The sequence below is a fragment of the Rhipicephalus sanguineus genome, chromosome 10, assembly GCF_013339695.2.
Source record: "Rhipicephalus sanguineus isolate Rsan-2018 chromosome 10, BIME_Rsan_1.4, whole genome shotgun sequence".
NCBI lineage: Eukaryota > Metazoa > Arthropoda > Arachnida > Ixodida > Ixodidae > Rhipicephalus > Rhipicephalus sanguineus.
Window position 1 is genome coordinate 45635546 of NC_051185.1, and position 144179 is coordinate 45779724.

General features: G+C 45.0%; 4 protein-coding genes across 6 annotated transcripts; 1 reads left to right on the plus strand and 3 right to left on the minus strand.

Annotated features, from left to right (window-relative positions):
- Positions 1 to 2184: 2184 nt before the first annotated feature.
- On the minus strand, positions 2185 to 32125 carry LOC119371786 (uridine-cytidine kinase-like 1). Of its 2 annotated transcripts, none has more exons than XM_037642243.2 (9): positions 31612 to 32125; positions 29248 to 29566; positions 24506 to 24748; positions 23218 to 23407; positions 14963 to 15024; positions 9231 to 9464; positions 7898 to 8092; positions 6971 to 7202; positions 2185 to 4717 (listed from the first exon to the last, which is right to left on the minus strand). In XM_037642243.2, the coding sequence occupies exons 1-9, from the start codon at positions 31758 to 31760 to the stop codon at positions 4668 to 4670; spliced, it is 1674 nt and encodes a 557-aa protein (XP_037498171.1). In that variant the 5' UTR covers positions 31761 to 32125; the 3' UTR covers positions 2185 to 4667. The 2 variants fall into 2 exon arrangements, with proteins under 2 accessions (XP_037498171.1, XP_037498172.1); XM_037642244.2 differs by lacking the exon at positions 31612 to 32125 and adding an exon at positions 30878 to 31116.
- Positions 32126 to 37623: 5498 nt separating this feature from the next.
- LOC119371787 (brefeldin A-inhibited guanine nucleotide-exchange protein 1) lies at positions 37624 to 101473 on the minus strand. 2 transcript variants are annotated; one of them, XM_037642246.2, is made up of 28 exons: positions 101190 to 101473; positions 97985 to 98021; positions 95129 to 95372; positions 93016 to 93410; positions 91816 to 91942; positions 80879 to 81150; positions 77696 to 78008; positions 75129 to 75464; positions 72181 to 72426; positions 70853 to 70887; positions 69800 to 69970; positions 69029 to 69113; positions 68446 to 68605; positions 66174 to 66325; positions 65659 to 65787; positions 61541 to 61850; positions 60193 to 60359; positions 58809 to 59162; positions 55620 to 55781; positions 54175 to 54395; positions 52030 to 52183; positions 51102 to 51234; positions 49756 to 49894; positions 48911 to 48993; positions 44526 to 44659; positions 42523 to 42807; positions 41129 to 41347; positions 37624 to 38884 (listed from the first exon to the last, which is right to left on the minus strand). In XM_037642246.2, exons 1-28 carry the CDS (start codon positions 101311 to 101313, stop codon positions 38750 to 38752), a joined length of 5322 nt encoding a protein of 1773 aa, XP_037498174.1. In that variant the 5' UTR covers positions 101314 to 101473; the 3' UTR covers positions 37624 to 38749. The 2 variants fall into 2 exon arrangements, with proteins under 2 accessions (XP_037498174.1, XP_037498173.1); XM_037642245.2 differs by having other exon boundaries at positions 51102 to 51237.
- Positions 101474 to 102183: 710 nt separating this feature from the next.
- Positions 102184 to 107274, minus strand: LOC119371791 (cytochrome c oxidase subunit 5B, mitochondrial). The gene is made up of 4 exons (XM_037642250.2): positions 107116 to 107274; positions 106173 to 106246; positions 104757 to 104856; positions 102184 to 102462 (listed from the first exon to the last, which is right to left on the minus strand). Exons 1-4 carry the CDS (start codon positions 107210 to 107212, stop codon positions 102356 to 102358), a joined length of 378 nt encoding a protein of 125 aa, XP_037498178.1. The 5' UTR covers positions 107213 to 107274; the 3' UTR covers positions 102184 to 102355.
- A 135-nt stretch (positions 107275 to 107409) lies between these two features.
- Positions 107410 to 114200, plus strand: LOC119371788 (COP9 signalosome complex subunit 5). The gene is made up of 6 exons (XM_037642247.2): positions 107410 to 107661; positions 108710 to 108818; positions 110447 to 110701; positions 111444 to 111509; positions 112359 to 112556; positions 113810 to 114200. Exons 1-6 carry the CDS (start codon positions 107528 to 107530, stop codon positions 114056 to 114058), a joined length of 1011 nt encoding a protein of 336 aa, XP_037498175.1. The 5' UTR covers positions 107410 to 107527; the 3' UTR covers positions 114059 to 114200.
- The last annotated feature ends 29979 nt before the right edge of the window (positions 114201 to 144179 follow it).

The following is a 144179-nucleotide window of genomic DNA, read 5'->3' on the forward strand; positions in this document are numbered from 1 at the left end:
CAGTACATTATATTTACGAAAGTACTTCACCCTCAAAGGAAAATTCAAAATCGTTAAAATTCTCTTATTTGGCAAAAAGTAATCTGGCTTACAATGATGAGAGCGTGTGACATTCATCGCTGACATTATGAGATTGACCCCTCTGCACTTCTCCGTCATTTAGGAAACAATGCAATGATACCTGAAGACTTTGTTCCAAGGGTGTGGATACATAGGATGGCTCCCAACCCGATTTGAATTTTATTCCAGAATTGCGGTAACGACATTGAAAGTTGGACAGGAAGAGTGCAATTAAAAAACTGGTCTATGCAGCAGATGGTTATGTATTCATTTGCACGAGTAATTACTATACGTGCAAGGCACTTTGTACAAACCTGCGAAGTTCTCGGAATTTCACTAATGAGATTTCTCTCAACGTCTTCTCTCACGTAAAGTGAGTGGCTTAAAATAAACTACTATGCGTTCACTGCTCCTTGCGTTGCTTCAGGGTCTGAACAGGATTTTGTTGACTGTAACACGCCAAATCCTAAATCGCGCATTTTCTTTGAGGAAATTGCATACTTCAACCCCTCGCACACTTTACCGTGAAGAATGAGAGCTACACAAAATCCAACAACAGTTTGTCTGCCAAGATTTCCGGCACGAATCCGACGACACTCCCTATTTCCACTGGGTAAATTACGCAACTCCTCTATAGCGCCATGTTGTGTTCTAATATATACTATAGTTCACTGCCATACAGTTAAGATGCTTTGAAGTCAATTCCACAGTTCTTCACTACTGGTAACCTTGCATTTGAAATGCGCTTTTTTTTTTAACGTCCGAAGGCGGCTTTTCCGGGAGTCGCTCTTGCATGCCATGCACATTTGGAAGTCTCAAGCAAAGAACGCATTTGGCTTCAAAATAATGCCAAGTGGATAGTGCTTAATCGTACATAGACGCAATCTCTATGGTATTGTACCAAACTGCACAGTCGCACGGATTACACATTCAATGATTTTCAGAAGTAGCTGGAGATTCTTACCATTGTACACTTTATCCAACCAACTTGCAACGATGGCTCGTTGTATTCCCGAACACCAAGGCACGTGAAAAGCTTTGTCTATTTAATAGGGGTGTGCGAATATTCGAATATTTTTCGAATAGTGTTTGTTATTCGATTCGATTTGCACTGGAATTTTACTATTTGAACTTCCCAAAAACAAATACAGTCAACGTCCAATTGAAAGTGACCCCTTCAGATTTTCAATATGCTTCACCTCATTACACTCTCGTATTACGGCAAAGCTGCCTTTCAAGCTCCGTTACGATCGAACTTTGCCAAGAGACAGTCAACGTCCGATTAAAAGTGGTCCCTAGATTTTCAATATGCTTCACCTCATCACACCCCGGTATTGCCGCAAAGCTGCCTTTCACACTCTGCTACGGTCGCAAGTGTATTAACTCAAGAAAACGCTGGTTCCAACATGGAGATGAAAGATGTGGCAGAGGTGAGGGCTCAATTAATGCTGTTTTGGACCTGAAATTTGGACACAAGTCCGAAAAATCGGAAGCCGAAGCTTTTTAGCATCCAAAATTTCAGATGTTCCTATATATATCGACGTCTACGAGGCAAATTTGGAACTCCGGACTTGAAGCGAGCACACCCTTGTCCGCCACATCAGTTGGGCTTCCACAGCAGTTGAAAGAGGAGGATAGGCAGAGGAAATGGCATCTTTGCCTACCACATGTAAAGTGTTGTCTGCAACACTTAGGTTGCACCAAATCATGTACATAAATAAAATTCGGTCTCTACATTGCGCTTCAACCTAGCGAAAAGAAACACTTTCATGTTGCTATCTCATAAGAATATGCTTAGGAATCCTCTCCAACTTTTTGTTCTGCAATTTAGCTTCGAAGTATTCGAAAAATATTAGATTAGATTAGCACACACACTTCAATATTTGAATTCGCTTCGCACCCAAAATTTTGCTATTCCCACAGCTCTACTATTTAATGAATGCTACATCATGAATGCTACCTACATTTCAAGAAATCTGCACACAGGTGCAGATCAGTTCAAAGTGACTGTGAGCTGATTTAATACGTCATGTGCGTCAAACGCATGTTACTGCTCATCCATTACAATGAAAGCAAACTATTAGAGCCACTTTTCCCTATTTCTATAAACACTGCCAGGCAAGGTGCCGTTTAAAGTACCACAGTTTTTATTTCATAATCGGAGATATCCAAAATTGTGTAAAGAAATGACTTGATGCTGTCCAATTATACAGCGAGGACAGCCACGAATGTGCACAAAAAAACTAAGGCCATTCCTGGCAAGCTTTAGTAACCAAGGATGCCTTAATCGTGGGTAAAAAAAGAAAAAGTATATATATACCCAAAAGCCTAAAGGCCTGTATCACAAGTGCCGAGTGCATACTACGAACAACAGGAAACAGGGGGTCGTCCACTCTTGCAGACGTCACCTTGGTACTGTTCCAAGTGGAATCCAGTAAATTAAGGAAAACACTGAAACAACAATACTACAGATGAACCCCAACATAATTGACCATGATAAAATTAATTTTCCCGAATAATGAAATAAATCCAAAATGCTTCTCATCAATATCAGCGTGCAACGAATATGCATACGTACAAGTTTTAGACATAACGAACATATTTTCACGTCGCATACCTTTATAACAAGGTTCTACCATTAATGACCTTTGACAGAAACACGAAATAAAAACCGCAGCGTCATCCATACAGGCAATAAGACTTTGACTGACTGGTTAACATGTTCTCTCGATGCAATAACATCATAAAATTAAAGAGGACCAGTGAGAAGACTATGATGCAGCAGTTGGGTTTCGCTCCTTCATGAAGGAGCGAAACCCAGGAACAGCTGTGCTTGAACCCAGGAACGGCTGTGCAGGAACAGCTGTGCTTGCAAGATCATGTGTATTTGACTGCAAGGTGGCGCAACTGAACAAGTAGTGAGACAATGCTGTGCACCCAGGATAGGAACAGCAGTGGTAAACAGCTAGTGTCAGCTCGGCTGTGCACGTCGAAGCCGCTCGTACGAACCCCTTCCATAAAGCGGGCAACGTGGAACGTGCAGGGCGAGGAACTTTCGCTACACACAGAACAAAAAGGCACATGGATAACGATTAATGTGCATTACCAAAGCCCATAGTACTACACGTAACTGCACTGACGTGCCGCTTTACATTTTGCGCGACACTAAGAAGACACGGCATCAGAATGCGCGCAATGTTTGCAATGCGCGAACAACACTGTGCCACATGAGTTGTCAAATACAGTATAAAGTTGACAATACAAAATACGAAGACAGCCTCACTAGCTAGAATTGTCTGAGCACTACACGTAATTACGAACTATCAACTAACCACGCTACTGCCAGTGGCTAAAGTAACACAGCACACACAATTCGCATCAAAATAATGGCCTGGTATTGCAAACATGAGATACGTACGCCTTTCAAGACACGCAATTTATGGTTACATTGCCCCCAATACAAGGAACGTACTTCAATGAAAATATTCTACGTCAAAACATGTCATGTTCCCTTAATCACAAGAAAAGAAGCAATCGTCGTAAGGGCAAAGCCTCCTGAGCAAATTCATTTCAAGCAGAAAAGTAGAGATCCATTAACTAAACAAAAAAATGCACGTCTTCACACCCTATCCTGCTTTTGCCCATGACGGTAAGCTCAAGAATGGCAGTACAGTTCTGAAGCTAGAAAATACTGGACATGTGGCGCGTTATGAGAAATACTTTCCTGGTCCATTATCTCACACTGCGGCTTGTCAAGTTAAAAACTGCAAGATTTGCTTCTATAAGGTTAGAAAGCGCCAGATTGCATTTAACAAACTCTTCTGGCATGTCATTAGCAGCAGTTGCAAGTCTGGTGAAATGGGAAAGCCTTCATTTCTAGAAAACTGCACAGTGACAAACACGTCGCAGAGCTCTGAAAGGGTAAGGACGTAGGAGCTAGGTTTTCCCCCAAAGTGTGAAAAATGTTACGAAACTTCAGTCGGGCAGATTGATTGATTGTACCCGACGGTATGAGCGAGGCAGTTAAAAGCCCCCCAAAAAACCCTCTCTCAGTTTGGCTGAAAGCAAGTAATGCTGTATAAAGCAAAATCAAAACGTGAAATTCATTTCGTAGCGTCTTAGCGGCCCACCCATACACAGAAAGAATGAAAAAATGCATTCGTGTTGCTCAAGTCACCCTGCAAAAGTTAGATGACCACAAAGCCAAAAAGCGCAACAACGATGACAGCAAACTCAAGTAGGACTGCCAGGTCACGCGCCATAGGCCTGCAATCGACACGCTCTTTTACAAAAAATCTACTAGCGCAACGTCCTGAGAAATTCAACAAATGGACTCTTTCGCGTAGCATCATTAAGGCAAGCACAGACGAGTCGCCCATTCCGAGATATATACATACAAAAAAAAGAAAAGGCGCTGCCTCTCGTCAATGATTTGTCACGAAGAAGGCGAGATTCGACGTCAGCATCACAGAACCGTTCGTCACACATCAGAAGCCTTGTGCAGCGCCGTTTCATTGCACGTTGTGCGCTTGAAGGCAGGACGTTGTACTGTGCCCATCTGGGGCAGTGCACAGGCTTGCTGTCCCACCATTAGGTCGTCCCTTTTGTCACAAGTACTCGAGTGCTTCGGTGCCGAAGTACCGATCTCCAAAATTGCCTGAAAAAAAAAAAAAAAAGAAGGGGCAGATCGATGCAGTTTTTTTGTGCCTGCCCGTCATTCATGTCTAGAGCATGCTGTCGTAACCCTTGAGGGATGAAACGTCGAAGTGCCGAATTTAAGGCCGATAAAAGCCCATGTGAGAGATCGAATATTATTGTCTTGAGGTTAAGACGGTTACTAAGGTATGTCAATTGTGAGACAAAAATTGCTGATCGGCACAGTAGGGCTTTATAGTCTCGGCATTATTACACACGTTACCTGAAGTTAGGCGCACTACAAATTACATTTGTGCTGTGAACATCGGGAGAAGCCTGTGGTCTAAAACAGACAACGCGTTAATTAAAGCGAAATTGGCTTCGGAGTTATGAGATTTTAACAATCACAGTTACTGGGAGTTTAGCACACTTCAGTTGCACTGCGTAATAAAAATGCTCTTATTTATACGTAAACCAGGGGGCCGTAACTAGGGGGGGAGGAGGGTTGAGGGGTTCGGACCACCACCCCAAAATATTTTCTTTGAACTTTTCAGGTGACACTAAAATATCTACCCCGAAAAAAATTCCTGGGTACGGCCCTGCACCACACGTTTACCGTTGGCAAAGCTGTGTATGGCGCGTCTCTTTACAAATGCGCTGTGTAAGTTTGACATTTTCGACATTATGAGGCCTCAAAGATATCACAAGTCTAACGTAGTTGGACGAAAGATGCACCGCTTACAAATAGTGCCCGTCCTCAGGGGCGTTGCACGGATATTGTTAATGGGGCGGGGTGGGGAGGTGTGACTTCACTGCCCGTACTTGTGCATGTATATATATACATATATATGTGCACGTATGCAAACTAAATTTTGCAAAGCATAGAGCACCACCGCCCCTCCTGGCTACACTTTTGGCACTTTATAGATAAAACAACTAAATTTATAATACAAAACATAGCCATAAACAAGCGTTTGCTGGCTTGCAATGGCATTACGCCAATAGAAGATCTGGAAAACAGTGCAATATAAGCTGTCGATAGGAAAGGAGAACTGGTTATAGTGAATTTAGGCAGAATAGCAGACGGGCTCATAGGCGTGCGCACAGGGGGGGGCAGGGGGGGCGGCTGCCCCCCCTAATCATCTAAGAAGAGGGGCGCAAAATCTGCTCCATACATTGACCCTTCTAGTCATGTAAGAGGGGGGGGGGGCGCAAATCTGCCCCATACATGGACTTAGTAGGGTGGGGGGGGCGCTGCGATGAACCTTCGCCCCCCTTAATGGGGAACCCTGCGCACGCCTATGGACGGGCTATATATACAACTGCACTCCTTAATATGAAGATAACCCTTGATGTGTAGCGTTCGTGCCTCGGAGGTAAACGCACTCCTTCGGCTCGGCTCCCTGGCTCGGCTTCCTGGTATTTTAAGCCCTTGGAGTTTGCATAAGCGATGCACAGTAACCGCGAAAGCATGCGGTTGAAACGAGATAAGCCTTTCAGCATTATGATCCGACACAAAGCTGGCACAATAAAACTGAGTCGTCACTAATATAAATGTTGTGATAAAGTTATCTGTACTCGGGTTTCTCATGAAACAACAGAGCATGAGAGCTCATATAAGGATCAATGCTCTGGATATCGCAGAGACCACTGACAGAACGAGCGTATGCGTTCGTCGTGAATTTGATACTTCTTCACTCTTCGTAGTGCACCCGTAACCACTTATGGCGTAGCGTGGCACAAAGCACTGCTTGCAAACGCACAACATTGAGTGAGCAGCTAGGCAGATCTGTGCAAAATCTGATTGTACGTCACCTTTTTCGTGGGTCAGCAGGCTCCTGAAAACAGGGAATGTCGCGGCGCAATTTTGGCACGGCTGCATATTCACTCGTGCACCATGGCGCGTTGCAAGTGTGGATACACCGATTAAGGCTCAACAATGCATTGAACGTGCTAAAAATGCACAATTACACGCTTCCGTAGGCTATGACGCGCGCGCCAAATGCAGACGCTCCCGACAGCTTCAATACAATGTGACTACAGCGCCACCGCTATGGTTGCCCGTCGGAGCATCACCCGAGATGCGGCACAGCTGCTTCGTTCTTTTCTCACACGAAAAACGGGTGCGCGTTACAATCGAGGGCGCGGTAGAATAGAGTAAATATGGTAGCATGTAAAAAACGTGCGTGCATTCCACAACAGATATTTGTTAACATAGTTGTTGGACGAACTTTTAAACTGGCCTAACAATACATAATCTTATAGTCCAACTTACCGATGCCCGGCTCAATGTAGAACTTCTCGGTGACCACGGGGTCGACGGCCGTGGTGATGATGCGAACCTTGGGAAACGCATAGGCCACCGAGTGAACACCAGACTCAGCCATGAGAAGAGACACGAGCATGATGTTCTCTTCAGGCACGTCATGGTCAAGCAGCACCCGCACAGCCATGATGGATGCCGCACCGGTCGCCACTGTGGCGTCCATCAGCAGGATTGTGTAGTCCTGCACATAGCAGTTAGATAACTTGAAGCAGTGCCTTTTTCTAACCCCTTAAAGGGGCCCTGTGACACCTTTATACCTTCTAAGCTACCACAGAATGACCTAACTACTTGACCCTGTTGCCTCGCAGCTCTCTTCACACAGGACTTTTTCGAAGCAGTCAAATAAACAAGAGTTATCAAACAAAAAGCACATTTACTCACTTATTTCATTGCCATCATCCTGCTTGAAGGTGCACACAATGCAAAGGTTGTAGGTTCGGTCTCCACTGTTAGCAAGACTTTTATTTATCCACTTTCATGTCCATTTATCTCGTAATTACTATACGTCGATTAACAATTATAAATAATTCCCCCTACACTCCCCTTGCCTTCGTTATCTGTTGACTTCGTAAAGCTGTGTTGTTCATAACGGCTCCTCCACCTAGAAAAGTTATTCAGCACATCACCGTCTCGCAGCCATTGTGACAAGCTTTGCCACATGACGCTAACCCGCAGACCATTACCCATCAAAACTGGCAAGGTCATCTTGAACAATATACAGCTTCTCACAGGAATGCCAGCAAAACTTTATGCATCACTTCAAAGTGAATCGGCTTCACTCCCGCACACACTCAAAAACAGAACATCAACATGTACAAACTCAAAACCAGAGAAATAGTTCAGCTTGCTGCAGTGGGCAATGGCGCAACCGCTTACCTTTATGTCTTTGGGCAAGCGTAGATAGTAGAGCTCAGGCTCTCCCGTGCTCTGATTGGTCTGGATGAGAATCTTTCCCAGCCGAACATCTTTGAGGACGTCACACAAAGCCTGCTCCATAGTCTCGCCAGCGCGGAGGATGGACACACCACAGATCTTGCCAGCTGCGCTGCGCTTGCCATTGTAACTGATGCCCTGCATTGACGAGAAAACAAGAACAGCAATGAAAATGGAATATTCTTGCCTGGCAGCATTGGTCATATGGTGTAAATTGGCGCGTTCCTCTGGTTGTATTGAATCAAGCTGCTTTGCACCAGAGCGCTCCCTTGCTCCTCAGCCAAGGTAGATAATCAGGTGAATTGAACAAGAAATATGGTTTGTGTGAAGCCATGCATTAGCTTCCCACGTGAATCTCCCGTGGAGTACGTCCACCTTCCACAGGCAGATTCAGAGTGATGCAACCCGAATGCATGCGCACAGGATTCTAGTGACTGCTCCAGATCTTCCAGTAAAGAAAGCCATTAGTTATAAAGCAAAGTTCAAGAGGGTCCAATTCCCCATATTCTCAAACGAGTCTCGACCTGAAGTATATTCTTCACTCGAAAGTGTTTATCACGGGGCCATCACCTCGCTAAAAATGATGTCGCAATCATGAAGCACTGCTGCCGATTATTATTCATACGCAGTGACCATTTCTGCCTATGGGCGGCGCTGTTGTCGACATTTTCAAGCCGAGGTGCAGCGCTGAGTGGAGGAACGTTCTAGAATACAGGGGTAAAATAATTGTTAAAATTTTTAGTCCCAAAACCATGATATGATTATGAGGGACATCATAGCGGACGGCTCCGGGAATTTTTGACCACCTGGTGTTCTTTAACATGCACCTAAATCTAAGTATACGTATGGGCCTCTAGCATTTCGCCTCTATTGAAATACAGCCACAGTGGCCAGGATTCGATCCCGCGACCTTCGAGTCAGCATTCAAGCACCATAACCACTAGACCACCATGGCGGGTCAAATAACCACCATGGCGGGCCAGTTTTGTCAAACAAATTTTGTTCTGTTGCAATTTCCTCTTCTCATGTTCTGGTCTATTTAGTTTGATATGCCACAAGGAGACAGGTAAGAATTAGCTCGTTTATAGTGGGCTTGAAGCCTACAATACTTTACTTTTGTATCTAGAATTATTGCGCAATCCAGATTGCCAATTTGTTGGAGCACGTTTTTATCTCTACTGTTGCAACGAATATAGGATATAACGAACTAATCTAAGGTCCGAATTCTGCTTCATTATAACGAGGTCAACTATAATGAATGAGCACGGCTTATCACCTGAGGAGTCTCGACAGTGGCATCCTGAAAGGGCAGCTGGGCCACAGTGTACTCCATGAGGAGACGCATGAGCCGTTTGGAGTAGAAGATGAACTCGTCACGCTGCGTGGCCCGGTTGCGGATGAAAGTGTGAATGCCGCGCAGCTGAGGCGTCTGCGGAAGTAGATGCAGCGAGGCTGGCAAGGGCTGGTCAGTGTGCGATTCGGCCATCTTGGAGCGCAGTTTCAGGCCCCGCTGTAAGGCAAAGATGAAAAGACGAAAGAGGAGACCTCATGTCAATGATCTGCCCTTGAAGCTGTCAAAACCAAGACAAAATATCATAAAATAAATATTATATATATTTATTTATTTATTTAGTCTACTGTGTGTGTCGCCTTTTACTGACCACTGTGAACCTGTCATCCAACCAATCATATTAGAGGTAGTTGTTCCAATCAAGCAGCAGTTCCATTTAAGTGATTTACATTTTTGAGTCTACTGCAGTAAAACGCAACCAACAAAACCAAGTGACCAGATAGCAATAAAACATGCAAGTTGTTATGTGTTCATCGTCCACAAAAAGAACAGAATGTGTGGTTAAATAATGTACTTGAATACTATATGATTAAACACGTTTTCATGATCAAACAAGATGCATGACAACGAAGAAAAACAAAGCAAGTCACACGACAATAGTGCAGACTTGCCAGTAAAGATATCTTTCAGGAAGTGCCTTCAAGAATGCACTCATCCACAGTACACTCACATATCTAAATACTTTCCAGAATAAACATTTAAGCAGGGTTGCCACCACAGTTCGATTTGGTAGATATGGCTAAACCGAGACTGTGTTGCGTTCTGCCTCCTCTCTTAATTAACTAAGAGTGTCGCAATTTCAACTTATTTATCTGTACTATAGGGAACTGTGCGTTGCATACGAATCTAGTGCGATCAAGTGTTTATTTCATGAAGAACTATGGTGAGCGATTCTTCATATAAACAGCATACTTCCCTTGTTATTTAAGAGGCCACTCAGTAGAGTGAGTGTTTCTAGTCATCATGATGACCTGCCATGTATGTGCCTTCCGGTCACTTCGAGACGATGGCACTGCATATCGTATAGCAGTTTATTTAGCAAATATTTTTCTGTCTATAGTCAAATACAACTTGAGAAGTCTGCGGCATTTCCTCCTTAACCCTTTCAGCCCTGGATTTTTTATTTTGGTCGGGGACTTTCTTTCTGCGTGTTTTCCTAATAGTTATGACGTCAGAAGACCACAAACGAAAAATTGAGCCAGTGGTACAAGTAATAATGGATTTACAGACATGACATCAAATTAGGTCATCAGGGCTCAGCGGTTGTGAAATGAGAAAAATGGCATCTTTTTTCCGGCTATTCACTAGAGTACACAACATGTGAACCACGTCTCATTTTTCAGTGCGATACTCATCGAAACAGCTTCGGTACGTCGATCCGAAAATGGCGCTCACCCGCCTCAGCTGACCTGCCTCGGCGTCACCCATGACTTCGGTCAAGCTTCTTCTTCTTTGCGGCTTCCAGCTCCGCAATAATGTCACTATTTTGGTGTCAATGGCAGTGGGAATCATTGAAGAAGTATTCCCCCAAGAATGGGCAGTTTTGGTTTCATTTCCTAGATGCTAGGGTAAATGTTTTGTAATGGGGTCAATTGACACCGCCAGGGCCGAAAGGGTTAAAGGCAGATGCACGCAAGCCTGCACGAATGGGGCGCACACTCTAGGCGGAGGTCATGAGCCTGACGGCTGGTGACTCTGCCATGGGAGAACACTGCCGAATGCATGAGCGGGACTATTTCTTCAGACGCGAGAGGAGATCGGCTGCCGCGCTTCGATCACCTTGGCGGGGCCTTTGCAGACTTCTTAAGTTGTATCCGACTATAGACAGCTTTTCTTTTACGTACTCTTCTGTCTGTATTTTGTAAATATTTGATGTGATTTAAATAAAACCCCATACCTGCGAATCTTATTTACGTCCTAACTTTTGCTACACATTAAATTTCACACAAGGTGGACATTTAATAGTATTTAGAGCAACCATTCTATGATTATTCCCAATATTTGACTCACTTAAAAGAACAAGTACAGTCAAATCCCGCCACAATGAAATTGACGGGACGCGCGAAAAAGTTCGTTGTCTCAGAATTTCGTTGCGGCGAAATTTCATCTATAGACCGCAAAAGTTAGGAAGGTCTGATGATCATGACTCATCCTTTGGTCCCAGCAAGCGCATGCATTGTCCTTTGCATTTAACCTAACTCGGACGTACTTGGCCGCACACCGAGTGAATGTGTTTTCTCGCTTATAACACGCATAAAATATACAGAAAATATAGCGCTAAACTCGGGGTGTGGGTTATACGCAAATTTCGGTGCGCAACTTGGCTTCACGGTAATGCAAGGAAGGCGGCTTTGTGTCAATACGCGAGTTATAGATGTAGGTTATACACGAGCAAATGCTATATGCAGGCTGCCCTCGAAACGTGCTGAGCGCGTAGCGCCATGAAGGAGCGTGCCAAAGTCCACTAGAGGCTAACCGAAAATGCTGAAAACGAAGTGCTGTAGCTCCGCACTACCACAGTCATAAGCGAGCGAAAGGAAAGCAGAAACGCTTCGTGCCGTTTTACGACTTTATTGCCTTTAATCTTTCTTCTGGTGTATTGGCTGTGTACTTGAGCGCAGTCGCTATCGATGATTGCGACGATAGCGACTGCGGCTTTCTGCGCAGCGGTTGCGGCAAATGGTAGTTCCGTTTTCAATCTGCACGCGCTGGCCGTGCGCGTGCCTTCAGAACTGTGTCGTTGCTATTTATGATCGCGTCTACCGCGGTTTTGACCGCAGCATTGCTTTAAATCGGTGCGCGTATGTTGGATACGTGCGTACCTTCGTGGTCGCCCATGATCGCGACACGACCGCATTTGTGTTCGCAGCGGTTGCGGCGGAATGTAATTACGCTTGGACTAGGTGCGCGCTGGCCGCGCGTGTGTGCCTTCAAAATGCTGTGGATGTCATTCACAATCGCAAGGCTTGCGACGACGAGCAGTAGTTTTGTTTTGAGTGCAACGTCAAAACAATGGCAGGAGTGCTTGAGAAGCGATCCTTCCGCGGCCCGCACGCTCATCGAACCCGCCGGCAGCATCATGGCGGATGGACGATCTGTCACCGAGCATCTCAATGGCGAATAATTTACCGGTATGTGCGTGTGGTGGCAGAAAGCATGTCACCGATGAAGACACGGGTCTTGCGATGCGGCCGCACGTTTTTGGCAACGAGAAATGGTCGAGTTTCTAGCGAAATTTCGTGGCAATCCTAGGCAATCTCCTTTTTCTTATGTGGTGGCACTCGTGAAAACTTCGTTCAAGCGGAAATACCCAGAAAAAGTATTCGCTGTGACGAGACATTTTTCGCATTAGTTTCTATGGGCAGCTGACAGGTAATCGAAAATTATTCGTTGTGGTGGAAATTTCGTTGTAGCGGTATTCGTTATGGCGGGATTCGACTGTATTGCTCTGATTGACCACTGCCTCTCATGCTGAGTGGGCAAAGTATTAGGCATTATTACCTCACTATGGAGCAACTATAGCTGCAATCTTATGGCAAGTGCTACTCAACTTCTTTTGTGCACAGTATAGTATCACGTGAACAGGCTTGTCCACTCCTAGGGTGAACACAGCACAGCGTGGCTGCGCTCCCTGGAGCGTCAGTGCATCCGGTGCGGTGGCGCATCGATCCAAAGCGCACAGGGACACGCCATTCTTGCTGTATTTCACCGCAAAGCAACAGCGGCGTGCTCCACTGCGGTAGCAGACGACACGAAGCACCCTGTGTGCCCGCGCCACTTAGCTTCAATGCGTGGCCACACTGGATTCACCGCCACTTCACGGAGCTCGGCCACGCTGAGCAGTGTTCACCGTAAGAGTGGACAAGCCTGTTACTCTCATTTTTCCTGAAAGACTGAAGCTTAGCATAAGTACGGGGGGTGCGCCAAGCATATGGACAACCGAAGATTGTAGCCGAATCTAGTGGTGCGATCAGGTGAATTCGTCTTGCCCTTTTTTTTTAGTGTACAGCGTTACAAAGACTAGACCATGATAAAACTAGTCCAGTGGCCCTTGAAATGTCATTTATTGACCTTAACAACACTGTACCGCACATCAGATGACCTTCATGAACACTACTGGAACATTTTCTTCAGTGTGCATGGAAACAGGTAACTTTCACTAGGTTTCACATGCAACGCATGCTTGTTTTATGATTTAGGTGCACATACTAACTGGGCGAAAAAAAAAAATTTGCACATTTGACATGTCACTAAAGCAAGAAACATTTGACGAATTTAGATGCATGCAAGGATGACGCATCTCAGTTTCCCAACATACAATGGCCTTCAGATCGCAATACAGAATATGATCACAAAAGCAAACAGTTATTCATGTACAGCATGCCAGTAGCATGCAGACATTCTTTCAAAAGTTTTGAAATACGAGGAGTGACATACAAACAATTACATCCGTCTCAAGAGCCTTCGCGTCCATTAAAGGGCCCCTAAACCACCTCCAATTTTTTGTAACATTTGAAGTAAGCGCGTACATCGAGTTCAAAATGCTGTTATGATGAGCAGCGCCAAACGTGGCAGCACTATGAGCCGCAGGCGCGCCACGAATTCCAAGAAACAATCCCCTCTCCTCTCCGGGCGTTTCGGTAATCCCCAGAGTTGGCTGTGACGTCAACATTCGCTTCTGGTGATGTCATACACAAAAAAAAAAAAACCTGTTTGTCTGCTCACAGATATGCACACTGACCACTCTTCCTCCTCGCCGTTCGAGGAGGCGCACTCGGCCAGGAGACGAGCTAAAAAACGGAGCTTAGTGAAGAAACAAGCGAAGCGAGCGGGGGCCGCTTTTGGATCATCAAACACGTGCAGCTCTGCTATTACGGTAACGTTTCGAAAAATTATTGCGGCATGCCTGTTTGTCGAAGACTCAAGCACAACTGCAACACCACAACTAAATTTTGACCTCTGGGTGGTTTAGGGGCCCTTTAAGTTATCCTCTCAACTAATAATCGCCCCACAATAGCTAATTCAAAGTTTGTAACAATAACAAATACATGCAGTGGGATACCAAGCCTTAAGCTGCTGTAAAGCCACATCCACAACAACACAATCAATGTGAAGCTAAATGAGTAAGCATTTTCAACGAGGCCAGCAAATCCTACAGCAATCGTAAGCTTGCATAAAAGCCAGGTATTGAACAGCTTGCTGAAAATCGTCATTTCCGACAGCCCAATTCAACTACAAATAAGCCAAGAATAACGTTTTCTGCTGTCGCTCATGCTTCGTCTAATGTTTCAGTTCTTCAGTGAATTAGCATAGATAGCACCTATTCTAATAGTTCAGTGCAGAGAAAGCACCAAGTGTTTTTTTTTTGACATGGAGGGTGTTTAAGCATGCATTAGAGAGAAAATCAAAAGAAAAGACGCATGCAGCATGTCTGACCAAGTGAAGAATTTCGAGAACGTCCAAGCAGGCTACTCGTAACAAGTCTGGTTAAGAAAAGCATGCAGTCATTGCTGCAAATGAAAAAGCAGAAATGGTGCCTCATGCAAAGCTACACTAGTGTGCTAGAAAAAAAAAATTTTTAAATGGGACAATTATAACAAGTGCAAAAAAATAATGGCGACAGTCTCATGACCCGGTGAATCTGATGCCAGCCTCACCGAGACTAGTTGCGTGTGGACATGCTGAACGATCAGGTTGATGGCAATGTGGTTGTCGCCACCTAAAAAACAAAATTTTAGGACATTACTTCGAGGCTGTGAGAAGAGTTACAGAAAAGGAAAGCCTGTACAGAAAGAAAAAAATAATGATAATTTCCAAAATCCACCTTGAAGTTTCAACGACACGACCTCAACAGTCAACCTAAAGGGCATAAGCAGCGGGGCACAACTACAATCTGTTACAACTGAAGAGAAAATGTCGGCTCCGCCCCCAGCTGTCACTGTCCCTCACCCAGAGAACTTGCATAAATGCTCCATCCAATAGCGCTTACTCATTTACCTGATGTCAAGCATTTCTCAGAGTGTTTCACATAGTTGACTTTTCCACACACACACACACACACACACACACACACACACACACACACACACACACACACACTCACACACACACACACACACACGTTTGTCACTGGTATTTGATCAGAAACTTGAATGTCCTGGTAAGTTTCGTCAGAGACTCTGGCATCACTGCTAAGCCAAACGTTTTAGGTACGAAAGACGAACCTTTAACTCTTAATATGCATGGTACACTCAAACCTCGTTATAACTACACAGATATAACAAATTATTGGTTATAACGAAGTAAATGAGGAATAGTCTTGTCATAGCTACAGTGTTACAAATAAACGTTTATAACGAATTTTCGGATATAACGAAGTTATTTTCGTAGCAGATGCAACTTTGTTATAATGAGGTTTGAGTGTATTTACATTAGCCGAGAAAAAGTCCTTACAGTTTGAGCAGAAATCGGCTAGCATGACTGGCTTGCGCAGGTCAACGCCTCCTCTATTTTTTCAATGCCACTGCAAACGCTAGCTCCTAAATGGGAACCCCTGGTCCGCCTTAGTTCAGGGAGTGGTCGCAGTGCGACGGCACATAAAGGGGTACAACAGCTTGCCTCACGTGAGCGTCTGAGCGTGTTTCCGTGGAGACGCGGCACACACGCCGTCCCTCTCCTATATCACGCATCTGTAAGATTTGTTCTTTCATACTCCTTCCTTTGTCACTCGAAGAAATGCTGTCGCTGCCTCACAGTGCTTGTGTGGCACATTTGAAATCTGCGCATGCAGCAGGGTCGCCATGACGCGTCCTCGGTGGTAGCCCGCACAGCGCCACGAACGGAGACACGCCATCTTACAACACCGCGTCTCTCAGAGAGCCAGCGTGACGGCCAACGTAGCATCGTGAGGGATGCAAGACGCCGCCCCGCGAATCTGAACGCAACTGAGCAAAAAAAGTACCTCGTCTTACATCCGTCGTGAGGCACCACCTAAAAGGTACTCTCCCTTCTAACCGCAAAGCAGGCGCGAAGGCTAGCCGACAGGGGAGAGTAGGAAAGGTCGAGAGGAGAGGATGGTGAACAGCCAGATCAGGCGCATCTGGCTGGCATTGAAAAAATAGAGGAGGCGTTGCACAGGTGAAGAGCAGGCACACTGCAGTTCTTTGGGAAAAGCTTATATTTTTCGCTAGGTTGTAACAGACTCTAGTACTGTGTTGAAACCAGCAGCATAAGTTTATCTTGAGCACCAAGACAAAGCAACGTCACGAGACAACAATTTGACGGGTAGTTTGCCAATGATGACCAGTCCCTCGAAGCCAGCTGTTACTGCAAAGTCATGCTCTTTCACAGAACTGATGTAGTCAATAACCGCTTCGGAGTCAAAGGCAATTAAATACTAAAGCAGTTGGAATAACGATTCCACAAAAGTCGATAAGTTAGTCACCAGTCCGGCATCCAACATTTCAAGTTAATCAATTTGACCCTGTGCTGTCATCTTCTAATCTCCAGGTAAGCTCAGTCCTCCATGAGGGTACCGGAGCCGAGAGCCTGGGGACCGTCGGCACGAGACCGAATGGTGACGTTTCAGGGGATAACGCAAGATTACCGTCTAGCCAGATTAGTGTATCTCCCCGTGCACAAAACTCTAAATAAGAGACAGGAAATAATTTGGAGGAAACTACAGACAGATATCCTTGCCAACCCCCTTTATTCCATAGTGTATCAAACCCTCAGTTTACTCCTGCTGTTGCAAATTCTGCCAAAAAGAGGGCACAAATCTCTACGATATCCTCAGGGGCTGCCCTAAAACGCAGCAACTTAATAATCCCCAGGTTGCGCATATCACTACTCCTCAGCAGTGGGAAGCCACGCTGCTCGCTCCGACCTGGAAACGCAAGCGTGGGTCACAGAGCGGGCAGAGGCAGCCGCCGGGGCCCAAGGTCTCCTGACCAAAAGTGAACTCTCGCACGCTGAACTCCAGCTCCGCGTATACGGTGCCAAGTAAATGTTTCTCCTCCTCCTCCGAGCTACTTTTATGAAGTCGCGTTGTCCGTTTTGATCTTGGAACACGATAAATTTCTTGAGAACTTAACAATGCGCAAACCTTTCTGTGTAAATCAAGATGAGATTAAACTTAAATCTAATCAAATTCTAGGGTTATAGGTGCCAAAACCACAACATTATTATGACGCATGCCATAGTGGGAGACTCCACGTTAATTTTGACCACCTGGGGTTCTTTAGTGTGCAATTCAATCTAAGTACACAGGTGCCCTTTGCATTCCGCCCATCAAAATGCAACCACTGTGACTGGGTATCGAACCTACATCCTCGAAATTAGGAGCGCAGCACCTTAACTACTAAGCTACCACGATGATCATAAACAAAGGTAACTTTTACATTCGGGGAGATGACTACACTCAAACCTCAATATATAACGATGTAAATAAATAGTCATGTCATAGATACAGTGTTAAAAATATACGTTTATAACTAGGGATGGGCAAATAATGAATTTGAGGTTCGAAGCGAATCCGAAGCGAATAGTGATTTGGTCGAATAATTTCGAATCGAATAGTTCGAATAGCATGTATCACATATTAGTATGAAAAATGAGCATTTTTGTCATGACCTTTGCACAATATCTTTAAGGATTGGAGCTAGGTATGAGTGAATGTCACTTTTTTGGTTTGAAATTGGAAGCAAGCTTGAATATTATCAAGATTTGAATAGCAGTAGGGTGCAAGTTATAAGGGGTACAATACGTTACAATTTAAAAATTACTATCCTTAGTGCACATAAGCCCATATCATATGCTTTTACACTGAAAAAAATATGTACACTTAACCTTGAGGTGTGGCTTCATGGCAGTGCAGACTTCCCCTGGATGGGTAGTTTCACGGCACAGCAAACCGACGCTGCAGTGAAACCACCTTTACAGGGGGTTATGTGTGGTCAAACATGTGTGGCGACCACTGCGCACAGACTTACGCAGCCTCCGTCTCGTCACTGATTAGCCCGGCGTGACACAGCTGCTTGCTGCAGCACGCTTCCGATAAACGACAGCGCCACACAGTTTCGTCGGAGGCTGACGTCACCACTACTGGCTATATAACCCAAGCTACCAAGCTTGATTTCATGTTTTGTTTCTCTAACCTTTCGAAGCGCAGCATCGGCATGCTTGCCCTGCTGCTGCTACTAGGTTAATAAACATCATTTTGTTTTATGTTGGGATCCGTCCTTCACCGACCCGCATCCCACATCTGGTGACCCGGAAAACGAACAAACCGCACCGCCATGACCCGGACCTTGGAATGACCTTCCAGAAGATTCCACGGGACCTTCACGCCGAGTCAACCGACCTCTGACACGCCTATCACGATGGCGCTGCGACCGGATGAAACCACGGCGCACTGCATCTTGCTTCCGCCGGAGTTTCCCGAATTCTGGCCGCAATGTCCAGCCATCTGGCTCATCAAGATGGAGGCTGGTTTCTCCCTGCGTAACATCGTCTCGCAGCAGGACAAGTACGCCATCACGGTAGCTATGCTTCCTCCTGCTCTGCGACGCGTTGTGCCTCCTCTTGGGCCGCAGGCATACGACCAACTTCGAGGGTTCGTGCTAGCCCCACCGCAACCGGCAGCAACCGTGCCCGCACCCGCCGCAGCAGCCGTTCCCGCACCCGCCGCAGCAGCCGTGCCCGCACCCGCCACAGCAACCGTGCCCGCACCCGCCGCAGCAGCCGTGCCCGCACCCGCCGCAGCAGCCGTGCCCACGCCCGCTTCGGCAGACGAGCCCCCGGCACCGCCCGCTTCGGCAGACGAGCCCCCGGCACCGCCCGCGACGGCAGACGAGCCCCCAGCACCGCCCGCGACGGCAGACGAGCCCCCGTGACGGCATCAGCACCTACTGATCCTGTGTGCGACACCCGAACCAGCGCTGCTTGTCAGGTGTTCGCTGACACCACGGGTGTCACCCTAACCGAGCCACCTCAGACTGTCCCGACCACGCTGGTTGGCTTCGAACATCATACTGTCCCGACCACCGATCCTGCCCAAGCTGTCGAGCGGCAGCGCAAACATGACGACGCCCGCACCGACCGCGACCACCCGGTCCCAGTCTCCCTGGACGGACCAGCACAAGGCCACACCTGGCACCCCAACCCTGGTCGTCCGCAGAATCTGGGGCCAAGGCCCAACATCATTCTGGCGCCGCCGCGCATGATGCCGCCCCCCCTCGTTTACCATAGTCCCGGGACAGCCCCTGACACTACAACAGCTACAGGCCATGCTGCACGTGCAGACCATGCTGGCCCAGCCTACGCTGGGTGCGTTCCAGACAGACCAGCACCAGTCCCTGTCGTAGATACCGACGTTCACCCAGCCGCAGATGCTGGCGCAGGACCACCACCATCATGGCACCCTGTCGGCGCCCCTCATCTCGACGAGCGGCAGTATGGTGTCCTCTGTGCCCGTCGCGCCCGCACCAGTCACAGAGAGCGTGCAGATTGTGGTGAGCAAGGTTCCACAGACTCCGGCAGTGACTCCCCAGCAGCGCATACAGGTTTTTCTAGCGCACGATGGCAGCGTCGTACTGCACCCTCACGGCAGCACCCTGTCATCCAGGACTGCGCCGGCACCCTCCCCGGTACTGGTGGCCACGACGGTCCCGCCTTCGTCGACGAGCGCGCCCGGTGCGACCTCTCTTTCGCGGATCCACTCGGCCCTCCTGAAGCGTCTCTCCGCAGCGCCGCCCGTCAGCGGAACAGCTCGCAAAAGCCACTAGGTTTCTACACCCGTCCTCTACGCCACTCTCAGCCCCGACCCCCAGGAAAAAATTGAGCACCCGTTCGCCACTCCGTGTTACCGACCAGGACAGGACCGACTCAAGCCCGCGTACATCGCGGCGAACGACCCTGGCAGCGCCACTCTTTCAACTGGCGTCCGTCCACAGCCACCGACGTCGCAGCCCGCTCCTTTCACGACACGCTCTGGACGTCTGGTACGCCTCCCAGATTTCTACAGACCCTGAGGGCTCTGCACTCCGCGGGGGGGGTGATGTGGCGACCACTGCGCACAGACTTACGCAGCCTCCGTCTCGTCACTGATTAGCCCGGCGTGACACAGCTACTTGCTGCAACACGCTTCCGATAAACGACAGCGCCACACAGTTTCGTCGGAGGCTGACGTCACCACTGCTGGCTATATAACCCAAGCTACCAAGCTTGATTTCATGTTTTGTTTCTCTAACCTTTCGAAGCGCAGCATCGGCATGCTTGCCCTGCTGCTGCTACTACGTTAATAAACATCATTTTGTTTTATGTTGGGATCCGTCCTATATTCATTTCCGTATATATTCATTTCGAATACTTCAAAATTTCGAATAATATAAATTCGTATCGCAGCGAATTTGAATACTTTAATATTCGTTTGAATACAGTGCAGACCACTTATAACGTAACCGCATATAGTGTAGGACCGGTTATAATGCGGTCTTTCTTGACTCCCGTTTACCCTCCCATAGAACCGCACGTATACGCATACCGCTTATTATGCAGTCCCCCAAGATGAAATACCGTTTATAGTGCGGTTGCGAGAAAATATTTCTGACAAACGCGGTAGCGAGTGCGGTTCTCAAAGGAGGTACGCCGCTACGGAGGGAGCGACGAGGTCGTTACGAAGGGCGAGGGCACGCACAGTGAACGAACGAGGGGCGGAGGGAGGAAAAAGACCGCGGCAGCGCTGTGCGGGCTCACCGAGTGGGGAAGGATGGTGGTTGCCTAGGCGACGAAGTAGCCTTTGCACTGGCGGCGGCAAGGCTCCGCGGCCACTTGCCGGCAGCGCGTTACGCGTGGAACGTACGATCGCGACCTCATCAAGTGCGCTTTAAAGTAAGTTTCCTGTCGGGAAAAGCGTCGTCGTTATCACACTTGCTACAGATATCGCGTTTGCTACCTCGTCCACAAATTGAAAAGTTTTGCGGCTTCATGACGCAAGCTTTCGCCTTTTCTGCCAGTGCGCGGACTTAAACGAGCTTGGCGGGCTTTTGTCGCCGTTGATCTCCCAGCCGCGAACATAAATCGCACAAACTTCGTATCATGCGCGCTGTTCTTGGGTTAGTGCTTGAGTGCGATCTTTTCGACGTCCGATCTTCATGTTGTCTTGGAGAAACTTCCAACGACAACATGCTGAACCACATGCTAGGCCTAATCAGCGTTGGTTGCTTTTCGGTAGCGGTTGCGGGCGATGAAAGTTGCGGTTTGGTGCGGAATCAACGAAACTTTTTGCGATGGCTGCACTTGAAGGGAAGAGAATCATATCGTTAATGAAAACGAGGGCATGGTTGGCACATGCAACTCTCGAATGGTGGTTCCAAATTCGATTGCAATGTCTTGGACATCGCGTGCGCGCCCGTGAAATCGAACGATCGGTACCGCTCAGCACGTCAAATTTCGGTCGCGATTCGACATGGTTTCTGTGTAATGCGCATACCTCGAGGTGGCCTGAAACGTAGTCGGCGAATTTCCGCGATGGCACTTTGTTTTGTTTGCTTTTTCCCCCCGTGTTCATTTCGTTGGCAATGCGGGTCTTTGGCGGTTAATTTTTGAACATTCGGAGATTTAAGTGGTTGTAAGCGCCCCAAATCGCATATGTCGATTATCGGACACACGAGGCTACACACTCAACACGTTTTGCGCAAGTGCAGCCTTTGAAGAAGGTTGTTTTGGTTATAGTGCGGTACCGCTTATAGTGCGGATATTCGCGACTCCGGCGACTTACGTTATAAGCGGTCTATACTGTATTCGAAACGCCCGAATATTTGCCCATCCCTATTTATAACGAATGTTTGGATATAACGAACTTATTTTCATGTCGGATGCAACTTTGTCATAATGAGGTTTGAGTGTACTTGCAACTTTCCCATTTAAAAAGTCCTGGCATTTCAGCGCAAGGCATCGGGTTTGGAAATGCATCTTCAAATTCAGCATGAGCATTGCAACAAAAGTGTTGCAAGTTTCCTCAAAGTCGGGGCACAAGCCAGAAATTAAGATCAGTGAAATAGCCATTGTCATTTACAGTGTAAATAAAATGAAGACAATGAAAAATTCAGTCGACATGAGCACTGTCTGTTTCAGTTAACAGTTTATTCACACTTTATTTGTCTTAGTAATTTTCCTAAATCTCGTATCCCTAATGGGGCCCTGCAACACCTTTTGAAGATGTAGAATGGCTTTAACGTTACTCTACTGCCTCCTTAAATACCTGCTGCAAAAGTTTTTCAGATCGAATCAGTATAAGCATACTTCTCGCGCAAATTGTGCACGTTTCTTTCTTCTTGTTTTTTTTGCCATAAGCGAGCTGGAAACCACCTAGCGCCTGAGCGTATTGGCCACTACCTCTTGTTCAGAGATGCACGATGTCAGCATTTGTGATAGCATCTCGTGAGCAGCCGCGGTAACTACAAGTCACGGCATTTCGCCTCAGAGATTATCTGCTGCCACTCCCATATGCTGCTTAGTAGAGCCCGCTTGCCAAGCAGTTTCGTGAAGGAGAAAGCAATTTTTGGTGCATGTGTAAATTTTCAGCAATAGCATAACCACGAACAAATTGCCTTTAACCTTTTAAACGCAAAGAATAGTACGTCTAAAACTGGAGTTAGGTGAAGCATCATAAGACGTCGCTATCACAGTCCAACAACTTGGTGTTACACAAACACCCCGATGTATACCCGAATACTGGAAACACTCCAACTATCTAATGCGACATATTCTAAGGCGTCTCAAGCACGAGTATACTGAGAAAGTGCAATTCAGAATGGGTTTTCACTAAACAAAGATTTTCCATGGAGACAGCGAAAGTTATGCATATTTGAACAGCAAATGCAAGTGTGCGGTGCTGCGAATGAATACAAACCTCTGGGCACAATGAGGTCAGCGTGAACCATGGACGGCGCTATGTAGTGGTCAAAGGCTGGCTTCACGAAACGCTCGTACTGGGCCAGGCAGCCCTCGAGGTCACGGCCCCGCTCGGTGATGTCACGCTGTAACCGCCGCGCTAGCCGGATGTCGCTGTCTGTGTCTATGAAAATCTTCATGTCCATCATCTGGCACAGCGAAAGAATGGTACGGAAGAAGGTCACAAAAAGGCAAGAGATGTCTCAGCAGCCTTCCCGTTGCTGCACTTCAACTAAAACAGTAAAGCTAATAATAATAGTAACTGTTGTGGTTTAACATCCCAAAACCACGATATTGCTTCGTAAAAGTGGCATTGCGATCAAGAAGCGAAGGACGACAAAATATAGACTGGCGCGAGCTGTTCGTATTGGCAGCACTGCTCGCCTAGCCAGTTGTAAATACATCTGTACATATTTGAGTCTGTCTCTTCCCCATAACATACCGTATTTACTTGAATCTAGGCCGCCCTCAATTGTAGGCTGACCCCCGAAATTCGCAAGGCCAGAAAAAAAAAAAAACTTAATCATGGTACTCGAATCTAAGCCGACCCCCGCCACTTTCACACATCGTTTTTTCCAAAAAGAAACATCGGCTTAGATTCGAGTAAATACGGTATTTGGTGGAGGTGCGAAGTATGATTATGAAAGACATATGATTATAAAAGACACCATAGTGGAGGGCTCCAGAAATTTCGACTACCCAGGGTTCTTTAATGCGTACCTAAAGCTTAGCACACGGACCTCAAGCATTCTCGCCTCTATCGAAAATGCAACTGCCGCGGCCGGGATTCGATCCCGCGACCTTCAGGTCAGAAAAGCAGAAAAGTGGCATCACTTCACAAGGTGCCTTCGTGAAGTTCGAAGCATTTTCGTCAAGGGGACAAAAAAATTAATTCTCCATTGAGGTAATTCCACCAATGCCTAAGCATAACGCTGAACTTAGATAGCGCGCCATCTATTGGCCATGCTATGAGCCAACGAAGCACGGCATTATCGTTGCAGCATGAGATGCAAATGAGCCAGGGAGAGAGTGAGCTCCACCAAACAAGAGCACTGTTGACAGACACCTTTTGCTTTATGCATTTTACTGACGTACCGAAGCCACGGAAGCTGCTCGAGAGATTTGTGAAGTGCCTTTGTGAAGCGGTGCCTCTAAGGAAAGCTTAAAATTGGTTTAGTGTTCAATGACACCCACTCCAACCTCAACACTTCAAGTACTTCAACTGCCTAAATCACAAGTTCACTTACACTGAGCAGCTCCTTGTTGGCAAAGCAGAGGATACCCTCGAAGATGATGACATTCGCGCCGTACATGAACTTGAAGCGCTTCTCGCGCGCGTGCGTGACAAAGTTGTAGATGGGGACCTCGACACGTTTGCCTTCCTTGAGCTTCTTGAGCGTCTCGATGAGCAGATCAAAATCAAACGCGTCTGGGTGGTCAAAGTTGAACTGGTTCTCGTCTGCTAGCCGGTGCTGCTCCTCATCCAAAACCTGTAAAACAATGGAAGAAGCAACTCTGCACAAGTTTAGCATAAACAATAAGCAAACACAATGCAACTGAACTTTCTTGGTGCTTAGATCCTGCAGCAAAAAAAAAAAAAGGAAAAAGGTAGAGCTGTGCGAATAGCAAAATTTTGAGTGCGAAGCGAATTCGAATAATAAAGTTTGAGTGCGAATTGAATCGAATAATTTTTTAATATTTTTCGAATACTTAGAAGCAAAATTAGACAAAAAATTGCGGAGGGTCCCTAAGCATATTCTAAATTGTATTCTGGAAAATTATAGCTCCGTAATGGCGGAACCGGGCGCCGCCATTTTTGGCTCGTCGGAAAGAGCATTTCTCCGTCTTCAAATTTCCCGCTTCAGCTGGGGCCTCCATTCAGAAACAAGCGTACAAAAAGCAAATGTTTAAAGTTCGTTTCGAGGTCTCCCAGTGGCTGCGTCCGCGATGTTGCTCCAGCACGCCTCGCCATTGGTCCGATGCTCGCTCCGGGAGAGCGTCGTCTGCTGCTTGCGTGTCGTGAGGTCACGGTTGTCGACAATCGCGCTACTTAGCGACGCGTTCATTCGTTCTGTGTTCACGGGTCGACAATCACTCAGAATATAATTACGCTTTAGTTTGGCAGCTGCAAGCGGAGCTTCAATCATCAGATTACGATAGTGTGCCGCGCTTGTCGCGAACATCGCAGCCGCGCGTCTCGGACTAACTAGTGGGACCTGCGGTTAGAGGCAATTCTGCTGGTCAGCACATCAGACCCCGTGACGAAGACCATCGCTGGACGACTCTTTGTACTCGCGATCGTAGTTTGAAACATCGGGCACCGCGGCCACGCACACCGCGAACGAGCTTACTGCTCGAAGTCTAGGCCTAACTCACGCTAGTTGTGGCTTTCTTGCTAAAGCGAAAAAGCTGCAATGTGCTTCGTTGCAAGCAACGAATCGCATCGCCGGCTGGCTGCTCGGAATCGTGGATGGGCATTTTAAGCATTGGCAGCGGGCCCCTGGCCAAGCTCGTCGCACAGCGACCGCTGGGAGCACCGGTGGAAGCGGCTAGCAGCTTCGCACGTCGGTGCCTCAAAATGCAAGACCAAGCACGCTGCACGCAGATTTATCGTCATTATATTTATTTTCCGGAGGTTTTAATAGTTCGAATAGTAAAATACCGGTGCGAATCAAATAGCAAACACTATTCGAAAAATATTCGAAAGTTCGAATATTCGCACACGCCTAAAAAAAGAAAAGAAACACAAGTGAAAGGGGATAAACGGCCGCTGCAGAGCAAGCGTTATTAAATAAACATTTACAGTGGAATCTCTGATATATTTTTCCCGGCAACCGGAAAATAAAACGTATTATGAAAAAATGGTGTTAACCAAAGAGGTTAGAAAAAGGAGGAAAATATAAATTTTCATTGCATTCATATTTTTTCATATGAAACGTTTCATTCATGTGAAATATGAATGACATGTTTTACTAGATGAAGGAAAGAAGTGTTAATTTCAAGGGCTCGTTTTCTTTGTTATACACAATATTAATGAGAACTATACACAATATTAATAATTGTCTGTTAGTTCTCATTAATAATGTTTTACTAGATGGCGCGGTGCTTCACCTGGAATACCATCATCAGCAGTGGACATAGCAGCTATGCCTGGCAACGATCTTTTCGCCACAAAACTGACACTGCTGCGGCCTCGGCAGCTCTGCAACGTGCAGATCGTGACTTGTTGAAATGCGGTTTGAGCTAGTTATACCGAAGAATAAACATAGGATTCCTATAAATATTGGTAAAAATCCACTTTCATGGTAGTAGTATTCAGTTTTGGGCAAAAATGTGATCGTATTGAACGCATGAAAACGCATCATTTCCAGGGGACGTTGACCAGGAATAAAAAGAAAACCGTATTAGGCCGAAAAACATACTACTATACAGAATCGTATCAACAAGATTCCGCTGTCCAATACAAAGTAATGCACTCTGACTGTGAAAAAAAGCCCAGTAAGCCAGAAAAGACGAAAAATGAAAGTCACATGAGGACACTGCCTTGAAGTTTCTGCACTAGCATGCCTTGATGTCACCAGCCACAGTGGTCTAGTGGTTATGGTGCTTGATTACTGACCCGAAGGTCGCGGGTTCGAATCCCGGCTGCGGCAGCCGCATTTCATTAGTGGCAAAATGCTAAAGGCTCATGTGCTTAGATTTAGGTGCACATTAAAGAACCCCAGGTGGTCGAAATTTCCGGAGTTTCCCACTGCGATGTCTCTCATAGTGATATCGTGGTTTTGGGATGTAAAATCTTAATTATTATAGTATTATGCCATGACGTTAATTTCTACACAGTCTGATGGGGCAAAGTAAACATTTTATCGGTTCTTATAAGTAAATACAGACTACACTATATTCTAAAGGAGCCAGAAACTGAAAATGGAGACTTTCTGGGAATTTCACTGAGCTGCAATGTGCCATATAGGTGTTTTAAAGTTAATGGCTCTGCACCGACATACTAGTTCTGGAACATAAGCACAAGATTTTACAAAATGAGACTTCGGCCCTTATTTTCTCTCCCGATAGTCAACCAACTGGTACAAAATTTCCAAAAAGAAAGAGGCGAACTTTGCAAAGACTAAGAAGAAACAGAGTTTCTTCAGTGTTTCTCTCAAGGTGCTTTAAACATTAGGGCAAATTATGTCGTTCGATAAGCAAAAATAGCGCAGTAGCTATGAGAGACAACACAGTAGTTTAATTAGCCATTAGGATTTTTTTTCAACTTGCACGTAAAGCTAAGCATGTAAATATTTCTCGCATTCCATAGGCAGTGCACCACTTCACGTAAGAACTAAATCAGTTAACATGACAGATTATCCTTTAAGTGAAAGAAAGCTGGCTGTTCGAGAAAATGAAAGCAAGAACATCTTGCAACCTCAACTGTGGCTTAGAGGATGTCAGTGTTCTAAGGCATTTTCATACACCCAGGCTTTTCTGAGCATTGAAACAGTAGGAGCAAAAGATGCTGCATTTCAGTGATCACACGATTTAAAATATAGTAGTGATGAATTAAGTGACAAATAGTCAACAGGCACTTAGTGATGTTGTGTTCTACAACTCCAAAGGAGCTGGTGCAGTTACATAAAATCGGCGTTGTTAGCCTCTACCTTTCACGTGCAATCTTGTTCACCAATCTATCAAATGCTTAAAAAGAGACCTGTTTACAAGGCCCCATTGGTAAGGTAAATACTATTATAACTTAGTACTCCGTCATGCATCTCAGCCAGAGAACACCACTAAGCTGACATATAGCACTCAAGGCTAAATTAATCGCATAGGTTGAGTTTGTCCGAAGTTCATACTACTGTAGTACTTCGTTTAATGCAAGCCACATCACAATATCGAGCCTACCAGAGATAAAAAATTGTTAGGGACAATGACCAACACAATGAAATTAACATATGTAGTAGAGATGAAATAAACCCTCAGGCATAAATGCGTAAATTCAGGCAACGTAGTTCTCAATGAGTCAAAAAAAAATTTTAAGAAAAGCATAGGCTGAATCTGTGGCAATGCATTTCACAATTCTATCAGTAGGCTGCTCTAAAACAAAACTTGCATGTTAATTATAAAGATAAATAATTATGTACAAAGCATTTGCTTGTAAACAATGAAGTAAAAAAAAAATCAGTTTCGCCGCAAGGACAACGAATGCGATAGCAACAAACTGTAATGTTACATGAAGTAAGGCTCGCAGTAACTCTTTTAGATCCGACCTTGCGAAACTCTACAAAACGCCAGTGTAAGGGAATACGGCCGCTCCAGGGGGAGAAGCAGTTTTCATGCAATCTGTCACCACAACGCAAAGCGGTGACAGCACAGCATTTAGAAGGGCATACGAGCAGTTTGCTGATGTCGGCAGGGATAGCGCGCGCCCCAGCGCTCATGACCGCACCTTTACGATCAAAGTTTACAGTTGCTGCTCGAGCGACGCAGCCCCACCCTCCCTTGGCATTCCTTCGTGTTGCTTACAAAAGACGAAAAGGGCGTTTTCTCTCTGCTTGAGGAGCACTTGATGGCAGGCCTCGTACGCGGGGCGATCTTATCGCATGCTCCCTCCGTGCAATGGAGATGGACGGCTTATTTCATCGACGAATGCGGCTCATTTCATCAACTGCATTCGTCGGCAGCACTCTCACGCTTTCACTCGCGAGCAGAATATACAAGGTGCAGAGCGACACTATCGATTTGGACTTTATACGCGACGTGACAGCGACGGCGAAAGCAAAAACACGTTGCGTGTCCATATAATTGCTATCACAATAAAAGAATTTTCACAGACTATACGTCCGAAGCATCGGAAATCGAAACAACTGAAATTGCACACAAAAGAGCAAAATAATTTGGACCATAAAACTTAGTAAGTATTGGTGTCAGTAGCAATGTTGTCCACGCCATGTTTTTACAAAACTGCATTTTGAGCTGTAAACAGGGAGGCACCCACCTTGTAGAATGAATCCATGCTGAGTAACGTGACCCACGGGACATTGAGTGCCTCGATTATCTTCCTGGCAACTGTCGTCTTGCCCGAAGCACTACCGCCGCAGATGCCGATGACGAACGGCTCCACGAGCTGTCCCTGAACATCGTACCAAGGTGGTCGTCCAGCTGTGTAGATGGTACGTTGGCGCGTAAGCAGCAGGGAGTCATCTTTCGCCGAACCCGACCATAGCCTCTCGCGACGCACGCGACGCGGAGACATACATGGCGTCTGTGTTTCTGACAAGAGGTCGCTGGCACTTGCCACATCGTCGTAGCTACCACTGTTGCAAAAGAAAAAGAACAAATTGTATGAGCAATGCGGTTTCGCCAGCAGCAGAATATTGCGAGGAAGGAGCCTATGTCAAGAGCTAGCCCGGTTACCTGGCTTCGCTCCAAGAGTGGCGATCATATGTTCTTCTGCGGAAAGTGTTGTGTCCCACGTAAAGTTAACAGGAGTTGACATTAACTGGGCAATTTCCTTTTCAAGGTACGAGCGCGTAAAGTAAAGAATCAGACTACAGCTTGGGTAATTCCCTGTCTGTAAGCATCTACATACATGTGTTTAATAGATTAGCACTTGGCGCTAGCTGCACAAAGTCCCGACAAGGAAAAATGTATATAACGAGCCAAAGAAAAAAACTGGGCAGTTTGCCAGTTCGATTAATGCCAAGCTTCAGCAGCATTGCGCTGGCTAGTGCTATATTATTATTTTTTGGCATCGTTACTACCACCACACCACTGAGTGACTAATATCCATACCAAAAGGAGGCAGCGCCAAATTGTGCAACCTACGGCGGCTGTCAAGCTGTTTTACTATTGCAAAAGAGGAGTGTGCACAGTGATTACTCACCAACCTTCTCAGAAAGGAAATGATTTGCGTACTTACTGCAAAAAGCTGCAATCAAGAAGCAATAGCAAACGTCTCGTGAAGGCTTGCACTATCGCTAACGACACCGAAGGCGCACGGTAATGTGACGCCCGAATCTACAAAAAAACAAAAACCTCACCTCTCCACATCAGCCGGTTGTTCGGCCCTGCGCGATCGAGCAAAGACATAACTTGAGCAAAAGCGTTATAGTCACTATGCAGTACTCTTACATGAGAAACGCTTACGCTTATCAAGCGAGATCGACAAGCTCCCCTAGATCTCCCACGCGCCGCCTCTTATCTTGAAGATAGCGTCATAAAGACAGCGTGTAAGCAAGAAAGCCTCTTGAGCGACGTGATGGAGCGACGTGATGACAGCAATGCACAGCAATATACAGAACTCGACGCGTGCCCCCGTAAGGCGCAATGCCAGGCAACACGTACTACGTTTTAGCCGGCACCGAAGGATACTGCCGTGAACGCGATCACGAGGCCAGGGCCGCCGATCGCATTGCTTCAGTTGTTGCCTCGTGTAACGTTTCGCCAGCGCCTTCCCGTGCGATGGATCAAACGAGTCGCGCTGCACACAACCTCGTTTACGGGACGGCTTCCTCATCCTTTGACGTAACGGCCTACTTTCTACGCTGACAGTGAGAACAGAGCACGCGCGCATAATGCGCCTGTGAAATGTGCCAGGTATCCGATGAGAGCATCCATGCACTCACCTGTCCGAACTGGCAGAGCTCGGAGGGTTCCGCTCGCTCGTCATGTCAAGGTCACAGCCGGCAAATCATAAAGCTACAGCGCTCACACGCAGTGGGAAACAGGAAAAAGAGAAAATCTCTAGCAGCTTGTTTCCGCGACCTTTTTCCCCAGGGCTACCGCGTGCGCGATGCTCCAGCGGCAACGCCGTCGACCCGTATGTGAGGGGCTGTTGTAATCTGCACGTTTCGCGACTGCAGTTGAGGCTAAAAATACGCGCTTGGTGCGCCGCCGGTCCTTCTCTAGAAATCCCACGTGCAACGGTGGATGCGGAAGAAAAAGAAAACGCTGCAGTCAACCTCCGCAAACGACGGTTTATCGAGTAGAGCAACAGCTAAACGCAGAACTAGAACGATTCACAATAAGGTCTGACCGCCCGGCGCCTTACAACAGCGGGAGAAATCGATTACTCGCTCTCCACGAACCCGAGTTGACGCACTTGCGCGCGGCAGCCCACAAATGTCAGCGGTCTTTGACCGCTCGTGCCAAACTCGCAATCGTATGGGAATCGCCAGCGTAAGGTTCGATTATCGAGACGAAATTAAGCGTAATGATGCCAAGCGCATCACCACACCTTGCCCAAAAAAGAAAGTCCGTACGGACGACTTCGTCCGAACGCCGGGAATCGCAACCACATGTTGGGCGTCGAATCACTCTGGTTAAAAATATGAATTTCGCAAACCGCTCGGGGACTTACTTCTCTTTGGGACCGACAGGTTTCTCCGAAGGCTTGAGCGTTGCCGCAGGGACAATCTTTTCCGGCGAGCCGCAAGGCAGCCTTTTGTTGTGGTCACCGCCGTTCTGTAGCTCCTCTTCGGCTTTGTTTTCTAGTTCTATCGGGGCCATCGTCTCCGCCGCGACTGGTCGCTATGCGGTCACTGTCCAGTCTCTCGACATCTACACGACGCGCGCCCCAAAAAGTGCAATGCACAGCAAAGAAACTGGAAATCCCACGTGCTCAGTACCGGCTCTGTTCCTACCGCTCAGTCACACAGCGCTCTCCGATGGCAGCGCGCCAGTCAGCGCGCAAAGCAAAACCAAAAACAAAACCGGACCCGACAGTAGAGAGGTCGGTGTCGCGTTTGGCTTGACCTGTACCCGCGGTATTACGAATCATGTATCAGCGCGGAGCTAGTCAAAACACAGTGTTTTGATCGCAGGGCGAACTCAACGCCACTGAAATAAAAGAATATAAAATGCTAGGCTACACAATAGAAACATCCGTCGCCGCACGTCATCTCGCACGTGACGAAACCCACGCAACGACGGTGCTGCACAGGAGCGGACGCGTCGCGAGCTGCGGTGTGTAATGTGGCACGTTTTCGTTGGATCTCTTTTATGCCACTAACGATCGGTACAACTCAACTGCAAAACAAGAAGAAAAAGCTAGTTTATATATCAGTGAGCATTACGATCGAGCAACAAGAAAACCCATATGTTAATGCACCATAAGATTTCCTTTTTCTTTTCTTTTTTGCTGCGTATATCTTCCGTCTACTGATTTAATTAATATTATAATGAGCTCGAGCATGCTTCTTTTTTTATATAGTTGTCCGGAATACAGGGATGTATGTCCGTAGTGTGGATCAACAGCAACACTTCCACAAATCGTGGGGCACAACATGAACGGCACATGGGCACAACATGAACGGCACATATATAGCCTAAATAGGAGGTACTGCAGCTGCACCCCACCTCCCACTACCTTTTGTTATTAAGGCGAAAGCCTTGAATGCCTCATCAAACGCGAAAATTGACCGGTGTCCCGCGTCGGCGGCGTCAACACGAGTGAAAAACTCATCACGCGATGACGTCATATATTACCAAAATTTGTGACGTCATCGTGACGTAACGTCACATGATGACGTCACCACATGACATTGTAGCTTGGTCAGAGGTGGGCCGACTACGGAGGCAGTGCAAAGCCAGATGATCGTGGTGCCTCCAATTCTGGAGGCAGTGGAAAACCATGTCAGGCATAGCCGTGCGTAGGGTTGCCCATCAAGGAGGGCAAAGGTTCATCGCAGCGCCCCCCCCCCCCCCAATCTACTAAGTCAATGTATGGGGCAGATTTTGCGCCCCCTCCCCTCTTAGTTGACTAGAAGAGTCAATGTACGGGGCAGATTTTGCACCCCCCATCTTAGGTGATTAGCCCCTGCCCCCCCTATGCGCACGCCTATGATGTCAGGTGCAGAAAGCTTTCGGAGGGTGGCAGGGCATGATCAGTGCAACTGACTGAGAAGAAAAACAAGACGGCCTTCGCCTTCCAGTTGTCTTAGGTGAGTGCATAAGAGACCCTGCGAGTTTTTTTTTACACGCTCCACTGAAACTTTTGGTACCTCTTCTTACTGTTGCACTGTCTCTGGGATCGGCCAAGCTACTCTGCTGATCCATGATGTCAGTAGATGAAGTCAACTTCATCATCTGACATCCTAAATTTTGATCTTTGACGTCATCAATCGCTTGGTGGAGGTAACGTGGGTTTTTTTCTGTTCGTGGATGGACGCCGCAAAATCAAGCAGGTGTGCAATTTGCAGCACCACTGTAAAACTTAACTGATTTACCTCACTTGGGAATTGAACCCAGGCCTTCTGCATGGCATTCAGGTATTCTCCCACAGAGCAGCACCACCACTTGAAACTACCTTGGAAGAAAACTCTGTAGAGGTGCCGTATGTCAGAGAAGGAGTCGTGTTAACACATGCAATATTTTGTGGCAGAAGGGCAGAATCACACCACGCATCTAAGCATGTGAACTGCGCAATGTGTGGGTGGGTTAAAGCTTCCTACCCATTACAAAGGGGCTACAATTATCATCTGCAAAGCATGAAAATAGTGTGCAACTACATAGGTGCGTGTATTGCCTCACAGATGTGTAGTGGGTACTTTGCAATTGTACTTGAAGTACGTGCTCTAGGAGAGTTGAAGTAGGTGCCCTAGGAAGACACGCACAGATGTCCTTTTCCTCACGTCACGTTTGAGGTGCCCAGAGAGAAATGAAGCATGGCAAGTGAATGAGAAGGTGATACAAACAGGGTTTGATAATGCTATTGCATTTAAAGGTGACGTTTAACCCCTTAAGTGCTTTATTTATTTTTAATTTCCCAAACAAAAGTGCCTATCTTTTTTATTGCCGATTTCGAATCTGATTGTACCAAATAGTAGCTAGTCGATGCTGAAAAAATATTTGTACCACATACTTAGTCAAATCAACACAATAAAGTTTATTTCAGGACAATACATAGGAAACCAGCTGCCTGCTGCTAATAAAAATAAAAACCTTATAAAGAAAACAGAAAGAAAAAAAGAAAACGCCACATCGACCAGAAACTGCTGAATATATTCCATAAGGTTATCTGGCGATGGCAAGTTGAAAGTCTTGCCTGGAATGGCCAAGAATGGAAAGTGAGAAGGCTTCACAGGAGGATCTACTGGTGAGCACTCGCGATGTTCGCTTCCGAGCTGTCTTCATCATCACCGGAAGAGCTGCTCAATTCATTGCCATCACTGTCTTCACTTCCAGACACAAGATAAACATCTATATATCCGAATCATCATCACTCGAAGAAGATGACGAAAATGAAAAGCTTCTTTTTCCTGTTGATGAGCCAGCTATGCATGGGTCGCCACCACCACAAGCCATCTTTTCATACAAAAACCGCGCTCTTTCTGCAGGAGAAAAATAAATTGTCAAGTAAATGCTGCCATCTGGTGGATTACATGAAATCTAAGCTGTAGACGAGCGCTTCTCGTCCTGAACGCTAGAGGGGAGTACCTATTCCGCTAGGACGAGCTCTGCTCATCCAAAGCACTTAAGGGGTTAAGAGTCCTCCAAGTTTAGCACCAAAGTGTTACATGTCAGGGTCTGCCAAGAATTGAAGTACGAGTGTGAACGTGTATCGGCCCAAGCCACATCATGTGCCCAAGCTCAACTGTGTCGTGGAGCAGCTGACACCCTCCTGGATACCATCTATGCCACTTCAGCTTCTTCTTTGCAATAATGGCCAATACGGCATTTGGGGGCTGGGAGTGAACACGTCCGTAGAAACTGATGCACTTCTTGCTCGGAGCTACCCACCAATAGTAATTGAGCTAAGCAAGCCTTTAGTTCCTTTTCATTTTTTTTATGAATAAATTTTTCATAAGCATCATGCTTACAACATTTTTTGGAAGACAATTCCGTTACTAGGTGCACACCATCCTCATCTAAAGCGGCACACCTTCGCAGCTGACACAGCAATTTTCCGGAAGACAACTTGTTGCGAATGTACGTAATCTTTTGCGGTTTCCAAACACCATTCACAGATGACACAAACCACTCCTTCAGAGCGGCAGCTTGAGATGTTGCCAAATAGAATTTTAACCTTCAGATGAATCTCAAACACTCAAGACAACACTGATGAGTACATGGCTACTGTAAATCAGCAAAGCATTGGCATGGCAAGTTGCTGGCAAGCAGCAAATTTGGCTAGTAAATAGTTTCCCGTTAAAATCAACATGAGACTTTTTCTTGGCTTATCGGGGACATAGCTTTTGTGCTTCTTTGACATAGACAAATTTACAAATTCTTTTAAATTTTTCTTCTTATGTTGGTTGACAAATCTGGCCTCAATGCAACGACTATGTGAAAAGAATCCAGCAGGTAAACCCCAGGAATCTAATCCAGGCATGCAGCTTGGCAAGCAGTAAACATACTGTTGGATGGTTACCACTTGTCGCCACGCTTCAGGAATGCTGGTAAGTAGAGTACCATCAGTGTTTTACCATCACAGTATCAACACACATGTGCAGCTTTCACATGGAGGGCTGGAACGTCTTCAGATCCACACAGGGCATTTGGCTGCAAATGTGACAAAGTCACTTGTATCTTCACTCTCTGCTCAATCAGCTGTACTTATAGGCATGCGCACGGTAAGGGGGGGGGGCACCTTCCCCCCCATATCATCTAAAGGGGGCACTAATTCCACCCCGTACCTTTACTCAGTCGGACCTTTCAAGTCATTTTTTAATGCGCAATGTTATGACTACACATGCTTTTTTAAAATAATGGCGACCAAGGAGCCAATACGTTGCATTAAAAAACCGTTTACTTTTTTAAAGTGTGGTTATAGAAGCAGTCGTAGCCTTCTTACAAACCACTAGACTGGATGCACGTCTTTAGATTTTCCCCAGCGTCATGAACTATATTCTCATCTCCCTACCTTACCACTGTCATTCATCACTCCTTCGCTCCCCTGTCCCCCCTCCCCAGTGTAGAGTAGCAGGCCAGAGCAAACTATAGCTCAAGCCGACCTCTCTGCCTTTCTGTAAATAAATTCTCTCTCTCTCTCTGTTTACTTTTTACCCTGGAAAGCCGGGGACTACCACCCTGCACACGACTATGGCTGTACTGGAAGTTGATTAAAGTAGGTATGAGTGATACATAAAATGATCAGATGTAACTTGCAACAATCGTCATGGATGAGTTAAGTATGCTGGAAAACGTCTAACAATGTCAATGTAGTAGTATGTGCCCCTGGAGACTGAATATACATTGTACCAGCCAATTCTGGCCAAGTTAAAAAAAAACTGTGCGACATTGAGACCAACGGTGTCCTTCCGGTAACTGCCTTACTCAAACTAGCGAACTTCTCTGTTAGTATTGATTGCCTAATTAATGTAAACTGCCTAAATAACCAATTACATGCACGACTGCTTAAGCTCACGTCAGGTTGTGTACCACATCCAAAAACATCATTTTGAAAAGGTTCCAGCTTGCTATATTTTTGGTAATTTTTCTGCATTTAAAAATTGCAGTCCTGAACTAAAAAAAAGTACGAATTGATTTGACATAAGAGAAGAAACATTCATGCCAGTGATTATTAATTTTGGTAATTAGTTTTCACTAATGAGACAATGAATGCTGAGAAAAGTTAGCCCATTTGCAAAAGGCACTGCCTAACAGAACACCATTGGGCCTATCTTCATATTTCATTGTCGCTTTTTGAAATTACCTTAGCCCGACTTAGCTGACACACTATAATGAAGTTGTATTTGTGTCCTCAGATGCAACTTCAATGCAAGGTTTTGCACGTTGCACTTTTGTTGTTGATGTGCCAAGCATTACTAGGCAAAAAGAATACAGGACATCTTTGGCAAGTGTCTACAGCTTTGTCAGGTGTCAACAGCTCTGGCGAATGTACAATTATGGTGGGAGTCTACAGCCTTGGCGGGTGCCAACAGCTCTGGCGGGAGTCTACAGCTCTGGCAGGTGTCCACAGCTTTGGCGATTGTCTGCAGCTCTGGCGGGTGTCTACAGTTTTGGTGAGTGTCTACAACTATGGTAGGTGTCTAGAGCTCTGGCGGGTGTCTACAGCTCTGATAGGTGTCTACACCTCTAGCAGGTTTCCACAGCTCTTTCAGGTGTCTAGAGCTGTGGCAGGTGTCAACAGCTGTGGCAGGTGTCTGTAGTTTTGTCAGATGTCTACAGCTAGCTGGGTGTCAACAGCTCTGGTGGGAGTCTACAACTGTGGTGAGCGTCTACAACTATGGCAGGTCTGCAGCTCTAGCGGGTGTCTACAGCTCTGGCAGGTGTCTAAAGCTCCAGCGAGCTCTGGTGGGTGTCTGCAGCTCTGGCAGGGGTCCACAGTTCTGGTGGGTGTCTATAGCACCATCTTGACTTCACTTGGAAATGCAGCCCAGACGGAGGAATACACGATGCAGGAGAAAGCCTGAATCTATTTCATTTTATTTTTCCTCTATGGCCACAGCCTGCATTTTATACAAGCTCTTGTGCTGACAAAAAAAAAAGAAGCAACAACGTTTCTCGCCACATCATGCACGCACGCACACACAACAAACACGCACACACACGCTGGAATGTCTCCCGCTTTCTCTGGGCAAAAAATAAATTATAATGACTCCGAGAAAAATACACTATGGTACGACAAAGATCGGCACAGCTCGAAAAATGGTGCGGCTAGGGTTCCTTCGATGTCCAGCCCCGCGCCCAAACTACTTCAGGACGGCATAGATTCACGAAGAAAGAAAAAAAGGATAAATTTGATATAAGAAAAAGTTGTCGGAACGAGAAATGTCACAAAAATTAATCCCAACATATGTTCCTTGCTTTGCATAGAGAACATCATTCCTTCTCAGCGCTGATTCGAACGGTGACGTTTAAAAAGACTCATCCATATTTTTTTCCTAGTCCACAAGACGTTACTGCAACGCTTGATTCGACCGCCAGCGCATCTCTCCTAGAGCCAACTAACGCGTAAAAGTGAGGCGAGAGTTACTAAATCACTATAAAAAAAAGCCTCGGGGTATGCTAAAATGCAAAAACAAAGACGACGAAACCAACAGGATCCGCGCGTCTTCACAAAAGATCGCCATCTTTTCATCATGCACAAACGGCCATTCGGACATTATATAACTGGACATCACCGGAGGAAGGCGCTGGCTAAGAAAGCGCCGCTTTCTTTCTTTTTTTTTTTTTCTTTAACCACCAACACTACTTCCAATCTATTGCACACTCATGCTTTCACTGAAAGCTCCACCTCACTACCGATCCAACACTTTGAGCACATGCACGCTACGGTCCGTCGAAACGCAGGGTTGCCAACGTAACGTTAAACTGCTCTGTGCACGCTGCCAGTCCGACGACCCTTATAGCATTATACCAGCAGTAATTTAATTTCAACTGGTGTTTAGCAGACCGATTTCATTTTTCGAGCGAAACTGCTGTGCATCGACAGTGACAAAAAAAAAAGAGGAAAGAAATGTAAAAGAGTGACAACAGCGCGAAGGAGCTCGAAAAAAAAAGAAAAGATGTGTCTGTGTAAGCAACAACGGCGACTAGTGGTGCGAGACGTTGAAGGCGGTTCCGACGCGGAGGAAGAACTTGCGTAGCACTGCCCGTATTGCGGGCTTCACCTCCATGCAGGTCAGCTCGCACAGGTACGGATAGTAGACCGAGGCATGGGCCCGAAACTAAAAGAAAAGGAGAAGTGCGCGATAAGAATTAATCTTGCACAATTAAAGGGGCCAAGACACAGCCACCCAACAATTTACGGTTTTCAACGAAAAATAGAAGTAGAGGTGTGCCTTTACATACATGAAAAATTGACTGTACAAAAATATTTCAGTGCAAAATAAACGCTATAAGTTGCTGGCAACCACCATTTTGCCGTGATGTGTGTGACACATCATGTGCTGCCTGGAGCGCAGCCGTCAACTTCTACCAAGGTTTCAGCCACTGCAAATCGTTCAATTTAGATGCCAAGATGAATAAAGCATAAACAGCTCGACTGCATGCAGCTGACCACACAACGAAATTGTTTGCCAGAATGCAAACGCTCACACAGAAAGCAGATTTTTATGTCACGGTTCGCTAGTGCACCCGTGCTGCCCGGCTATCAGGCCGATCGCGTGTTTACAAGATATTCAATTATAAATTAAGTACTTGACCAAATGTGATAAAATTTCGCCACCTTGTTTGTGAACACACAAGGATTAACCCACATCACACAGATTGTGATTGATAATTGGGTCTCACGGCCCCTTTAACCTAATCATTAACCCTTTGAGGGTCGAATTTTTTCGCGAAATGCAGTCCAAAAATGTGTAATTTTTTTATTGCTGAAATAAATTCTTCAGACGATTCTATTTAAGAAAAAAATTGTCTAAATTTTTTTTTCGTGACCGTAAAGTCACAAAAAAATCTGTTTTGTTGTTACATACATATGGTTTATTCGTAGTAAAATCAAGCAGAATCCTAAAAAAAACGCTTCGCAGTTTTTTATGAATAAAAATTATGCATTGTATTAAACATAGCTCACAAACATACAAAAATAAGCGCACCAGAGTACGTTTCCGGTTAAAAACGCTCGTGCTCTAACACTAAAAACTTTTCAGCGTGTGATAGTCTTTGAAGCATGGCTCCCCGCGCACGCGTTTCAGATGTCGCTCCTTGATCGTCATCGGAGTCTGAACTCGTCAAAAAATCCTTGTCTGACGAACTGAAATCCAATGAATCAGATTCTGATCGGCAATTGGGGAATAGTGCGCATCGGAAGAATCGCTGCTCGACTCACCGGCAGCAGCGCAACCGACGCGCGCTTCCATAGCGTGAGCGAACTGCGTCAGTGAGCGCACGGAAGAAAACTATGGTTCTGCGCCCGTCCGGACAGCAAAATGAGTGAAAAAGCTACAGTAATACTTCGTCTTATCGCCAACAAGACGTAGTTAGTTTTTCCGAGAACCCAAAACAGGAAACGCAATCACGGCGGCGTCGTTTGTGTAATTTAGCGCCGCACGGAAACAGATGTAATCGCGCGCCGGGGTGCAATAAATGAGAGAGTAACAAGCGGTCACCCTTTGAGAGATTAGAAACCAAACAGCCATCATCTTTGCGGGCGCAAGAAGCGAAAACCACCCGAAGGACGAAACCGAAACGAGCCGGACCGCGTGCGCGCGTTCTGATGCGAGACTACAAGCCGCCGCGCCTCTTTGGAAAGAAAAAAAAAAAGACGGAGAGACATCGGCGCATTAAAAAAATTACACGTATTCCCGAAGCGTGGCAGCACATTCTAAGCAAGAGAAATGGGAGAAGGCGCGCGTTTGAAACCAAACCGCGCCGCGGGCGCTCTCGGTTGCGCAAGCGATAGCCGGCGCGCGGCGCGCCATTTTGCGAAGCATAAAAAAAGCAACAACGGAGAGACATCGGCGCATGAAAAAAATTCCACGTATTCCCGAAGCGTGGCAGCACATGCCAAGCAAGAGAAATCATCGAAAAAGGCGCGCACTTTAAACCAGCTGCACCGCGAACGCGCTCGGATGGGCAAGCGATAGGCGGCGCGCCGTTTTGGGAAGCGAAAAAAAAATACAACGGAGAGACATCAGCGCATGAAAAAAATTCCACGTATTCCCGAAGTGTGGAAGCACAGTCCAAACAAGAGAAATGATCGAAAAAGGCGCGCGTTTTAAAAATAAACGTTATGCCGTACATGTACGACGAAAACCCTTTGGTACCAGGAAGCTTCTGCCGTACATGTACGGCGAAAACCCTCAAGGGGTTAAACTAAGCTTAGCTGCAATGAAAACAATATGAAACCTTGTGTTAAGATTTCAGTATAAAGCTATGACAGTGTAATAAAGACTCCGCCATACCACTCCCATAATAGTTTCTACTGTGCAGGTACGATAATGCAATGCTTCGCGAGATTGTACGCTCACCCGTTCGTCGTCGAGCCGCTGAACGCGCGTGAGGAAGAGGAGAAGCAGGGAGTCCCATGACTCCCGGTGACTCTCAGTGGCCAGTGCCAGGTAGTATTCGAGTGCTTCTCGGCACACACCGATGAGCCGGTCCTGGACCGTGTGCCATGCCTCCTGGCGGCCATCGTCCCGGTACATGCGAAACAGGATGCGCAGCACACAGGCCAGGCTCTGTGCCTCCTGCATGCACCGCGTCACAGGAATGTCACACAGTGTCACGCCTACAAGCGGCGCTAGTTAACACACCCAGGTTTACATGCACAGAGGAGGAAGAAGACAAAGCGGGAAAGACAGGGAGGTTAGCCAGTTCTCAGACCGGCTGGCTACCCTGTGCTGGAGAAGGGGGTACGGGGAATAAAAGGTTATAGAAAAGAGACGTTACAAAAAATAAAATGAAAAGAAGAAGAAGAAAAGGGGAAGAAAAAAAACAATACGATAAATGATGCTGGTTAAATTCTGCCTCCAAGAGCAGTTGTCTGCAAGGAACGCAAGAATGCTCTCAAAGTCCTTCTGTGCCGAGTATGGTCTCGGCCAGTGTCCTAAGACCCTTTCCCATGACAATGGGCGATTTTCAAGTCTTATCTAACACTTCTGAAAGTTCTTTTCCTGGCTCGCTGAAGCAAGGACACTCACAGAGAAGGTGGCTGACTGTCTCTTGAACAGACATGACCGATAAAGTGGATAGGAGGATGACCGCCGCCGTAGGTCACTTGGTAGAGCATCGAGCGCATTTTCCGAAGGTTGCAAGTTCAGTCCCTCCCGGCATCAAGTTGTCTTTTCATCTACTTCAGATTCTTCAAATTTATATCATAATTTCTAAAATAGTTAAAAGACTACACATGGCGTCCCCTATACCTACCTTGGCTTCATGGTCTGTTGGTTTTCATTAAGGTTGTGTCTAACAAAAAAAAAAATGAGCCCTGGACGAATTTCCTTTCGTTAGTTCAAACAGTGTGAGAAATACACAAGCTACATTTTGTACACCACACCTGCACCTGCCAACTTTCAAACTTGTGCCGCACGGCCTTTTACAGGTGGCGCAGGTTTCTGTTCTGTTCCGTAATCCATTTTAACAGTTTTGTAATCCGTTATAACACTTCTGTAATTCATTCTAACCATCAACCATTCCCTAACATTTTCTAATGCACCAGTGACATAAGAACGAATAATGGATAACACTCAGCAAAGCCTAGAATGTAAGACAAGTTTGCGCACTGTATAACAATAATTGTTCGAAACCACGATATGATTCCGAAAGATGCCATAGCGGAGGGCTCCAGAAATTTCGACCACCCGGGGTTCTTTAACGTGCCCCCACAATAAAAAAAAAAAAAAAAGGAGTCGCTGCAACATACCTGAGTGAGCAGGTTGGGCTTGACATTGCCACGGAAGCCAGCACGCCACAGGAGGTTGCGTTGCTCGCTGTCGGAGTTGAAGGCCTTGGCGAATCGGTGCGACTCAAGCAGGCAGTCCACCAGCTGGAGCAGTTGAGCCGACGTCAGGAAGCTGTACATGCCTTGCTCCTCCTGCTGTTGCTGCTGGTCGAGCGACAGGGAGCGGGCGAACCGCTCGGTCAGGTGACCCATGCCACCCGGCGCTGTCGGCTGCTGTTGCTGTTGCTGTGATGGTGCCACTTCTGCCTGTGAGGGTTAATTAAATTCTGGGGTACTGCATGTCAAAATTACAGTATAATTCTCAGGCTTGTTGTAGTGTGGAACTCCAAATTAAAGGCACACTAAAGGCAAATACTAACAATTTATGTCAGAGTGAAAGATCAATGCTTGAGAACGTCTCAAATGTCAATATTATATGCAGCAGTGCTTTAGTAAACTAGGAATTAAGGTAAATGTAGGACATAATTTGCACCGCCAGTGGAAGATTCTGGAACACAAGGCCGATGATGTAGAAGGGCCTCAGTACAATTAATCACAGGTACTCAAACTACCCTTGACAGAAAAGAACATTCCAGTGCATTACAAGTCGGAATAAAATGCGACTAGTGTGTTTCAATTTGATTCATGCAAGAAAGAGCTTCTTGACGATACCCTGATTTCATTTTTGCCGGGCTGTGCTCCACTAAAGCCCTTTGCTCCGTTGCGCCGGCTGTCAGGCAGTAAAGCAAGTAAAGGGCGGGCAGAGCTACGTCAGGAGGCCGTTCTCAAAGGCGGGCGGTTTGAAATGCACTAACTTAAAGACCACTATAATGGGATTTTCTTTCAAACTAAGTGTTTACTTGGCACGAGTCAAGCAGTGCAACGTTTCTAGAATGCTATTTCAACAATCAACATCGACTTAAAGGGGTACTGACACAAATGTTCTGCCCTCACGTTTGTTAGCTGCAATGTGTTGCTGGGGGCCTGTGAATCACAACATGGCACATCGTTTGCTGCAGCGTGCAACAGATAATTAATTACAGGCTCCTCATTACTGACCAGTGTCAGTTTTGGTTTCAAAAACAACAAGTCACCGGGTGCAGTGCTCGATCACGTCAGCACACAGAACTGTGACGCACTTCCGCGTGGTTCGCGAGCAGCCACCGAGAAGTAGGCTGCTGGAGCGAACGCGGCAAAATAACATGGCGGCTATGACGTCATTATAACTTGTTGCAGCGTGGTCACGTGAGGGCAATAGGGGGTCACCGAGGTCACCTTAGAGGGTGTCAGTAGCGCGAGGGTGTCGATCGCTCATGTAAACTTCAACATTCATTTAAAATACCTTCCAAGCTATTATTCGCTGTTGATATTTTACATATGATACACATATGTTCACAGGAATCGATCCTGCAGGCTATATCGGCCGCAAAATTTTGTGTCGGTACCCCTTTAATGTTCGCCTTTAGTGTTCCTCTAATCCTTATATGGCACTTGTCCTGTTTTCTTTCTGCCTGTATGTCTTTTGATGCTTTATAAGCATTGTGTCTGTTCCAACTCGCCCAGCTAGCTTTCTACCTTGCCATGGTTTCGGCTGCCTAGGGTTTTTAAACATGCACCTGAACCGAAGTACATGAGTGTTCTTGCATTTCAATCTGATCGACACATGACAGCTGGCCAAAAAGTCAAACCTGACACACTGTTGATGATGCGCTTGATGCATTGTCAACAGTTCATAGGTGTATAAGGGGTACCTGGTGCACCTGAAGCACTCTTATGATTATGCGCTGTTAAGCCCCAGGCTCAACAGGGCATCATCACAGTTGCTATGCCACTACAGCGGTAGCTTAATCCATAGAATGTTTCGGCCACACTTTGTTGTGAATTGCAGCTTTTAACGAATACAATAGTGCATTTGACTTTTTTTTTTTCTAACCAGAAGTCATTAATACATATGAAAATAATCAGACACACATCACTGTAGTTACCTGGGCAGCTGCGAGGTTCTCTGCATCTTCTTTCCGACTTGTAGCCGGGAAGAAGACAATGTTGTCGATTGTCTGAATGAGCTCCAGCTGAACGACGCACTTGATCTTCAGGGAGTTGAAGAGCACCTCGTCCTCTGCACACGCATGCATGCCAGGGTTTCATGGTTATTCACAGAATCTGACAAACCTAGCAGCACTCACAGAACTATGTACAGGGTCATCCACATCTAAGGTCAACACCTGATTAGTATTCAAGACCTCACAGAAGCTGAAAATAATACGGAAAATTATATTGTGTCTATCGACACCATGATTAGACATCATATAACGAAAATTTCCCTCGTGAAGTAGTGCAATCGTTCTAGTTTTACAGGATTGAATAGTAATGAGACGTTCAGCTTAGATGTGGTCGAGCCTGTACAACTTCACACTATTGCAAGGCTCATTTGAGATTTACTGACAGCCTTCTTCAAAACGATTGTGGGATTGAGGCATGCCCGTCACCAGTGCACGGGGTTTTCGCTGATTTCTGCCATCCACATGTCCGATCATGACTGTCCCCTCCTCCATGGTCCTAAGGTGCTGGGTGAGCGGGGGTGACGTTAGCCTCCCTCACCCGGAGCCGGATCTCGATGGTGGCGTCGCATGCGTGTCTCGCAAGACGTTTCGCGCGTGGCGGGGAGAGACTCTCTCTCTGGACATCGTAGGGTAAGCAAGTGTTTTCTTTCCCGTCTGTTGGCTCCTTTGTTCTTGGGGGTCGTTTGAATGGAGTTTGCTAACGGTGCCTTGCGCCAGCGGTGAGCACTTACCTTATGTTGTCCCTTCCGAACGCTTGGCCGAAGAGCGGTGCAGTGTGCTTGCGTGTGGTCATACTACGCCAAGCCGCACTTATCAAAAGCCAACGCGAACGGAGTCTGCCCTCCCTTGAGCAATCGGGCCTAGTGGTCGCTGATCGTGAGGGTACGCAGCATTGTCGCAAGGGACCTTTTCCCTTAGCGGTGTGTCGCCGTGAGCCATTGCCCACGGAGACGTGCTAGCAGTGCCCATTGTTCTGTACAGTAGAATCTCGATGATACGATCACGGCTAATACGAATTTCGGGATGATACGAATTTTTCTGTGGTCCCGGCCAAGGCCCATTAATTTACAACGTGCTTGAGTACGGTTGTTACGAACTGATTTTTGACCCGCGTCGTTTGATACGAATAAACGCCGCCCTATCCAACGTAACGTTGGCCCCACCGACGGCCGCGGAAGATAGCAGTGTGCACTTACGGCGCTGGAATGCGTGCGGCGGCGCCAGTTTGGCAGGTTTGGCACATTGCCAGCGCCGCCGGCGAGCAGCGCGCGACAGCCTCCAAGATCTGCGTGTATCGGAGGCCGGAGTGTGCCTTTTGCTTTCTCTTGAAGATTACAGATGGCGCTGGCCACGTTTTTTTTGTTTGTTTTTCTTGGTGCGGAGGCAGGCCGGCAGGCGGAGACGCCGGAGAGGGAGAGGCACGGCCCGCGGGAGCTTCTTTCTTCTATGCGTGCCGTCGGACGGAGTGGTCGTTGCTGTGCTCGAGCCCGCATTCTTGCTTTGTTGTGATTGTGCCTTTTTTGCCGAGTGGCAGCAAGCTATGTCTCGCAAGCGGAAAGCCCTCTCCTTTAAGGAGAAACTGGACATTCTTCGAAAGGTCGATGAGGATCCCAAAAGAAAACGCACGGAGTTGGCTAAGGAGCTAGGCCTCGCAGGGACTCAATAATGAAGAATGTGCTTTCATTCAACGTCAACGCGAGGCAAGCGAAAACAGCCCAACACGTGAAGCTTGAAGAAGCTCTTCTGACCTGGTTTAAGGAGGTTACTGCAGCTGGTGTGAACATCGATGGCAAAGTGTTGCGTGAGAAAGCCGACGAGATCGCACTTGCTCTGCGCATCGACGGATTTCAGGCCTCAGGTGGGTGGCTGCACCATTTCAAGACGAGACACGGTCTCGTTTACAAAAGCGTCTGTGGGGAAGCGAAGAAGGCTGACGAGACCGTTGTTAGCGACTGGCTCGCGAAGCTGCAGTCACTCATCTCTGGGTATGAGCCTCGTGATGTTTTTAACGCAGACGAGGCTGGCCTGTTTTTTAACCTTCAGCCTGAGAAGAGCCTTTGCTTAAAAGGCGAAGCGTGCCAAGGAGGCAAGAAAAGCAAAGAGCGAATTACGGTGCTTTTGTGCTGTAACGCCGACGGGTCGGAGAAACTTAAGCTGACGGTAATTGGAAAATCCCAAAAGCCTCGGTGTTTCAAGCGCGAGAGCCATTTGCCGTGCGTCTATCGCGCAAACAAAAAGGCGTGGATGACGGCGGCCCTGTTTGAAGAATTTCTGTCGCTCCTTGACAGAAGGATGGCCTGCAAGAATCGGAAGATTGTTTTGATTCTTGACCAGTGCGCCGCCCACCCGAGGCAAGTAACGCTCCAAAACGTCAAACTGATCTTTTTGCCCGCGAACACGACGACGCACCTGCAACCGCTTGACGCTGGAATAATAAAAAACCTCAAGCATCATTTCAAGGGCCTTCTTGTGCGCCGCCTACTTGCCAATATTGACAGAAAACACGAAGGAGACCTGCGAATAAGCCTCCTGGACGCCATCCATTTTATCGCTATGGCTTGGGATCGAGTAACGCCGACTACCATAGCAAACTGCTTTGCGAAATGCGGCTTCTTCAGGAGTTCCGAAGAGGTGCCCTCAGAGCAGGAAGAGCCAATTGAGGGTTGGGAACTGCTTGATGCTGGGTGTACAGCTGAAGACTTCTGCACGGCGGATGACAACCTCGCCACTTGTGGTGCGCGCACGGTGGAGGATATTGTTGAGGAGGCCACATGCGAGGTTGCCGATTCCAGCGATGATGGCGACAACATAGACGAGGGCGATGGTGAAGGACCACCACCGGCGGCTGAAACGCTGCACGCGCTCGACGTCCTGAGGCGTGCTATGGCCGCTGATGAAATCAGCGACGACACGTGCACGCGTTTTTACGGATTCAAAGAAGTCTGCTGAGTGACTTCGCGAAAAAAAAGAAGCAGAAAGACATTAGAGATTTTTTCTGCAAGAAATAAATGTTTTTTTTATGTGTTCCTAAAAATGAGTTTGCCTCTGACTGTTAATTTAGCTAGTTTTACATGTGTTTCGGTGATACGAATTTCGGCTAATACGAATATTTTTCGTGACCCCGCGGGATTCGTATCATCGAGATTCTACTGTATTTCCGCCCGTAGCGTGGTTAAGCCTCTTTGCTTTTGGGAGCGGGCGTGGTACGTTTTTGTGGTACGCTAAGTGTTGCAGATGTTCTAGAGCAGTACTGTGTACTTGCCGCACTGCGCTCCAAGCCCTCGTTGCCCGAACGCACGTGTGCAGCGGCATGCTAGTGCACGCGAGACGACGGCAAAGTGGCCCTTTGGCTCGCTAAGACCGAACCCACGCTAGTGGCCGCAGTTTGGCGAGATAAGTACGCACTATACGATGTAAACAAGCAACTTGTGCAACTCTGCTGTTCTTTTTAAGTAAGAAAAACTTGCAAATATCCGATGCATGTTGTAATCTATATTAAGCAGTTAATTAAATGCTATGCAAGTATAAATGCAATGTGTATGATTCTGTTTATATTCATCGCATGCAATGTGAATTCTCATGCAAAATTTTTTTTTGCACCATGCAACTTTATTTTATGCAGCATTAACGTTGCTGTTTCTGCCTTGCCATGTGCAAATGTATTTCTCACTGATGTGCAGCGATTGAATGACCTGCACAGCCAAGGATTTTTTATGTTAGGGTTACACTGCGAGCATTACAGTGTATGACCTTTACAAGAAAGTATTTCGAAGGTCCTGAGCACTCCGTTACAAAGATATAGTATACATGATTTAGCAAAAAGTCCAGCGTTATCTTTCATCACTGGTGTCTTATGTATGTTCCAAAATATACGGCATTATTTGTAGAAAGAAAATCTTAATCGACTCGTATTGTAGTAAAAAGCTAAAAACATAAAAAATTTTCATCAACTATGAGGCTTTCTTTCTGAGAAACTGTATTGGTTTCCTTCTTAATTTTGTGTTACAAAACATGTGGATGACGCTTTTATATTAATGTTACCCATGCAATCTCATCGGATAAGAATTTTTTGCCATGCAAATGGCAACGACATTCCACGTTATGTGCTGAGCAATAACTTTGCAACAGTGGTAAGACGACAAAAATATGGTAACGGAAAAAAAAAAGCTTAACAATGCACACGCGCTAATAGGATGCAAAGTCTGCGCTTTCTTGCAAATGAAACTGGTATGATGTACACAGTTAATGTTGAAGGAATCGCTCCAGAACGTGCACTTCTCAGCAACGAAGATGAACAAGAAACTCACTTGATCTTGTGTCTGTCTCATCCTGACTGCTCACAGCTTCTTGGTTTGTGCTGCCGTCTTTGTTGGGCTTCCACGTGAGCAGGCTGGCCAAAAAGTAAAAAGAAATAATGAAAAATATAACCTCACACATCTTGAACTATTCCTTCACACGTGTCACACACGACTATGGGCTGCAGAAACCACAGTCATGGATCTCAGGTGCAATACAATCAACACGCCCACTCGGCCACTCTCGCAGGACCAAAGCTACAGACAAACAAGCGGTTTAAGAACAGTGTTCCCAAGCATACGTAAAACTCCTTACGTATGCAAAGAAATAGCATTTTTGGCACTGAAGATGCCCACAAACTAACAGTCAAGTCTGCAAATATCGAATACTAGATTCCAATATAGAGAAATTGTTACACGCTCTTGCAAGAACACCATGCAAAACTATGGTACTGTATTAAATGTGCATCTAAATTTTCTTCACCTTTGCGTAAGTATATAACAGAATGCTGAGCCATTAGGCACCCCTGTAAGTGTGCTTCTTCTAACTGGCACGCATCACTTGCGTCATCAGAAATATTCGTGCCTACGAAACAGCACTGTTTTGGCAGATGGTGTCAACCAAAACAGTGAATATTAAGAGCAATGCCGGCAATGAAGGAAAAATGAGCAAGGTGAGTGTCCCAGTATATGAATGAATCGTGCAGAAGCTTCTCTGCAACATAGCCGTGTAGTGCGGTGAAGGGCACCAACAGTGGAGGTAATTATCTGCACTGCAGTTGAGAATGCTACCTGCGCGAGTTTGCTATCAGATTAACGACTGTCATGCTGCTTCAGAAGGCAGCAAGCAAACTCACGTTGCTGGAAGGGTGGTCCGAAAGATGTCCAGCATGCACTGACACGTCTTGTCCCACGTCTCCGTGTTGAACTTCGTTCCGTTTGAGATCACCAGGTTCTCCAGGCAGTTGGTGCCCGACCGTGCAAGTTGCTTGTTGTCTGCAGTTGAAAGACACATTTCTGGAGACTATGTCTGATGCTAACGTAGCTTCGTAGCTTGCAAGCAAGATTCTATCGCATTCCCTGGACGAGAAATGTAATGACTAAGCATGTGCGAATAGTACATATTGGGATCGAAGCGAATAGTGATTTGGCTGAATAATTTCGAATCGAATTCGAATAGTATATATCACATATAAAAAAATGAGCACATTTGTCATGACTCAACTAACCTGCACAATATTTTTTAAAATTGAAACAAGGCATGTGCAAATATCATTCTTTTTGGTTCAAAGGGAAGTGGAAGCAACTTTAAATAGTAGCAGGGTTTGACTTTCAACAGAATGCAAGTGATAACCTGTAAAGTAAGTTACGGTTCAAAATTTACTGCACTTATTGCACATAAGCCAGTATAACAAGCTTTTAAGCTTAAAAAATGATGAATCGATATGAGGGTGATATGTTCATTTAACCATGAAGTGGGGCTTCGCAGCAGTACGGATTACCAAGAATAGGTGTATTCACGGTAAAGCACCCCTCCACAGCAGTGAAACCAGCTTTACAGGTGGTTACATGCGATTTTATATATGTTTATTCGTTCATTTCGAATACTTCGAAATTTCCAATAACTTAAATTCGAATCGAAGCAAATTCGAATACTACAATAGTCGTTAGAATATTCAAAGTGCTCAAATATTTGCACATGCCTAGTAATGACAGCAATTCGCGAACACTAATAATATTACAACACGAGAACTATTTAGGAGTTTCCAGTTGCACTCTATACAAAAACTATTCAATAATTATTAAATATTTGATTTGATTAGCTCCTGAAACTATCCAATGTGTATTCAATTTGGTTTCAAAGTTGCCATTTCTACACATGTAGTAATATCAAAAACTTTTCATCATACAGCCACAAGCATTCATTCTTCAGTTCTCAACGATGAGAAGGACAACGATCTGGCAAGCCCTTGTACAAGCTGTCACCTACGCTTATTAGCATTGGAATAAATACATGTTCTGTGTCTCATTACTGCTTTATTTGCGCAATGATATGAATGTACTAGAAGGAGTGTTTACAAAAAAACAAAAAAAAAACAACTAAATGTACTAAAACAAGTTTACTAAAAGGAGTTTCGATTGAATGAACATCACCAGTCCAAATTGATTCAGTTTTTGCTGTTTAGTGTTCCTTCACCCTCACCTTGCTGAACACACCAGTGCAGCTGAACAAACAATTCGTCGAGCAGGAGGTTTCCCAGGACGTCGTAGTACTGGGTGAACACGTCGACGATGGCGTACAGGGCGTGGTTGCAAGTGGTGGTCATCCATTCCGCCTTCTGCACACAAAGAAGTGCGCGCACTGCAAATCCGGTCCTTTCGAAAAACAAAGCTCTCGCACTCCTGAACAAGCTGACTCACTCCTCTAGATCGCTTTGGTGACATCCAGTAGAACAACCCGTCCAATACGTTTTTCACGGGACCGCGAAAAAGAAGCGCTGTTGATAGTATATGTACGATGCGGACATACGGTTAAAATTGGGGAAAAGTGCTACTAAAACAGGCGCATTGCATGCAGTTTCACCTCGAAAGCACTTATTCATCACTTTGTGGCTTAATAAAGAAGTCCTGGATGGAAGTCCGGCATTTCTTCCACGCTTGTGTCAGAACCGGACCAGTTTCAAGAACTTGGATGGCTTTTGGCAATCCACATCAGCAAACTCATCAATGCACCTCCTCAGCACATCCAGCGCAGCAACAGTTCACAATGTATCCAGCAAGAATGATGCGGAAACAAAGTGTGAAAAAGAGAATTCTATTACACAGGTGTCTGTAGAATCTTTGCAGAGAACTGGAAGCCGAAAAGGTTATACGCGACAAAACGTACGAGTAAGAAATGTACAAGCAGGCTTCTACTGCATGCTACTATACTCACTTGCAGTTAATTTAGCCAAAGCAACAATCCATTGAAGCTGGCCTTTAATTGACAAATGAATAACGCTCCATCTAGCTGCAGCGTAAACACTGTACACAGCACCTATTGCTCTAAGGCACAACAAAATGCTCTCAGACTGTTGCAATGCACAACCATGCAAGGATAGCACTGCCAAAATATGCGCCCGTAATGTCACCTCATTGTGCCGCTCGGGCAGCTTCATGTTGTCGAAGATGCGGAAGATGATCTGGAACAGGTCCTGCCACCAGTGCGGCCGGAACGACGAGCCGTATGTCTTGACCACCTCGAACATGACTGTCAGGGCTCGCGTCCTGATGTCCAGCTTACACCTGCCATTGGACAGAACGAGAATAATAATGAATAATTTCTGGGTTTTACACGTGACAAAATGGCGATATGATTATGGGGCACGTCGCAGTGGAGGGCTCCAGAAATTTAGACCACCAGGGGTTCCTTAATGTGCACCTTTAACATGCACACGAGCCTCTCGCATTTTGATCAAGCTCCAGAGCATAACAAGTTGGCTCTTCAGGCCTGGGACAAACGCTAATGGAGTGCTTTTTTTTCCCCCTGAACTCAAGAATCCTTTCAGTACGGAGGCCTTGCGTCAATCACTGCCTTATATGTGAAATTATAAAAAAAAAAAAAAAGAGAGAAGAAGCTGAGTAGCATAAAATCAAATAAAATAACTGGATACAAGATTTAATATAATTGAAGTAAAATAAGTGAACATAAAATAACTGAAAGACACTAACACAACTTTGCCTTATCTTGGTCAGTACTGTGTTACTGTACAGTGACCTGTTTTTTTTTTCACAGGGCAAAATTTGCTATAATGAAGTATAGCTTCGGTCCACCAAATATTTTTTGCAAGCATAGATACTAATATTAGCAGATGAAAACATGAGTATGCATCTGCATGAAAGAAACACCGGCATCCGATGCCTCCAATGGGCCAGAAGGCTGGCCTGTTGATCTTTAACGCCCATCACCAGTGAGCCATGTGGCACGTGAACAAAGCTATATTACTTTAGGCATGTCATCCCTGAACCAGCCATACTGAATTAACCATGACAGATCTACCAGAAACCAACTCTCAAATGCCACGATATACAAAGAAAAGGCTTGCGCGAATATCACTTTCTCGATTCGAAGTGAATTTGAAGTGAATGGTGATTAGTATAGCGTAATTTCAAAGTAAATTCAAATAGTAGCAGGATTTATTGTAGGAGGGGGCAAATAGTGGGAGGGTGCAATAAGTGGTAAAATACGATACATTTTAAAAATTTGCCATACTTAGCCCATATAAATGCGCATAAGATGCTCGAAAATTAAAAAGAAAAAGATCAGTCAGGGTGCAGATAATATGCGCAATAAACTGTTAAGTGAAATTTAGAAGCTGTGCAAATTTCCTATGAATACACAGGTTGATGGCACGGTAGCCAACGCTGCAGTGAAAAACCACCCTTTCAGGCGAGTTACATGCGGTAAAATATGTCTATAAGTTCGTTTCGAATGCTTCAATACTTCGGAAATTTTAGGTTCGTGTCGAAGCGAATTAAAATGAAGCAATATTTCGTAAGAATATTGGAAGTGCTCGAATACTCACACAGGCCAAACCAAGAATTCGCTGTAACGACAGAGTTAATTAATTTAATGACACAAACTCCTACAACCACGTCAAGAGTGCAAGTTAAGTGTACTTAGGGGCAGTACAGTTCAGCTAAAGCGTGTTTTACCAAATCTAAACGACGCAAGCGGAGTGTCACATGCGGAAGAGTATAAACTCAAACCTCATTATAACAAAGTCACATCACTGCCACGAAAATAACTTTGTTATATCCGAAAGTTCGTTATAAACATTTTTCTAACACTGTATCTATGACAAGACTATTCTTCAATGACTTTGTTATAACCGATAATTCGTTATATCCGTGTTCGTTATATCGAGGTTTGAGTGTATTCCAGTCGGAGTGTGTTCCGCGAGTGCACTTTGCTGCATCTTGGCCGTTACTGAGTTGCAATGCTTGTTTAAAAGACAGCTGTGTTTTTCAGTCAGAAAAAAATAACTTTGTTTTTATTTAAAGTTCAACGTAAAACAATCAGATTTCCAATTTTTTCTTTTTCATTGACAGCTTCGAAAAACGCACTCGCAGTCAGTCGCCAGTTCTTTTTTGCTACAAGTGTACTTTGTTTTCTTGTTTAGCACCGCATACCCAAAAGTGTAACTCATGGTTCCGAAGTGCACTCCCCCGTAAGTGCACTGAACTTGCCCGCTTGACACTGGCGTTATTTAATCAGTCGTGCAAAGGAACGGTACCTGTTGACAATGCAGGAGAGCTCGAAGAGGATGGGGAACCACCCGCGCACCCAGACACGGTCTTCCTCCGGCACCGTCTGGTCCTCCATGTTGTGGTCGCGGAAGGTCCGCGGCTGCTCGGCCACGTACTTGGCGCAGTGCCGGATCAGTCGTATTGACTCCATCGACGTGTCCGGGAAGTACGCGTTGCACGCAAACTCGGACAAGCATTTCACCGCATCCTGTGCGTGGTTGTGAGGGCAAAGAACGAATTTTTTTGAGATTGTTCACTTTTCACGCTATTTCGCGAACGCTTGCTAGTCCAGGCAAAGCGAGAAAGTACAAATATGTTTGCTGGGAAGATTGCCTCCAGGTACCACAGCAACATTACATTTCAATTTAACCTATCTCCTGTAATAACAAACAAACCTAAAAAATTTAAGCAGCAAAATGCTCCCCAGACAGTGCTTTATGACTTCCATTGGATAACGGAGACTCCTGATGGAACACGGTACGGGGCAGTCAAGGCCTGACCTGAACTAGAATTTCTTCTGCTAGAATAATCCCACATAAGCCAAGTGATTCAGAAATTTCTTAAAAACCTTACTGTACAGTTTAAAATGACAAAGTGAACACTCTAGCACAGTATCTAAGCCTTGCTGACTTTGCCTAAATTAACATTCAAATTAAGCCACCCAAAATAAACAAAAGCCAGCTTTTCATTAGAGCAACAGGAATGCTGCTCCCTTGGTGATGCTAGTCGTGCATTAGTACAATGCACTGAAATAACCAGAAATCTCTTTAGGAACAAAACGCTGTACATAATGTGCTTTTTTTTTTTATTTAGGCAATATCGAGACATTCATTGTAGATTTATTAATTACTTCTAAAAGCTTGCCCCTCGTAAGAAGCCCCATGGTATACAGCGCCGTCATCGTCCTGTAGATTTACTGTCAAAATGAACTATAATTCCTAAACTGCACAAGTGGTGAAAGACAGGCTAGTTGGCACATTACTGAAAAGTGTAATAATAATAATAATATCTGGGGTTTTAACGTCCCAAAACCACGATATGATTATGAGAGACGCCGTAGTGGAGGGCTCGGGAAATTTCGACCACCTGGGGTTCTTTAACGTGCACCTAAATCTAAGTACACGGGCCTCAAACATTTTCGCCTCCATCGAAAATGCAGCTGCCGCAGCCGGGATTTGATCCCGCGACCTTCGGGTCAGCAGTCGAGCGCCATAACCACTAGACCACCGTGGCGGGGCACTGAAAAGTGTAAAAAAAGCGGGGACACAGGACGTGTCACCTTCCTTCTTCCTGTGTCCGCGCTGTTTTTTCCTCTTTTCAGTATATCCTAACGTATCTTCACGCTCATCTTGATCAGAGTCCGGGACATTTGTATTATTAAAAAAATAAAGATGTTTAAGCAGACGACACACGTGAGAAGAGTTGCACGCACCTGAAAGGAGTCAACGAGAGACTGGAAGTGTTGCTCGTACGTCTGCGTGACAATGCGTCCAGTTGTCTGGAAGGCGAGTTCCACTATGCCCTCATCCCGATCTGAAGCCGCCAAGTGGAACACACTGAAGATATTTTTCCAGCCAGACTTGATGTTTGCAGCCTGTAGAGAGAGAAGCCAGCGATACTCAGACACAGAAACTTCAAGCGTTGTCCAAGCCAAAGCAACTCAAAGAAACAAATTAGGGTTCGTTCATTGGTAAAGTAACCTGGAACGCCTATGCATAATGCTGAATTTTGATAGCATGCTGTCTATTGACAGCGCTTTGAACTCGCAAAGCACCAAACAAATTGGAGCACAGGATAAATATGTTATTAAGCTGGTAGGGCCCAAGCGTCCATGACAAAAAGAAAATGCGTTAGGTGTCTCAGCACGCCAGCTTGCATGTGGGAAGTTGTTATGGCTATCAACACATGCAACTATGGTGTATAATGGTTGTGGTAATAAGCTTCTGTAAATTGGTAGTGCTTGAATATCCTGCGGAAAGATCTCTTTTTTCCCCTTGACTTAACATTTCTATTGAGTTTCCATCATTTCATGTTTTTTTAATTTTCCTGTTTCATTTTCCTTTTTCTTCTTTAGGCTAGGAACTACTGAGACTGACAGCTCACGTATGCTTTTCCCGTACTTCTAATGATGCTTGTAATACATGGGCCATTACCATATTTTCTCATGTATAACCCACACTCCCAACTACTACAAACTGTGAGAAAACAAAAATGGCCCCCATCCCGCCCTGCAAACGTGAATTTTCAGCGAAGCTGTATTATTGACCCTTTCGCTGTTTACAAACACAGCTGCTGGACGGCTTCCGCTTTTGTGCGCCGGCGGTGCCTAGTAGCATTGGCGGGGAACAAAAGCCTTAGCGAGTAGCCCGCACATTTTCGACACTTTTCTCCCTGTGTGTGGCCAAATATTTTAAATACATATTCTTCTTTGCTGCACACGCAACATTATAAGAGTTAGGGCTTCACTTTAAGCGCCTTCCTTTTACCTGAAAGCGGAAAAAGAGTCTTTCCTTATTCTGGCACTGCATAAAAAATTCGCTTTCTGCTTCGGCGTTAGATAGTGATAATTGAAGTGACCGGAAGTTTCTTGGGCGCAACACGTGCTGCTTCTATCGCAATATTGAGACCGACCGAAAAGGCGAATACACCACCCATGCTGATGGGGGGGGGGGGAGGGGTATGTTTTATTTTTACTTTAGAGTAATGTTAGTGATAATCGCTCTGTGGTCGCTGTGGTAGACCGCGATTGGTTCAACGACCATTTTCAGCAAGATGAACTTGTTCCTTTCATACAGCAGTATTCACGCTGTTCTTCTGGTGTCTTTAATCCCCGTGGTTAAGCCATCGCCGTCATAGAATGAACTGAATGTGCTGCTAGACGGGTCTAATTTTTATACATGAAAGCGGGAAACACACGCGGGGAGAAGGAAGCGCCGTTTGACGTCATTCGAAGACCTCGTGTGAAGTGCAAAGCAGCTGCAACCTAACCTTTACCAGGAACGTGTGGCAGGGTGTTTCCACTGTTCACAGGCACCTTATCATTGAACATGTGGTTTGGATGCTTGTTTATTGTTTTTCTTTATAGAAACAAATACTGAGCTCTATGTTGTATGCCTGATTGCGAAGAAAGATATGCCGTTTGCCTGCACTTGTTAAAGGGCCCCTAAACCACCCAGAGGTCGAAATTTAGTTGTGGCGTAGCAGTTGTGCACGAGTCTACAGCGAACGCGTTCGTCAGCTTGTCTGTCCACCTCTCCGAATGCCCTTCATCAGCGTCCGAGGTGAGAACACAAGGAGCACGTGCATCTGCTAGCAGAGGAGCACACGAGCGTCTGTGGTGAGTAGTGGGATTTGCCCAATTTCTGTGGCACATCCGCGTTATAGAAGTTTTATGCTGACGCCATGAAATTTTCAGACCAACAAGAAGTATACAGCTTTGCTGTAAAAAATTTAACTATGAAGACCACCCTGTATTGCTGTGAAGCCACCTTCCTAGCTTTGCCTTGAAGGTGTGCTGTGAAGCCACCTTGCGCGCCAGAATTCACACATCACCAGCACCAGAGGAGGAATAAGGAACGCTTGGGCGTCTGTTGCTGTGTGTGCAATCTATGTTCGTGTGTGACTGGCACTACCTCGACTGTGCAAGTCGTCACTGCCTCACAATAAATTGTCAAACAACATCTGGTGGAGGTGCTGGATATTGAGCCCAGTACCTCTCGCAATTTTTTATTGCGATAGCAATTATATGGACAGTCTCCGCTGATTTCTGTCGTCGCCGCCATTCACCGTATATGTATATGTGTGTGTGTATATATATATATATATATATATATATATATATATATATATATATATATATATATATATATATATATATATATATATATAAAAGCCACAAAGAAAAATAATTCAGAAAAGCTTTCCGACGCGCGGACTCGAACGTGCGACCTCTCGTTTGCCAGCGCGCGGCGTTAGACGTTAGGCCACGAACAGCAACGTCTTTCAGCCTGCTAACGGCGAGCTATTTATATACACCACCTACTTCAGCATGCTTTCTTAGTGAACAGATAGATGGCACGACATGCGCGTGTGGCGCGTTTTAAACATCGTCGCCCCGCTCCTGCAAACGCCGTTGCTGTTCGCCCTACAGGGCGTGGTCGCCTTCGTGCGCTCATCTCAAAGAAAGAAGGGGCGGCCTCTGGAGTGGAGCGGGGGTACGAAGTTCACTGCGCTCGCTGCAGCGGCCGCGTTTGCGAAAGGAGCGTGCTGTTCAAACAGAAATAAGTAACAACTGTGACAATTAGTTAGCGCTCGTCTTGTGTGTACCCGTTCGTTCGTTTAGTGCATCCTGCTTTATGTTTGAGCACTGCGCTTCAAGTGTCGAGCTGTGACGCATTAGTTCGCGCTCGTCCTGTGTGCGTTCTTTTCGTGCGTCCTTTGGGCTCGAGCGACGCGCTGGCAATTTCGAGCTGTTTTCCGTTCTTCGCGTTACATTCCAATTTATTGCTATCGCATTCATTGCTTCGCCGCTGCGGCAAAACTGTGACTTTTTTTTTATATATAGGGCAGGTCATGCGCTAGAAAATATGGTAAAAGGCTTGACCAGGAAAACACGACTCACCTGTGAGTTGACCATCTGCGCGACGCACCGGACGACCATGTCGCGGATGGTGGGCGACCGGTTGCGCTTGACGATGTGCTCGAAGGGCCGCAGGAAATCCTTCTGGAAGCGGAAGTTGGGGAACTCGCCCTTCTCAATGAACTTCATCGACAGCTGCCGCAGCGAGTCGAGGGCGAAGAAGGCGACGTCCTCGGAAGGGGAGCACCCAACGCGGTTGAAGTGCTCGCCCAGCACCTCCCAGATGCGCGACCACTGGAGACGGATGCGGCCCATGTTGTAGTACGAGATCTCGACGATCTTCTGGAGGCTGAACATGCGTGGGTGCGATGGATTGGCCAGCTCTTCCAGTGAAACCTGTTTTTGAGAAACATGGCAACAAAAGAAAAGCATGCAGTGAGGAGAGGAAAAGCATGAACTCTTCACACTGTGACAGCTTCAAATGAAGTCCTTTCTGCTCATTCATACTTGCAACCAGCACTGGTTGCGCGACAAGTTAGTGTAAGGTGACTTATCATGGCTGCTTTGATCACAAAGCGATGGCTTTGGCTCATAATATAATAACAATTGCTGGGGTTCAAGTCCCAAAACCATTATATAATTATAAGGGACGCCGTAGTGGAAGGCTCCAGCAATTTAGACCACCTGGGGTTCTTTAGCATGCACCTAAATCTAAGTACATGAAACTCGATCATTTTCGCCTCCATCGAAAATACGGCCGCTGCGGCCGGGATTCGATCCCTTGACCTTTGGGTCAGCAGTTGAGCACTATAACCACTAGACCACTGTGGCAGGTCGGCTTTGGCTCAGTCGCTCGCTGCTCAACTTTTCTGTTGCATGACTCCAGTTGCATGACTCGAGCTGCATGACTCCAGTTGCAAACCTCTGAACCAATCAGATGCGCAGACGTGTCAAAATATGACAAAGGGAAACAGAAAAACCTGTCTGCACACCATTGGTTTTCACTCAGTCCCAAAGCTTTTAAAGAACACAGTACTTGTGCTTCTACAGTAGTTCTCGTTGACAACAACTGGGATCTGTGTTTTAACAATTCTGGCTTTTGTAAGGTGATGGTAGTCACTTTCGCTGACCATGGTGCTGGGGACATTTATTTGTGCACTGAACTGATGACAATCGCATGAATAGTGTGCGATTGTCTCCTTCCAACCCCATAATTCAGATTGTGGACTTCTGGCCATTCTGATGATGTGGAATTAGGCATTAGCGAATGCTACTCTAAGCCATAAATGACAAATGAGAGTTACCTCCAGTCAAGGTAAGTCGTGCGGAGGCGCGGTTTTAGATGGGGATCCAGAACTGCAGAATATGTCACTTGCGTTCAAAGTAACACAAATGACGGGGAGGTCAAAAGGCACGAAGCTCTCACCTGACACAGTGCGCGGACGAAGTCAACAATGGCATTTCCGTCCAGCCGAGTGGAGCCCGTGAAGATGCGGTCGACGGCCACCACCACGCTCTGGGAGCTTGTCTCCCCCATGGATTCCTGAAGCATCGCCATCTGCTTTTGGTCCATGGGCAGTCCGGGACGCGTCACTGTGCCATTTGTGACGAAAGAGAGGTCAAAAGACACAAGTACTGTAAGCCGTGCCTACCTATTCTGTTAGTCATGAGCAATTATTCTATGACCATGTATTGAAATGATATCGTTTTAGCTAGCTGAAATATTGGACACGAGAGAAAACACCACAGGGCACCAGTGACTGGCTGTAGAACTGGAGAAGAGCCTCAACTTTTGGGATTATCATTAGCGCATATATTCTTAGAAAAAAGATAAAGTACTATGTATGTGCAATTGATTAAGGTACTTCGGTGTGTGCAACAAGCACCCTTTCAGTCACAAGACAAGACTGATGAGATGGATGACACTGATGGATGTTCCACCAGTTCTTCCTCGCACTAGATTTACCCCTAGTGACTACATAACTAAGGTGCAGCCAATCTAAGCCAAAACTGGCCTCAGTGAAACATACAGTCAAACGCCTTAAAAAAAAAAGTGCTCGGAACATTTAAAATACTTCGTCACAAAGGCTAATGAAGAGGTTCCGATCCACAATGATCACAATACAGTAGACTCTCAATAAACAGAAATCTCTTCAACGGAACTGCTGCTTAAATGGAACAACTGCATCTTATACGATTGGTTTCCTACTTGAATTCTGCACCCCTGTTCATCTCTCTGTAAATGAAACTCCTTTTAAGTAGAACACATTTTCCTGATCCCTTCAGTTTCCATTTTATGAGAGTCTACTGTATAGCTAGACATAAGAAATTCTTCGTTATTCGGGGCACTTTAAGCTAGAGGCAGTTCGTTGCAGAGGTTCCTGGCTGTATAGAGATATGAACTGTAGTCTAGGAACTAATATTAACAGCACGAAACTGGCGCGAGGCCAAAGAAGAAGAAGCTAGTTTTGTGCTGTGACGGTTTGTATAAAATATTAACAAGCCCAGTCAGCTACTTCATTAAAGAGTCAAGAATATGTCATATTTCTTCAAAGCAGTTCGCATGGAGCTCTCTCTGGAGTGTTTTAAAAACCTTCGAGGTTCCATGAACCACTAGCTGGCCTATACGAACAATGTATACAACATATCCGAACTGTAGTCCAGAAATTACAGCCCTTCCCGAAGGAATTATCGCGGATGCTTTCAGACTCCTCCAAAGACCACCGAAAATCCACAAAGTGCGTTTCGGGAAACATCGGTAGAGGACCACTCACGCTCCATAGGGTCGAGCACGCTGTCCTGGAGGGCCCCGTGGGCACCAGTCGAAGCCTGAGCCGATCCAGAGCCGGAGCCGCCGAGGTAGCGCGGCTTGATGCCCGTGCCGATGAGCTGGGCCAGCTCCAGCTGTGAGATGCACCTCAATATGTCCAGCCACGATTTGCCCAGGTAGTTTCCGTCCATGTGCGCCACCGTGATGAGTGTCTTGATGGTGTCTATGTTTTTGCTCTTCATCTCCGTGATGGGCGAGTTTGCCGTCAGGAGGGTGAAACGGGCCAGCGCTTGCACGTACGCATTCCGCTCCAGCTGCAATGTCAAATAACGACAAACACTCTGCATTGTCTATCGAGAGACCCATGCATATAAAGATGGCTGACATAATGAATGAACAATGGATAGACAATATAAAGTACCGATGGCCGATGCCCGTCATCGCCGCTATCATTGTACAGCGTGTATTGCTTGTACTTGACTTTTCATTTGCTGGGCACAAGTTCGCCCAATAAAGAGTTTTCGTCTGTACCAGCTTGTGTTCTGCGCACTTCACCATCACGTGACAATCATGAACCCTTTCACTACCATGAAAAAAGAACAAAATTGTAACAAGTTTACCGGAATTTTTTTTTCCCCGCTCAAGTTGTAGAGCTTTTCTTTTTCTGAATAAAACGATACCATTCTTTCAATTCAATGGGGTTCCTTTATTTCACTAATTGCGTAAAAAAAGATAATTCAAAGGTGGCTTCACTGCATGGCAATACAATGACAGACGGCAACAAAACGGAAGCCGAGACACAAACGGCACAACATGGACAAGTGTGACAATCTAGCATCAAAAAACACAACTATGACAGGTATTCGCAATGCCCATAGACTGTCGCGCCGCCAGGCGGAATTCAGGAGCGTCCTCTCGAGGAGGGTTAGTAGACGACAAAATGGCAGCTCTACGCAGTCGCTCGCTTGTGCGGCTGTGCTAACCTCAGTGTTAACGCGTTGGCAAGGAAGGAACACTACGACTTGGCATGTTCCCTGCATCAGTGAACAAACCGGGCCCTCCGTGACACGAGACATCTAATTCGTTCTTGCGAGGCGCGAAGTTTTCGTGAAAATACGTGGCGACTCGCGCTTTCAATGCTAGCCCACAACGTACGCATACTATCAGCTTCGCGAGGCTTTCTGTAGCCACGTAGGTTAGTTAAATGTTATCGTCTGACATATTCAGTTGAAGCTCACCCTGTTTTACTTGTATATAGCATTGGTCAGTGTTTCTTGTAGTGCGTGAATCCCATAACACTGTACGCGGGAGGTCGCGCCGGCTCGCGATGTGCTCTTGTAAAACTGAGCGATCTCAAGTTGCCGATACATTAAAATATGCCTCTATCCTTTGTCAGCAAAGCGCTGTTACTAATCGTGCGAGCGACGTTTCAATCATTCGAGGACGCGCTGCTCCACGCCTTTCCTGGAGCGAACACTTTCCACGCCGTCCTTCGCCAGTGTGTTGGTGTTGGCTTCATAGCCAGCGCTGCGCCGCTTGTTTTTGTACGTTTGTTGATAGGTGGCAGCACACTGCAAGCGATTTGCTCGTTGACCGATCTGATAGCGAAATGTTCTCCGCGCCCAGACGTCTCTGTAATTGTAAACGTGGTGTCGCGGAGTGGTCGAAGTTGTTCGGCGGAGGAAATTCTTCAGATTGCTTTCAGCAGTGATGTTGAAAGAAACCATCTTGACGACGAGGATTTTTCACTGGACGTAGAAGACTGTGAAGGCACCGAGAGCGACAGCGACGGTGAACGATCAGCTGCTAACTCACGAGGAGCGAGTTGCACTTCACGTCCCCTCGTGCGTTAATGTTCTTTCACGCTCGTAAGTCACTTTGATTGTATTTAATGTATAATATCCTTGAGCGAGATCAAAATAAAAGCATAGTTCCTCTTGTGCATTGCATGTATCAATTATTGTGGATATTATGGAGCGCCGCATGCCGCCAACACGCTCGAGCTCGACCAGAGAAGCGAAATAGTTAGAGCGCTGGAACGTGCAGTCACAGCCACAATCCACGCCTCTCGGCTAACTTCTTCGACGTTGCGAAAAGAATACGTGTGCATTATTTTCGCTATTCGTGTTTCGATCGTGCTGATCGAGCCTGCAACATGCGAGTGAAGTGAATTGCACACGGCTAGAGTCTCAGCATGGCTGTGACACAAGCGCTACTGAATGGGAAGTTAAATGCTTGTGTTCCGTTGAAGACGTAACTCCGCGTTCCCGACTGCACAAGTAATGACGACGGCGTATCATGTTTGCGAACCATCACTACGTTAAACGTGCGGTCCCGTGCAGCAGCGATGGTGCTACTCGCTGCCGGCCTACTACTGCGACAAATTCGTAAGGCAGGCTCGGTACAACGTATCTATAAACGTTGGCTCGGTACGTACTACCTCGGAGTGCCGTTCTGCTCATACGTCAATTTTAGTTCATGCAGTTTTATGTAGCACGCACAGGATTTCGCAAAGCATCGTTATGCACGGTAACGGGGCTGAAATATAACCTTTCACGCCACGCAAATAATTAGGTGGCGAGTACTTAGCACTTTCCATGGTTTGGGAAAGTAGTTTAGTCTCATATCCAATTCAGCACAGCTCATGACTTCATCCGGTGAAAGTGACACGGGCCGTACGTCCGCACGTACTATCTGTTCCTATGCTAACAAACGGATTGACCCTCCTCCTGGCGCCATCTTGAAAAGCACGGCGCGCCACCTATAGTTCGTGGGCATTGCGAATAGTCGCCGTTGCTTCCATGTGGGACCAATTTTTGTTAAGACAAGTATAGTTGTCGGTCATTTTGGTACAATATCTCATGATGACTATACTCGTCAACGGGAGCAAAAGGGTTAAGCAGAACCCGAAGGGACCAGGAAAATATGTTCCATTTAAGAAGAGTTCCACTTATCGAGAGACGAAACGGGGTGCGGAACTCAAGTACGAAACCGACCATATCAGAGGGAGTCGTTCCATTTAAGTAGCAATTCCGTTTATGAGATTTCTATTTACCGAGATTCTACTGTAGTATGCTCCTCAATGGTATGCTGTTTTGTAACTTATTCCAGTTTGTGCTGGACTGTTTCTCATTTCTAATCACACACTGTCCCATTCATATTCAAATGTCGTTGCAACTGTATCGCGGTTATAGTGCTGTGTGTTTCTTAACTACTGCAATACTCCTTCGAAAACATTTATTGCTGCTAGTCTGTTTGCATGTGTATCTACTCATTTAATTTGATATTACGTTCTCCGCTCATTCAATGCTCCATACATGAACCTATAAGGCATGATGAACTAAACAGCCAGAAGATTTAGCTGCCAGTTTCACCCGCGACCACATAAAACGTGAGATACGACGATTACACAGATGAAATAGAAGGATATAAAGTTTGTGGACATTATCCATTCTCTGACATCCCTCGACGTTCACTTTCCCAGCATGACACAAGGGATGGTGCGAGTGTTTTGATTCTAGCATTACCTAACAACATATATAATTCCAATGTGAGATGGGCTTGCTTCCCCCTTAGTGAAGTCAGAATGTCAGTGAACAAAGGCATCAAATCACTGCATGTAAAACAGTTCCTTATTCCTAGCTTTGCAGCTGGATGGCTGACTCCAATTTCCAATTAGTAGTAGGGATGCTGCAATCAGCCGAAGTCTTGAGAATTATGCAGTTTGTTCATTTAGTATTTCATTATGTTCCAGTTAACAGAGTGCTTCAAAGGGATACCAAGATTTGAAGCTCTGGATCAAGACTGCAATCAGCTTTGGCTTCAGTTTAATAAAGTGGCAAGGTTGTTGTTCATTCACCTTTTTTTATGTCATGTAAAGATACTGAAGAGAAACACTAAATGAGTACATATTAATAAAATATTGTCCCAGAACTACCTTTTTGTTGATGTCAAGGTGAAAGGTTCATTAATGCAATGTAAAATGAAACTGAAACGAGTTTACTAAAACAATAGCAACAATTTTTTCTTTAGTGTCCTTACAAAACCTTTTGTCATATTTTTTGAATGACAATCACGCGGAAAATGTAAGCAACCGCCGTACTATGACAGCACATTACTCACAGTCATGTGAAAGATGCAAGCAATGCGGATGGCACAACGAATGCCATCCAGACACAGTGCCGCAATCTCGGGGTCGTCGCAGTCCTGTAGGCCAACGCTGAATGCAGCCAAAAACGGTGTCCAAGCCAGCTGAAGAAAGATAAGAAAGCCTTCAGCTGATGTCCCCACAACAGAAAGCTATGTGACAACACTCACTTTTGCTGTTACATTTTAAACACTGCAACCTTCGTGCAGCCAAACTTTCCTTGCTGGAGTGCGCAGCTGTTATTAAAAGCATGTCCGCAAATGGAACAGTTTGTCGAAAACTGAACATGTAACCAAATTTACTGGGACAACGACAAAACACTAGCGGCGTTGCTGATTTTCAATTAACAGTGTTCACACTGTTGAGCACGAAACGCAGGCAATACATATAAACACTGAAATTTTGTGAATTGGTTCGTGACTTCTAACATTCCTCTCAGTCTAAATGCCAAGTTGTCCTAGTTATCACGAAAAAGTGCAAAAAGACATGCCTTGAACATGGGTCGAACGTGCTCGAGGTGTTTCGCGCAGGTGAAAGAGGCTTGCACATGGCTGACGCTTTCCATGAGCGCCTTAGCGGTACGTGCCATCTGCTCCATTTCCATGTTGTACAGCAGGCGACGCTTCTTTTCACTTGATACATCTGCATCACGTAACAGAAGACACCAGACGATATTGTCACGCCCTGTGACCATTTGGCCCACTATAAAGTACTATTACAAATGTAGTGATCTTGTCTGATGATGTTCTCACTTAAAAAAAAGATGAAAGCCACTGTATAATTGCAACTACACTGTTGCTGATGTCCTTATGCCAGTAATCGAGTAGCACAGCACAGCCTGTCCTTGGAGCAATATGTTTTAATTCTAAGGTTGAGCTTACCATAAAAGGATGTGACGGCATGCTGATCAGTGCAACAACCGAATCTATGTTTCTGATAGCCAAGTACAGTGCAGACCACTTATAACGTAACGGCATATAGTGCAGGACCGGTTATAACACGGTATTTTTCAACTCCCGTTTACCCTCCCATAGAACTGCATGTATGCGCATACCGCTTATTGTGCAGTCCCCCAAGATGAAATACCGTTTATAATGCGGTTGCGGGAAAATATTTCTGACAAACGCGGTAGCGAGTGCGGTTCTCAAAGGAGGTACGCCGCTGGGGAGGGAGCGACGAGGTCTTTACGAAGGGCAAGGGCACGCACAGTGAACGAACGAGGGGCGGAGGGAGGAAAAAAGACCGCGGCAGCGCTGTGCGGGCTCGCCGAGTGGGGAAGGATGGTGGTTGCCTAGGCGAGGGAGTAGCCTTTGCACTGGCGGCGGCAAGGTTCCGCGACCGCTTGCTGGCAGCGCGTTCAGCGTGGAACGTACGATCGCGTCGTCATCAAGTGCGCTTTAAAGTAAGTTTCCTGTCGGGAGAAGCGTCGTCGTTATCACACTTGCTACAGATATCGCGTTTGCTACCTCGTCCGCAAATTGAAAAGTTTTGCGGCTTCATGACGCGAGCTTTCGCCTTTTCTGCCAGTGCGCGGACTTAAACGAGCTTGGCGGGCTTTTGTCGCCGTTGATCTCCCGGCCGCGAACGCAAACTTCGTATCACGCGCGCTGTTCTTGGGTTAGTGCTTGAGTGCAATCTTTCCGACGTCCGATCTTCATGTTGTCTTGGACAAACTTCCCGCGACAACATGCTGAACCGCAGGCTAGGCCTAATCAGCATTGGTTGCTTTTCGGTAGCGGTCGCGGGCGATAAAAGTTGCGGTTTGGTGCGGAATCAACGAAACTTTTTGCGATGGCTGCACTTGAAGGGAAGGGAATCATATCGTTAATGAAAACGAGGGCATGGTTGGCACATGCAACTGTCGAATGGTGGTTGCAGATTCGATTGCAATGTCTTGGACATCGCGTGCGCGCCCGTGAAGTTGAACGATCGGTACCGCTCAGCACGTGAAATTTCGGTCGCGATTCGACATGGTTTCTGTGTAATACACATACCTCGAGGTGGCCTGAAACGTAGTCGGCGAATTTCTGCGATGGCACTTTGTTTTGTTTGCTTTTTTTCCCCGTGTTCATTTCGTTGGCAATGCGGGTCTTTGGCGGTTAATTTTTGAACATTCGGAGATTTAAGTGGTTGTAAGCGCCCCAAATCGCATATGTCGATTATTGGACACGCGAGGCTACACGCTCAACACGCTTTGCGCAAGTGCAGCCTTTGAAGAAGGTTGTTTTGGTTATAGCGCGGTACCGCTTATAGTGCGGATATTCGCGACTCCGGCGACTTTATTTATTATTTATTTATAATAAATAAAGTCGCCGGAGTTGCGAATATCCGCATGCTCAACACGCTTTGCGCAAGTGCAGCCTTTGAAGAAGGTTGTTTTCGTTATAGCGCGGTACCGCTTATAGTGCGGATATTCGCGACTCCGGCGACTTACGTTATAAGCGGTCTATACTGTATATTGTAAATGATATTACGACAACGAACTGGCTAAATGTCTCTGCTCTTTCTAGTTAATGAACACCTAAGCTTGAAGAGCTTGTCAAATCCAGAAGAATCTCTTTAAATGGAACCTGAAAGGAACCCAATGAAACCTAATGGAACGTGAAGGGAACCTAACCTAACCTACAGAGAAATACATGCAGGGGTGCAGCAGACATAGAAAATGAAACAACCTTAGTCAGAAATTCGACTTTAAGTAGTTTCGATTTGCCAAGATCGCCTCTCAGAGATGCAAATATAACCACGTTCAAGAGGTGCCTTACTTTGCTTTCCAGTCACACGACTTGCCGTGGTCTTCACTTTGATCTCGTTGCCAGCAATCTCATCATATATCGCCGACAGCTCTTCCTCGGGAATGTCCTTACTGTCGTTGATACCACGATTCATCTTGATGTAGTCCTCCTTGGTCATCTTCGTCTTGACCTGACAAATAAGCGTTCAAAGATGAGTTAACAACTGTTCAGGAACAAGACAACTGCCTCATGGGTAAAACACAGAGCAAAAATTTTACTGTCCTACAATACCATGAGTGCGACATGATCCACATGATCTAGAGTCAACCTTTTAGAGTCAACCCTTGATTCTCAAATTCATCTAAGTGGTATGTTGCCTTATACTTTACCATTACCAGCCACTTTCGTTCTGTAGTAAACATATCGAAGTTTCAATACAACAAAGCAAACTGCCGACTTCGTTTTATCAAGGTTTAAACATACTGCAATATGCAAGTGTCTTTTCACACCGGTAAAGATTAGCTGAGAGTGGCATTTGAGTGTTTTTGTGTTCATATTTTCTTTTTTTTCTTTTTCACTTTCGTGGAACTTTGTTTTTGGAGGACATGCCTACCTGTGGGCTGTGCAGGTCTGTGGTAAGCATGATAATGGAATATGCCAGTACATAGGCGGTGTCTGCACTGGCAAACAGTCGGTTGCTGCAATAATAATAAAAAAATCACTCATTAGAGGTGAAAAACACCACAGAATCAACATGACACACAGGTCAAATGTATCACATCATGGTCAAATGATGACAAAATAAAGAAATTTGCAATCGAAATGGCAAATACTGATGGTCACTTAGAGATAGATGCATTGATGCGATCAATTAGGATTTTTGTAATGTTGCCCCGAAGGCAAAACCAAACTGCAATTTCATATTAAATCTATAACAAAATTGCTGCACCTTTTGTGTTTCGATAATGTGCCTTATAAAACATATGTGCCACTCTGGCTTCCACTGAAACATCTTTTTAATACTTTTGAGAACACTTTTTTGAAACTTTGGCACTTGACGTTTAGTCGTTTTGGCATTTCTGTCCATGTGCATTTTTCCACACTACATTCTTGGTTCCAATAAAGCATGATAAATGACAAACATTTCATGGGGACCATGCACCCGTAAATATATCTCAACAGCCATTCTGTCGACTTTCGTCGGATGTGCATTCAAATGACCTTCAAGCCAGAGAATTGTTACGTACGCACCGACACCAGGCGACCACGTACCAAACTCTGAACAACTATTCACTGTAAAATAACCGCACCGATTACTCCAGCTTATCACTCACAAGTGCCCCAACATGAGCATAAGCACAAGAAAAGAAGAGGGATCACTTACTTGGGGTTGGTCTCACAATACCGTGCAGCAAACTTCTCCATGAGCCGATCAATTTTCTGAGCCTCTCCGGGCAGCCAGAATCCTTCGAGGAAGCAGCGCAGTGCAGACACAAAGTCTTTGCCAGCAAAGTCCATTTGGTCCACATATGCGCACATCACTTCCTTGTTCAATCTGAAAAGCACCAACGTAAGGCTTATTCAAAAGCTGTTTGCTTCTCACTGTGCCTGAACGGCCTATGCCCAATTAGCATTGAAACACAAACCAGCTTGCAAATAAACACCACCTAACCATCCTTTCGCATGCATAACCTACCAGTAGTACAACATTAAGAAGGAAAGTCAAAGAAGATTATGAAGTTCTCAGCTATATCCAAACATTTGAATTTTGATACATGATGACCTGCCTTTTTTAAACTTCTTTTCGTGCATCTCTTCTTCTGCCATTGCATTATGCTCAACTGGCAAATACAAAGTCATGAAAAATGACAATACGAAGTCATGGAAATAGAACTGTCTCATGGGTTTATAGAAAGTCTCTGCACAGCTTTTCGGAAAGACCAACATCAGCCAAGTAATCAAAACTATTCAAGACTGTAAGCTACGAAACCAAGTTTAAATGCAGTTCATATAATACATGAATGGCGAAGGGAGTATTTAACTACGCCAAGTCACATGAATATCCTAATTTTGCCTCCAAGCAGGGCTTCTCGATGACGGTTTTTGTATTGGTGTGAAACTGTATCAAAGGAAACCGTTGCGCATAAGTTGCGGGCAAGTTAATTAAATTTCTTGCACATAAAGACCTCACATCTTCGCACAAATTACACCCATGAAAGCGCAAGAAAATGTCTCAGTGACAAAGTTTGAGGCAGCCATTACAAAAATCAGTAACTGAAAAAGTTGCGAACGAGTGAGTCATTGCTAAATGTGGTTTCAGTAATCTATTGCAATTGGCATGGAGGTCCCAGAGTATACTTTACACTGTAAGATGAACGTAAATTAGGACATTTAATTTTTTTTTCTCAGCTCTAAGGATGACAAAAAAAGCACCTACTTTTCATTTTCTCCAAGAAAGTCTCCGATTTGTTTCTGAAAACCAATAAACAAAAAAGGCCATGTTGTCATATGCACAACATTACACCATAACAATGTGCAACTCAACAAACGCAGAAAAAGAATTTAAGCAACAGAGCACGTGAAAGAACAGGAATAAATTCTTATAACACGGTTTGACCTAGGTAACGCTTCACCAATAGCAATCATTCTGGACAACTCTGAACTTCCAGTTAGTGATTAAAATGAAATCATCAGAACACTGGCAAGTGGTTCGGTTGCTACATCCCACTCACTTCATTGGTCAGCAAAAAGCAAAAACAAACACAATCACAATGAAGAGGACAGAGTACAGTGATGAACTAACGCAGGTTTATTCAGAAACCCTATTTCTGTCAGCTACACAACATATGTACATACACATAGTAGGCTTGTATGAATATCATTTTTTTTTAGTTCAAGCTGAAGTCAAAGTGAATGGCGATTAGTACAAAATAATTCTGAATTGAATTTGAATGGCAGCAGCAGCTAGAATTTGCATACTCAGCCTTTGTAAGCCCATGCAAGACGATTTTAACATTTTAGAAAAAAATTAATTGAATTAATATGAACACATAACTTTAGGGTGCGGCTTCGCAGCAGTACAAATTTCCCCTGAATAGGTGGTTTCATGACACAGCGGCCCCTCACTGCAGTGAAACCACCTTTCCAAGTGGGCTACACACGCTAAAATACATCTATTCGTTCGTTTCAAATATTACTTCAACGTTTCTGAAATTTTAAATTCATGTCGAAGCGTGTTTGAATACTATATATTCGTTCCAATATTCTATGGCAAAGTACGTCTATTCATTCGTTTCAAACACTTGAAATTTCAGAAATCATTAAATTCGTGTTGAAGAGAGTTCGAATACTGTAATATTCGTTCCAACATTCCATGGTAAAATATGTCTATTCATTCTTTTCCAATACTTCGAAATTTTGGAAGTTTTATATTCATGTCGAAGCGAGTGCAAATACTGTAATATTCATTCCAATATACGAAGCACTCGAATATTCACACAGGCCTATTGCACAGCAACCCGAACATGTACCTACTAGCAAATAAACAAAACTATTGGCACAATGCAATGTACCGAAGCAAGGTTTGAGGCAGTCTATCTTCAGCAAACAGCGTGGGAGCGGACAGCATTTCATCACGCGCGTCGTGACTTTGAGCGCGCGTGATGAAATGTGATCGCTTTGTTCCCTTCTTTGTTCATTGTCAGCTCCCGCGCTGTTTCTTGAAGATGCAATGTGCCGTGATGTCAAATGCGATGCTAGTCTCACCTTGTCGAGACGCTCGTCTGAGTGGAAGAACTCGGCAATGTCCCATGGCCGGGGTCCCACCAGACCGTGTTCTTGTAGGAACTGGAGTCCCCGCTTGGGCTTGCGGTTGAAGAGGTCGATGCCCTGTTCCATGATCTCCTTCTGCTGCTTCAACACCTCCAGCTGCTCCGGAATGTTGCAGCTGCTCGTCGCAGAGTTGAGCGAGTTGCACGAGCCCCCGTGGCTCACCAGAGACCGGTCTTCCTCCTGTAAAATATCAGAGTCCCTCCGTGAAGTAGGCCTCGCAATTTCTACCTAAATTTATACTGGTCATATTGGAAGTGATATATTGAGTACTCTGGACATCAATGTAACAAACGATCAACGTAATAAAGTGAACAATGGGTGTATTTTAATAAGTATGTTAGTGCTATAATAATACAGTAGAACCCCGCTGTTACGTTCCTCACTGCTGCGTTTTCCCGGCTGTTACGTCGTTTTCCGCCGGTCCCGGCATAGCTCCCATAGGATACAATGTATTGGGAACCCCGCTGTTACGTCGTAACTGTCGGACCGTTCCCGTATGATACGTCGCGAAGTGCGCTCGGAGCCGACCGAGTGACTACCAAAGAGAGCCACCATGGTGCATTTTCACGCAGCCTGGCCTCGTTTGACCGTAATATTAGCCGCATGAGAGGCTCAAGCAACAGAATCTTTCAATTGATGCAAACAAAAGCATGGCCTTCGAGATTCAAATGGCAAAGATGGCGTCTATGATGTAACTGCTCGCGAAAGCAAGGCCTTCGAGATTGGCATTTACTATTGACAAGAGCATAGCCTCTGAGATTTGCATTGCACAAACATGGCGTGTATGACGTAATTGCTTGCGAAAGCAAGGCCTTCGAGATTGGCATTCACTTCTGCCATCGCGTTGGCGTAGACTCACCATCATTGTTATTTGTCGGAGAACGGGAGGAGTTCGAGCTGGGGTGCAATCGCGGAACGATGCTATTTCCGATTCCATGCCATATTCTATGCTATTCTTATCATCCACCACTCACGGCTGGCTGATCGCGTTGATAACGCGGACGGACCATCGTTCTGACTACTGGCCAAGCGCGAAAAGCACGAAAGGCATTGGAATCGGAAATAGAATCGTTCAACGATAGCACCCCAGGCTGGTTGGAGCTCGCATGGTCGTGCGTGCGGTTCGCGGTCGGACTCGCCGCGCCGGTCGTGATTGTGTGTGCTTAGTTCTTTCATGCCTACAGCTGTTGGTGTTAAAAAAATCACATACGTTGATTACATTTCTGTGGATGAGGCCGTCCTAAGCTCCGCGTTTCTATCCATCGGCTAGATCGCGGCTGAGCGCGCCAATTTTCGTGCTGCTCGTAAGAATTGAAATAAAATTCTGTACCACTAAATATTTTGCTGTTTTTCCTGTTTTTCGGCTCTTACGTTTCCCGTCTCTTACGTTTATTTCCTACGGTCCCTTCAAAAACGTATCAGCGGGGTTCTACTGTACCAAAATTACAAGATCTAAGACGCTACTTGTTTCAAATAAGCAAACACATATAAATTTGTTTTTGCTTATGAGGGTTTCTTGCTTATAAACATTTTTTTAAGGCTGACTTGTATACAAAATCAAGTGTTCCGAAAGTGAACTGAATTGAATAAAATAATTTTCAATAGTTCTGGAATAATTAAAAGTAGGCTTATGCGAATATCTCTTTTTTTTTTTTTGGTCCAGAAAAGCAAAGCTGAAGCGAATAGCACTTACCGAATGGTTTTGAAGTGAATTAAAATAGCGGTATAATTTGCAAAAAAATTTTGACACCAGTGCAAGATGTTAAGTCTATTTCAAAAAGTTGGTTTTCTAACTTTCCAATAAAAAGAAGACCAATTTACTTCTGGAGTCAGTTTTTGTTTTCCAACCTGTTACTCAAACATGCTTAAAAGATAACTCACATTCAGCATCACTTACAACTCCAGCATCACACAAAATCTGTTTACAGGCTCTTGCTCACTGTTGTTTAATCTAATATATACTTCAAATCTCGTGCAGGTTGAGGTCATGGAAGCATCTTGCTTTCACTTGTAGTGTGGTGTCACGATGCTGTGAAGTGTGGCTTCGCGGTAGTGCGAATTTCCCCTCATTAGATTGTTTCACTGTGTAACGGCCCCAGGCTGCAGCGAAACCACCTTTTCAGGCAGGTTTTATGTGGTAAAATATCACTATTCGCTTGTTTCGAGTTATTCATGGGTACGAATACTGCGACTTCGAAAGACGAATCGAACTATAGTTGAATCCATTTGTAAGAGACATTGATGTAAGAGACAACTGGGCATAAGAGACACCAGTGTGCCTACACCAAAATAGGAATTTATTTATTTATTTTTGCATACTGCAGCCCAATTAAGGCTATCGCAGGAGTGGGACACACAAGAATACAACTCCTAACAACAAACAAACAAGAATACAACTCTTAATAAACAAATCGCAAATAAATACATTCATGCAAATAAAAATACAAAGTACAACTCTTAATAAACAAATCGCGAATCAATACATTCATGCAAGAAAACTTCTAAAGGCAATGATCTAGTTGACCGAGGCAACAGATTCCATTTTTCTATAGTGTGTGGAAAGAAGCTGAATTTAAATAGGTTAGAAAGTGAGAACATGGTACCCTGCTTATAAGAGACACCTCCTATAAGGGACAAGAACTGCTCCCTGGTGCGTCTCTTATAAAGGGGTTAACTGTATTCAGTTACTTATTATTCTATTCGGATTCAAAACTTATTTGCACAACCCCAGTCCTGAAGTTCGAGCACAAAATTCATAAATGACAGTATCACCTTCGTCTCAACTTCTAATAACGAGCCTTTGATTGCAATGAGAATGCCGTTAACAAAGAACAGTTCATTAGTCTAAACTCTTTTGGAGTTTGACGTTAGCGTTCCTTTACCTCAGGTGCCTCCAACGTGCTACCACTTCCACTTCCAGCCGCGTTGTTGGTGCCGGTCGCGGTCGAGCCCGTGGCGTTGCCGGTCACGTTGGTGTACAGGTCTCTGCTCCACTCCAGCATGCACTTGAGGATGGAGACAAGGCACTCGAGTCCCTTGATGCGCATCGACTTCTCCTGGTGGACGGTGGCACCGAGTTCCAGGGCCTGCCGCCCCTGCGCGATCTTGGACAGGTCGTTGACCAGCCGCTCGAAGATGTTGGCTGCGTTCAGGTCGCAGTCGTAGTTGACGTATATGTCCACCACGCTCTGGGCATCGGCGCAGATCCGTGTCAACACCTGCCGAAGAAGCAGAAAAGTGCCACTTCGGTTTAAAGTGCCACTGAAATAACCGTAATGTGGTACAAAGTCACCATTTGCCCCTGTCAGAGAAGTACCAGCAAAAGTGTACTGAAAGTACAAATAAAGGAAAGTGCCAGTAAAGTACCAGTAAAGTGGCATTCAAAGTACCAGTAAAATTACAGAAAAGGAGTATTCAATGTACCAGCAGACTTAAGTGCCAATAAAGTGCTATTCAAGTAAACTCATACTTGATTGTAAAGTACACCCAAGTAATGTTATAGTCTCACTGGAGACAAAAGTACCTTTTACATCTGATACTTGCTATAAGCACACAAACGTACATCAGTCAAAAAATTGGAATCATGTTCATCGAGGTTTATGCCGTGGTTCCACCCTACCATTAAAAGAGTTTAAAAGTACCAATAAAATGGTACTCAAGTACCACACACGTGGTATTCAGGTCCATGAGGTTTTCATCGTGGTTCCACTGTACCAGTAAAGGTATTTAATAGTACCAATAAAGTGGTACTCAAGTTTGATACACGTGGCATTCAGGTCTATGAAGTTCATGTCATGATTCCATTGTACCAGTACAAGTATTTAAAATAGGGGTGTGCGAATATTCGAAATTTCGAATATTTTTCGAATAGTGTTTGCTATTCGATTCGATTCGCACTGAAATTTTACTATTCGAACTATTCGAACTTCCCAAAGACAAATGCAGTCAACGTCCGGTTGAAAGTGACCCCTTCAGATTTTCAATATGCTTCACCTCGTTACACTCTCGTATTGCGGCAAAGCTGCCTTTCAAGGTCCGTTACGGTCGAACTTAGCCAAGAGACAGTCAACATCAGTTTGGAAATGGTCCCTAGATTTCCAAGATGCTTCACCTCAACACACCCCCGTATTGCGGCAAAGCTGCCTTTCAAGGTCCGTTACGGTCGAACTTAGCCAAGAGACAGTCAACATCAGTTTGGAAATGGTCCCTAGATTTCCAAGATGCTTCACCTCAACACACCCCCGTATTGCGGCAAAGCTGCCTTTCAAGCTCCGTTACGGTCGAACTGAGGCAAGAGACAGTTAACGTCCGATTGGAAGTGGTCCCTAGATTTTCAATATGCTTCACCTCCTCACACCCCCATATTGCGGCAAAGCTGCCTTTCAAGGTCCGTTACGGCTGAACTTAGCCAAGTGACAGTCAACGTCCGTTTGGAAGTGATCCCTAGATTTTCAATATGCTTCACCTCATCACACCCCCGTATTGCGGCAAAGCTATCTTTCAAGCTCCGCTACGGTCGCAAATGTATTAACTCAAGAAAACGCTGGTTCCAATATGGAGATGAAAGATGTGGCAGAGTTGGGGGCTCAATTAATGCTGTTTTGGACCTGAAATTTGGGCAGGAAGCCCGAAAAGTCGGACGCCGAAGCTTTTTAGCATCCAAAATTTCAGATGTTCTTATATATCGACGTCTACGAGGCAGATTTGGAACTCCGGACTTGAAGGGAGCACACCCTTGTCCGCCACATCAGTTGGCCTTCCACAGCAGTTGAAAGAGGAGGAGAGGCTGAGGAAATGGCATCTCTGCCTATCACGTGTAAAGTGTTGTCGGCAACACTTTGGTTGCACCAAATCATGTAAATAAATACAATTCGGCCTCTACATTGCCTCACTCTTGATAAGAAAGACAACTATGAAATATGACCCCACCAGCGCTTCATCAACCTAGCAAAAAGAAACACTTTCATGTTGCGATCTCACAAGAACATACTTAGGGATTCTCTGCAACTTTTTCTGTAATTTCACTTCGAATTATTCGAAAAATGTTTGAGAAATATTCGAAAATTATTCGAAATTATTCTATTCGATTCGCACTCAATCTTTATTATTCGAATTCGCTTCGCACCCAAAATTTTGCTATTCGCACAGCTCTAATTTAAAAGTACCAGTATGGTACTTTTAAGTATGGTACTAGTACCAGTATGGTACTATTCAAGTACGCTTGAACCCCTTTATAAAGGCATTGATTTAACAGACAATTGGGTATAAGAGACACCGGTGTGCCTACATCAAGACAGGGGTTGATCAGAAAATAACATGGTACCCTGCTTATCAAAAACACCTCTCACATATATGAGACAAGAACTCTTCCGGCACGTCTCTCATAAACGGGTTCAACTGTACCACACAAGGGAAGTCCTCTTCGACGAGATGAGTTACACACGCCCACCTGAATGACTTTCCACTTGTGGCCGAAGGAGGAGCTGGACGTCTCGAGGATGTTGAGGAAGATCTCCTTGAAGAACACCTCGATCTGCATCTTCAGGTGGGTCTTGAAGTTCTGCAGCAGTGCCAGGAAGATGGTCACCGAGATTTCGAACACCTCGGGCACGGACGACACGCCGTTCTTGGACAAGGCCACGCACAGGTACTGCTTGATGGCGTTGACAAACATGTCGTTGGTGCGGAACACAGGACCCGCATTCTGCAGGATGAGCAGCAGCAGCTGCAGCGAGAGCACCTTCGAGCGGAGTTCATGGGACCTGTGAAGCCAAAACATAAGAATATATATGGCGAAACCTCTGTCACTGTCCCTCAAACATTCGCAAACTGTCCTACCTAACTTTCGTCCGCCAGCAACTTGAATACGCCTCATCTGTTTGGTCCTCTACCGCTCATAATAAAATTAACATGCTTGAAGATATTCAGAACATAGCTGCCCGTTACATTTCAAGAAAATACGACAATCATTCCAGTGTGACTCGGCTTAAACTCGATTATTCCTTCCAACCATTATCCATTCGCCGTCAAGTGTCTTTGTTATGCTTATTTCACAAGTACGTCTACAGCAACAAAATATTGTCGTTGCAACTTCAATGTCAGCTACACACATCACGCAGGTTACATAATCACCGCAGCCTCACATGCATCTTTGGTCACACAATCGCGTTTAACACATCAGCACTACTGCACGTGGAATGACCTTCCCGATGATCTCGCGTCTTATAGTAACCCTAACACGTTTTGACACTAAGTTGAGGTACATTTTTTGTAACATTGTTTTATCGTTTCAGCTTCAAGCTTTGTTTATTTTTACGAAGTGCTGCGCTTTCTTTTCATTACCGTGCTGTAATGTGCCGTTGTACATGCTGTTGAATTTCACTGACGTACTGCATTGTCAAGTTTGTTGAGCTGTATGTTTTTGTTGTCATTATTCACTTGCACTGTAACCTTGTTCTTTACAAGTTTACTTCTGATTTCATTGTAACCTCCTCTTATTCAATGCCTTCAGACCTGCAAGGTATTTTCAATAAATAAGTAAATAAATAAACAAATAAATTAGGGGGCAGCACGTTTGGCCAATTTATTTATTACAGCGAGCATGTACGTGGCTAGGTGAAATTAAAATTCATCCGTCCTATGTATGCAAAAACTCCTAATGCATGTGCGCCACAAAAAGTGGGCAAGCCCCACTACTCGCCACTGGTCCACTAAAAATGAAGAAAACAGATGAGCGGCCAACACCAATTAAGATTTCTGGACGGACATAACCAATAATTGAGAAAGAGTTTAATGAACCGTCAGGATTAACCCAGTGATAAACATCAGGGCAGCACATTTCAGTGCCACTGGTTAACCATCTGTATGGAGTGCTTGGACGGTTTTTATATTCCTATAAAGGCGTAAAATTAATTTGCACAGCTGAAATGTTAGGCAACACACCAGGATCTTGTTTAAAGGGCCACTAAATGACTTTTCTTATGTTAATAAATTAATCTTTCACAATTCCAAAATCGCCTCGCTTGCCGTGAGAAGACACTTGGTAAGCGAGAAAGCGCACAAAAAGAAAATGCAAGTGGCGACGCCACCTTGAAAACCAAATGCCATGACGTCATAGATTTTGACAGCATCTGCTAGCTCCTACGCAATTCCTAATCGGCATAAATAAAGTACACTGTCTTCCGAGGGAGCACATAGACTTAACATACCAAGTTTCATGAAGTTTTATTCAGCCAATGTTGCCAAAGTACAAAAAATACAATTTGAAATCCGTGACGTCACCTGCGGCGATTTCGGCGCGAAATACAAAAGTGAAAGCTGGACCTTGATTTCTTTCTTCTAATGATGAACCTATGATGGTGGAATTAATGACATTAGAGTTCTCTGAGTAATATTTATCAATCATTGTTTCACTTCAATGTTTCAATCATTGTTTCATTGTTTCACAATTCATTGTTTCACTTCAGTGTACCTTTTAGAATGTTTTCCACGGCTTGTTGGAGGTGCGGGTTACACTCAAACCTCAATATAATGAACACGGATATAACGAATTATTGAGAATAGTCCTGTCATAGATACAGTGTTACAAAAAACGTTTATAATGAACTTTCGGATATAACGAAGTTATTTTAGTGGCAGATGTGACATTGTTATTCGGATATAACGAAGTTATCTTTGTAGCAGATCTGACTTCGTTATAGTGAGGTTTGAGTGTATATACAGTGGCAGGTTATACACGAGAACACACGATACAATGGCTCTGAAGGAGGTTACAAGACGTGGTTCGATATGTTAACAATTCATCGTAACTGAAGCAGGCTCGAGGCATACCGTATTTACACGATTGTAGGTCAACCCATTTTATCTAAATCTGAAATCCGAAGTTGGGGGGTCGACTTACAATCGCAACCGAAACTGGTACCACCAGCTACGGCGCGACAAACGAGAGATCAGGAACGCTGTGGCATCGTTACGACATTATGTTTGCATGTATTTTCTTGTGTATAAGCTGCACATTCAGTAACAATTTGCGGAAAATTTTCTAAAAATGATCCTCGCGGATTGCCGCAAAGCTAGTTTCCTTGCATAGCTGTGAAGCACGGCCGTGAAGCCACCTTTGCACACCGGAATTCGCGTTCTTTGTCATGACTATACAAAACACGTTGCGGGGGTAGTTGGTGATACTTTCTGACTTCAAATCATACAGCGCTACTTTTTATGAGGACATGGGGGAAAAGTGCGTGACAGGACGGGCGATGACTCCAAATATGGAGTCCGCACCCGTCCTCGCCTGTCCTGTCCTGGTGGTACGCGAAATTGTCACGCAAGAAACCCGCATCTTCGCATCGGAAACGGGTATGCCGAGGACGCACTTCGAGACCAGCAGGGCATGGACATCAAAGTTCATAAAGAGGGATGACGAGTGAGCATATGTAGGCAGTCTAGCGACTACGTAAATGAAGGTCCTTTACAAAATGCACTCCCAGTTTTTTTTTTTTTTTTTTTGCCGTGCAATATAAGGGGGGTGGACCTACATTCAAGTCGACTTAAAATCGTGTAAATACGGTGTTTCCGCATTTCACATCGTGTCATGCCACGCTGCACCACGACACAAAGTGTTCAGCAGTCGTACCTGGGATCTGGTTGTCCCTCAGGCAGGGGCTTCATGGAGAGCTTGCAGAGTGAGCGGAAGACCAGGAAGGCATCCTTCTGCACCACGTGCGCAAAGTGGGCCTGCACAGCGGCGCTCCCACCGTCGCAGCTTGCAGCCACGCTCTCCTGAGATCCCGCCCTCGGGAGCGTGGAGGACGCCGTTGACGACGACGTCGGTGCGTCACCGGAGCCCGCGACTACCCTGTTCAGGATCTCCTGCAGCACCGTAGCCACTACTTCTTCCGAGGACTCCTGCAAGCGATAAACGTGCATATTTGTACTGAACTTGAACTTTATTTCGCATCTATATAAGGCACAGATAACAGGGACGCAGACAAAAAGCCACATATCAGCTTGACTAGGTCTGTGCCCCTTACTGGCAACAGGCAGCAAATGTGCAAAAGCAAAGAAGAAAAAAAAAGAAAAAGAAAAGCATGAACAGGCGCATTTACAGAAAAAAACATGTGCATATAAAAACATAAGAAATAATTGACATGAATTTAAAATAACGTGTTTCACGAAACTTTCAGAAAAATAAGAAACAGTAAACCAGAGACAATGTACCGTATTTACTCGCGTAATGATCGCACTCGCGTAATGATCGCACCCCTAAATTTTGTAGTCTAAATTCGATTTTTCTTTTTCCCCGCGTAATGATCGCACCCCGAACTTGCCGCATCGATATGTCGTGTGCCAAGTCTAGCCGATGATCATCGCATTTATCATCTGTCGAATGTTGCGTTAATAACTCTTCCAAACTCACCAAGTGAACTGCACGCACCAAACATATTCGTAATTTTTTGCCCACCGTTGGCGGAAACGTACCACTTAGGATTGCAGTAAAGGTAAATGCCGCATTTTTCACTGAATGCCCGCCATGTGTTTTATGTCTGTGGCAGCTGAACGCGCCCATCTTTGTTTCTGTGATCTGAAAGCAGGCATCACTACGCTAATGCCGTAAATTTACTGATTTAAATGAAAGCATTCCTTATTTAGACAGAAGAGACTGTTTTGACGCGCGTGACGTACTCACAACCACCGTGACTGACGAAAAGAAGAAAAAAAAATGCGGTCGCTTCGCTCTGTGGGCCGCCATGTTTGTTTTGCTATCCCGCACTGTTACAGCGGCGGCCGCCTGTTGGTCGACCTGTTGTCATCCCGCAGCAACAAGCTGCCGACGCATTCCCATAATTCCTGAAAAAGCCGTGTCGCCGCCATCCCAGTCGCTCGTCACGGCGTCACTCGACACCACGTTTTTTTGGCTGTGCTTTGTGGTCGTCTGTTGAAGCACCGTTTCACCATGGGGCGGTATGCAAGCTTTACTGCCGCGTTCAAGCTGAAGGCGCTTGATTACGCGCTAGAGCACGGAAACCGCGCTGCCGGCAGACATTTCGGCGTCGACGAAATCCGGATCCGATATTGGAAAAAACAGCGCGAGAAGCTCATGGCTACGAACAGCACGCGCCGGGCTTTCCGCGGACCCAAAACGGGCAAGTTCCCTGACATCGAAAAGGCAGTCCTCGAATACGTGAGGGACATGCGCAAAGACGGTTGTGCCATGTCGTTAGACATGGTACGGACGCAGGCGCGCACAGTTTCCCGGAGGCTGGGAATAGCCACAAAGGACTTCCGCGCCAGTTCCGGCTGGACGACATGCTTCATGCGGCGGAATGGACTGTCGCTGAGGCGGCGGACGTCGTTGTGCCAGCGACTTCCATCCGCGTACGAAGACAAAGTGATCGATTTTCACAGGTTTGTCACGAGGATACGCCAGAAGAACGGTTTCCTGCTGTCACAGATAGGCAACGCCGACCAAACGCCGTTGACGTTTGACATGCCTCGAAGCACTACTGTGAACGAGAAAGGTGCTCAAAGTGTGCTCGTGAAAACGTGTGGTGCGGAGAAGCAGCGGTGCACCGTGATGCTCGCAGTGACGGCAGACGGGCGGAAGCTGCTGCCGTACGTGATTCTGAAGCGGAAAACAATTCCGAAGGGAAACTTTCCCCGTGGCATCCACATCCGCGCTCGTGGATGACGGCAGACCTCATGGTTGATTGGATCAAGACGGTTTGGGGGCGAAGAGCAGGAGCGCTTCTGCTTCCTTCACTTCTTGTGCTGGACAGCTTTCGGGGCCATCTTGTTGACAGTGTCTGTACCGAGCTGAAGGAGCGGCGCACGGAAATCGCAGTGATCCCTGGGGGTCTAACTTCGCTGCTACAGCCTCTGGACGTGTCACTGAACAAACCGTTCAAGGACAACGTCCGGAGGCTGTACGCAGAGTGGATGGCGACGGGCGACCACGATTTCACGCCAAGTGGCAAAATCAGGAGACCCTCCGTGGAAGTCCTCTGCTCATGGATTCTCGAAGCGTGGAGTACCATTTCCGACGAGGTGGTCGTCAAGAGCTTTAAGAAGACTGGCATTTCCAACGCGCTCGACGGGACAGAAGATGACCGTCTGTGGGACAGTGAAGACACTGCCGATTCCCACAGGGAATCGTGCGGCGACGACACTGACGCCAGTGACGCTTCGGACTCAGAATGAACGTTAGGGGGTCAGAGAGTTCAAAAAATAAAAGGGCAGTGTTCCATGCATGTAGCTCCTGCGTAATGCGCGCATTTTATTACAAAGGTAAGCCTTACTCTACTTTCATTTTTGGTTATGTTCATGATAGCTATCGTAAGAATTCAGATTAGCGACTTCTTTGCGTTTTCGGTGCTCAGAATATTGTTTTCACGGAAAATTTACCCCGCGTAATGATCGCACCCCGAAGTTGGCGTCAATTTTTTTGAAAAAAAAGTGCGATCATTATGCGAGTATATACGGTAAAAGCACTTGCATCCTAAACATGACATTCATGAAAATACAAAGTTTGAAACGCCTCACCGTGCACTTTCAACTTAAAATGCACGTTCATCAAAAGCACAAGTAAGGCAAACGAATCAGAGGATGAATGACAGGTGCACACACATCCTTAGAGAGAGTAAGTATGGCAATTAATGAAGAAAGTTAAGTAAAGATGGCAAGGCATGACGCAGCATTTGATTTCCATAATTTGTTTTGGAAACAACCCTGCTCATCACTATCACTATCACTATCCCCCTGGATTGCAGGAAAATACATAACCTACAAAGATTTCCTCTACCTGTGTAACAATGTTGCTTCAATGAACAGAGTTGGCCTTTGGGTCATTCCAAGTGAAACGTCCCAGCCCAAAATTCGACCGCCAGCGATTCTACTGAAAAAAATTGAGCTAGAAGGTAACTATGTGAGAGTGATTTTAGTAGAGTATTTTCGTTCAGAAAAATTATCTGGTCACGTGACGGCCTTTTGAAAATTCCGGCGAGATGGAAAAGTTGGATGGGAATATATTACGCGTGCTCACCCTTGAAACTGGGTACAATGGCACATTGTGTTTTAAACCATTCTATTGTCATTTTTCTTTCACGTGACGTCACAAGAAAAACCATATATTAATTTTCTGGCTTAAATAGGCTTAGCAAAGAAGCAAGAAAACGTGCAAATTCTGACAATTTTCGTAAAACCGGCGGCAACGTTTCAGCCGCAAAAATTTTATAGCTGTTTTACCAGTCAACGTAGTATCTGCTAAAAATATTTTTAACCTTTGTAAGCTAGCGTTTATTGAGATAAATGCTTGCAAAGTTGACAAAAAATGACTTTTTGTGGAGATTCACTCGTAAATTAAGCATTGAGGCCCTCGTGATAAAAATATGTGAAAGGGTTCTTTATATGCTCCAACGTCTTCTCTTTTGACGTGGAAATTTTTATTCCTGTAAATTTTGTTTAAAGCGAAAAAATAATTTTTGACGTCCACAACCAATGTCACTGGAATGCACTACCGATGTCTGTCTTTTCTGCAGAACACGTGCTTTTTCTCAGCGATTTTTTGGGCTTGCATGAGGGCTCCGTTAGTGTTTCAAGCAAACTATGGCAGCGTTATTTCGCATCAGTGTATACGCATATCGGAATTAGCTTACTTTCGTGCCTTCATAACTGGCACTAGGGGGAAGTCAGGCAGACGAGCACAGCATGGGCATTAGCGTTTGGCAGTGGTATTTATTGGCTGACTCTGCTTCAGTTTATGCCACACGGATGTGTGAATCACATGATTTCTTGCTCTCGGGTGTCTCACACTAGCATGAGAACAGCTTTTCATGGTTTACCAACACTTTCAAAAGGAAATTATGGCTTGAAAACGTAAATTTCTTGTTGTTCAGGCCTATTGCTTTCCGATGTGCCGTCCTCTGGTCACATTTTCTACACCTTAATCGTTAATGTCAAAGTAGGCCACCTTGTCATACATACGGGCTTTCTCACTTGAAGTTCATGACTGTTGGAGAATGATGCAATCACAACACGTTGTTCTGAAAAAGTAATAACAGTATCTGAGGTTTTAAGTGCCCAAACCAAGACATGATTATGAGGCACGCCATAGTGGAGGGCTCCGGAAATTTCTACCGTCTGGTGTTCTTTAACATGCACTGAAATCCCACAGTACACGGCCTCTAGCATTTTGCCTCTATCGAAACGCGAACGCCGAGGCCGGGATCAAACCCGCGACCTTTGGGTCATCAGCCGAATACCGTAACTGTTACACCACCGCGGCGGACAGTGTTGAAGGAGTAGGCGGTTCGAAATGGTACAGTTGTCGGGTCCCTTTGACAGAGATCACCATGGCGAATCTCTGAGCGAGCTGGGTTCTCGTTTCTTGAATTTTTCAATGTGGCAACCAAATCACTGTAACACTCTTTACATTACTTTTGGTCCAGCCAAACAAAGCATGTGGTGGCGGAATCTGACCACCATATGACTTTGGTAGACTTGCTCTTGCTGCCAGATGTTTCAGTGGGCCGCCAACATCGTCGCATGCGCTTTTGACATGGGAAGTGACAAGGAAGTTCCACTCTGCTTATAGGTTGTGGTCCTCCTCGTGGTAGCAAAAGTTCAAAACGTTATTTCTATTTTAGGCATGTAGCCCTTTAGGGGCCCGGCTTCTCGTCCATCTACTGTCTGATGCCTCATGGTCAATATATACATACCTAAAACAAGGCTGACAATAACCAGTGGAAATAAGCTAACAAGGTCTTAAATAATATGAGACAGAACTAACCAAGTATCAATCGCAATAATTTACCTAAAATCACGGAAAACGATTATGTTTGCCAGCGCCTACCAGTGACATTGGTTGTGGACATCAAAATTATTTTTCGCTTTAAACAAAATTTACAAGAATAAAAATTTCCACGTCACAAGAGAAGACGTTGGAGCATATAAAGAACCCTTTCACATATTTTTATCACGAGGGCCTCAATGCTTAATTTACGAGTGAATCTCCCCAAAAAGTTATTTTTTGTCAACTTTGCAAGCATTTATCTCAATAAACGCTAGCTTACAAAGGTTAAAAATATTTTTAGCAGATACTACGTTGACTGGTAAAACAGCTATAAAATTTTTGCGGCTGAAACATTGCCGCCGGTTTTACGAAAATTGTCTGAATTTGCACGTTTTCTTGCTTCTTTGCTAAGCCTATTTAAGCCGGAAAATTAATATATGGTTTTTCTTGTGACGTCACGTGAAAGAAAAATGACAATAGAATGGTTTAAAACACAATGTGCCATTGTACCCAGTTTCAAGGGTGAGCACGCGTAATATATTCCCACCCAACTTTTCCATCTCGCCGGAATTTTCAAAAGGCCGTCACGTGACCAGATAATTTTTCTGAACGAAAATACTCTACTAAAATCACTCTCACATAAATACCTTCTAGCTCAATTTTTTTCAATAGCATCGCTGGTGGTCGAATTTTGGGCTGGGACGTTTCACTTGGAATGACCCCTTTGCATTTAAACAAAGGCGAGTAACTAGCACATTTTCTTTTTATTTCTATATGCTGTATGGTCAAGGTGAGGGGGATTTTGTCAGCGTGGCATCAAGCCTACATCTGGTTGGCCGCTCTAGGATTCAATGAAATTGGTCACCTTTAAAACAAAGCTTTCAATAGCCAGCATTCGCTGGCTTGGCTTTGGATTAGGGAGCTGTTGTTCGCTCTCCAAGCAGGCACTTTCTTTACTTAAGAAAAAGAAAATGCCAACGGCAGTACGATCTGTACACAGGGACTTTTCACTTGGCAACCCAATGCTCTACACACTTGGCCAGAATCTCAAGTACAGTGAACATTCCTAGTGCAGGCTGTTTTCTTGGTTAGATGACCATAAACTGTGATGTGTGAAAAGGCGGCACAATCTGGCAGTGCAGTTCGGAGGAGATGTTTTAAAACGACGCCATTCTCCATTACCATTGATGCGTCGCACCCACCCACTCAATATCAGTGTGCAAAGAATGCGATCACCAGCAACATTTTTCCACTTGTAACTCGACCACTGGGGGTGCGGGCACTTCCTGTGGTGTCTTATACCATGACCGTCACACTGTGTTCTTATTTGTTAAAGAGCATTAAAACGAGCTCGTTTCGCAGAAATTCCGGTGTCGGTGTCAGCGATGGTGTTGGCAGCGGCGTCATTGTTTGTGAGTGAAAAATCGGCATTGTCCATGAGCGAAAATTCGAGGTAGATGCAAATAAAGAAATAAAAAATCTTCCGTTCGAGCGGGATAGGGATTCGAACCTGTGACCCCTCGCACCATAGCACGATGCGTTCAGCTGCTCGACACCACGCATACATTCTCAAGCATACTAACGGCGAGCTATTTATATTAGGGGTGTGCGAATATTCGTAATTTCGAATATTTTTCGAATAGTACTTGCTATTCGATTCGATTCGCACTGAAATTTTAATATTCGAACTATTCGAACTTCCCAAAGACAAATGCAGTCAACGTCCGGTTAAAAGTGACCTCTTCAGATTTTTAATATGCTTCACCTCATTACACACACGTATTGCGGCAAAGCTGCCTTTCAAGCTCCGTTACGGTCGAACTTAGCCAAGAGACAAAGTCGGGTTGGAAGTGGTCCCTAGATTTTCAATATGCTTCACCTCAACACACCCCCGTATTGCGGCAAAGCTGCCTTTCAAGGTCCGTTACGGTCGAACTTAGCCAAGAGACAGTCAACATCAGTTTTGGTCCCTAGATTTCCAAGATGCTTCACCTCAACACACCCCCGTATTGCGGCAAAGCTGCCTTTCAAGCTCCGTTACGGTCGAACTGAGGCAAGAGACAGTCAACGTCCGATTGATGATGATGATGACAAACTTTATTTATGTACAGGCAAAGCTCCTGTGGATTGCCTCGTAGGGGCCTTGCTGATGGTCGGGGCCCTTAGTCCAGGGCTCCGCTGGCTCTTGCCATCCGCTCTGCTCTCTGAACGAGCCTGATCTGGTCGTCGAGGGCCGGGCTGGACAGCAGTGCCTCCCATTGCTCACATGAGGTGTTCATGTTGTGGTGTTCGAGGTCGTGTAGTGTGCACTCCCATGTAATGTGGTACAGGGTTGGTGTGGCCCCGCACCATGGGCATTCATCCCTGTAAGATGTGGGGTGCATGCGGTGTAGTGTGTGTAGGTTTTTGTAGGTTCCGGTTTGGAGTCTACGCCATGCAGCGGCCTCCTTCGTCGCAAGCTTTTGATGAGGTGGTGGATACCTTAGGCGTCGCCCTCTGTGGTAATTCAGTATTGTGGCATACTGGAGGTCAACTGGCTCCGGGTCCGCTGCAGTCGACGTAGGGAGCGCTCGGTTGTGTACGAAGCCTCGAGCTGCCCGGTCGGCGTGCAGGTTACCCGTGATGCCAGAGTGGCCTGGTATCAATATGACGGTCTGTATGTAGGAGTCGTCCTTGCCTTCCCTTGGTATTTGTGCAAGGACATGTGCCGCAGGCACACCCAATTCTGCCCTGCAGGAAGTTCCTGCAGGCCTGCTGGGAGTCTGTGAGTATTGTCAGCGGCTTGTTTGCATGCAGGCCTTCGCGGATGGCAAGTGCGATGGCCAGCTCTTCGGCTTCTGTGATCTTGCAAGGGCGGACAGATGCTCCAGAGGTTATGTGGCCTCGGCGGTCGCATACCACTGCCACTGCTCCTTTAGTCGTCGTCCCATACATGGCAGCGTCCGTGAAACGGGCTGTAGTTTGGAATCTATAGGTTTTCTGGAAGTATTGGGCCCTTGCTCTCCTTCTGCCGCTGTGCAGGTTGGGGTCCATGTTGCGTGGAATTGGGGCAACGTGATAGCCCTCCCGGACATGACGAGGTATCTCGCAGGTTTCCTGGGCTCTCGTTGTCGAGGCTTGGAATCCTAGGGTTTTTAGGACCTGTTGGCCCGTGCGAGTACGCTCAAGTCTCTGTTGTTGTGAGACGTGAAGTGCTTCAACAAGTTCGCTGAGGGTGTTATGAAGCCCCAGTGCCATCAATTTCTCAGTAGATGTACTGGTCGGCAGACGGAGAGCAGTCTTGAATGCCATTCTCAAGAGGGTGTCGGCCCGTCTGGTCTCAGATTGTGTGAGATTATAATAAGGTAGGCTATATGTTATGCGGCTTACCACCAGGCTTCGAACAAGTCGAAGGGTGTCTCCTTCCTTCATCCCTCTTTTCTTAGATGTCACCCGAGATATCATGTGTGATATAGCCTTGACGCTGGTTTGGAGGAGCATAAGGGTGTGGGTGGCTCGTTGGTTACTCTGCAGCCACATGCCCAGGATCCTGATCAATGGTTTCTCTGGTATGAGGTTTCCATTGAGGTATACCTCAAGTTTTTGAGATGGGTCTGTGGAAGCTGCGTGGTTATGTCTGCTTCTCCATACACGTAAGATTTCAGATTTCTCTGGGGAGCACTGTAGACCATGCTGGCTGACATATTCTTGGATGATGTGAGCTGCAGTTTGCAGGCGCTCTTCCTTTTCAGCGAGTGATCCTTTTGTGGTCCAGAGTGTCATGTCGTCTGCATAGAAGGCGTGTCGGAGCCCTTCTACCTCCTGCAGTTTTCTGGCAAGGCCGTCAACGTCCGATTGGAAGTGGTCCCTAGATTTTCAATATGCTTCACTTTCTCACACCCCCGTATTGCGGCAAAGCTGCCTTTCAAGGTCCGTTACGGTTGAACTTAGCCAAGTGACAGTCAACGTCCGTTTGGAAGTGATCCCTAGATTTTCAATATGCTTCACCTCATCACACCCCCGTATTGCGGCAAAGCTATCTTTCGCAAATGTATTAACTCAAGAAAACGCTGGTTCCAATATGGAGATGAAAGATGTGGCAGAGTTGGGGGCTCAATTAATGCTGTTTTGGACCTGAGATTTGGGCAGGAAGTCCGAAAAATCGGACGCCGAAGCTTTTTAGCATCCAAAATTTCAGATGTTCTTATATACCGACGTCTACGAGGCAGATTTGGAACTCTGGACTTGAAGGGAGCACACCCTTGTCCGCCACATCAGTTGGCCTTCCACAGCAGTTGAAATAGAAGGAGAGGCTGAGGAAATGGCATCTCTGCCTATCACGTGTAAAGTGTTGTCGGCAACACTTTGGTTGCACCAAATCATGTACATAAATACAATTCGGCCTCTACATTGCCTCATTCTTGATGAGAAAGACAACTATGAAATATGACCCCACCAGCGCTTCATCAACCTAGCGAAAAGAAACACTTTCATGTTGCTATCTCCTAAGAATATGCTTAAGAATCCTCTCCAACTTTTTCTGTAATTTCACTTCGAATTATTCGAAAAATGTTAGAGAAATATTCGAAAATTATTCGAAATTATTCGATTCGATTCGCACTCAATCTTTATTATTCGAATTTGCTTCGCACCCAAAATTTTGCTATTCGCACAGATCTAATTTATATACACCATTTACCGTTGGTAGTACACACATCTCTGAGGTTCTTCAGCGGCTTGACTATCAGCCGCGAGATGGTGCAAAGGGCCCACGGGCACGCTTTTAAATGACATCACCCCGCCGTGTTGCCGTGTTTCGTCGTGCCGCATGCATGGATATAGGAGCCAGAGGGCGTCCGCACCTTGGCTTTCCTTGTAGCACTGTTTAGGTCTCCACCGAGAAGCGAAGCCAGGCTAGCGATTGGGAAGGCGATACGAACACGGTCTGATTACGCTATCGCTTTCTACTCTTGAAAGCGAAGTTCAAGCGTTCTCCAAGCTTTTTACAAACACAGCATGCAGTTCTGGCCGACAGTGATTCTCATGCTGCATCACACTCCTTTTTATCGTGTCTGCCTCAATGTGTCTAATGTGGAGGCACACAAAATGCTTCAAGTATCTTGCAGCACAGGAAGTGGTCGCTCAAGTGTATAGCCTCTGAATACAACTCGCTTTGCTTTTTGTACTGCATTGTGAATTTAAACATTAAGGGTAAGTTACGGAACATGTTCATTGCTGAACACTGTGCAATTCTTGTGGTCGTGCGCTGTTTCCTCTTGCAACCACCAAAAAACATTGCTTACACCAATCGCCATGGTGAATGGGATCTTCCATGAACTTTTGCAAGAAAATACCTAACAAAGAACCCTGAAAAATTACAATTTTCATGCTGCCCTGCCCCTCTGATAGTTCTTCAGCCCCTCCTGTGTAAAAAAGTCGGCAAGTATGCACAACAAGAAAGTTCCAGTTTCAATACTGTAAGAGTTTATTCATTCACATCTCAGGGGACCTGAAGAATTGTACAAATTAACCCAACATCGAATTATCAAGGGTATCAAGAAAACAAAAGATAAAGACCTACTACATAACACACCTACATTTATTGAATGAATCTGCAAATTCCGTTCTTATTTTGCACAACAGCAGTCAGCAAGCTGCAATTATCGTCTGATTTTTCCCATCCTGTTTTCTGGCTGCATCGTTTGGGCTCGGTGAGGTGCACTTGCTACACAGTTAAGAGGTCCCCAATAAGCGGCTTGACACTAATACACGTGAAGTTTGTCATGCCAGAACAATCGACTCACCCCATGACTACGATCGTCGGTGACACTGCTTGTATCGTCCTCCTCTGCCGCGCTGTCCTCGGTCACCGACGATGGCGCAGGAGGTGGGGTCTGTGAGGGCTCAACTATGGAAGTCGGTGTCGCAAAGCTGCACCAGACAAAAGGAACATAGTGTGAAAAGAAGTCATAGGCATGCCGCCAGCAAAAAAATGATAGTGTTACCATTAGAGTTGCCTGGGGTAGAATAACCGCTACAGAAACAAGTACCAACAATGTAACTTGTTACAAGTACTACCTATCAAGTAGAACTGTTGTCTTTCCGTTACTGTAAGAAAAGTAACCATGTCACATACACAACCTTTAAACTTCATTTAAATTTGGCTGTACAACAAATAGATATATTACCTTTCTGTGATAAATATATACATCAGCCTTATCCACCTGTCTTTCTTTCAATGTTCTCCTTCTTCTATAAAACATCATTAGTAAATTCTTTGATGTAATGATATTTGCTTTAGTAAATGAAATAAAGCAACACTGCTTTGCTACATAAAAAGTGGCAGTGTTACAGTTACAAGTTCCACTTAAATATAAAAGTAATGAGTTGCAGTTAGAAGTCACCTCAAAAAGTAACTGGCTACAGGTAGCATGTTATTCACAGCCATAGTTACTGTATAGAACCGAGTATCTGTCCTAGTGTACTTGACATCTGTATTGTGTATTATACAGAACATCGCTTTCTGGATAATGCATGACAAACGACATTCCCGTTTCGTGATACATGCATTATCGCTCTCTGAACAGAACAAATTTACAAGGTACACATTCAGTCTGCGTAAGAGGCAATTCCATTCACAAGCAAATAAATTTTTCATTTAATGTAATAGCAACGTGCCTGGTAGGCTAACAAAAGCATTTAATCGCTTGTTGTTGACAGGTGTGTACATCCAACTAGAAAGATAAGGTAACTCCAAGCACTTTGTAATACTTTAGAATAGTGTTCTTTTATGCAGCTAATGAACTATATTTGTACTATTAAGCTTCACATCAAGCAATCAAGCTAACTCTTTAATACTATTATGAGCCTAGTACTCCATATTTAGTGTATGAAGTATTATAGTTAGTGCCTTCCTGGGTATATGAGCAATGGTTTTTGGTTCTAATCTTAGCTAGTTTTCTCAAAAAGGAAACTGAATTCCTTCCGTCGAAAGCTCTCCGCACCTGGAATTCTCCGTCTGGTCTTTGACATCCTGCGGCAGACCGATCTTGTCCGAGCGTCGCGAATCCGTGTCCGCGGTGCCCAGCTCCGTCTGAGCTGTGATGGTGGCCGGCAGCGTTGTCGTGATCGGCATGCCGCTGGTGCCTACCATGGGGATGGTGCCGCCGTTGGCAGCGGAGCACGCCTCCATGCGCGCGAAGATGACGTTGAGCATCTGGGTGAGCGTGGCGATGGCGGTGGTCTGATTGACGAGGTTGCGTGACGCGAGGTAGATGTTGTAGCAGGTGCGCACGGGCTGTAGCACACTGCCCTCGTGCACCTCGCACCACTGGCTAGTGACGACCGTGAGTAGAGCCTTGATTATCTGCAGCTGCACGCCGTCGTCGGTTGTCGGGCCCTGCAGCAGCGACACGGTATTAAACCTTCGCAGTCCGTTGTCGGCCAGTGCCTGACAAGTTGTTTCGTGGTTGATTCATGTGCGCATTTTCTCACTGCGTTATGCGTCATCTCTTAATAAGTAAGTAAACTTCTTTTACTCGAGTTTAGTTTTATTTAGTTTCACACAGGAAGAGACGGAATGGGTAATGTTTTCGGACTGGAAAGGGTCAAATCTGTTTGCTAGGGTTAGTGAACAGTTTGTTACCGCTGTTAATTTGGTTTTGGCCTCAATAGCTGTCGCTGTTCTCGCATGTTCTTTGTTATTCGCTGTGATCTAACTGTTTCTTGGCTTAAAAACTGTCTTTGAGAACGAGTCTTGTATTTGTTTTCTCCATCAGGTAGGATCTAAATGACACACTCTTTGAAAACAATGTTTCTGGCTGTACTTGTGTACACTTGAATGTCACATTTTCTCGAACATAACCCACCCCCGCATAGAACCCGCTGCCTTAACCTCGACTCTATAATAAGAAAAAAAATGTGTATATAGCCCCTGCATATAACACCCACTCGCACATTTTAAGCACATTTTTCAGTTTTTTTGGTGCGGATTACATGCGAGAAAATATGGTATATACCATGTAAGTTCCTTGCTTTTTCCGTTTTTCACTTGTGTTGTTTGTTTATTCATGAGCAGCACTTCTTTTCTGCTTGCATTTGTTGCCATTCTTTTTAGCATTAATGTAGTTGTTGGAGGTTATTTTTCAGACTTCTTACTTATCCACAAGAAAGCATGATGGAATACCAAATTTAACTACTGTAAGCATTCCACTTCTCTGATATGTAGTACTGCAAGCACTATGAACGCATTTCACTGTTCTGATTTGCATATATATAGATCATACTAGCTTTGTGTGCTCTTGTTGACTTTCTGTGGTGGAGGTGCCGGGTACAATATTATGTAATACAACATATCTTTTTTTTAGTTTTCTGCTTCCCATATTATGTACCATGTGCCCAGAGGCACATGGCACATAATATGGGAAGCTGCCAATCATAGGTTTATTCGCTGGGTTTCTCCCAAATCTTGGCAGAATAAAATATGTTTGATTCTGAAATGTGAAAGTTAGGAGATAAAAGCACCATTAATAGCAAGTCCTAGCAAGTTCCTAGAAAGCCCTGCACAAAGATTACATAAAAATGATTTTATTCAGATGATGAAAGATTACGTCCGGGTGATGAAATATGGTGAAAGGCTAACTGCACCATTATTTACAACTGTAGAAGGCCTTCAGCCAGTACAAGCATTCTTCTAAGAACTGAAAACTTTGGTTGGCTTCAAGGTGTAACAGCTTTCAATCTTGTTGTTATTCACAGTCATTTTTTTTTTGTTTACGTATCATGATTATGTGCTGAAAGAAGCATGTCCACGTAAAAAAACACTTTTCTTCGCCTAACCATAAAGATTATGTAATATCGAGTGGTGGGTTGACACACTCCTGCTGCGCCAAAAATTTGCACATGAAACGCATCATTCATATACACCACTATAAAGTCTCTGCAAGAAGTTCTAGCACCATCCTGCTGCTATCATGATTACACTGTGTTCCCTGTGCTAAGGGTGCACAATCTCATCCCAGAAACAGACCACATGGACTGTGGTTTCCTGTTTACGCGAAACACTGCAAGTGTCCTCCGTTAGCCAACAAAAGCGTGCAGCCACACTGGCAAGCTCACCTGGAAACACCCGCAGATGGTCTCGACAATGCGGTCGATGAGCAGCTTCTGGGGCTCCATCGGGTCCGGAAGGTTTCCCGTGAGGTGCCCATAGGCGATGAGCTTCTGGATGCAGTCCAGCGCCGTCATGACAATGCGCGGCGACTTGGACTGGCAGGCCAGTTCGAAAGGCAGCAGGTATTTCTCCGCCTCCAGGCCTGCCTGGCCCTTGGGCAGCGGAAGCGCCGACGACGTTTCCTGATCACTGAGCATTTTGACAGAGAAACATTCCATTTCGGCCAACAATTGGCAGACAAGAATCAGTATTTTGAATGCGAGAGTAGCACAATGAGATCATTGAGGACTACGCTCAAACCTTGATATAAGGAACATGGATATAATGAATTATCGGTTATAACAAAGTAAATGAAGAATAGTCTTGTCATAGGTAGAGTGTTACGAATAAACGTTTATAACGAATTTTTGGATATAACGAAGTTATTTTCGTGGCATATGTGAATTTGTTATAATGAGGTTTGAGTGTAAAGGGGCAAAAGTGGCTCAATTGCCCTTTTCATCAAGATTATTACCCCAAAAACAAAAAACACATGTGCAAAGTTTAAGTAGAAAGAGTCAGGCACATCAAGATGGCAGGCTTGTTAAACTACGCTTTTACTGAGTGCACATTTAAAAAAAATTCTTCTCAGGAGTGTGCATATTCAGCAACTGATGCACTAAAGATGTGTAAGCGAGCCTTCATAGTTGGTTTGCCAACTCAGACCTCTGGCCTCGACTCCCTGATTTATGCTAGGAAAGCTATAGGACCTGCCTTTGCTAAGTTATGAATATGAAACATCCAGAGACTAGTTGTGCCATCTGTACAGAACCTAATTAAACCAAAATTACGTGACAGGGTTTGTTTTCGCATCACATCACTGCCACTTACATCTCTTGCTTTATCACATAGTGTAACAGTGCAAGATAAAAATGCTGGCACAATTTTGATGATACAGAAATCCACACGCTTATGAACTGTGATTTAGAAGACTTCGATGCAGGTCACAATACATTGATAAGATAACAATAATTTAACTTTTATTTTTTCAATAAAGCTAGTTTTTCAAATCCGAATCAATAATTGTTATGTCATAGTTCGAATTTAGATTAAAAAACTCTGATTAAAAATTTTTCCTGCATGGTTCTGAAACACATTGCCAATATGTGGCATTGAAATTTAATGTTGTTACTAATGTGTTACCCAGAGAAAAATAATTTTTTGCATATTAAAAAAGGCCTCCGACACAAAGTGTGCACAAATGCACAAAGTGTCTGGTATCCAATACATCAAAGTAAGGTTGTCCAGAGATCTTAAACTTAATTTTTAAAAGATAATAATAAAAATAAAAAAGAAAGAAAAGAAAAAGAAAAGCAACCTTACATGCAATGTTGCTTCTGCTTACTCAATATAGGCTGATTAAGGCACTGCTGCATGTAAACTCTTTTATTTGGTGGTACAATTTATGCAAAGCACTAACATGTTTTTAATATACTTGTTTGATCTATGACACTTTGCATAGTAAACCCTGCTCCATCTCTCATCCTTCACATCCTCAGCCTAAGAAAAGCTCTAGCATTATAGAGTCGTATGAGTAGACTACGTCCCTCGGCCTTCCGGGACTTTCTTCTTTTCTTCACTTTCTCTAATTTCGAAAAGGGCCTATCAGCCAAGCCAGATTACCACTCTTCATATAAAAAAAGAAATAGCTGGCAGCCATTTTCAATGTAGAAATACACAATTTCCTTTAAACTTTGAAATGGTCGTGGTTACACAACGTTATGACAAATTTAAAAATTATGCACTGGCATTATTTATTTTATTTATTCAATACTGTGGGCCTTTTCAGGCCTATACAGGAGAGGGCATACAAAATAAAGTGGACTTCATATTAGGAAAATCAAAGAATCTTAGGATACAGTTACAAGGAATTCTGAAGTGGACTAGTTGCACTTGGCACCAAGTTTTGTTCTCTTCCTCAAGTCCTGTCCCTTCACTGTTTTTTGCAACAGTTTTAATAGTTAGAATACAGTTTACTGGTTTACATGATGTGGTGCCCAAATTAGGATGAGTCAGGTAGCCAAAGCCAGAAGACAAATTTCTGTCCTTAATATAGCCTGTGGACAGCTGATAACAATGTACTAATAACATAGTAAAAACCATGCATTGGGTAGGATGTGCAATAAAATCCCCTATTGTTATTAACTGATCAAACAGATAGGTGCAAAGCATCATACGCTGTATTTTGTACAGCACCTATTCTTGATGCTGTACTTTCATCTATTACTGTGTTTTGAACGAAGATTTTTGCATTTTAGCTTGCTTTGCTCCCTGATAAGCTTTCCAAGTTCTGTTTTTCCTATTATCAGCTTATCACTGACCACTGTGTACAATGACTTTAACCTTCTTGCTTTTGGGAAACTCCCCAGCCTGAACACACTGCTTCAAAAACTTCCCAATGCTTAGGGTCTCCCTTTCATCCTACACATGCTCTGGCTTCAAGTAAACATTAGCCACTGCAATAACAACATGACGATAATTATCATAATTGTGCACAGCAACTTTTCAACTGAAAACGCCTATACAATGGTTAATGCAGACTCAAAACATGTTTACAAATGTTACAATACCATATTCCACACACAGGCTGCTTTGTTCAATATACAATTGAATTTAATTAAGGAAGCTGGTAGGTAACATTTCCGAACAGGCTATGCATAGGTCAAGCCAAGCATTAATTAATGGGAAGCTATGAAACATGTAAAAAATGTAAACATGGCCTCCAAACATGCCATTATAAGCATGAATTTCATATCACATACCTTGGTGCTTGGTTCTTGATTTCATTTTTGATTTCCTCTGTAAAAGAGCATAATGTGAACATTGTAAAATGGGACTGAACAGCACTTAAGAAAGGATGATGTAAAGCCACGATACACAGTGCTGTTTTTTTGCTGCCTTCAAACATTACACACATGCTACCATACACATCACACAAAGACAAATTGCAGGTATTTGAATAGTGCTCATTAGTAAGCACCGTCAGTCAGGTCTAATTAACTGCTTGGGTTGAAAAATTTACTTTAGGAATTCCTGTAGGAATACGTGAAAACAGCAAAGTTGTTTTTCTCCGTCCAGTGCAAAAATTTTTATCACAATTTCTGCATCTAAACGTCAACGTTTGAGTGTACCAACTGTAGAGAAAAAACATTTTTTTGGCTATACCTTTGCACCAAACATTCTTAACAATCGAGAAGCCAAAAGAAAGAACGCAGAACCAAAGAGTCAAGTCATAATTAAGTAACTTGACATAAAAATTTTCTAATGCACACATTAGAAACCTAAAGTGGAAAAATTGACGCATTATGCGCTGCTCGGAGATACTTTCACTATCCTCCAAGCATGACATTGCAATATCCTTCTACATTGTAAGCAATGTAACAATTTCACAAGACTTGTAAACATAAACATCAATTTCGCCTGCTCAAGCTGCTCAATAGATGCAGTGTATTGATTTGTGAAATCCTGTTTTTGATGCATAGTTATGGATATGTAAACTTCGTGGATGCTTTTTTTTTTCTTAATTTTAGCGATTTTCGGCAATTTCTGTAAGAAAAATAATGCCCTAAATCATAACTTCATATAGTTAACATAATTCAGCTTTTTTTCTTGCCTAGAAGAAACTTTATTGATGTCACTCCAGTGGTTGCTTAATGAGTACATTTCTTTATTTAACAAGAACTTGATTAGAAAAATCAGAGTTGACCCTTCGCTAATGTTTCCTTTAAACAAATGTGCAAATTATGATGGACGGTTGACGAATGCACCGAATTCCCAATAATCTAGTACAAGGCAGTTGACACTTCGCTAAAGTGTTAGGATGTTGCTTTAATCTTATTCTAATGAGGCATGATCATTATCAAGAAAATAATCTGCTCATTGGGCAGAAGATAGTACTGCATTTTCGCATAAAAACAATTGAATCACCTATTCACGGCATGTGCCCAACTTATCAAACCTATAAAAGTTATCCTTTCAACATGGCTGCTGTTAGCAGCACGTCAAACGTCCTGTCAAATGTGGTAACTGCATCTGCCATAGTTAAGTGTTTTGCCACTACTGAACGCAACTGGTGAAAAGAAACTGCATAAGGAAATGCGTGCACGGTGCCTGAAATGGGTAAATTAGTCCGAGTTCTGTGCTACACTTTCTAACAAGACCTTACACAGGTATGCAATATTACAACAGAAAAAAAAAAAGGAGATACAAGTTGCTTTTTATAAAATGAGCTGTGTTATGTGTGGTTATTGCGACACACCTTGCAGCTGAAGTAATTTTTATTTTTTTAACAAATGTATGAAAGAAGGATTGTTGCAAAAACACAACTGTCGTGCTAAACGTGCTGTAAGTTAACAACTTCACATCAAAACTGAATAAGAATGTCAGAGCAGTGAAACAGCTAATATAAATAATTAAAACTTTAATGAGGCTTCTTATTTCGCAAACATCACAAGATTTTATTAACTTTTTTTTTGTGCTGTAATGAACAGAAAAGCAATGCTCCCACGCTAGTGCTTACCTAATTAACCTATTTGCAAGTTTAAATTTTTTTATTGAAATCAACTCAGACTAACCTAATTAACCCCACTAAGAGTAATCAGATGCATGCTGATTATCAAATAGAGGCTAAAAAAATTTCTTCTAACCCTGTAATTTTTTTTTTTTCCTCAGTGACTCAGTTATGCATGAAACAAGTGACCTTCGCGGTCACTTACAGCTATTTCCTTGCAGAGGAAGCAAACCGAAACCACTTTGTATTTTTGTTTCATGCATGACTGTAAAAATGTCAACAATGTAACACTGTGGCGAAATAAAACTTCAAACTTATAATCATCGGAACTTCCTTCACCAGCGCATCGGAGCGGCGTTAATATCGACGTCACTCGGCCAAAGCACTCCGTTTATTTATTTATTTTTTTTCCCGTGCAATCGCCGCCACGCAAGACACATACCACAGTGTATTACGCAACCTGCCGGCACAAAAACAAGCGCAGCGAGATTGTGGAATCCGGTACAAGCTTTGCGGTGCTTCGCGATTATGAAGGTTCAAGCGCTCCGGCATTTGAAGTTAGCTGCGACTCTTTTATCAAACGCGAGATATTCCGGTAAAAAAGAAACTAATTCTACCCGCGCCACGCAGGCAAAACCACAGAGCGAAACGAGAGAAAAGGCAAGTCGCGGTTTGTTTGCAAGAGGGCTGGACCGCCGTGCGGTCACGAGCGCGTGACAGTGCCAATCAACACAGCTGGCGCAGAACTAAACTAGCCAAAAGCTTTCGATAACAAAACGCGAGTAGCGATCGAGCTAAACGGTGGGTACAAGCGAATCGAAACCAATAAAAGACTGTCAAGGTGAAACGAAGACGCGGAAAAGCACCACGTGTGCATATGAAAACGCCGAACGTCGTGAAGTAGCCGGAAAAGTAACCAACAAGCTATGTATGGACGAGAAACTTTAGAGTGGCCGAGCTAGATCCGGGGCACGGCAGTCACTTGCTGCGACAATGCGAGGACCTTGTATGAGAAACTAAAAAAGAAAATAAACGTCAATACAGAGAGGCACGGCTCCAGATGGTTCCGGCGGCGTCGAGCGAAAATAATAACGAAAATAAAACAGGGCACGGCCTGCGGCGTATGTCGAGATCGGGAGGGCTCCGAGCGCGTTAATCGCGCCGCATTAAGAGCTCGTTTAAACGCCGAAAGCGCTTGGAGTCGCTTTGCTTTAGTTGAAAGCCCCGAAAAATAAGCACATCCGTGCCAAGGGACCGCGTAAAGCGCTACGACATTGGAACACCTGCTCTCCGTTCCGATTTTCTCCACTGGAGCGATTCAAAACCCACACTTGCCAAGCTCGCCTATAGTCGCCGAACGCAGTCCGTAGACTAAACGAAGCTTACGTCAAAACAGGAAAAAAAATGGACGCAGGACAACGTGAGGGGGTGAAAAATAAACGACATAAAAGACTTACCGAGTGCGAGCTCGCAGGCTTTCCTCAGTTGCGAGTGATATGATCGCTTGATTTCCCGATCGTTTAGTATCTTCTCCAGAGCACGAGTGATGAACATTTCGCCCGTGTTCGAACCTGTGCGCATTCTCTCGCGTTACCTGATTGACATCGTTCGCACACTGACAACGCTAGAATCGCCGCGCGCTGCGAAAAAACGACGAGGAGATTCCAAATGGCCTAGCACAGACACTCGGTCAAACACCACTCGCACGACGCCATGCTGAAACCGAAAGGTGACGTCAAAGTCTGCCGCCGATACGTCCGTCGAAGTTTAGTACACGCCATTACCACGTAAACTCGAAACACGTCAGAATCATTTGCGCTTAAAAACGCCAACGTTATCTAGGCGTCAATCAACATCTCGCTGCAGCGTAAGGCATCGTGATCGTGTTGCTCGCGTCAGTGCATTCTGACGCTGTACTCGTTTGTTGCTCGACCCGCAGAAAATGCACATAAAATGAACAAGTTTCAATGTAATCACTACACCACTGACATGCTTAGACGCCTCACTGTTTTAATAGGTTAGTTAGATGACTTAGCAGTGAATGATATCAGCGCATCAGCAGCATCAGCATAAGAAAGCAATGACCAGTTTGATGATGATGATAGCAAACATCACGGAGATGCTTGCCACTGCGGCGCCTATTTCAAACGTTACGGAGTTTTCGATTTTGCGTCTTTGGCTTAGGAAATGCCAACTGCTGGGCGTACAAAAGAACCCAAACCAGTTTATAAAAACACAAACGGGGTTTCTGGCTTTGCATACGCAAAGTATATTTGCATTACCGAAATACTCGCTATATAAACCCCTTCACACAACTAGACTATGGAGCATTGCGCACTCAAAAGTTCATATGGGTTACAAAGTTGCATGCAGGAAACTTTCTTGCATGAGCCAGTTGGCCCAATTAAGTTTGATTTGACTGACATTCAGAGAAGAATCGACAAGGTGACAACAGATGAAACTTCTGGCCTTTTTTTTTTATTTCTTGCCAAGGGGAAACAAAACGGACATTGTGCTGTATTTGCAAGCTGCGCTGCCGGATACTCCTATATTGCGTTGTGTTTCTGCTTTTTAAGAAAAAAATGTGAGGTCTATAACTGGACTAGGCCTGGCATAGTGCTCGCTACAATGGTTTCGCGTCCACAATCTTGAACCAGTATCCACACTCGCAACGCTTTGGGTCCCCTCGGTGAAGCCACATCCAGTTGATGTGGGTCTGATCCTCTTCACCTGGAAAGATGAAATCATATGCGAGGCCAATTAGAACAACACAAATACATCTAGCAAAAAAAAAAAGAATATTAGTTCATACACTAAAAATAATGTACAAAAAACAGTAATTGTTGGGGTTTGATGCTCAAAAGTTACACATATGCTGAGCATATATCAAAGCTGCATTTCAGCACATCCAAAAAATGCACTTCAATCAAGACTTTCTGCACAATGGCAATGTTCCAATAAACAGTGCCTTACTTAAGTGCATATCCACTACATATTTTTGAATGCATAAAATGAAACCTGAAGAGACTGGGAAAGTAAGTTTCATTTAACAGAAGTTTACCGGAAAAGATGTACACGCATTCAGCAATTTAACATAGAACTACCTAAGTTAAAGCAATTTGTTTACTGAGGTTGGTGTCAGATGGACAAATCAAATAATCAAGGTTTTTTAAGTTTGGCCACATCATGAAGTCTTAGCACCTATATTTTGATGATAACATAGCAGGAAGCACCACATGTCATTGCTTTCACAAGAATGAGAGAACTTTAAAGGGCCCCTAAACCCCCTCCGACATTTTCCCAAACATTTCAAGTAAACAAGCGCATCGCGTGCAGAATGCCGTTGCGATCAACAATGCCACACGCCGCAGCGCTACAGGTCGCGGGCGCGCCACAATTTCGAAAAAACAATAGTTTCTCCTTTCCGGTCCCCGCCATTCCCGCCACTGACATGTGTGACATCACCAGTGAAACTATGACGTTATCAGTTTCGATGCTTGCGATTGACCGAACGACAACCGACGACTTCCGGTTACTCTGCAAACAGCTGTTCGTGCGCACCTTGCTGTTCTTGGTCGTGTTGCCGCTTGCGAATCGATATCTGCGGCCCGTAAGGGCCCACTCACGCTAGCGGCAAGCCTGTCACAACGGCGCGGTGCCGCAGAACGTCGGCCGTCGCCGCACGCGCGACAGCAGTCCAACTTGCACGGCAAGCTACGCCGGCAAGCCTCCGAAAAACATGGCCGCAGTGCCAAAAGCGGTTGTCGTCCACCTCGAGTCTATCAAGTGGCCGCCGTGTGCTCTGTAGCGTGTAAGCTCCCAACTGATGCTTCCATTTGCTTTAGATTCATGTCCTTAAGCTTCGACAGCAAAGTATTCGTACCGATTGAGCCCCCTTTTGGAGAGCCATACTCAAATAATCGATGCTGTAGGCTTAGCGAGTCGAGAAGGGCGCTTCCGAATGCTCGGAGGACATAGATTACGCGTTTGTTAGTTGTTTCTAATCCTCCATAGCTGGCGCCACTTGACCTGGCGCCAGCTTGGGGACATTTTATTTGGTTTTACGCGACGCTTTCTTTAATGCCGGACAGACTAAAATGCAACCGCCAAGTCGCTAGCGTAATTACACATCCACGCCTTGCGGTTTGATGAGCTCCGTGAACTCATCTCGAGCCGAGGTGGTTTGGCACGGCGTGTCCCCGTACGGGTCCAATCACGTTGGCGATCCTTTGAAGGCGTGCGCGCAACACAGGGTCCATACCGGCACGATTCGTAGGGGCACGGGCCGGCACGGCAGCAACAGCGGTTAGTCAACGAACAGTGCACCCAGATACCACACAGAGTTGACGGCGAGCTGGAGCGTCGGAGTCGCCGGAGTCGATGCAACCGGAAGTAGACGCTGTCTCGAACAGCGCGTCAGCGGTGACGTATGCCACGCGAGATGAGGAGGGGCATTCAGCGAGGAGGGCAAAGCGGTTTTGGAAGAAGGTAACGTAGGAAAGAGGGAAAGAAGCGATCGTCGCGTTTCGATCATCAAACGCGTGTAACTCCGCTATTACGGCACCGTTTTGAAAAATTCTCACGGCTACGTGTTCGTTGTAAACTCGAGCACAACTTCCTCACCTCAACTAAATTTCGACCGCTGGGTGGTTTAGGGGCCCTTTAAAAGAAATATTAATTTTGGGATTTTATGCGCAAATAGTATGATAAAACTATGAGGTATGCCACAGTGGGAAATTCCAAGTCAATTTTCAATAACGACTCCATCAGGAACGTTCCTGAAATGTATCAGCTGTAGTTTAGCATATGCGGCATCTCTTTCAGTGTCCAGTTTCGATTTTGCACTTGTAAAAATCATGAATTACAAAACCTAAAACTATTCTTTCTATGTGAGCTGCCTTTACATTTCACTCACCAGCAACCTATGACGCAATACAGCTCCCTAACAAATTTCAAAACAACAGCAAAAGTAACGGTTCTCAACTAAAAGTGTCGTACTGAGGCTTTCATCCAAATGTACTTACAAATGCAACCGATCATTCGTTTCTCTAAGTGGGATGGAATCAGGTTTGGGTTGTCCTTGGTGCCCGGGCCCCTCTTGAAGACCTTCATATCAAATGGATCCTGCACGAAAGAAACAAGGACAGAGGCATGTAGCCTGCGAATTTCAAATGCAGAAACTTCCAACTGTCAAACCATGCCATCGAACAAAAAGTAATGTCTGTTCCCGGAGAAGTTTAGATCTCTCTTCAAGTGAACCGACCAATAAACTTTCGCCAGTTCTGAAGCAATGTGGCTGTAGAAGAATGCCAACCAGCAGTTAAAGACCGATTCACAATCGTGACAGTGCTGTCGAATAAGTAGAATTATCAGGGAATACCAAGGTATAATAAAGAGAATTGGGACACAAACTCTCATACAGCCCAGTGTGCTAGATGCACTTGTAACAGATAGTTCAAACGAGCACTATCGCAAGAAAGGTTATGAACAAGCACAAACTCACAGTGTTTAGCACAGACCACTAACAATGCAGGATATAAATATATATAAAGAAAGAACTCATGTGTAAAGCAAGGCGTCACAACGAAGGCTTACAAGAGCATGCAAAGGAAAGCTTTCTGTTATAATTGACTCATAGACAAAAGAATGAGAACTTTCACTCAATTACATCAAAAACGCTTGTAATATCAGTCGTTCATTTGAGTTTCAACTTTTCCTGAGACCACTCTGAAATGAGACCCACCAGTTGGTAGCGTGTGTGTTCTGATCTTGTACTGTTGTACAAATGAACCACTGTGTTCACAAAACCAGCTCATCTTTCAGGAAGCACACCTTTACAGCTGCTGGTTTACAATTAGTGTGTGCTAAGAGTGGTGGGAACAGGCAATCTTCTGACACTACGACTGTCGTGCTCAAGGCAAACAACTCTGGTAGCACTTTATAAAGATCCTTTAAAGTTGTAATCATTCCACCGCTAATTGAGCTCAGCAGGGGCGACGCCAGGGAAGAAAATTAATTTTCATTTATCCATGCTGACGGTTAATTGGCCCTTAAGTAAACTTACGCTCCGACATCATATGGATCCAATATAACTCTTAACTTGTACCAGAACTATCAATTTCATACCAGTTTTATATTTCACAAAACTTTTTCTGAATATTTGAAAACCGGAACTGTTTGGATCAGAAACAAGAGTGCCACTCTGTGTTCATGCCACTAAAGAGAAATGGCCTTCATCAAAGCAATTCCTTACATAACAGATGACAGAACTATTCTGTTGACAATGATTGGTGTTCGATGGGTGTGTACATCACCACTACCTCAAATGTTGATCAAAATGTTGCCTTATGTTTTTCAGCAACACTCTAATGAGCGATAGGCCGGTTGCTCAGGCAAATCGCACATTCAGCAAAACTAAATAGTGAACCACACAAACGCACATCGTTTCCTGCTGCCATCGCTAGGAGTTCCTGTCTTTCACGGCCTGTGGCGTACTCCATCCCGCTGTACAAACCTGCGAAAGGAGCAAAAACAAAACGAACATTTCAAAGGATTGCAATTTACGCTAGCATGTATTCAAGTTTCTGTTGAACAACCTGCTCCCATATTATCTGGTACATCACGCCCCCTTCCCGCAAAACGCTCATTGCTAGCAGTCGCGAGTGAATGTATAGATGGCTCGAAGTTACAAGCAATCATTGGGCACAGTGTCATTCTATAATCGCGCGTATGGAAAGAGTTATCATTAGTTCCTTAGCTAGTACTACTGAAACAGTTACCACGCAGACACTATCAATGCTAGCAGTCGAAAGTGAATGTACAGATGGCTCGAAGTTACGAGTAATCATTAGGCATGGTGTCATTCTATACGCGTGCGTATGGAAATAGTTAACATTAGTTCTATAACTAGTACTGTTGAAACAGTTACCCCACACAGAGATTAGTTAACTCGGTCGCTAGTCAGCTGAATGAGACACGTGCGTATGACGGTCAATTTGAAAGGTTTAGCCGACAAGACACGCGAAGTTAATAAACGGTGCCTGCGGACACTTCCCGATTCATAGAACAGTTTCAATTCGTTCCGAAAGAGCCGGCATAGTGTACTTAGCGAAGGTTTCCGAGCCGGCGTGTTTAGTTGCGATCCCGAGATCCGCCCCAGCAAAGCACCGACGCGTGGGCTACGAACGCGAGCTTTCGATTACCCGTTGTGATGCACCCTCGAAAAACAACCTGTACGGGTCTCAGGCACTCGAATTTTCGGTTTAACGCTACAGTTTACGATGCGTGTGGCTAGGCTTAGTCCGTGCGTCCGATGCACGGTCTGTATGGTTAAGTTAGAAACGAAAGAGCGAACGAAGAGGGAGCGATTGGGAGGAGACTTACGTGGTTTTTCCTCGGATTTGAACCGCACTGCATTGATGCAAACGGTTTGCCGTGCACTTCGTAGGAGTGACCTTCCAACAACAACCGCTGCAGCCATCCTTGCCTTCGTGAAGTTCACCGTGTGCGATGCTTGAAGGAGAACGCAGGACTGCAGAAAATGTGCAATAACAATTTATTATTTACGCACCATAAATTATATAAAATATTATTTTGTTTTTATCTACGTGAAGTATTTTAGTATAAGTTTATTTGGTAAAATTTATTGCTAAAAAATTATGCTGCGGTCCCGTACTTCTGTCAATGGCGGCCGCCACTGATTGTTGATTGAGTGATAGTTGTCACTGGTATTCGTGTAAGCCGACTGAGGAAAATCGATCATTTTAACGGTGCTTCGGAGACGTAAACGCAAATCATGGACGGCAACATGGCGCAGAAGACCTGGGAGATGAGCAACAACGTCGAAACGGTTCAGAGCGTGGACGATTTGTACAAGTACAACAAAAAACAGCAGCAGGACATCCTCACAGCCAAGCCGTGGGAGAAAGAGTGCGTTGAAATTTTTTGTCATTGCTACGCGCTTGCTGCCACCGACACATCGCGATTTGTTTTCTGCTGCAGAGTAGCATGCATTCTTTCGAATCTGTATAAACAGTTAATGTCGCTGTTGAGCTTACCTGAAAAAAAAAAAAAGAAGTGTGTGCAAGTTTAGCTTGATGCTGGGCGCTTCACCAATGAGCTCTCACTGGTTAAAGGGTTGTATTTCAGGTCGGAGTGGTCATGAGTATATAAAGATATGTTTATAGATGCGTGTCCTGCTGAGCGGCCTTAAGCACAACATGTTGTCCGCATGGGATTTGACGTGTGCATCCTCGTCTTTTGAGTCGAACACAATCGTGCGAACAAAGAAAAACGAATTTTAGAAGTTCTGCTCACAACTCGGACGGCGAAAAGCCGGAGGTATACAAACACAGGCGCAATCTTTCAGTTGACTTTCATTTGTGAAGTATAGAAGTTTTAATCTGTGACTTGCTTGCGTGTCACCTGTTCGGTATTTTTCATGTCTTTATTCTCTTGTTCAGATCACTTTTATTTCCCTGAAGGTCCCGAATCTGGGGGTGTCACTTAAGGGGTAAGATTACATTTCAAGTCAGAAATGTTCTCGTCTTCGCGTTTTTCCGCCCAGAGGCATATCACACAACATCTATGTATAAAGTTTCCGTCTACTTCAGAAATAAAAATCGGCGGAAAGCTTATGCACAGGGCTCCTGAGGTGAGCTAGTCCGTTCAGGAACATTACTACAGAACAGCACAAACTACGGGACAGAAAAACACACAGGACACACAACGCTTGTGTTTGTGGATGTTCTGCTTTATATTGTCCCATTTATTCGTAAAACGTCGACACTTGTGGAACACCACCCACTCGCCCACACCAGTACCACAAAGAAAAAAAAATAAATCGCAACCACTTTTCGGCTAAGTAATCACTCGGATAAAGGAGCACCAATGTTTCTTGGTGTTCTCATGATGCAATTGTTTTTCACGGTGCGTTGTTGTGTGCAGTGAGCAATAGCCACATCTTTGCCATTTGTAGCCCCCACTACTTCAAGGACATGAAGGTGTCCGCACTGGCCCTGTTGAAGATGGTGATGCACGCACGTTCTGGTGGAACGCTGGAGGTCATGGGACTGCTTCTAGGAAAAGTGAGTGTCTTAAAACGAGAAACACATTGTTGGGACGATGTAGCAGTTCTTTTTCTGTGCTAACCTTTGTGCTGCTTTGCTAGTATTATCACAGGGACCAACTGGCAGTGAGCAGGGAATGACAATGATTGCATAGAGTTGAGTCAAAGGAATCTCGCCATTATACAGACCATACCTATAGGGCTTTGTTTACCTGTATTTCTGGGTATTGTATTTACACCAGTCCATACTGCATGTGCAAACTAAAAACTCACTTTCAGCCCACTCTTTGTCAGCAAAGAAGGCAGAAGTTCTTTTGGAACTACAGCCTACGTTTCACTTAATATTACTTTGACGAACAGTTACTTGAATACAAAAAAAATATACAGGCAAGGACTGCAGTGGTACCTTTGCTTCTGAATGGTAAGGGCAATTTGTTGGCAGGAGTGATCTTTGCCCTCTCATTGACTGACATGGAGTGGGACTGCACATTTGGCCAGCTTGTTGCAGCACCGGTTATGGTTCGAATAAGAACAAAGTGATAGCTTCGTATGCTGGTGCTTGTCTCTTGAGCACGGTTTCATCACAAGAGACGCGTATACATTTTTTCAGGTTAATAAAAGCAAACTGGGCTTGTACACACTGTATTAAAGAATGACAATTCGATCAGTCATGGATTGTCTTGCAAGAAACAAGGTGTGGGAGCGGACTAGTTGGTATTCCACAATACTAAAACTTCAGCGCAAACCGAGCACAGCGGACAAAGAAACGACGAGGACAAGCGGTAACTTCCAACTATCGTTTTTATTAAAGCAACACACACATATATATAACTGTCACATGTGATTACACAGATATCACTCAACGCAAAAGGGGGAACCTAAAAAAAGAAGAAACCTAAAAAGAGCAGCAAAATTACGCACGACCTACACGTGCGGGTGAATTTAAGTAATCTAGTTCCTTTTTGTTAGTGTGATGGATGGCTTGCTGATGCAGCTTCCATTAGCAACCGCTGCCGCCTCAATGACGAGCCTGGTGCTATCCTTAGGGTGAGATTCCAACACTGTTATACTGTCAAATAAAGGGACGCATTTGCAATCCGCGCAATGAGCCGCCAAGAAACCATCACTGCTGCCTTTTTTCACTTTCTGATTGTGCTCGAGCAATCTCACATTCAGGCATCTGCCTGTCTGTCCGACGTGTGTTGCTTTAATAAAAATGATAAATGGAAGTTAGCGCTTGTCCTCATTGTTTCTTTGTGCGCTGTGCTTGGTTTGCGCTAAAGTTTTAGTATCTTGCAAGAAAGCCAGCTTTACAATCACGATACAATTTACTATGTGACATTTGAGCACTATCCTGCTGCATGTATATCTTTATACTGGATGTTGTTATAGTATTATCGTTGCATGGTATCGCATTGTGTTAACAATCCATTTATTGTATTGATGTATTTTCTTCTTTTAAATAATACTTGTTTCAGATTGTATAACCATACTTACCAAATGCCCTTACCAAATGCCTTCTCGAAGGTCTGTAAGCTACCTGTAAATAAATAAATAAATGAATTCAAATGTCCTATTTTAATTTATTATGGACTGTATGTGAATGTTTCACACAACTGACGTCTAATTACCGCCTTTCGCTACCAGGTGGACGCCAACACAATGATAGTCATGGACTCGTTTGCCCTGCCCGTCGAAGGGACAGAAACGAGGGTGAACGCCCAGGCTCAGGCGTACGAGTACATGGCCGACTACACCGAGAATGCCAAGACGGTTGGGCGCCTAGAAAACGTCGTGGGATGGTACCACTCACACCCCGGCTACGGCTGCTGGCTGTCGGGTATCGACGTCAGCACGCAGATGCTGAACCAGCAATTCCAGGAGCCATTTGTAGCTATTGTGGTGAGCAAGCATCAAAATGTTCGCACTCTATGTTTCCTGTGTGCTCAGCGGTCGGACCGCTATTAATCATTGTAGAGAGTATGATGCCTTCGTCCAAGTGTCACATCCAGATGTGCTCTTATGATCATGCTTGCATGGGCGTTTAGACGTTTAGATGTTTTGCGTCAGTAGTATTAAAGGGACACTAAAGAGAAAAATGATTTTTCTCGTGTTAGTAAATTACTCTTTCACGCTGCCATAAACACCACGCTTGCTGTGACAAGAAGCTTGGTAAGCGAGGAAATGCACAAAGAGAAAGTGTAGGCAGCAACACCACCTTGAAGCTTCCGCACTAGACGCTGTGACTTCATAGATTTTGACGCTGTTTGCTAAGGCGTACGTAGTTCCTAAACGTTAAAAATGAAGTACATTGTCTTCTCAGGGTGCCAGAGATTTACCATACTAAGGTTCAGGAAATTATGTCGAGGCAATTTGGCCAAGATACGAAAAAACACTTTCAAATCTGTGACATCACCATTGCAGATTTCGGCAGGATATTGAAAAGTGGAATTTTTTTTACATACAGTTTCTCATTTATTAATGAACCTATGGGGTTGATTTATTGTTTCACTTCAGTAAACCAATAACTTATTGTTTCACTTTAATGTCCCTCTAATTACAAACTTTGACACTTTTGGCATATGCTGCTTACAGCGTGAATCTACTATAATATAATTACATTTGTGTCTCACTTATTCTGCAGATTGACCCTGTGAGGACCATCTCAGCCGGAAAAGTGAACTTGGGTGCTTTTAGAACTTATCCAAAGGTATCAAATTTTTCTTATTTTTCTTTGTGTGTGTATCACACGCAGAAACTAGCCAATACCTGTCGTGCCCATTTGCTTCATAATCGGTCCCTAGCCACTAGCGGTGCCGTAGAGCTGTCCAAATAATCAGTGATATTGGCATCCAGAATTCTGAACGGTTGGGCGTGGGCATCCAGATTATCGGTCGATGACTAATGTGCTGCTAGATGCAGTCTTCATTCGGTACTCAATTTCTTTATGAATGCCACATACAGTCTTCTTTTAAGTGCTTAGCACATTAGGGTCCCGGCTTGTCGTCTATCCGTAGATCTTATGTGCCGTGATCACGCTCACAATCAGGTGGTCCACACGGGCCTAAAACAAGGCTAGCAATGCTCAAAACCAGGTTAAAATAAATGAACAAGGTCTTAAATAATATAACTAACAGAAATAACCAAGAAGTAATCGCAATAATTAACTTAAAATCAATAAAAATGCTTCGGAAACATGCGGCTGATACCCGCGCCGCCCAAGAGAGGGCGCCACCGCCTCACCATGTGTGCGATTCCTCCTCTCACCGGTGTTTCTCTGGCGCCAATGTTACGACCTCCTGCGAGAAATCATTCATAGACAGAGACTACTAAGAACAGCGCAACGGGAATCGCTGGGTGCCTGTGCTACGCCCATCCTCAGATTTCTGGAGCTCCATTTAGCGCAGGATTTAGAACTACATCAATCGCTACACAAGAACGACATTAGCGCTGGATTTGAACTACATTGAGCGCTGGATGTGATTTGTTTTAGTGAGCAGCTATCATTAGAATTCCCTGCCTGCATCGCTGGACGCACTCTGTGTTGTTCCTTTCACAGGGCTACAAGCCTCCGGACGAGGGCCCGGCAGAATACCAGACCATCCCACTGAACAAGATCGAAGACTTTGGAGTCCACTGCAAGCAGTACTACTCCCTCGAGGTGTCCTACTTCAAGTCCTCGCTCGACCGGCGGCTCCTGGACTCGCTCTGGAACAAGTACTGGGTCAACACCCTCAGTTCATCCAGTCTACTCACGGTAAGTTCACTGACCTTAATATTTACTCATTGTTTCATTGAAATGAGCTCAGCAGGAGTGAGTTGTGTGAAAGCTGTGCTGATTGAGCCTGACCCGTTGCATATACACCCTGCATCAAAAGTTTGCGTGACGCGAAATTTTTGAGGAAGCTATGTTGCCACTTTGTCTGGGAATGAAACCTCCAAATAAATGTTCCAGCGTGTGGTAGTTCTCTTGACCTATACAGTCACATGCTTTATTAGAAGTGCCATACATTAACAGAGCAGAAATTCGTACTTGCAGTAGAGCCCTTGTCCCATAAACTTTTGCTACCATGTGTACATGTATCTTACCTAGAGGGCTGAGCGAATGAACCCACTCCTTGTCAAAAACTTGGTTGAATTTAACTTATCGCTGTCATGGCCAGACCTGTTAGCATTTACACGAAGCCAGTGGCCTGTTTTTTCAGCTTGGCAAGCCAGCCTAATTTTAAGGAATTCATTTGTATCCAGATATATCGCATCCAGGTTTTGTTTACAGTCTCATGGACAAGATAATGAAGAGCTTATACTGTATATTCTGTTCAGGTGCTGTGTACACATCTGTGTATACAATATGTTTTTAACAGTTGTGACGAGTGATGGCAAATAGAAACAGACATTGAGCTTTGAGTGAATACAACCAGAATATGACCAGAAGGGCCAGAACACAAAAGGCTCGTTCACACCTGCATTTAGCACCAGTCACAAAGCAATGGCGTTGGCTTAGTCGCTCGCTGCTTGATTTTTCAGACTGTTGTCATAAACCTATGAACCAATCAGATGTGCAGGAACAGGATGTCAGCTTATTTTACGGGGCGATGGCAATGCGAGCCATATGCGAACAGACGTGACTTCTGTGTGGTGACGGGTATAAGTCGCGCACAGGTGTAAACATTGGTCACCTTTTGGTCGCCAGTCGCAAATGGTCGTGTGACTGGTGCAAGCTGCAGGTGTGAATGAGCCTGCAGACATGAAAACGATAATTGACATGCGAGTTGTAAGTCAGCGCATGTGTGTGTGTAGCCTTTGCGTATTTGTCTTTTCACACTTTTATTCGTTCAACGTGAAATTCAATGAATGACAGTGTGAAAATGATGTTGAAATGACGCATTTATCAACAGTTGTTCACAGTATCCATCCCAAGGGGTTATGCAACGTTTTAACTACCCTACATGAAGTCATCAAAATGTGACTTTACAGAGATTATTTGTTTCTGCGTGTTCCACCTCGCAGAACGCCGACTACACGACAGGACAGGTGTTCGACCTGTCGGACAAGCTGGAGCAGTCCGAGTCGCAGCTCGGCCGGGGCGGCTTCGTCCTCGGCCTGGACCCGCATGAGAAGCGGACCGAGGACAAGCTGGCGAAGGCAACGCGAGACAGCTGCAAGACGACCATCGAGGTCATCCACGGACTCATGTCCCAAGTGATCAAGGACAGGCTCTTCAACCAAGTGAACTGTACCCCTCCGGAGCAACAGTGAATGTTGTACCTGCGCGGCGCTCTGTGACAAAAGTTGTTCTGACTGCTTGCTTTCCAGGCGTCTAATTTGTCTCCAAGTTCTCCAGCACTGGGCAGTGTAGCTTCGGTAAATCCATGCAGTGGGTACACTTTGTACAGTGACTGTTACATTGTCTCGCTGGTTGTTCAATAAATTGCTTTTGTCTCTACATGTATTCACTTGTTTGTTAATTATTTACTTGAATATCTTCAATGCTCGAAGGTACTCCTTAAATTACGTGGGTAGTGGTGTCTACAAGCTTAAGACGTACTTGTGGGATTGTTGGTTAATAATTATGAAATATGGCAGTGTGCATTGAGAGAAGGACAGCATTTAAAAAAAGAGACAAACGCAAGCATTATATTTTTCTCTTCTACAAGTGTCAACCTTGTTTCTATATTCTGGCATATCCCAGTATGTACTAAAGGCAAGAACAATACAATGTGGCTCAGTATAATAAAAAAATGGGGGAGTTGGTGTTGGTTCATAATGAAAAGTGTCAATCTTTTCTTGTGTGCCATTTTATTCGCCCCCCTCCCCATTTCCTTATGAACAATGTGGCTACTAAGCGCATAAACAGTATTCAACTGCAGCCTTGAGTGCAACTACCGTATTTTCTCGCATGCAACTCGCCGTTCATAACCCCCCGCCCTCAACTACAAACAGTGGAAAAAAAATAATAAAAAAGGAAATTGCCGCATAGTGATGTGAAGCTGCTCTCCTCGCATTGCCGGGAAGCCAACTTACACACCGAAAATTGTGTACATTCCGCACCCCGGCATTAGCTCTGAATTTTTTAACCAAAGCTTGTTACGACTCATATTTGGGTGGCGGCGGCGTACGTGAAAAAGCCAGCACCGGCGAGCGTATGCAAATGCGGCCCTCAGAGGTGTGCCGGTCACATGCGTATGTGTATGCGCCGTTTTCCAGCGAGTGATGCTCTCTCGATCGTGGGCTTGTCGGCAATCAACTGTTTCTGATAGGCAATCTCATCTCTTAGCGAGGTCACTGGTCAATTCAAGTTGGCACATTTCATTGTTGCCTGATATGAACGCATGACCGTCGTTGTTGGCTGTAGCAAGTGTTGCGCTGCTAAGTACATGGATGGGAGTCGACTGCCGGCATGGAGGAAGGAAACAATTAGGAGAGAGCTAGGGATGGGTGAATATTCGGACGTTTCGAATATTCAAACGAATATTAAAGTATTCGAATTTACATTATTCGAAATTTCGAAGTATTCGAAATGAACGAATATATGTTTGACCGCACATAACCCCCTGTAAAGGTGGTTTCACTGCAGCATTGAATTGCTGCACCGTGAAACCACCCTGCCAGGGAAAACCTGCACTGCCGCGAAGCCACACTTCAAGGTTAAGTGTACATATTTTTTAAAATTTAACAGTGTGTTATATGGTCTTATATGCGCTAAGTATAGTCATTTTTAACTTGTAACGTATTGTACCACTTATAACTCGCACCCTACTGCTATTCAAATTTTGATACCCCCATTCAAGGTTTCTTCCACTTCCTTTCAAACCAAAAAAGTGACATTCACACATACCTATTTTTTTTCTGTAATTTGCGCTGGTTATGCGCAAGAAAATAGAGAACATCAGTCGGTAGGGCGATGGACTATTCAGGGCTGGTGGTTCCCTTCAGTGGACGTACTTGGAACAAAGTAATCACAGGAGGACTTATTAGTATACGGGACAAATGGGTACTTTCTGTTAGTGTCGACAGCATCAGTTTGATACATGGAATAAATTTGAAAGACCATGCTTTAATTGTACACTGTGGCAGATTTTGTAAAGAACTATATGAGACGGTTTGCTGTGAGTAAAAACAGGCAGGATGTCTAAAGCTGTTCTCACAGATAATGCACTAGATAAAAGTGTGCATAGCCTGAAAGAATGAAATGTGCATTATGATTTCGAACAGATTCCGTAGTATAAACAAGAGTGATAATGATGAGATCCCACGTACGGAGAGCTGGCATACTCGAGCTTAGACAACTAAGTGTTTTAGAAAGAAAGAGTTTTAGAGGTGTACGTGCCTTGAGTGTCATGTATATGCGAGAATCAAAGCATTGCCTTTGAAGTAATATTACTTGTACACATTAGTTATTTCAGTTCTAACTTCTTTTTCTCTTTAGGCGCATTAAAATTTGCCTGACCAACGTCGCTATAAAGATAAATTATCTTCCCATATGGACTTTATTTGCAAGGAAGCTTAAGAAACATGTTGACCAATTAAATCAATTACGTTTTACGCAGCTTGGGGTACATCAGTAATACCTTCTGGCAGGCTAGTTGGTTCATCGCGATAAACTTTCTTAAACTGGGCTCTTTTACTGCGCTCGTGGTGTTCTGAATGTTTTTCTTACTTGTGTCTTCGTCTTCTCGCGCTGTTTAAGAAAGTTTATTGGGGTACATGTTTAGCTAGAAAAGTTAAGAGTGTCGTTGTAGAAGTAGGGTGTTCGAACAGTAAGATTTCCCAGTCGAACCCAAGTACGTCAGAAAATCAACCCTGAATATCGAATGAAATATATAGAACATACAGATATGCGTAGATTGTGATAATATTTCTGTGATTTGGCTTCAAAGTTATTGTAGTTGTCTGGATAAATAGCTACTCTAACGATGGCACTGACCCAATTAAATTTCTGACAATTGCGAGGAAACTTGCACTGTCCCAAGATATACAAGCTTGGTTTTTAATTATTAAGGCAATAGCCTTAGATGCCTCATCAAACGCGATAGCTGACCGTCGGCGGTGTCAACACGAGGAATGCAACAAATCAGGACGTGATGACGTCATCATTAGATGTCATCGTGATGTCACAGAACGCAAAATTTTGTGACGTCACTTGAAATCATAATGACATAATCATGACGTCACACGATGACGTCGTCACATGACAGCTTCGCTTGGTCAAAGGTGGGTCGATCACTGAGGGAGTGCAAAATCACTAATTGGTGCACTAATTGGAGGTGCAGAAAGCTTTTGGAGGGGGACAAGGGAGGATCAATACATCGACTGAGAAGAAAAAGAAGATGGTTTTCGCCTTCGAGTCGTCTTAGGCGAGTGCATAAGGGACCCCGTGAGCTTTTTCCTCTTATTTAACTCATTAATTATGCTTAATTACGGAACCTTGTCATTTTTATTCACTCTGGTCCTCGTCTTTATTTTGTTTCGTGAAGGCTCGTCCCGACCAGAAAAGACTTTGTCCCTCTTGTGCCCACTTTACAAAAGTGTGTCCGTGTGCGGCGTCGGAGGGGCAGGGGGGCTTTATTTCCCCCACCTCGATAAATACGTCTATGCAGCTCCAACTTGCTCAAAGCAAGCTGCAATTTGCTTTGACGAGATGTGCTCAGTGGTAGCCTCACCCGCGGAGCTGGCGCGCAAGACGCGAAAGCGTCGCGGTAGGTTCATCGCGTTGCGAGCCGCCTGGGCAGGTGTCTCGCACCGCAAATAACCTACCGCGGATCGTGGTGGGGTACGCAAAACAAACTTCACGAAAGAAAATATGAGGCCATTGTGCATATGTGCAAGCCCTGGTTGTTTAGATGACGCTGCGCAATTTTTTGCACGCTCGTTCCCTGCATGTTAGCAGATGCTTCACCACAATAATACTTATTACGCAACGGTGCACCATTCACAGGAAACAGCACAAAGAGAGTCATTACGAAAGTATTTATTTATTTATTTATTTATTTATTTATTTATTTATTTATTTATTTATTTATTACCGCGATAGCAATTATATGGACACTCTCGACGGGTTTTGCCGTCGGTGTCGCCGTCATGTTCCGTATGAAGTCCAAGTTTATAACATCCCCACGCGAATCGTATGGTCTATCCGCGGGTAAAAGCGCACGAGCGGGGCCGACGAACGCAGCTGAAGCAGATATCAAACGAGTGGGCCCACCTCCGTCGCCTGGAGGGCGCATGCGATACCATCCCCAAGCGTGTTAGGCCTGCTTTCGAATACTGCTCAGAGAGGAAACGCCCCGCACAGTGGCGTAGCCAAGGGGTGGCACACCGGGCCCGTGCCCCTGCCCCCCCCCCCCAGATTTTTTTTTTTGCCATGGCATAAAGAGCTCAAAATGACACTCAACCTCATCTACCTTCAGATCAAAACGGTGCCCCACCTCCCGAAAAAAATTTCTTCCTATGCCCCTGACCCCGCATGTCTTGAAAGAGCATGAAGGGACGGGGGAGTTCACTCGAGCAGCAACGCGAAGAGACTGCGCGAAAAAAGCATCTCTCTCTGCATGGAGCGGCCGTTTTCTCTTACAACAGCGTTTTGTAGAGCTACGCGAGATCGGACCCAAAAGAGTTAGCTGCCAGCCTTACTTTGTATAACATTACAATGTGTTGCTATCGCGTTCATTGCTTCGCCCTTGCGGTGAAACTGTGATTATTGATTTATTTATTTCGTCGGGTAGTCGGTTAACTATGAATGTGAAACATTAGAAATGGACATAATATACTCATATACTACAATGTGGAATCGTTTATTTAATAAAAGTTAAAGGGACGCTAAAGTGAAACAATGGGTCGGTTTAGATTGATAAATTGCACTATGACGATTGTAATGTTGTTAATTTCACCACCATCGGTTTATTGATAAAGGAGAAAATTAAGGTCAAAATTTCATTTTTAAATTTTGCGCCGAAATCTCCATGCGTGACATCACGGATTTCAAAGTGTATTTCTCGTGTTAGGAACTACGTTGCACCTAGCAGACACCGTCAAAACCTACGACGTCACGGCGTGTAGTGCGGGAATCTCAAGGTGGCGTCGCCACCCGCATTTTATTTTGGCGCGTTTTCTAGGTTACTAAGCGTCTTCTATAGCGGCAAGACTGGTGATTTTGGAACTGCGAAAGAGTGATTTACTACTATAAAAAAAATCGTTTTTCTCTTTCGTGTCCCTTTAACCTCGTTTACTAAGTGAGTCACAAGTAACGCCTTTTTGTTTTTAAATAACACAAATAACTGTTCGTGACATCTTGGTGATAACCGCGTCTCATATAAATAATGGTACACTACAATAATGCTTTGTGCAATATAAATATTTTGTGATGTGTGTGTGCGCACGCATTCGCCAGGAAAGGGCCGGTGGAGGACATTGACACCGCCTCACTGCGTTATAGGCGCGACTAGAAGGGAGACACGGAAAAACGGAAAACAAGACACTAATTTTAAACTTCCTCTTTATGCCGAACTCCGCCTGTGACTAACTAAGACCGCTGCCAAGCAAGAAGGAGTCCGTATAGTTTCAACGCCAGCAGCGGTCAGTGACCAACCTTCTACTCATTGTCGGAATGTTCCTTTGCACTAAGAATCGGCAAGACCTCGCGTATGTGACCGGGGTATCCGTAGGAGCAGGAAAGCGAAGAATTCAGTCACACACGTAAAAGGACACTGAAGAGAAAAACGATTTTTCTCATATTAGTAAAGTACTCTTTCACAATTGCAAAATCACCAGGCTTGCCGCGAGAAGACGCGAAAAAAGAAAAATGTGCGTGGGGACACCACATTGCAATTCCTGCACCAAACGCCGTGACGTCATAAATTTTGACGGTGCCTACTAGGTCTTACGTAGTTCCCGATAGGTAAAAATGAAGTACATTGCCCTCTGTATGCACTGAAACTGAGCCGCAATGTGGCGCTGCGGTGCCCCGAGCTGGGCGCCATTTTTGCGGTTCTCGTGCAGCAGCCGACCCACGCTTGCTACTGTGTTTGCTGCGTGTACGCGCTAGGTGTTGTGTGGTGTTTCCTTGACTTCCGTCTACTCGCGTGTTTCATTAACGATAGTACGGCGTTGGAACTGTCCCCTACCACTGCGTGTTGCGTGGACTTGTAAAAGTGCCCAAGCCGCAGGACGTTGTTGCGCGTCGAGCTGCGTCAATCGGCTATGGTGAACTGCGCTGTTTACGGTTGCTCCAACCGCACAAGAAACAGCCTCAACGACGAGAACTTTCAACGGGTAGGGTTCAATGTCGTGCCGAAAGTTATATCAGGACAGTGTGCGAAGATAACGGAGCTGTCGTCAAAGCGGAGAGCTCTATGGCTGAGCAGAATTCGTCGCGAAGACCTGGACGAATCGGCGACGCACTACCGCGTTTGCGGGGCGCATTTCATCACAGGTGAGCGCGGCAGCAGCATAAAATGCATCTCCTCGGCGTTATAATTTACGTACAGCACTGCAGCGTACGTTCCATTTCAGGAAGACCAGCTTATTCGATGGACGAGGCCAATCCCGACTGGGCGCCGAGCTTCAATCTCGGCTACAAGTCCACAACGCACGCTAAAAGAAGCGCGAGCAACAGCCTACCTTTGAAACAACGACGATGTTGCCATCACAAAGAGTTTTCACCCTTGGTGGCTCCACGAGGCCGCTTGTGACATAATTGTGAGCCTCCAAGGATTTGTAGCTCTTAAGCTGCTCCCGCGTCACGAAACTTGTCCCGTGAACAAGATAATCGTTGATATCCGCACGGTCTACGCTGGGATAGCAGCCAACATCGTTCGTGAACTGGTCATCGGAAAGCGCGAAGGGGTCGTCGCTACCGCATTTTGCGACTTTGATGTGGTATCTCCTGCGCTCGGGATCAGACAGCGACTTGGCGTAGTCGCTGAGCAGCATCTTTTCACTGCAGCAACACGGCGATCGCTTGCACAGCAAGGCAAATGACTAGATCCGTGCAACACGCAGTGGTAGGGGACAATTCCAACGCTGTACTATCGTTAATGAAACACGCGAGTACACGGAAGTCAAGGAAACACCACTCAACACCTAGCGCGTACACACAGCAAACACAGTAGCAAGCGTGGGTCGGCTGCTGCACGAGAACCGCAAAAATGGCGCCCAGCTCGGGGCACCGCAGCGCCACATTGCGGCTCAGTTTCAGTGCATACTCCCTATATACTTCACATACAAGGTTTCAGGAAATTTCGTTGACCCAATGTACCCTTCGAAATTCGTGACGTCACGCGCGGCGATTTCGGTGCGAAATTCGAAAATGAGACCTTGACCTCGATTTTCGTCTCTAATAATAAACCTGTGATGGTGAAATTAACGATACTAGAGTTCTCAGAGTACGATTTATAAATCTGAACTGATTCATTGGTTCACTGTCCCTTGAGGCATCTGAAACAACACGTGTAGTACCAGTAGTCATTTTGTTTCTAAAACGAGCACAGCGTGGCTAACAGTTGTTCACAGGCATCTAGCTACGAAGCACACAACTGCCAGGTGCGACTTCGCAAGTTGTTCACCTCATTAATGTTTGAACCTTCGCTCTCTGGCTAGTTATAGTGAGGCGCATGGCGGCAAGATGGCGTTAGATGTTCGCACACCTTTCGCGCACGATCAGCGGAGGCATATCTTATTACAATGTCGAAGAAATCTTATAGCCACGCACGCATGAACAACGCATGCTAAGCGTGCTGTCGCCTTCCCTTGCGTTTATTACCATAGCTAATTATTAAAAACGTCGATTCAACTCTCTGTTCTCACGGCTGCTTTTTATATATAGTGACGTTTGAATGTGCGCCCCTACGCTGTGTTTCATCTGCCCAAAAACTTATAGTCAATGCCAACAAAGACGTTCTAGTAACATCATTAAAGGCAGCGCAAAAAACGCGGACACAAAAAAAGGAGCACACTACTCAGCGCTAACTACCTACTCGTCCAGCAAAACACACTTCTGATGTTCTAGTAAGTAGTGTTTTTTTTTAGTACACCACATTAGGATCAAGAAATGCAACAGTCAGCAGTATCTATTTTTTAAAAGAAAAAGAAAACGAAATCGGGGATTTACTTGCCAAAACCACGATATGATAACGAGGCACGCCGTACTGGAAAAGAACTGGTTAATTTTGACCACACGGGGTTGCTCGTAAGTGTAAGCTAGTACACGGGTGTCTTTGTATCTTGCCCCCATCGAAATGTGGCCCACATGACGGGGAATCGAACCCGTGTCCCGGCGCTTAGCGGGGCAACATTTGCACCTAGGCTACCACGACAACGCAGTTTATATGAGTCGTTGTTGTTGTTGTTGTTGTTGTTGACTTCTGCTCATGGCACATACCCAATGGAGGGGATCGGCCGAGTAGATGGTGAATTCAAGGATTCCTGCAACATTTCGTTCTTCTTTTTCACAGCGATCCTGTTAGGCTTTTCGTGATGTCGCGTGCTATCACAAATAGCATGTCGACTTTACATGCATGGCACATTACCACGAACTGTTCTCAGAATCCTAGGCTCTCACATCGCATCTGACCACGGCATCATTTGGTGCCCGGCACATATGGGTGTTCCCGGGAATGAACGGGCCGACCGACTCGCTCGCGCAAGTACGTACCGAGCGACGGACGCCCCTGTCGACGAAACCATAGTCCCTGACAACGACGTGCGACCAAGCGGTCGAGCCGATATCCTTGAAGCTCAACGGCTCGAGCGACGCACTATGGCACACCACCTCACCCGAATCTGAACAGAGAGCAATCGAGAGACTGGCGCCGACTGCAGACGAACACGTACCCCAACCTACACAGACTTTCTAAGATACACCCCTCCGAATATCGAGATGAATGCCTCTGGTGCGGAGGGATACCAACACTGACACACATTACATACAGCTGTACCTCGCGTACTGTTGCGGCAAACTCCACTCTCATAAAAACACACACATTACCACACTGGTCGTGGGAGGCGCGACTCTCGGATCAGGCCTTGGGAAGCCAACTGGCAACCCTGGACCAGGCCTGGCGAGCTGCAATAGCCAGTGGAGCACTGGACGAAGGGCCCCACCCACTTTAGGTGCTAATAGGAATAGTTAATAAACGTTTATTCTCTCTCTCTCTCTGATGTCGCGTGGCGTGACCTGAAAACTTTCATCGTCATGAACCGGCACGCGCTCTCTTCGACCTCTTCTTCATCTTCTGCTTCGCTCCCAGAACACGTGCACCGGTTTGTCCGGCGTGGGGTGCAATAACTCTGATGGGCGAGAGAACGAGTACAGACGGAGAGGAATAAAGGGATAGAAAGAAAGGCAAAGAGAGGAAGAAAATGAAGAAAGAGAGGAAAAGATAGATAGACAGAGGAACAAATGCAAAGAGAGAAATAGATAGAAAGAAACAGACGCAACAAAAAAAGGGAAGAAAAAAATCACAGCATATCCACGGAGTGAATGATGATGAGTGGGCGAAGCTGCGGAGGTTCATCGGTAAACCGTGAATCTTCCGTGAATTCTGCCCAGTACATCATCACCGACGTGAGATCGGGCGCGTTTATACTAAAGGTTCGATGAGTTATGACGACTTGCAGCGCACTTTAATTTTACATGTACGCTGTGAATTTTCATTGTTTAGAAAACCATTGCTTTAGAAAACATCTGGCGTCTTTCGTTAAGCAGCTGGCGTCTTTTCGTTTTGCTTTAGAAACATCTGTCGTTCTTTCGTTTTGCTTTTACAAAACATCTGGCGTCTTTCGTTGGTTTATTTCATCAATCAACGGCGTTTTGAACAAAATTTTTATTGTTTAATCACGCACAGGAGAAATCTCACCAGGCACTACCTTGGAGGTAAACAATGGCTGCTAATGGGAATGAGAGACAGAAGAAGTCGGCTTTTAGTTAACGCGCACGCTGCGAATTTTTTATTGTTTAACAACGCACAGGAAAAATCTCCCACCGGCACCACCTTGGAGGTCAAGATCTGGTACTAGCGTTACGACTGGTTACGCACTACGACTACGAGGGACGAACGGGTGCCGCTTAAGGAGCTTCGCCCCTAAAAAAGAGAGAGAGAGCAAGCGTAGCCATGTATAGTACAGTATAGCAAGGGGTGGGAAAGGGAAGTGATGTTGAGGAGGAGGGTGAGGAGGAGGGCAACGCCACCAGCTCCGCTGATTCCTCAGTCTTCGCACCTTTAGTGCGTAGCTGCCCAAATCCTTTTTTAGGGGCGAAGCTCCTTAAGGCGGCACCCGTTCGTCCCTCGTAGTAGTGCGTAACCAGTCGTAACGCTAGTACCAGATCTTGACCTCCAAGGTGGTGCCGGTGGGAGATTTTTTCTGTGCGTTGTTGAACAATAAAAAATTCGCAGCGTGCGCGTTAACTAAAAGCCGAATTCTTCTGTCTCTCATTCCCCATTAGCAGCCATTGGCATGTTCCAGTAGGAAACCTTAGTAGAAGTAGAAGTGTAAGTGTTAGCTAAAAGCCGACTTCTTCTTTGTCTCATTCCCATTAGCAGCCATTGTTTACCTCCAAGGTAGTGCCTGGTGAGATTTCCTGTGCATGATTAAACAATAAAAATTTTAAACGCCGTTGATTGATGAAATAAACCAACGAAAGACGCCAGATGTTTTCTAAAAGCAAAACGAAAGAACGCCAGATGTTTCCAAAGCAAAACGAAAAGACGCCAGCTGCTTAACGAAAGACGCCAGATGTTTTCTAAAGCAATGGTTTTTCTAAACAATGAAAATTCACAGCGTACATGTAAAATTAAAGTGAGCTGCAAGTCGTCATAACTCATCGAACCTTTAGTATAAACGCGCCCGATCTCACGTCGGTGATGATGTACTGGGCAGAATTCACGGAAGATTCACGGTTTACCGATGAACCTCCACAGCTTCGCCCACTCATCATCATTCACTCCGTGGATATGCTGTGATTTTTTTCGTACTTGAGGACACACTGGAATGAATATATACGATGCTTCTGTATGGTTATATTCCCGTAAACATTTTCGTAAAGGACCTAAGAATAACGAATATATTAAAGCGTTCACATTTGTCCTCAATAAACTGTTTTTAGATGTCGAAATATAAATGAGCTGTCCACGGGAAAAAAAATAAAATCACATTGCAGGACCACCAATAAAGTTGTTACCAACCAACCAGCCAACCAAATAACTGATAATAACTTGGAATAGGAGAAGTAATGAAGTACTTAAAGCAAAAAATTGAAAGAACAATATACATACTTCGGTCGTTCTTCTAATGGTCAGGTAATTGACTGCAAGAAAAGCAAAGCCCCACATATACCATCATTAAAAAAAAACCTCTTAAATGTAATGATGTCAACAAAAAGAATTGCTCATTCTGTATAAATGTGAGTCTGTCAAACCATTGTGTTGGCCTTGAATGGCAGTGCGGCCATTGGAAACATCCAAAAGAAATCTACATGTCACACGTACTTACGCGTAATACTGTAATCATTTTAAATAGCGCTGTGGATTCACAAGACTTTTACACCGATGTAAGAGTTTGAAATGTCAATTGGAAAATTAGTGTGATGCATCTTTCTAATACAGCTAATCCAATTTTCCTCTTGTTTAAAGTGTATGCCCCTAATACGCAGCGGCTGGATAGATCCAAATGAAACTTAATGCATCTCAGAGTTAAAGATGAATACTATCTAATTTATTAATCAGAATGTTGCGTAACACATACCATTCCGTAACTTGGCGGTGGAAGTCCTGCCGTCAGTAGCCACCAACCACCGCGAGAAGTTGCGAAATAGTCGAATGAATCTACTCTGTCGTGAAGTGTTCGTGCCAAATTAAATGTTATCTTAAGATTCTAGGTTCGGTCCCTACAGGCGGCAAGTTATCCCTTTGTCCGCCTTAATGTCTTTAAATTTACATCTCAATTACCATACACTATAGTTAGAGACCACAAGTAACGTCCCATATACCTTCCCCAGCTTCATTGTCTGTTGGTTGTATCAGGCTGTTTGGAACAAACAAAGCGAGCCATTGATCGATCTCTCTTCTTTCATTTCATCACTAAGACATGCGAATATGATGCGCATGTTGGAGCCTACGCTGTAAAGCTGACATTTTCTTCTACACAGCAATCTGCGACATATATTGATTAGCTGCCTAACTAGCAAGAAAGCAATACATGGAGACATCCCCCTCCCCACACACACACACATTACCCCATTCTCCCAGGGATCAATACCAAATTTACGCTACGGCATATTAAGGTTACAATTATAGCTAGATCCCAACTGGGTCCAGTTTCCTCCAGTACAACTGGTCATGGTTCTTCACGGTTGGTTTCTAGCTGGGACCAGTTGGTTTCCAAGTAGAAACAGTGGATATAAGTTAAGTTCAATTGAAAACCAATTGAATTTCCAGTTACATACTTTCACCTAGGTCCGTTTTTTTTTGTCAGGAAGAACACCCAGTAACAATCAAGAAAAAATAGCGAGAGAAAACGTTTATTGCGGTAGAAAAGCTGAGACGTTGTACTGAATGAATGTTCTGACCTATACTACACAACCCCAAGGAAGGGGCGTGGTTGTAAAGAGATAGAGGGATGGTGTTAATTGTGAATATGAAGATGGTAGTGAATAAACTTGAATAACCGATGAAGACTTTTCAAAGTCTCATAACCACATCGCTCTCGTGCAAGAGCTCAGTGACAGCCTCGATATAATATCCCGCTAATGACAGGTACTCGGCCAAGTTCTCAATAAGAGCTCTTCAGATAATGGTTTAATCCAGAGGTCGGCAACCTCTTGAGGCGGGGGGCCGAGTTACATGAAGCCGACATGGCGGGGCCCGGACGGCAAATTTTGGGGGGAGGGGCGCTTTTCTGGCAAAGCGAAAACTTCGGTGAACTGACAATAATGTACAAAACTGGAAAAAACCATTCTGGTTTATCTAAACACTAATGGAAATCATGTTTCTTTAATACCGAAAGAGCTTCTTTGCAGTCGAGATAGGAACTTCGCTAGTGGAGATAGTAGAAAGTGACAAGATGATGGGGGAGGGGTTCTGACGACGTGCCGGGGGTCACATTGTAGTGCCCCGCGGGACGCAGGTTGCCGACCCCTGGTTTAATCGATTCATTTCGACGCATACGTTCTGTCGGTCGGTGCCTTTACACAGCACATCGCTGACACTGTCATACGCACCGAACATGTTCTGTCGTCGTACTGTATACACGTACTACATAATATAGAAGCTATGGCTCATAGTAATACTAAATTTGCATACAGTAGTAATTTCCTTTTACCTAAAGTGCGTACTAACTACGGTAAAGAGACTGCGGAGACCTATTTTGCACTGACCCTACTCTTCGATTCCGGATCTCGTTAACGTTAAATGCTAGCAGGGCCTTTGAAACACTGGTACACCGCCTCCGGCTGGGTACAGCGTACACAAAACAGTTTTTACATAAAACTTCACGAGCAGAGAGTCGAGAACGCGCATGCGGACCCGTGGATGAAGATATACAGCATATTTTATCAGAATGCCCACGATATCAGGACGAAAAACAACAACTAGTAAGAGCTTAATAAAATATTTGTGGCGCAACTGAGACAAGCAAGGAAACAAGAGCCGACCGGATAGGGCGCCAGACTTTGAACTAGTTTATTTTCCTCACATCACCCAAATATACATGCTTCCAGATATGCGCACAAAGAGGGGGCGCAGCACAAGCGACTATCACATAGCACAATCAGAAAAATAAACCTATCGCACAGCCCTATCTAAGAATAGGCATTCATTCTTGTACAGGGATATCGACGGGACACTGACGCATTCATTCCCTTTCCTCTGTATGTGATATGCCTCAAGTACTTCACGTGCTAACGTTTCCCTGCTTAGTCCTATCACACGAGTTTCTCCGAACAGTGGTGCGCAGCCGCACGAAGCACAATGGAACGGCAGGTGTGAACCCACACCATTCTTAATTGGTAATATATGCTCCCTAAGGCGATCATTAACACAGCGGCCTGTTTGGCCCATGTACGACTTGCCACAGCTCAACGGAATTTCATAAACAACGCCCACCATGCAACGCAGAACTGGCCGGACGTGCTCTTTTCGCATGGAAGCTTGGCTTTTTGCGAAGAAATGCGGGCACAAAGCTTCGAGAGCTTGTTGGGTGCCGAAAAGACCACTGGAACGTCATGCCTGTTTGCAACTTTTTCCAAATTGGGGGCAATCTATGCACCAACTCGCTCAACGTCACACTCTGCTAAAACTAGTAAGAGATTTAATGGCACTGGATCGTAGGCCCTTCAGTCTACGAAATATCTATAGGTCCATGGCCAACACATGCCTTGCAAAAACGTGCACTATTAGCAGTAAAAAAGTTCCTAGAAAGAGGTGACATACTTTGAAATTATTGAAAAAAACTTTCAAAAGCTGATTTCATGCATACATTTTGACCTTACTGTGCCGCATATGTCGCTTCATGTGTGAACTCATTTTGTATCCATATGAATGGAAATTGCAAATGTCACTGCTGTTATATGACTGGATGTTTCGTGTTATTTACAGCATATGCAGTGTTCATGTGATTACATTTTATGTTAACTATACTGTTACGTGACGAGACTGTATCTTGTGTGTGTTTTTCCCCCCTTTTTATGTAAATGAACTATATATGAACTCTTCCTAGTTAATCCTTTACGCATTTTTTTTTCTTTTCGTTGCTGTGACTCTACCGTATACTATTATCTGGGAAAAGGAGTAGCCGGCGCTAGACAAAAGTGCCAAAATCTCTCGAACACTATTTAATAATAATAAAAAAAGAGACTGCGAAATTTTCCTCGATATCGCTTTGGAACATTCTGTCACCTACAATCAAAATACTATGTATTTATGTCAATTTAAAAAAGAACTAAAAGCACACCTAATACATTCTGACTAATATTACTCTTTGTTATATTTTCATTCTCTTTTTTTTGTATTGTTACGCTGTAAACATGGTTTATTATTACTCATATGATGTAAACCTGTTTTGTTACTACTATAGGGGCGTTTATTGACGGCATTAGTCGACGAAGCACAACGGCGACAGTCAAGACAGAGCGTGGACTCTGAGCGCGAGGAGCGTGCTGTCAGAGAAGAGCCGAAGGGGACGACCCACTAGAAAGCGCTCGGAAGGGCGACTCATTACAGACTTCCAACGCTTCGCTACAATTACCCCGGGTACGAAAAGGGAGCCGCCTGGCGACCTAACTGCTTGGCACTATAAGCGGGTCATGATAGGGCTTCAGACGCTCCACGTTGACAATGTTGCGCCCTCGACGGCGCATGTCCGAAGATGGTTCAATGGGTTCGATCAGGTAGTTGACCGGGGATGTACGTTCGACAACCCGATAGGGGCCGTCGTACTTGGGCAGCAGTTTGGAAGAGAGGCCAGTTGCAGTGGTAGGGACCGAAAGCCATACGAGTGCTCCAGGGAGCAACGTGGGCGCAGAAGTGGTGGTGTCACCGCGAATGCTCTTCTGCCGCTCTTGGTCATGCGTAGTAAAGGCACTGGTAGTAAACGTCTTGGCAAGCTCCCGACACTCCTCAGCACAGGGGCGTAGCCAGAAATTTTTTTCGGGGGGGGGGGGTTCACCCATACTTTATGTATGTTCGTGCGTGCGTTTGTATGTGTGCGTGCCTATATACACAAGCAAAACTGAAAAATTTCGGGGGGGGGGGGGGTTGAACCCCCCCCCCCCCCCCCCTTGGCTACGCCCCTGCCTCAGCAAGTCTGGCTGTGGCGGAAATAGGCGCACACTCAGACGGATCCGGCTGGTATGGAAGGATTGTGTCGATTGTGTGCGACGGGTGCCTGCCGTACAATAAGAAAAAGGGGGAGAAACTGGTCGTGCTCTGAGGGGCGGTATTATAGGCTTAGGTGACAAAAGGGCGGCGACGTACATCGAGAGCATGTCGCCGAGCGTGCAGTTAAAGCGTTCGGTAAGGCCATTCGTCTGCGGGTGGTAAGCAGTAGTTTTCCGGTGAACAACGTTGCACTCTTTGAGAATGGCTTCGACGACTTCCGACAAGAAGACACGACCTCGATCCAGCCAAACTTCCCGCCGTGACCGAGTTCCCGAAACCTACGTCCGTCAAAGAACTGCGCAGTTTCGTAGGACTGTGTTCCTACTTTCGGCGCTTCATTCGAAATTTCGCGACTATCATATCGCCAATGACGAAGCTCCTGGGAAGTAACGGGCCCCTCCATTCGTGGTCGTCAGAGTGCGACGACGCTTTCGCAAAGCTTCGTCGTTTGTTGACGTCGCCTCCCATACTACGCCACTACGACCCATTACAGACTTCCAACGCTTCGCTACACTACTCATATCTTTCAGCTGTGTTACTTTTACTTTAAACATTGTCATATCATAACTGCCTTTAGCACGAGGCCCCGATGCAGTCATCGACTTTGGGACATTCTTATGTACACTAAACATTGGTAATATTTGGGTATTTGTGCCAATAAATTCTGATTCTGATGGTTTTGTCAGCCTCCTATATGTTCTCCTGTCTCACAGGACAGCGAGCAACGAGAGAGAGAGAGAAAATGACACTGACCACAGCCCCAATCAACAACGCTACGCCCGTTCCGGTTAAACGCCGGTGTATGCACGGACATTTGACACTCTCGCCATTACGCCCTTTGCGACACCCGCAAACACGAAACGCGCGTACAACGCGAACGTGCCCGACAACCTTAATGGACACCGCTGACGTGTGTTTACAGCGGCTTCGTGGATGTCAGAACCGTTGCTGTCCTATTCGCTAAACCGCCGCCTGATATTCTCTCCTACCTAGGTTTATATGTACTACAGGCCACACAAAACCACAAAAATATAAAATTGCTCATTGGTTTTAATAAAAAGGACGACCACCATATACAGGGTGTACCCAGGTGTGTGTGTGTGTGTGTATATATATATATATATACTGCACGCCGCCTAAAAACGACCGAAAATATAAGATTTCTCGCCAGTTTTCACGAAGATAAAAAATAAAAACCAGTATATAGTGTGTACGTTGAGGGAGGGACTGCCGGACGTGCTCTTTCAGCCTCGGGCCGGTCCGAGGCCACGCCCTTTTTCCCTCTGAGTGAACCGATTAAGCTAAAAGTATCGAGAAAAGCACACTTTTTTTTATTCGTTTTGTTTTTTGTAACCACCGCTCACGTGATGACGGATGACCCGGTGGCCTGCTACACAGAATAGTGGACGTTCGCGGACCGTAATTCGGGACAAATGAGGCAACCTCCTCCCTTCTTGTCCCCCTCCTCCCCCCTGGAACTCGACTAACCCAACTCACCGGAGCAACCCTCTCCCCCCTCTTCCTCCTCCTCCCCTCCCCCCAGAACTCGACGAACCCTACTCACCAGAGCAACCCTATCCCCCTGCCCTTTCTCCTTCAAAACTTCTGGATCTGCTACACGGATTGGCACACACCCGTATTGCCCCGCCCTACCCATTCGGGAGAGAGGGGATAAAAAGGGGAAGAGGTGGGGGAACGGCTATTACGACACACAGTGCGCATTTGAGTGCGCGTGCAGCAAAGCGCGGCTGTACCGCGTCGTAACAGGGATTTAGGTTGCCGACGCTATTAGACCGGCCGGACGTCGACGGCGGTCGGGCGCGGGGGAATTGGGTTAATTTAGACGGAGCGGCTTCTTCTTATATCCATTAAGTTATTGCGTGGTGCCACCGAGTCTGGACACGCGACGCGATTCTCTCGCTGGTCGCCCAGACCAGCGTGTCCCCCCCCCCTCCCCCCCTCGGCTGTCCTCTCTATTTCCCCCTCATCCTCTACAGGCACTCCACCTACGAAACCGCAGTGCCCCGAAATGGACATTTGGGTTGTTTCGCGGTGCAAAGACCCCGAAACCCGACCGGGATCAGTCAGCATTTGTTAACCACGAGACTGTCGGTACATGGTTAACTTGGGCGTATTTAGTGAATCTGACGTCAGTGCATAGTCACGACCGCATAGTCAAAAACCGCTTCGCTCCCTGGAGCGGCCGTATTCGCTTACACCAGTGTTTTGTAAAGTTACGCGACATCGGATCCAAAAGAGTCAGCTGCTAGCCTTACTTTGTATAAGATTCCAGTTTGTTACTACCACATTCATTGTTTCGCCCTTGCGGCGAAACTATGATTTTTCTTTTCGGATGCTTAACTAATGCGCCTTTGTGAGTTTGTTGACATTCTCTACTATAATGAATGCATGGCAAAATAAATAAATAAATAAATAAATAAATAAATAAATAAATAAATAGACAGACAACAGACAGACAATGAACTTCATTTGATCCTGAGGAGCTTTCGCGGGAACCCCTATCGGGGACCCGCGGAAGCCGCTAATAAATAAATAAATATGACAGCGAAACGGCTCAGTAAAGCCTGACTGCTTTCAGAAAAACTTAGGAAGTCGTAATTATATACTTTAGGTTCTTGTAAAGATGTAAGCGTAAGGTACTTAGTTGACTTCAACTAACCACTAACCCCCCGCCCCCTTATTCGTTACATCTAAGTGCTGAAACAATAAAGATTTGGAGTTGATTTGAATCCGAATACACCAAGACACGGATATTGTAATGCAAACAAAGTTTTGTCTTTTCAACCGGCAAGAATAAACACCGATAGAAAAAAAGGATCAAGCAAAAAAAAAAAAAACTACGTTTTCCCGCCACAATGGACACTTTACCAGATCGCTCGGCTTGCTATTCTCATACAGTTTAAGTGGCTTCGCCTTAATTTCTGCAGCACGTATTCGAAGTTTGGAGTGTGGCATTCGTACCGTAAAATTAGTCTCACAGTCCCAGTGGATCGGGAGCTTCTTAACGCAAGATCCACCGTGCGACAGAAAAACTAAGACGCGCCGTAAAGGTAAGTACGAGATAGAAAGTAGAAAAAAAAACAAACCATTAAAAGCTTTGAAGTTATTGCACCTTGCGAAACAACGTAATGGCGAAGGGCCCTTTTTTGTGTCTCTGCTCCCATTAATTATAATCCTCGTTGCAAAAGCTCATTAAAACTTTGAGGAAGCGCCGGGTAAAAACTCGGTGCGTTAATCTCTGAGTCAGCCATACCACTCTCTACGTCTTATTCTCGGCCAGACAATCTTTTTGTGTTTATTCTACGAATAAAACAAAAACAAAAACAGCGCTATGCAAAGACCACGGTCATAAAAGGAAACACACGATGAGAACGCCGCGTTAAGCCTGTGTTTCCATTCCTGTCCGTGTTTCTTTTTTTTTTTTTTTTTAGCCCCGTCAACTTCAACAGAGCCGTCGCAACGCGCTCGCGTTCTCGCTCTTTCTGATTACATCGCGCTCACTGATTCTGGCGCTTAACCCTTTCAGACTCCACCACTTATGAAGAACTGTCCGTAAATGTGTCAAATCGATACGACGTTATTTTAAGGCACTCGATATTCTACTGCAGCAAAAATAATATCATAATACGCTAACCTATGTGTGTTGTAGCAAGTATTCCCAGTTAAATTCTAATTAAATATCTATTTAATCTGAAGTAATTCATGCCTTGTTATTTTGCTTAAATAGAATCAAATCTCAGGCTAGAAGTATAGTGCGAATTCGTTTTCGGTTAGGTCAATTTTGAGCAACGAAAAATGATACTTTAGACGTGGCTCGAGAAGCGGCACGTCGAGCGACTCGTCGAACGTGCTAGTGCTTTCAGCAAAGTAAACGTATGCAACAGTTCACTGCAAAATGAAGTTAAATGAAGACAAATTTATTATTCAGGAGTTTCAATTCATCCAAAGCTCAATTGTATCTGACACACTCTTAGCCACTAGTCGATGCAACTAACAAAAACAAGCGGACGGCACAATTGTGTACACAAACGTGTCAAAGGGTTAACTCGCAATATCGAACCGAGCTTTTATCACAGCCTTTGGAGACAAGTTCGTTTCCCAAGCACCGTTAGATCTCGGAAAAATACTTGGACCTACGCCTTCTCCTTCTCAGGAACGTCAGATTTTGAAATTTCTGTTCACATTCCTCGAGCACATTCACCGAATTGATAAACTGTAACTTAACTTACATCAGCATCATTACGTTGTGACATGTACATACCAACATCATATTATCTTCTTTTTTTCCCTTCTCCTTTCCTGCCCTCCTCCTCCTAGGGACTTTCTGTCCTCATTCCCCTCCCCTATACAGAGTAGCATGTAGGCGCCTTGATATACGCCGGCAGAATTCTCTGTTTTTCATTAAAGAGCTTTCTCTCTCTCTCACACACACAGTCTTGCCGTCTCGTTCTTTCTTTTTTCACAACCTGCGCTGAGACAAAAGTTGGGAACGTCAGCGTTCGCCTTACTCAGCATCGCTTTTTAGAGGCTCGAGTACCGAGTGACATTATTTTCTATGTGAAAGCACGCTCGTGTTTTTTGAGAACGACGGGCTTGTGCAAACGCCTCTGACTTGTGGTGCAATCCCGCACGCTGCAGTGAATGCACTGCATCTCTTCTCTCTCTCTTTTCCCCCCTTTCCCTCCTCTCTATTTCTCGTCTCTCTATTCCCCTTTCCCGAACCCCCAGTTTAGGGTAGCTAACCGGACGTGTTTCTGGTTAACCTCCCTGCCTTCTCCTTTTTAACACGAAAGTGTTTTATGCCGGGGTCCACCAAGTACATCCGTCACGGATATGACGTTGATAAAATGGACGCCAACGGGTGAGAAAGAAAAAAACCAAGAAAAAGATACCCGCTGGGAATCGAACCCACGACGTTGCGGCCGCGACGACAAGCGCCCGACGCTCTACCGCCTAAGCCAACTCGAGAGATGCTAGGCACGGCGCGAACGCGCCTTATATCTTTCACAGATTCTCTTTCGCGGCGGGCGGAGCGGGGCGGTGCCGCCGTCTGTGAGAGGTGAAAAGAAGTAATGCTTCACGATCATGGCCTCCGAGATTAGCCGGCGGCGCGCCGTTGCTGTGTCACGATCGACACTTACTAGCGCTTACTCCGAGATTGCACGTGATATCGGAGGTCATGGTTAAAGCGTCTTGATACCAGAGAGGTAGACTGGCCGCGCTGGCGTCGCCGAGGCACCCTTGACGCAGTTACGTTCTTTGCCTTTGGATTCGTGTTAGCGTGCGTCGGCTCATCGGAGTAGTGCAGCTTCTACGTGCACGAATGGGATTTCTCTGCCGCCGACTGCTTCAATTGCGAGAGCACCGACTAACAAAACTGCTGCAATATGCGTTGCAGAAAGGACGCGATCTCGACGGGCGAATGCCGTGCCTTGGTGGAGCGGGAGCAGCGCCTGCGAGACAGAGGCCAGCGGGACGCACGCGTTTGCGGCTCAGGCTACGAACCTCTACCTCCCGCGTTGCTGAAGTGCAGTGTGTGTTATGTATGCATGAGCACAGGCGTCGGCTACCCATTACTAGAAAGCGCACACCGTGCCGTTTCTCTCCTTAATTGACGACGCTTTGAAGAAGTGCATACCGGGTACCAGTGTTGATTATGAGCTTGTTGATATCATCCTTACGCGCGATTCATGATTCGCTGTGTCCAAATATATGTTCACACCGTCAGCTACCTCAACGGTTTAATCATGATCATGGCCGTTAGTCGTCGCGATAGAGACATGCTGTCAACATGGGTGCATCCACGTCAAACGGTGCTATAGCTGCCAAACACGAATAGACATTGTACAAGCTCTCATATATCATAAGCACTACTTCTGTGAAGACACGTTTCACTTTCGTGTTATACCGATTCCTATGACGGAGGGATCAGCCATGTTTTTTCTGTTTCCTCCTCCTTCCACGCCGATGCGAGTATATATATATATATATATATATATATATATATATATATATATATATATATATATATATATATATATATATATATATATATATATATATATATATATATATTCCATGCCAAGTGTCCCAGACGTGGCGCTCGCCCATCGCAGATTTCGCATATAAAATTTCTGCCTTTTTCTTGTGCCACATGGAGTATTGTGGCAAAACGTTTTCGCTCGAAAAAAATTTTGACGACCGTGGCGCCCCCTCGAAATTCGCTTGAATTTGTTAAACTGTGCCTAATAGAAAAATGTGTATAAAATCTATTTTTGTGTGTTGAGCTCTGAAAACGCACTTGCGCTATTTCAGAGGTTCTGTTTAGTTGTCCTATTTATTATTTCCGCAATTCTTGTGTTTCACTACCAGCCACGTATTTTCGAAAACTACAAAAATCTTCAAAGTTCGTGATTCTTTGCTGAGCTATCTCGAACTCTCCCTAACCAATCTTTATAGTAATATGATCTCTAGTAAAGTATGTTTTAGTACAAAATGTTTAGGGGTGAAATAGACTTCACATCTTCCCGAAAAGAATTGTGAAATCAGAGAAAATATGCGATTTGTCTCATGCTTGACCGTGTTTTTCGTACTGATGCGGTCCAAGTAAAAATCCTCGTCATTCAGCGTTTGATAGAAGACTTCGTCGCTAAGTAATGAAAAAAGTCTAATCAAATCATTTTTTGTTTTAAGGAAGAAAATAATTTTTGAATTTGGCCCTACGAACGCGCCCTGCATTTCTTTTTGTTGCAACAAGCGGGTTCTTCTGAAGAGTTTTGGCACGGCGCCTGGCAAAAGGGTCACGAATGCAAGATAGCTTCAGCACAGAATAGAGTAGAGTAGAGTAGAGCCTGGAAGCTATGGCTCATACCCACACTGGGGGATTGGCCAAGAACCGGTTAGTTTTTAAAGGAAAAATTGAAATTAAAGTTCAAACTTTGTTTAATTAATACGAAAGAAGTATAAATGAATTAGAGTTAAAATTATACTACTAATAATAATATAGAATAGAATTGAATCAATAAAACCGATAATTTTGGGGAAAAATAGAAATAATATTTTGGAAAGGTAAATTTTACAATCTAAATCTTTTTGAACCTTTAAGAAACTCCTGCAATGCATCAGCAATCTTCCCGTCACTGTGGCCCAGAGAAAAAGCCCCGAAAGACAGTACATTTTGTTCATTTAATTCTAATCTAAGCAGACGGAAAACAACACCTAAGGTATTTTTGCGCAAGGTAGAGTACCTCTTGCAGGAAATGAGAAAGTGCTTCGTTGTCTCATGTATTCCGCAAAAAGGACAATTAGGCGATGCTGCCAGACCAGCTCTGTGTAGATAAAAATTTAGATAGGGAGTTTGACAACGTAGTCTTGTGATTGCGACTTCTATTGCTCGTGATTGACATACTTTACTATTCCACTGATGATTTAAATGCTGGAATTCTAATATGGTCGTTAATGACGGTGCGGAAAATTCTTCTAACATCATTTTCCTCCTAAATCTAGCACCTGTAATGAATTTGGATGCGGGCAATACCTGAATTACCGGGCCATTCAATGATGACCTGGCTAGCGCGTCTGCCATTTCATTCATAAATATGCCCTTATGCCCAGGAACCCACACTAATTTGATGAACTTTATGTGCAGTGGAACTAATGATTTGAACGCATCCAAAACATACGAGTCCTCGTTTGTAGTGAGGGAGGAACATACTGATAGTGAGTCCGTCAATATTATTGCGGAGCTTATTGATGCTTCTAATTTACGTAAGGCTAGACTGATGGCTAAAATTCTGCTACAAAGATGGGCACAAAATCTGGAAGGCGAAGTGAAAACGACCAGTCTAGAGTAGGAGAGAAAATCCCAATTCCACATTTTTCTTCATTTTGGGAAGCATCCGTCGCTATCACTGTCTTAATTGGCGTATGCTCCAGGTAATCACTTAATATATCGTTTAATAGTCGGTATGACATTAGTTTTGCATTTTTTGGAAAAATGTCATCAAACTGTATTTTAATAGAGTTGTTACTATTACTGATTATACACAGATCATTAATTTGAACGTTTATTTTGTCAAGAAGGCTTTCTATAACTAAAATTTGGGGCTTATGAAATCGCGGCCAATATAATCCAAAATACAAGTCAGGACGTGCAATAAAAACTGTTTCGGAACGTCCAGAAACAGACCGAGCGCGCAACACACGAACGTCATTGTCTTCACTCTCGCTGGCACAGAGCTGGCGCCGATGCGCACCGGTCGAAATGCTCGGCCCGTGAATTTGGCTGAATAAAAGTCTATTACTACTAATACATATATATGTATATATATATAATTAGGGGAAATTAGTATAAAAAGCAATTAGTATGAACCTTTCGGCAAATTTGTACGAAATTGATGGTTGTGGTTCATGTGCAGTGTTTTATTTAAAGACAAAAGCCTTATACGGCACATCAAGCGAGGAAAGTGACCGTCGGCGTCAACACGAATGATGAAAAAAGTCACGTGATCAGAGATTACTATTTGATGACGTCAAGCGACGCCATCGTGACGTCACATATCGCCAAAATTTGTGACATCATTATGGCGTCAACGTGGCGTCACGTAAGACGACGTCACGTGATGCTCTCATTACGCGAAACCAACAAACGGTCAAACGTGTGCCGAACCCAGCTCCAATAAGGAGGTGTTATTAATTAAACAACTTAATGAATGCGTACAGAAGTGAGCAAGCGCAGGTTCACGAAACCAGTGTGCAATTTCCAAATTACGCAGTGCCTTTATTTGTCGACTCGTCTGTATATGTCGCCATGTCCGTCCATTAGCCTACTTTTAGATGCGAAGTATCTTATGGCGGAGTTCAATCCGGTGGTGGTGTGCGGCGTGACCACCCTTACTGCACATGCTCATACCCTCTCTCCTCCCCCTCTCCCCTCCCCCTCTCCCCTCCCCTTTTCCACTCTTCCTCTGAAACGCCGGCTACACATGCCGAAATTCTCTCTTGCGCAACGCCGCGATGAGCACCAGCGCATGCGCGTCCCCTCCCCTTCTCTCTCCTCTCCTACGCTGCCCCCCTCTCGCACGCCTGCCGACCGCGTTCCCTGCTCGCTCTGTGAGAATGAACGGCCAGGCTAGAGGGAAGACAAGACGCGCGTTGCGTTCCTCCTCGCGTTCCACGACACGAAGTCGGTAGCATGCCCAAAGGACGCCAACGGAACGCGATCGTGCAAGTGCCCCCGCTTCGCATCGCCTAATGGTCCCCTTTAGCGGGAAATGGTGTAATTTTTCTAGAGTAAAGTACCCTAACTTACGCTAACCTTACCTATCTCAGCCCAACTTAGCCTGGTACAACCTAACCTAGCCGGCTAGGTTAGGCTAGACAAGTCTAAGTTAAACTAGGCTAACCTGTATTCTAACCTAGCCTTGCCTAGCCTACGTTAGCTTAGCCTTGCCCAGCACAACCTAGCCTAAAGAGAGATAACTTAATTTATCCCGCTCTAACCTAACCTAATCTACCACCATTAACAAACGTGACACAGTAGACAAGTTAGTTCGCACAACGAAGGCTACGTACTCACGTGACAGAGTTACCAAGGCCAAGAACCGGAGTTGCTAAGCTTTCAACATTGATTAATGCTAAAAACAAACAAAAAAAATTGCGAAGCTTGCACCAAGTCGCGCAAAGATAGGCCACAGCAGCGCTGGTCGGCACCAAGCTGGTCTTGGCTTGGCTAGGCTTTCACCCTCTCACCTGTCTCTTTACCACCCCTCGCTATACTATACTACGCTACGCTATACTATACTATACTATACTATACTATACTATACTATACTATACTATACTATACTATACTATACTATACTATACTATACTATACTGTACTATACTATACTATACTATACTATACCTTACTATACTATACTATACTATACTATACTCTACTATACTATACTATAATATACTATACTATACTATACTATACATGGCTATGCTTGTTCTCTTTTTAATTGCCTTTTTTGAGTGTGTGTCTTTCTATTTCTTTCTCTCTATGTCTATTTGCTTTTCTGTCTTTCGTCGACCATAACAACTCAGCTGTGAATCTCCTGTAGCGCGTATGTGCCACAGAAATGGGGCAAGTCCCACTACACACCACACGGACCCACTAAAAATTAACAAGGGAACACACGGGCGGCAAACACAGATTAAGATTTCTATACAGACGTAACCGATAATTGGGGGACACTTGAACGAACCGTTGGGATTATAACAGTGATGAACACTACGGCCGCTCGTTTCAGCTTGTCTTGTTAACCATCTGTGCAGAGTGCTTAGACGGTTACTGAGCGCGTGCCGGTTCATGATGATGATAATTTTCTATTTACGACACACGGCAAACCTCGACTTCAACAGCTCTCTGTAATAGTGTTCGTTTTTACACTCGGATAACGTCCGCAAATGCAACTCCACGTCTCTGCATTGCGATAGCGTACTTTCGAGTGCTCCGCATACCCAGTTAGCGGCCCCAAGATGACACAGCAGGTACTTCGATTCCATGAAGTCTCAAAAGGTCATTTATCTCTCTATATTTTTTTACTGTCACGTGATCTCACTCTTCACAAGTGTTGAATATCTCACCTTTGCTGACGCCCGCTACGGCGACGAAGAGACACTTACGAACGCGAAGACGATCACACTGGCGTTTCTACCGAAAACACTTAATAGGTTAACACTTAAAGGTCTTTCTCCCACAGACGTAACACTTGATCCTTTAGGGGATCTTTCCGGCATACCAGAAAAAGCGTGGGCCCAGACCAACAGCGTGGCGGTCAAGAAAACGTTTCGTAAGCAAGCGTGAGACTGCTATATAAAAAAGGCAGAAAGGTTAGTCCGAGCTAGGCAAGTTCTACCGAGGTTATGCGATCGAGCGAAAACAACTTGACATTTCTAAAGGTGTATAAAAATTAAAAAAGCTCGAAGTATACGGGTATAAAGCTTCTCCACGTTGCTTTAAGATGTTATTCAAGGTCGGAAGCTCGCGAGAAAGGTGCACTGGAAAGCTAGTTTTCTCAACGTCTTCGGTGATAAACCCACGCTGGCAAAGGCGAGATGTTTGTTCTATCGCGTAAGTACACATTGCCTAAGTGCTTTAGCAGTAAATGAAAAAAAAAATGAAGCCGCGTCCACAGTTTTAAATTGCTTATGGAATGAAGTCGTTGAGATGTGAGAGCGAAAGAGGTTCAAGAGAAAAAGAAAAGGGGGAGGGGTGGCCGGCTTCTTCGCGTTATTTGTCTGTCTTTAGTAGCAGCTTAGAAAAACGACAACTTGGGCTACTGTTGGCAGAGATTGATCGTTGCAGCGCCTGTGCGATGCGCAGTACAAAGGCGGTGTTGGTGTTTTCGAGAACTGCACACGTGAACGAAACTTGAATAACTCTCAAACATGCATGGCGATATTAAGGCGAAAGTCTTGGACGCCTCATCAAATGCGAAAATTGACCATCGGCGTTGACCGTCGTCCCGCGTCGTCAATACAAGTGACGCAAAGAATCATCACGTGATGACGTCACGACATGACGCCACAAATCGCCAAAATTTTGTACCATCATCATGGCGTCACATAACGCGCGCTCACATAATGACGTCACCACATGACGCCGTCACTTGGTCAAACGTGAGTCAATCACGAAGGCAGTGCAAAACCTGGGGACGCGCAGAAAGCTTGCGATGCCTCCGATCCTGGAGGCAGTGCAAAACCACGTTAGGTGCAGAAAGCTTTCGGAGGAGGACGGGGGAGGACCAATACATCGACTGAGCAGAAAGCGAAGATGCCTTTCGCGTTCGAGTAGTCACAGACAAATGCATAAGGGACCTTGTGAGTTTTTATGTGTATATGTGTGCGTGAATGTACGTATTATTTGTTTGTATATTTGATCATCACTCTATGTACATTAGTCATCACAGTAGCACGCCAGACGGTGAGCCCGGGAAACACTATCTATCTATCTATCTATCTATCTATCTATCTATCTATCTATCTATCTATCTATCTATCTATCTATCTATCTATCTATCTATCTATCTATCTATCTATCTATCTATCTATCTATCTATCTATCTATCTATCTATCTATCTATCTATCTATCTATCTATCTATCTATCTATCTATCTATCTATCTATCTATCTATCTATCTATCTATCTATCTATCTATCTATCTATCTATCTATCTATCTATCTATCTATCTATCTATCTATCTATCTATCTATCTATCTATCTATCTATCTATCTATCAGTAAGTACGCCTAAGCAAGTAGGTGTGTCAGTCGATCGGTTGGTCGGACGGTAAGTCAATTAAATAACAATTCTCATGAGTTCGGTGGCAGTTATCATGGCATGGACTGGAGTACCAAGGAATAATACCAATAAACTACATCAGTACAATTTTCTGTCGTATTTACAGCTGACCTCGCACCGTTTTGCGGGCATCTTTCGACTCAAAACTTGTGGAGCAATGCCTTATCAATGACCACCTGCTGAGCTCAGCCCAAATCCTATCGTGTATGTGGGAGGTATTTCGAGGGCGCTTTCGCCGCACCCCGAAGGCAGTCAAACACAGCTGCAAAGATGTGTTATGCGAGAACATGGAGGAAGGAAAAACTAAGGAGAGGCCCTATCGTATCCCAATGCATTGCGAAAAGTGTGGCGGAAGTGACGTCAGATTTATGGGGCAAACAAGCCGATATGGGGCAAACAAAACAGCAGACGCCCCGCGGCGTGCTCTCTGCGGTGGTTCGCTTCTGTTCGGATTTGTAGTCCCGGCGTAAACTTAGCGCGTATTGTGCGGTTCGCACGCAGTAAAATGTTGCAAGCAGACGTTTACCAGGCTGTTCGTGCGCGGCAGGCCCGAGCGTTGCGTGATGAAGTTCTTCGAGGAGCGTTTTCGTGCAACGGTACAGAAAGTACCGGTACGTGCCGTAATCAAAAACATTCAGCCCCTGCCTCATCGTATTCGAACTCACCTAGCAGTGACTTACGCGTTCTGCTGGGCGTTAGGACTTTTTTTTCCTTCCTTGTAGCCCGATTTCCAGATCTATTGCCCGATTAGCGGTTTTTTGCTCGTGTATATGGAGTGAGCGCAGTAGCTATCCGGCGCAACGCCAACCTATAGTTGACGTAACTTCACGTCGAAAAGAAGACAGCTGTATTGTATACGCGATCGTGCACGTAAAGTTTGTAATTCCAGTGCGCACACAAGCACGCAGCGAGCGCACACCGCACGATACATACATCACGTGGTCTGATAATAACAAAAGTTTATTGCCCTTTCGTTGAACGACACAGCCTCTAAAACGTACGCTGCCTTCAGCGCATGTTATGTACGGCGCGTCAGACGCCAAAAACAAAAGTTCACATGAGTTCTAAGTTGACAGAATGAGTAGCAAGCAACAGAGCGCACATCCGAGAGCTTCGCACGCAAATACCGTGCCTTAGTGGTCAGCAATGAAGCGAACGTATACGTACACATGAAAAGTGACACCCGGTACTGTCCGCAGTGCACGCGATTTGCACCGTGTATACGCAACAGCTGGGCATTGCGTAGCTTTCCTAAAGAACACACACAAAGAGCAGCATGCGTGAATCGACTACGCCGCATGCACGGCGAAAAACAAACAAACAAAAAAAAAGGCTGCAAAGTTTCGCGATGCGCGCATGCGCTTGCAAACGTCGCAACGGAAATCGCGAAATGTTTCGCTGCGCCTTCGCTAGGAGGCGATGCGGGTGTTTGCGATGTGGGGGCTTCACGAATGTGACGTCAGGGCCTCTCCTTAGTATTCCTTCCTCCATGTGCGAGAACAACCATGTGTAGAAGTGATCGACGATGTTGCACCCTTATCGTCAAACAATTGAGCCCACTCGTGCTATTAGTAGCGTTTAGTTACTGTATTATGAACATTGTAGTGATTTCAGGGTGCTCTGAAACGACCATAACAATATACCATTAAAAATCTCCCTGACGTTGCGCTGTCACTTATTTTGTGTCAAAATGACGAAACTCACTTCGCAAAAAGCACTCTCACTGCCGTCCCGCCAGTCTCTCTTCCAACTGTCTGTAATACTAAGGGGAGGCATCACATGGCAAAAGCGGCCTTCGAGTACTTTGCCACGTTATTGAGAGAGCGGTGAAACAAAGCGTCTTGAATAAAACTGAGGTGAAATGAAGTAAAGCCTTTCTGACATTTCGCCACAAGCGAACCTTTCCTCTTCTCGTTCCTTGGTCAAATAAGCGCTTTTTGTTTTGTTCCAATACTTACTGCAATGGTCTATAAGGTCGCCTGACTTGCCTATGCTTTAATATTTGCTGAACGTGAAACTGGAAAAGGTTTACTAAAAATGGAATCCCTCAGTGTGAAGATGTTCGCTGGTGGCAGTGAGATAGATAGATAGATAGATAGATAGATAGATAGATAGATAGATAGATAGATAGATAG

Bases quoted from the DNA above. Each gene is read 5' to 3' on its own strand.
- LOC119371786 (XM_037642243.2), bottom strand. From the start codon at position 31,760: ATGGCCCCGATAGAACTAGAAAACAAAGCCGAAGAGGAGCTACAGAAC. The intron at 24,749-29,247 runs GTGGGTGCCTCC...ATTGTTTTACAG, and splicing joins GCATGGATTCATTCTACAAG to GTTTTGGATGAGGAGCAGCA. The intron at 4,718-6,970 runs GTAAGTTGGACT...TTTTTTTTTCAG, and splicing joins CTACATTGAGCCGGGCATCG to GCAATTTTGGAGATCGGTAC.
- LOC119371787 (XM_037642245.2), bottom strand. From the start codon at position 101,313: ATGCGCACAGGTTCGAACACGGGCGAAATGTTCATCACTCGTGCTCTG. The intron at 55,782-58,808 runs GTGAGTCGTGTT...CTCTCTCTACAG, and splicing joins CGCAGATGGTCAACTCACAG to GCTGCAAACATCAAGTCTGG. The intron at 54,396-55,619 runs GTGCGTGCAACT...AACCACGCACAG, and splicing joins CTCTCGTTGACTCCTTTCAG to GATGCGGTGAAATGCTTGTC.
- LOC119371791 (XM_037642250.2), bottom strand. From the start codon at position 107,212: ATGGCTGCAGCGGTTGTTGTTGGAAGGTCACTCCTACGAAGTGCACGG. The intron at 106,247-107,115 runs GTAAGTCTCCTC...CTCCTTTCGCAG, and splicing joins CAAATCCGAGGAAAAACCAC to GTTTGTACAGCGGGATGGAG. The intron at 104,857-106,172 runs GTGCGTTTGTGT...TCTTTCGTGCAG, and splicing joins CGATGGCAGCAGGAAACGAT to GATCCATTTGATATGAAGGT.
- LOC119371788 (XM_037642247.2), top strand. From the start codon at position 107,528: ATGGACGGCAACATGGCGCAGAAGACCTGGGAGATGAGCAACAACGTC. The intron at 107,662-108,709 runs GTGCGTTGAAAT...TGCCATTTGTAG, and splicing joins GCCAAGCCGTGGGAGAAAGA to CCCCCACTACTTCAAGGACA. The intron at 108,819-110,446 runs GTGAGTGTCTTA...TTTCGCTACCAG, and splicing joins TGGGACTGCTTCTAGGAAAA to GTGGACGCCAACACAATGAT.